Raw genomic sequence first — 106,481 nt, forward strand, 5'->3', positions numbered from 1 at the left:
TTTGGCACTGCACTAAGCTCAGTGCATTTTTTGGACCCCAAGCTTTACTTTCACCCTCTTAGGCCCGTATTTTGTTAAAACAGTCATGTTGAGAAATTTTAAATTTTGCCACCGCACCACCATTAATTCAATTCACAATGCTTAGTGCAATTTTGCGACACAATTTGTCCTTTTACCCACAACCAACATTGCTTTTTCCAGAATTCCAACGAAATTCCAAGCTCATGGTAAGCTGTGTCCTAGTAAGTTATAGTCTCTTCCACTTTTGTGGGAATGGCATCACTTCTAGCTCATTGGGTTCTACTCACTAAGCAACTTGCATACGGAAACCCTATTAAAGGAGAAGGAAAGCTACAGAGGCATTTTATTGCCAATACATTAGCTGAAATAGTGCAAACTAGAATGCTATATTTATTCTGTAGAATATTTTACCATACCTGAGTAAAAAGCTCTAGAAACTCTCTGTTTGTTTAGAATAGGGGCTGCAGTATTAATGTGGTGTGACATCACTTCCTGCCTGAGTCTCTCCCTGCTCTGGGCTCAGATTACAGTAGAGAAGGGAGGGGTGGGGGGAGAGGAGCAAACTGAGCATGCTCTTGCCCAGGGCAATGAGGTTTAAGCTGAAGGCAGGAAGTCTGATACAGAAGACCATGAGTACACAATAGAAGGAAGGAAATGCAGTGTTTCTTTTGACAGGGGACTCAGAGCAATATAACGTTGGGGGTTTACTGGTATATTTAGATGGACCTTTCTGATAAGGCTTACTTAGTTTTAACCTTTCCTTCTCCTTTAATATCACAATATTCCATGTATCCTTAATGCCCCATATGCTTTTCATTAGATCAAGCTGGAATCAAGCTGAACAGGTGTATTGGTGCTTCCCAAGAGTAGCCAGGAGAATGTATGGAGCTAAACTAGAACTTTGAACTTGTGCTCCTCCATGAACCCTTGTGTCCCTTTGCACTCTAACACTTGGATCATAGTTGATACGGGAGCCCTTTTGTGGTGTCACTGTTCCACTTGTTACATAAAGTCCAGTATATGGGAATCTTTAACGACAGGTGAGGTTGAGTAAGATCAAACAGAGAGAACTGAAAGGGACATGGAGAAAAATACACCAAGAACAAAAAGGGGGAAGTAGAAGGAAAACAGGAGGAGAAAAGACAAAAACGACACTGTACTAATAAGGGGAGAGTTAGAAAAATGAAAGGAAACTGAATATTAGGGTGATGACTATGGAGATGCCTGAGTAGAAAGTAATCATAAATAATAATACAATGAATAATTTCTTTGGAATGCACAGATTTATGTTGGGCCAGTGTGTCAGTACCAGTAACATGTTTATTTATTTAAATGGTCCTGTGATGTTACAAGTGGTGACAGTTAGAGGTACAGCCATCAATCATGATTCACTGTCTTGCTATTGATATTTTCAGACCAAAACATACGTTTTTATTGTTTCCGTTTTTCAAGTTTTTTTTTATTGTGTTTTAGTTAAACATGCAGCTTACAATGCAGATATAAAAAAGATATGAGATGTCTCTTGACAGAAAACAGAAAAACTGCTCAGATTCCACACTTGCAATCCAAGAGGAGTAATAAAATATAAAGAAATACAATAAAATGGTAGTATATCTATTCTCTCCCAAGCAGATTAACAAAAAGGCAAACCCAAAGCAAATAAATACGTAATAGAGTCAATAAATGCTGTGAGTGGTATAAAGAACAAACAGAAATCTTTTGAAATAAAGCTATATGCCAACATTAAGGGCAGATTTATCAATAGTAAATTCGAATTTTCGAGTTTCAAAATTCACACATTATAATTTTTATCCCCTATTAGAATTAGGGATGCACCAAATCCAGGATTCGGTTCGGGATTCGGCCTTTTTCAGCAGGATTCGGATTTGGCCGAATCCTTGTTCCTGGCCGAACCGAATCCGTATCCTAATTTGCATATTCAAATTAGGGGCGGGGAGGGAAATTGCGTGACTTTTTGTCAGGAAACAAGGAAGTGAAAAATCTATACCCCCTTCCCTCCCCTAATTTGCGTATGCAAATTAGGGTTCGGATTCGGTTCGGTATTCGGCCGAATCTTTCGCGATTCGGGGGTTCTGCCGAATCCGAAAAGTGTATTCGGTGCATCCCTAATTAGAATGCAAATTTGAATGTGAAATTTATCACGCCATGGAAACAGTCCTAATTCAAATATTCGCCAGCTAAAACCTGCCAAGTTCATGAACAAGTCAATGGCAATGAGCAATTTTCGGGTCGGAACCATTCGATCGAATATTAGACATTCAATTTTTTTCTTAAATAACCTCCCTGTTGAATTGTGAGTATATTCGTATTTAAAAAAATTCACAAGGATTCGAAATTCGACCTTTTGATAAATGGGCCTCTAAAGGGCAAGACATCCTCCCTAAAGTTGGTCCTTTCATATTACAATAACCATGCATTTACAAAATTAATTTCTATATTCTATATTCTATATTCCCAGACAAATTTTTAATAGAAAGACCAGTTTTTAGCTTTCGATTTAAGGTTACTTGATTTATAACTACTAGATTTTTGCCAACATAGATTCTTTAGAAGTGGCAAAATGTGAAAAAACATGTTGCTTTAAGTTTTTTTTTTCTTTTTAAAGCAATCTAATTTTCTATTTAAATTAATCACAATCTTCAGTGTTTACCCGAGTTTTAAGAATTTCATACTCATAGTTTGTTCTATTTTTATCCCTGCAACGCAAACAGCCTAGAACTGCCCATACCGACGATACTACTCTCAATATCTTAGCCCTAACAGACATTTTCCTGCGCCGCTCTCTGTATTTATTAATAAATAATTCCTGCTCTTCAATGAGTTTTGCTTTCATCTCTTGCATGAACTGCTCCTTCTGCTTGTTACATCCTTTAAAGGGTTCTTTATATTTTGTGCAGAGCATAGAAACAAAATTTGTGATTTTGGTATTCACTTTAGACGGTCTCGTAAAGAAGGTCTTGATCGCACCATATTCTTTATTCTAGCATGAAAAAAAAAACATCAATTTTACCATTATGAGGCCATTCACGGGGTTCTTTTTTTCAATAGAAAACAATTTGGGGGAGAATTCTCAAAAGTGTAGAAAGCATTAAACTGGTGCAAATACAACTTCTATAGTCACAGACTGGAATCTGCCATAATTCTGATGCAATCTCCAGTTTTGGTGAAAGAAATACAGTTTACAGACACTTTCATGAATGTGTCATTAGAACAACAAAAATGCAACATTTTCTTCCTGACATTTTCAAAATGGGGTAAAACTCTTCCGCCTATGTCAGCTCTTCTGCTCTACACTGTTCCATCTCCATTTATACTGTCAGGTGTATAACGGGGGTGTTATATTTATGGCAATTAGCAGCCTATCGTCAATGTGCAATTCCAAGTTTCTATCCAACCTTAGAATGGTGATCCCCAACCAATGGCTCACAAGCAACATGTTGCTCACCAACCCCTTGGATGTTGCTCTAAGTGGCCTCAAAACAGGTGCTTCTTTTTGAATTCCAGGCTTGGAGGCAAGTTTTAGTTGCATAAAAACCAGGTGTACTCAAACAGAGTCTCCTGTAGGCTACCAGTCCTCATAGGTGCTACAAAATAGCCAATCACAGCAAATACTTGGTAAAAAGATTGGGGACCCTCAACTTTGAATGTGCAAAAAGCCTCATTAACATCAGCAAGAAAAAGTGTCAAATAGCTTATTGCCAACTTAAAATTGTCTTTGTCATGCCTGTCCATCTTGCTGATGTTTGAGCAGACACATGCACACTGGAACACAACAGTGGCCTTGGCCTACTGCTCCTGGTCCAGGAATGAGAAGAGAAGTTTCACAGCCAATGATGGAGGAGTGACCCTGAAGTTGTGCACACAGAATCATTATTACTGGGCACATATACAGCCAAGAATCACTTGATGGCAAACTGACAGGTTTAGGAGGAGTTGAAGTCAAATTTATCCGTGAAGATGTTGTGCACGGACAAGATTTGAAGACAAAACCAAAAAAGGTCTAGAGATTTGTGAATATGGTGGAATTCCAAAAAAAAATTAAGGGTGCTGGCCTTTTACTAAATACATTTATTTCACTTTTCTACAGCACTTTTATTGGGCAAGCGCACCTCCAGGCTGTGGGTTGATTTCAGATCACTGACTCATGGTCAGATGGGACTGAGCCAGAATCACATGACTGAACTGCACTCATGGATTAAGGTTGCGTGTACAGAAATTGGTGATCAATGTGTCACATGTACAGAGAACATTTGACTAAAGAACAGGGACATGGACAACAACCACTCACCATTTTCCCTAGAAAGTCCAGGAATTGCTGTGTACAAGTTGTCATCGTCATATAGTTTTCCATAGTATAGTAAATCTAAGCAGAATAAAAATAAGGTTATAGAATGTTCCAGAAAACAAAATCCCATAATAACATCAACCCCTTAGTGACCGACAAAGGTGTACGAGAGACTGCCCCTCTGAACCCCCATTGGCTTGTTGGATCTGCTTTCCTGGGAAAAGCTGGTCTGCTCTGGCACAATTTAGTCATTTTATTAGTAGCCTCCAGCTGCCCTTGTCCACCCAATCTGCACTCCTCCAGGTTATAAATCCATAGGACACATATCTATGCATCACTTACTTTATTTCTACTTCTTTTCATAAAGCTGACCGTTCTGTCCCAGGATTCTTTAACCAATGAGAATTAGTAAAGAGTCATGCTTCTCATTGTCTTCATGATATGCACATACGGAGATGGGACTGTTGAGATTTCTCTATCACAGAGACATGACTTTTCTCAAGTACTTGGCAGAACATGTCTCTGGGGCAAATTGACTAAGCGCTGAAGCGCCTAACGCTAGCGTCAATTTGCTAGCGTTGGCCATTTTCGTTACTTCACAAATTCACTAACGGACGCTGGCGTAACTTCGCTAGTGTTACTTCGCACCCTTACGCCTGGCGAATTTGCGCAACGGCCGTAACTACGCAAATTCACTAACGCGCGCATTGTTCTGAACGCTACCTTTTACGCCAGACTTCCTTCGCCACCTCAGACCAGGCGAAGCGCAATAGAGTAGATAGGGATTGCTTCAAAAAAAGTTAAAATTTTTTCTAAGTCCCAAAAAACGCTGGCGTTTTTTCTATATTATGGGTGATAGGCTGAAAAAGGTCAAAATATTTTTTGGGGCTCCCCTCCTTCCCCCCTACATTTCCTGACTCATGGCAACTTAACTATACAGTGGGCACATGTGTAGGGCAAAATAAAAATTTTATTTGATGTTTTGAAGGTTTCCCAGGCATTTGTAGTGCTGCTACATATTCCTCCATTGAAATGTGAATTTTGGCGCCGTATGCAAATTAACCATCGCTAGCGTAACTTCGCTTCGCATAGCAAATCAACGCTAGCGCAACTTTGCAACCTTACGCTACCCCTGAGCGCAACTTCGGATTTTAGTGAATTTGCGAAGCGCTGGAGAAACTACGCCTGGAGAAGTGCGGCGAAGTTACGCCTGGCGCAACTACGAATCTTAGTGAATTTGCCCCTCTGTCTCTTATTGTAAATTAACAAAATAATTGAAAACATTATTTTTTATTTTTCTTGGCTTTATTTCAAGCATGAGAAATGTTGCTATTTCTATTGAAGCAAATACTGATCTGCCTATTGGTTTACATGAAACTCACTATGCTTTGGACTCCAAAACATTTTTAAGTCTTAACCTCTCATAAATTGTCCAGCAAATAAGGAATTTGTTTAATTTCTAAATTTTTACCCATTTACAAACAAGTAATATCCAGGACAATATTTTTTTATATTTCTAATCAGCAATTATTTTACAGTGATGTTTACGTAAGCACTTCTGATTCTGGGGGGAACCATTATAAACTGCAGCCAAACTGTAGGAAGATGTCCTGCATCTATCCATTTGGTTATTATTTTATTTGTATTTTTATTATTTGTTATGGGTGCTAGAAATTTGAGCTGCTGAATAGTTTACTACCACCTCTTAGGTTTCTCCAAACCCACTAGATTGAACAGTTCAACGATTGGTATTTGACACATAGGGGCAGATTTATCAAGGTTGTGGGGAGGGCTTTTTGAGAACAAATATTTAAGGGGCAGAAGTAACTAACCTGTTAGAGATTGCCTATGACTAAATGCTAGGTAAGCATGAAACGCGTTAGGCGCCATAAGGGGGATTTTTGACTTTTTAGTATGTGAAATAAACGTATACTTTCAAAGCATGCTTTGGGATTATTTTTCAAAAGTTACGGATTTATCAAGGGTCGAAGTAAATTCGAGGGAATTTTTTGAAGTTCAAAAATTCGAAGTCATTTTTTGGATACTTCGACCATCGAATAGGCTACTACCACTTCGACTTTGATTCGAAGTAAAATCGTTCGACTATTCGATGATCGAAGTACTGTCTCTTTAAAAAAACTTCGACTTCAGTACTTCACCAAATTAAACCTGCCGAAGTGCTATGTTAGCCTATGGCTACCTTTTTTCGAAATTTTTTGTATCTAAAGTAAAATCGTACGATAAAATCGTTCGAATCGTGCGATTCGAAGTACAATCAGAGCATGATCGTACGATCGTACTACGATCGGAGTACGATCGTATGATACATAAAATCCTCCGACTTCAACTTCAAGGGGCAAATGTATTATGGGTCAAATATCGAGGGTTAATTAACCCTCGATATTCGACTGGCGAATTAAAATCCTTCGACTTCGAATATCGAAGTTGAAGGATTTTGCGCAATTCGTTCGATTGAACGATCGAATGAATAATCGTTCGATCGAACAATTAAATCCTTCGAATCGAACGATTTTAATCCATCGATCGAAGGATTATCCTTCGATCAGAAAAAACTTGGAAATCCTATGGAGACCTTCCCCATAGGCTAACATTGACTTCAGTAGCTTTTAGGTGGCGAACTAGGGTGTCGTAGTTTTTTCTTAAAGAGACAGTACTTTGACTCTCGAATGGTCGAATAGTCGTTCGATTCGAAGTCGTAGTCGAAGTAGCCCATTCGATGGTCGAAGTAGCCAAAAAAACACTTCGAAGTTTTTTTTCCTCTATTCCTTCACTCGAACTTAGTGAATGGGCCCCCAAATGTCGGAGTATTCTATTCGATGGTCGAATTTCGATGTTTTTAACACTTCGTAATTCGACTCTTGATAAATCTGCCCGCAGTGTCCCTCTTATAATTAAATTCACACCCTACCAGGACCAATTCAAGAATTAATCTATAATAAATAAATCAGTGACATTACATGGGAATTGATTAAACAGTATCCAAACTAATTGATTTATTAAATCTGATAATAAGTTAATATTTTACAGGAAGTGCAGTGCATAGGATTTCAAATAAATTAATACATTTAAATGCCTCCAATAACAGTTAATTAATAAACACCTCTTAGGACTGAGGTCCAATAGCAATCAAATAAAACAGAATTAATTCATTAAACCAATTCCCTAAAAAACTCAATAAAAACCAATTGATCCTCTATTTCAACATTCCCTCAAATTCATGAATTTTAAAGTGCAGTGCTATAAATAGTGTTAAGATCCCACTTTGAGAATTAATTATGGGTAGGTTCACAGATTGCTGAGTTATGTGACCGTTATTAAATAGAGATATAAAAACCTTGTAAAACCATGCGTTCAATTCATTTGGAATCAGTAGGAAAAGGAAAAAAGAGCAGTGGAGCTGTCCCAAAACCGACTAGTTATTATTTTTCTTTCCCTGGGACACCACAAAGCAAAGGCTGACGGGGTAACTGGGACTGTGGTCTTGTATTTTTAACTAGCTCTAAGCTGGATTTGAGAGAAATAAACTATTCTAAAAAAAAAACACAAATCGTCAGCCCCATAGAAAATTAGGATAAAGAGAGATTATGAATTGCTCAAGCAGGTTAGAACCACTCTAACCCTTCGTGACCAAATCCCAAGAATCACTGTTAAAAAAAGACGCTATAAAGCCTGACAGATCAAACCAGTTAAGACCAATGAAAACGCTGACGCGTGTTTCGCATAAATGCTTTATCCAGGCGAAAAGTGCCGGCCGCTTCCAGTGTCTGCAGTTATAAGTGCTTCCATGTGGACATCATTACATGGATATCGCAAGAGCCTTGATATCCCCGATCGCAAAATACCGTAACATCATTTGAATGTGCATCGGGCAAAGCTCGTCACCATCATTGCCGGGGTTAACAATGCCCCTTTGTGAATTAATTCTGTTTTATTTGATTAGCATTGGACCTCAGTCCTAAGAGGTGTTAATTAATTAACTGTTATTGGAGGCATTTAGCACTTTATTCATTTATTTTAAATCCTATGCTAGAGTCCTGCGCGGGTCCCGAACCCGACCCGTACCCGCAACCTGCAATCCACAACCCGGACCTGCAACCTGCATTCTTACCTGATTGGACCCGCTACCCGACCCTACCCGCAAGTACATTATCCGCAACCCTGACCCGCTGACCATCAAGAATCAGGAAGTGCTGTCATTGTAAACCGGAAGTGACGTCATCGGAAGAAAGGAGTGAATATCGATATTAAGAAGACCCGACCAGCAACATGCGAATTTTTAAACGCACCTGGAACTTCTAAACGCAACCTGCAGGGTACCGCAGGATTTTGCGGGTAACCTGCAGGTACCCGACCCGCTGCAGGAGTCTATCCTATGCACTGCACTTTATTCCTGTAAAATATTAACTTATTATCGGATTTAATAAATCAATTAATTTGGATACTGTTTTCACCTTTAATCAATTCCCATGTAATGTCACTGATTTATTTATTATAAATGAATTCTTGAATTGGTCCTGGTAGGGTGTGAATTTAATTATAAGAGGGACACTGCATGTCAAATACCAATCATTGAACTGTTCAATCTAGTGGGTTTGGAGAAACCTAAGGTTTGGGAGTGACTCTCTAATTACTAATTAGTTACGTCGGGGTACTTTTTTATTATTTTCCTTCTAGAAAATAATCTTTTTTCTCAAATGATTTTTCATTGACTAATGTCAGACCTTTGCTATAAATAAGTGGATATAATTTTTCTAAAAATCAAGGAGACTAGTTTATTACTTTCTCATTAGTTTACTACCACCACTATAAAGTCAACTTAAATTTTATATACAGTATCGTTTTCTGTGTATTTTAGGAGTTGTACAGTATTGAGATATTCAAGGAATAACTCTAGTGGAATGGAAAGGGAGTAGGAGGAGGGATATCAAAATGCCTCTCCCAACCTGCACTTCTTTAATATAGTGCTGGTGAACACAGGCAGTGCTGAAGGGCCAGAACTTCCCTCTGGGACTGCTTTATCACCTTCCCCTCTATTCTCCCCTCCCTCCTGTTACCATTCCCTGTTGCTCTCCCCTCCCTCCTCTCCGTTGCTCACCCCTCCCCTCCATTATGGTCGGATGTGCGTGTAGGGAGTGGTTGGTCAGCCCTACAGTGCTGAATTAATTGGAGGAAGGGACACGGCAATTTTGTAAAGTGCATGAAGCCAAATGAATAAACATGGCGGTTGGCCCAGTTTTTGGCACTTTGCACCCTGCACTTCATAAATGACCCATAAAACCTGATCACACTTTAAGGACATCTGCCCTTGACTTCTACATGAGCTTGACAGGTTTGATTTTTGCATTCGGGTTCGAAAATTTGAGTTTTCCCCCTTAAAAACTTGACAAGCAAAAAAATCGAGATTTATTAAATAGGCCCCTTATACCTGGAGGAGCGTATGGGACTGCTTTGAAATATTCAGTAAATCTGGGCAAAATAAATGTTTTGACTGTTGCATAGGGATGTAGCGAACGTCGGAAAAAAAGTTCGCGAACATATTCGCGAACTTGCGTCAAAAATGCGAACGGTTCGCGAAAGTCGCGAACCCCATAGACTTCAATGGGAAGGCGAATTTTAAAAGCTAAAAAAGACATTTCTGGCCAGAAAAATGATTTTAAAGTTGTTTAAAGGGTGCAACGACCTGGACAGTGGCATGCCAGAGGGGGATCAAGGGCAAAAATGTATCGGAAAAATCCATTGTTGACACAGCGCTGCGTTTTGTGCTGTAAAGGGCAGAAATCACACTACATTTCTAAACCTGTGTAATAAACTGCTTTAAAACGTCCAGCGTCTACATGTAAAGGTTACAGCCTGTTCACACGCAAAGACGAAACGCGGCGCTTACTGCAACGCAAAAAAACGCAAAGAGCTTTAATGAATGATACCGTCAAGTGAGCAAATAATAGTTGTTAATTACTAGTTGAGCTTGTCACCTCCAGGATGTTCGTCCTGTTGGTGGCAATATTTCTGTAGTGGTGTGTTTAGCAGTCACCGTGCTTGTGCGCACGTGCACGGTCAGGCAGAGGTAATTCAATGTACAGTGAAGTGAACCAAAAAACACTGATTCTGCAGTGTGGGCCCAGTTTTGGTCTACTTTATTGATCACCTGCGGTGACCATAAAAGATGCGATTTTGCACTGTTGCAGAACCCTGAAAATTAGGCATGTGTACTTTCCTGAAAAATTATGGTTTTTTTGTCGCACAAGCCAAAATATGCCATATAAATGCTAAAATATCTTTTTTTTTGTCGAGCCACTGCAGCACAGAGGCCAGAAAAATATGCCATATAAATGCTGAAAATATAAAAATTTTGTCGCAGCCACTGAAGCACAGAGGCCAGAAAAATATGCCATATAATGCTGAATATATTCATTTTTTTTTGTCACAGCCACTGAAGCACAGAGGCCAGAAACAATATGCCATAATAATGCTGAAAATATTTTTTTTTGTCACAGCCACTGAAGCACAGAGGTCAGAAACAATATGCCATATAAATGCTGAAAATATTAATTTTTTTTTGTCGCAGCCACTGAAGCACAGAGGCCAGAAAAATATGCCATATAAATGCTGAAAATATTCTTTTTTTTTGTCGCAGCCACTGAAGCACAGAGGCCAGAAAAATTATTGCATATAAATGCTTGAAAATATTTCATTTTTTTTTGGTCGCAGCCACTGAAGCACAGAGGCCAGAAAAATATCCCATATAAGCTGAAATTTATCTGATTTTTGCCAATAGACAGTAGGGTTTGCAACCTAGTTTTGTAACGGTGGTGGAGGGAGGAGGACGCTAAAGGACAGCTGTGTGTGGAGTCATGAGGCGTGCAGAGAAGGACAGCTGCATGGGGAGTCAGAACAAGTCTTCCGGCGTGCAGTAACCCTCCGAGATCCATGCCTCATTCATTTTAATAAAGGTCAGGTAATCCACACTTTTGTGACCTAGGCGAGTTCTCTTCTCAGTTACAATCCCTCCTGCTGCACTGAAGGTCCTTTCTGAGAGGACACTTGAGGCGGGGCAAGACAAGAGGTTCATGGCAAATTGTGACAGCTCTGGCCACAGATCAAGCCTGCGCACCCAGTAGTCCAGGGGTTCATCGCTCCTCAGAGTGTCGATATCTGCAGTTAATGCCAGGTAGTCCGCTACCTGCCGGTCGAGGCGTTCTTTGAGGGTGGATCCAGAAGGGTTCTGGCGCTGCCTTGGACTGAAAAACATTTGCATGTCTGATGTTACAGAGTGGCCAAAGTGCTTTGTCCTTGCAGGTGCGCTCGTGGCAGGATTACTGGCACCTCTGCCCCTGGAATGTTGATGAGTTCCTGAAGTGACATCACCCTTAAAAGCATTGTACAACATGTTTTGCAGGCTGGTTTGTAAATGCAGCATCCTTTCGGACTTGTGTTACGTTGGTAACATTTCTGCCACTTTATGCTTGTACCGAGGGTCTAGTAGCGTTGCGACCCAGTACAGGTCCTTCTCCTTAAGCCTCTTGATACGGGTGTCCTTCAACAGGCATGACAGCATGAAAGACCCCATTCTCACAAGGTTGGATGCAGAGGTATCCATCTCCGCTTCCTCGTTATCAAGGACATCATCATCCACGGTCTCCTCCCCCCAGCCACGTACAAGGGGTCCCCAAAAGGTCACCACCAGCCCCCTGGGAAGCCTGCTCCTGTTGGTCCTCCTCCTCCACAAAGCCACCTTCCTCCTCTGACTCCACTTCTGACACCTCTCCCTGCGTTGCAGCAGGTGCCTGGGTTCGTTCTGGTGATTCCGACCAGAAATCGTGCGCTTCCTGCTCCTCATCACGCTGGTCTACAGCCTCATCTGTCACTCGTCGCACGGCACGCTCCAGGAAGAAAGCAAAGGGTATTAGGTCGCTGATGGTGCCTTCGGTGCGACTGACCATATTTGTAACCTCTTCAAAAGGGCGCATGAGCCTACAGGCATCGCGCATAAGCACCCAGTAACGGGGGGAAAAAATCCCCAGCTCTGCAGATCCAGTCCTACCACCCAGTTCAAACAGGTATTCGTTGACGGCTCTTTGTTGTTGCAGCAGACGTTCCAACATGAGGAGCGTTGAATTCCAGCGAGTCTGGCTGTCGCAAATCAAACGCCTGACTGGCATGTTGTACCGCTGCTGAATGTCAGCAAGGCGTGCCATGGCTGTGTAGGAACGTCTGAAATGGGCCGACACCTTCCTGGACTGCCTGAGAACGTCCTGGAATCCTGGGTACTTTGAGACAAAACGTTGGACTATTAAATTCAGAACATGTGCCATGCAGGGCACATGTGTTAAATTGCGCAGTCTCAGTGCTGCCAACAGATTGCTTCCATTGTCACACACCACTTTTCCGATCTTCAGTTGGTGTGGGGTCAGCCACCGATCGGCCTGTGAGTGCAGAGATGACAGGAGTACAGATCCGGTATGGTTTCTACTTTCCAGGCACGTCATCCCCAAGACAGCATGACAACGGCGTACCTGGCACGTCGAATAGCCTAGGGGGAGCTGGGGGTGCACAGGTGTGGAGGAGGAGGACCCAGCAGCAGAGGAGGAAGAAGAGGAAGAAGACGAGGTAGAGAGCGAAGGAGGAGTAGAGGTGGTGGCAGAACCGCGTGCAATCCGTGGCGGTGACACCAACTCCACTGTCGTTGTTGAGCCACACATTCCCTGCTTCCCAGCCATTACCAAGTTCACCCAGTGGGCAGTGTAGGTGACATACCTGCCCTGACCATGCTTGGAGGACCATGCGTCAGTAGTCATATGGACCTTTGGCCCAACACTAAGTGACAGAGATGCGGTGACTTGGCTCTGCACATGGTGGTACAGGTGTGGTATTCCCTTTTTTTGAAAAAAAATTGCGGCTGGGTACCTTCCACTGCGGTGTCCCAATTGCTACAAATTTGCGGAAGGCCTCAGAGTCCACCAGCTGGTATGGTAAAAGCTGGCGGGCTAAGAGTGCAGACAAGCCAGCTGTCAGACGCCGAGCAAGGGGGTGACTCGCAGACATTGGCTTCTTACGCTCAAACATGGCCCTCACAGAAACTTGGCTGGGGGCAGATGACTGGGAATGGGAACTGGTGGTCAAGGTGGAAGGCGGAGTGGAGGGTGGTTCAGACGGGTCAAGGATAGCAGAGGTAGAGCAGTAAGATGCTGGACCAGAAGGAGGGTGGCTTTTAGTTTGCCTGTTGCCTTTGAGGTGTTGCTCCCAAAGTGCTTTGTGCTTGCCGTTCATGTGCCTTCGCATAGAAGTTGTACCTATGTGGCTGTTGGGCTTCCCAAGACTCAGTTTCTGACTGCACTCATTGCAAATTACAACACTTTTGTCAGAGGCACACACATTAAAAAAATCCCACACTGCTGACCTTTTTGAAGCTGGCAATCTGGCGGTAACAGTAGAAGTTGGCGGCGTTGGCGGCAATGGCGGGTGCGTTGGCCGGCTGACCACAGGTGCCGATACATGTTGTTGCCCTACTGTTCCCTGCGAGCTGTCCTCCCTGCTTCTTCTAAGTCATATTCTCCTCCTGCCTCTCTGACTCTCCGTCTCTCCATCTGAACTATCCTTCTCTTGCTCTCTTCTACTGGGCACCCACAAAACATCAATCTCCTCATCATCATTCTCCTCAGATGCATCAATTTCTTCTGACAGCTCACAGAAGGAAGCAGCAGCGGGGAACTCCTCATCACTCATTATGTCCATCTCTGTTGTGTTCTCTGCCAGAATTAAATCTGGTGTAACGTCCTCATCTCCTTCATCTTCTTCTGCCAATAATGGTTGCGCATCACTCAGTTCAAGAAACTCATGTGAAAATAACTCCTCTGACTCCAGTGAAGAAGGGGCGCCGGTGGTGGAGGAAGTGTTACGTGGGGTGGCCATAGCAGTGGAGGATGAGGATGTTGTGGTAAAGTTAGAAACGGTAGAGGATGGGGTGTGCTGTGTAAGCCAGTCAACTACCTCTTCAGCATTTTGGGAGTTCAGGGTCATTGCCTTTTTAAAACTGGGCAATTTCCTAGGGCCACAGGATAGCATAGCAGCACGGCCCCTAGTGCCTCTGCGTGGCGGCCTGCCTTTGCCTGGCATTATTTTTAAAACAACAACAACAACAACTCAGGTGGTGTTTCTGGAGACGGTATTATTATTGATATTTAGACAGTATGTGAACAAGCTCACACAGCTAGGTGGCAGTTGTTTGAAAATGAAGAACACACTGGGCAAACAAATTGAAACAATGCCTACAAGGTCAACGTATACACTACTACAGCAGTGGATACGGAATATATTATTGCTGCTTGAAAAACGTCACTCAGGTGGTGGTTCTGGAGACGGTATTATTATTGATATTTAGACAGAATGTGAACAAGCTCACACAGCTAGATGGCAGTTGTTTGAAGAACACACTGGGCAAACAATGCCTACAAGGTCAACGTATACACTACTACAGCAGTGGATACGGAATATATTATTGCTGCTTGAAAAACGTCACTCAGGTGGTGGTTCTGGAGACGGTATTATTATTGATATTTAGACAGAATGTGAACAAGCTCACACAGCTAGATGGCAGTTGTTTGAAGAACACACTGGGCAAACAATGCCTACAAGGTCAACGTATACACTACTACAGCAGTGGATACGGAATATATTATTGCTGCTTGAAAAACGTCACTCAGGTGGTGGTTCTGGAGACGGTATTATTATTGATATTTAGACAGAATGTGAACAAGCTCACACAGCTAGATGGCAGTTGTTTGAAGAACACACTGGGCAAACAATGCCTACAAGGTCAACGTATACACTACTACAGCAGTGGATACGGAATATATTATTGCTGCTTGAAAAACGTCACTCAGGTGGTGGTTCTGGAGACGGTATTATTATTGATATTTAGACAGAATGTGAACAAGCTCACACAGCTAGATGGCAGTTGTTTGAAAATGAAGAACACACTGGGCAAACAATGCCTACAAGGTCAACGTATACACTACTACAGCAGTGGACACAGAATATATTATTGCTGCTTGAAAAACGTCACTCAGGTGGTGGTTCTGGAGACGGTATTATTATTGATATTTAGACAGAATGTGAACAAGCTCACACAGCTAGATGTCAGTTGTTTGAAGAACACACTGGGCAAACAATGCCTACAAGGTCAACGTATACACTACTACAGCAGTGGATACGGAATATATTATTGCTGCTTGAAAAACGTCACTCAGGTGGTGGTTCTGGAGACGGTATTATTATTGATATTTAGACAGAATGTGAACAAGCTCACACAGCTAGATGGCAGTTGTTTGAAGAACACACTGGGCAAACAATGCCTACAAGGTCAACGTATACACTACTACAGCAGTGGATACGGAATATATTATTGCTGCTTGAAAAACGTCACTCAGGTGGTGGTTCTGGAGACGGTATTATTATTGATATTTAGACAGAATGTGAACAAGCTCACACAGCTAGATGGCAGTTGTTTGAAGAACACACTGGGCAAATAATGCCTGCAAGTGCACTACTATTGGTGCACTACTATGAAGAACAGCAAACAGCACTGTACACGTTAAAGAACAGTAAGATAAGTAAAATAAAAAAAAAATTATATGTATATTAAAAAAAAAAAAATTCTCGGGTTGGTGCTGCTGAACTACTAGGAGCAGCACAGTCCCACTCCCCAACACTGCTAGACTAATAGCACTGGGCTCTTATAGTAGCAACTAGCAAAGTAAAAAAACAAAAAAGAAAATAAAAGCAGTCCTTACAAGGACTATTGGGTTATTACAGCAGTCAGCAGATGAGATCAGAAGAGATCAGTGCCCACAGCAGGCAGCTACATACAGAGCACTGCAGTAGAAGGTAGATTACTAGCCAGCAAAGCTACCTAACCTAAAATGTCCCTCAAATCCCTGCAGACTTCTGTCCCTCCAATACAGAGCAGTATCAAGTAGATTACTAGCCAGCAAACTTACTATCAACTGTCCCTCAAATCAGTGAAATCACTAACAGCTCTCTCCCTACACTAGCTCTTCCAAGCACACACAGGCAGAATGAAAAAAACGCTGCAGGGCTTCAGTTTATATATGGAAGGGGAATGGTCCAGGGGGTGTGGGGGTGGTCCAGGAGGGAGAGCTTCCTGATTGGCTGCCATGTATCTGCTGGTCTGGGGTGAGAGGTCAAAAAAAAGCGCCAGGTAAGGCGAACCCAAAATGGCGAACGTCGCGCGACGTTCGCGAACATTCGGCGAGCGCGAACAGTCGATGTTCGCGCGAACAAGTTCGCCGGCGAACAGTCCGCGACATCCCTACTGTTGCATAAAACTTTTAAAAGTGCAACATATTTACCTGCACGGGGGACATTAGATTGTATTCCTTATTCTGCAGAACATTCACAAGTGTCTGTGAGAAGAAATGAGCAGTTTATTATGCGGTTTGTTTATCTGTATATTCTTTTAGTATTCATTCATTTGGATTCTAAATATACAACATATATATCATAGAGCAGATTTATGAAAATGTAAGTTTAGATTTTAATAAAAAAAAAAAATCACCCACGTTCTATTCATTCCTATGGGATTTTAAAAATAGTATTTATCGATGGGTGCAAGTTAGAACTCACCTTTTAAACCAATACTCTTCCAAAAATCCCATGGGAATGAAAAGAACATGGGCGAGTTTTTATTCATTAAAATCTAAACTCACATTTTGATAAATCTGCTATAATTCTGTAACTTAGCACACAAACCTTTAGCACATTTCGCATCTCCAAGCAGGTCACAGTCTCACCACGGTTATTAGTTTTTATGTAGCGCTGCAGTCCGTTCACCAGTTCATACAAGTGATCTGATAGGAAATCTCTGAAAATCGGATCCATATCTGGCACAGAGAAAAAATGGACACATTTCAGGATCAGCAAATTAATGTCACGGTCAGCACCCTAAATTCAGAACCAATGCTAAGCACCCTGTTCTCGGCTCTTGCCAACACGCCAGCGTGCATGCGCCAATAAAAACAGGAGAGGCGCGCCGCACGCCCTAGTTACTGGCGCATACAGGGGAAACAAGCCGGCAAGGCGGGCGTCCCCACCGCAACCAGGGTGAATGGCCCTTACAATTAAAATATGAATATCTCACTTAACACTGTAATAGAAAAGGTTGAGGGGGTCTGTTCTTCCAGATCATCTCATCCAAATAAATAAAGTGAATTATGTTTCATCTAGTGCTGAACTCCACGGTGGGAATCTAAGGAGCTTAAGGTGTGATGGAGAGGATTCTGCTGAGGGGAAGACATGTTACATATAATTCTGTATTACCTGAAAGCCTTCCCTGGCCTGACATTAGCATTTTGTTTCCCGGGTGAGGCAAAATGGAGCAGGATACCGATCGGTTTTGAACTGCTGATTTCACAAACTGGTACTGAGATAGATTTTTCAATTTCTTTTAGGAGAAACAAGGAGAGATGGAAATCCTTCAATGTATAAGTTGTGTATTAACTGAATCTGTCTGTGTGTAGTGAGATAAAGCCTTTTGTGCTGTTAATTATCATAACAGAAAGACATAAAGGTGAGAATGGACATTTTTGAAGACACTTTGGGCTAACATTGCTCTTTCAGTACACAGACAAACATGGAAGCACATACCTCAAGCTCTTTCTGAATGTAAGCATTTCCATCCTCCTTTCTACAGTTCTCTAAATCTTGCCAGTCACGTAAAACGATATTTAGATGCTTCAATACAAAATACAGGGAATCAGGGGATGAAGAAGATTAAAAGTGGGATAAATAAAGATCAGGATTATTGGTATATGTACATGGAGCTGCTGCTGCTTGAGGTAACTTGCCAACACTTTTCACTATTGCATAAGAGCAGGGTCAAGGGGTTGGCGTCACTAGTATTAGTAGAGAGTGTGATTGAGCTTTGTGCTTCAAAACATGGGCATTTTTGCTTTTGTCACCCCTGGGACAAGGTTCTTAGGTTATATAATGGCTGAAGCACCCCAGGTTATGTACCATCCCTAAACTGGGGTTAAAATGTGTAACCTAGCTAACAAGGTGTGCAAGGTATGTTGATAAAATGGAAGCCAAATGCTATTCTGACAAAGTGCTCACTTTACTCACTGTGTCAGCAGCAGTAGATGCTATATAAATACTCCCCCTCTGTTCCTTAATATGAGAACCAAATGGTAGGAAATCCCCTGCCTCTGAGCTACAGGTTTAACTTAGAGTGTTGGGAAGGGCAGGAACCTGGTCCCAGTGCAGTGTGTCTGGCAGATACCGGAGGGTGTCACAAGGTGTCGCTGCTGCACAACCATTTGCTATGTGCAGAGCCATGTGCACTAGTGATGTGCGGGTCGGGATTTCCTCTACCTGCACCTGACGTTAACCCACTCTACCTGAGCCCGCGCCCACATGCAACTTCCAGGTTGTTTTATAGACCGCCGCCGATGACATCACAAAAGGGGTGGGATGAGCAGGCGCAGTGTCTTTAAAAGATGAACCCGACATTTGACAGTGGCGGGCGGGGAGAGCAGGAGAAGAGCTCAACCAAAACCCGCCCGCGAAGAACAATGCGAGGTTGGCCCAAACCCGCCCGACCCGCAGGTATTGGCCAGGCCCGCACATCACTAATGTGCACACACTGCCATTTCTAGTTTCACTTTAATGCAGAATGGAGTGACTGTCTGCTGGGGTGCTGCAGGGCAAACCTCAGGCTATGGAGAGACACCACATGGTTGCTATGCCCTGTGTGGGCTCAGGGATAACGGGACCCTGATATTTGTGAGAGATGCTGCACAGGATGAGAGAGAGATTCCTGGAGATGAATACCAGTTGAATGGGCTTTGCTGTGCTCACACTGGGAATAGTTATGTGCTCTGCTAGGAGAGCTTGGAGCCTCTGAGGCTGAGCTCTGGCACAATGGTGTTTATGGCAGCTGGTCAACGCCACAGCGTGAGTTAGACCGAGCGCTGGCGATTTCTTTCTGTGTTTTGTTAAGAAAAAGTTGATGCCTCTAATGATGTCACAATACTTTGGCCATCAGGCCACAACACAACAATTGCTTCTTGTAATGGAATTATAAAGACAACTGGAACCATTTGGAAGGTAATAAAGAACTTGTTGTCAACCTGCTAGTGAGACAATGACTGTCTGAGCAAGGGTACAAACTGCAGTTTGAACCACTAATATCACCAAACAATAAATAAATACAAAATAAATATATATTTAAGTGAACCTCTAGTGAGGAGATGCAGCTCAGCCTGGTTCTTACTGCTGGCCTTAGGGCCTGCCCCTCACTAATACAACTCTGCACTCCAAAAAAGGAGGCCTGCAAGATTCAAAATGTAAATGAGCCCTTCCATCTTGTTGGGAAAAAAGGGAGTGGCTTTGTATCCCAATAGTTTCAGTTAAATATGGTCTATTTGCGCATAATCCATCATTCTTCATCCTTGACAGGGGTGTAGAAGAGGTGAGTATAAATGGAAGTGAGTTGAAGAGGATGGATGATTACCTGTAAACATAGACCATCAGAGGATTCTTCTATTTCCTTTGCAAATGTCAGATATATCTGTAAAGAGGAAACAAATGACTCCATATTCAGAGCACATGAACCAACACCGGCCATACTACTATTTTATAAACCCTAAACTTTAGTAGAGTTCTGCAAGCACCTGGACCAACACGGTGGCTCTGGGTGCAACCACAGAAGAAGGCTGATGCCAGCAGAGAGGCTGATTCAGGGTCTGCATTTATCTGCCTTAGGTTTTTGTACGAGCAATGTCAGGGCAAATCAGAGCTGATAACAATTTAACTGACAGACTCTTACCTCCAGATAGTCCAGGGTTGTTGAATTCAACAATGAGTGAACATTGAAAATCTAGGAAGTAGCAAACATAGACCATCAGTCATTAGTACAAAAAATCAATATACATATGCATTATTAATTTGTTTTGTTTTTTTGCTGGAAAGAATTTTGCTTTTGCCAAAAAATTACTTAAACTGCTGAAAAATTAGCAAAATGAATTGGAGACAATAGTGCAAAATACACTAAACACAATTTTGTACAGCTGGTAAAAATCCCAGATTTCCTGCAAAGGTGAATTATTTGCTCATCCCTACTACCCATGTATTATGTTGTTGGAACCTACATACCAGGTAGGAGCTAAGGACCATGGACAATGCAGAGAGCTTAATGCTGATGTCTTCTGATCTCCCAATATCCTGTGAACCCTCTGTGTCTAGAACAAACACAGCCACCTGGAGAAAGCAAAAGAAAAATAAGCTCAGGAGATATGGGTGCAACCAAAACTCAAGAGGCACACTTGCAGGAGGTGCAAAGGTTTTAACTATTACTGGGCCCTGAAATGTATGATGGTCCAGGAACCTAACTCCCACATACAACAGTTGAGGGATAATGATGGACGAATCTGTCGTGAAATGGCGACAAATTTGTGAAACGCATTAAAGTCAATGGGCGTCCGAACAAATTAAAACGTGTAAATTCCCCACATATCCATGCCTGGTGAATTTATTCGCCCATCACTAGTGAGGGATATCTGGGAAAAAGTTTGAATTAGAAGGAAATAATGTTAAGTATGCTATTGTAGGTCAGGAACTGAGGAGAAGAACAAGAACAACTAAAGACCAACATTAATAAACATTTAGTCTCACCTTTTTTCCTTTGAATTCTAGAATGAACGGTCTGTTCCAGATCCATATACCCCTGGTAATGCTGTCTGTCCCAGATCCCCATTCAAATCCAGTCAGAGACTCGTTCCATTCTCCAAGAATGTTTTGTTCACCCTTTTCCTATACATGTAGGAAAAGGTTGTTATTTGTATTTAAGAGGTGTTGCAAGCCATTTACCATCATTCATCTATTTTGTTTTTATATTGTAATGTTGTATTATAAGGTGCCCAGCTCTTTCCCACACTTGTACTATGAAGTTATTGTTACCTGATTGGCAAGAGCTCTCAGGATGAAGTTCAAGAGAAATGATTTCCCCAGATGTCGCACTCCAATGACACTTATTACATGGATAGGAAACTCCGACACCTTGGGGTCTGCAAAGCAAATCTCTACTGCTGATCCCTCTATTTGTAGTTGGCCTGACTTGTCTGTATACACCAACTGTATAGCATGAGGAGGTATATCCTTTAGGGCAAACAGAAAAGATTTCGATTTTAGCCACATATTTTTCTAGTACACTGGTTCTTGATCAATTGCATCATTATGAGTTTATTTGCTATTCTTACTTTAAAGACATTGGGGCAAATTCACTAAGATTCGTAGTTGCGCCAGACGCAACTTCGCCGCACTTCGCCAGGCGTAGTTTCGCCAGCGCTCCGCAAATTCACTAAAATCCAAGTTGCGCACAGGGGTAGCGTAAGATTGCGAAGTTGCGCTAGCATTGATTCGCTAAGTGAAGCGAAGTTACGCTAGCGAAGGTTAATTTGCATACGGCGCCAAATTCAAATTTCAATGGAGGAATACGTATCAGCACTACAAATGCCTAGAAAACATTCAAAACATCAAATAAAAATTTTATTTTGCCCTACACATGTGCCCACTGTATAGGTAAGTTGCCATGAGTCAGGAAATGTAGGGGGGAAGGAGGGGAGCCCCAAAAAAATGTTTGATCTTTTTCAGCCTATCACCCATAATGTAGAAAACACGCCAGCGTTTTTTGGGACTTAGAAAAAATTTTGACTTTTTTTGAAGCAATCCCTATCTACTCTATTGCGCTTCGCCTGGTCTGAGGTGGTGAAGGAAGTCTAGCGTAAAAGGTAGCGTTCAGTACACTGCGTGCGTTAGTGAATTTGCTTAGTTACGTCCGTAGCGAAAATTCGCCAGGCGTAAGGGTGCGAAGTAACACTAGCGAATCTACGACAGCGTTCGTTAGTGAATTTGCGCAGTAACGAAAATGCCAAACGCTAGTGAAGTAACGCTAGCGAAGTAACGCTAGCGAAGTAACGCTAGCGAAGTAACGCTAGCGTTCGGTGCTTCGTGAATTTGCCCCCTTGAGTCCTTGGAAATGCCACTGTAGTGTCGTAGCCAATAAACTACCAGATACAATCCTACTTACATAGGAATATGTTGGGCTTCAGCAGAAAATCACTGGACATTTGTGTATAACAACTGGTAGGTAACACAGCTGGTTACCAGCAAGGTACCAGTTACCATTGAAAATGTGCACTGGAATCTGGGAGATTCTGGTGGGGATTCATCAAGGATAACAGACTACTTACTTATAAACTACAATGCAATGGTGGCGTCATGACTCTCCTTGATTCCCATCAACCATAACTAGGACATCTACACAAAGGACCTAGTCTAAGGTTGGACAGGAACAATTCCTCATAAAATAACCTAATACATACCCCCCCTAAAAAAATTCTCCTACATTTAGCAGGCAAGTTACTGAAAATTACTTGATTTTCTACAAATGTTATCAACCAGCTGACATTGTCACTGTGCAGAGCCTGTAGATACCATCCCATGCACCACAGATTGTCTGTTCATTGTCTTACCTTTCTGCATTGAGGACAATGATACTCCTCGGGATTTGAGGTTTTCCTGTAAGGAGTGATGCATCCTCTACAGAACGTGTGTCCACAGGGAATAGTTTGTAACCATTGAGCATTATGGCTGCATAAGAGACATGTGCCATCTTTCCTGGTCTTCTGGATGGTACCACCTCTCCTCCTCATGCTTAATTAGCCTGAAACAAAAAGTGCTTCCTTGTGGTTATTTTGAGCTGACCATAAAGTGTGTATGTACTGATGTAGTACAAAATGTTCACCGGCTGAATGGGGAGTTTTGTATTTCAGTTGACAGAATGATGGGATATCACAATGTTGTAGCTTAGAAACCACCGTTTTGAAATGCCTGAAATAATTGCAGAATACGCCAGAATGAAAGAGAAATGCCATTTCAAATGAAACCAAAAATGTTGCCTCAAAAAGAGCAATATACAGCTGTGTTCCCCATGATCCAAATAGCCAGATAAATAGGCACTGAAAGGTGTTTTACCTCTACTACTTCCTCTCCTACATGTCTAGGCAAAGAAGTAGGTTTAAAGAAAAAAAAATGAACTAAAATGGGACCTTCCTTTCCCCCAGCTGCTCCCTATGTCTCAGGTTTACAGACAAGGAAGGGATCATTATTCTGGGATGGGTAAATGAAATAATTGGCACTCAAAGGCAAGCAAAAGCAGGGTTATACCCTTGCGTATTTTATTCTGCAAACGTTAATAAACCCTGCTTTTGCTTGCCTTTGAGTGCCAGTGTTTTCTTGGACTGTTTGCTGAGGAGGGTGCCGATCCCTCCAACACCAGGCGCTGAACTACCGAAGGCCAGGGTGTGCGAGCGGGCTACAACATATTAAATCAAATAATTACCATCTCTTCCATACCCCATAGTGCAGGATAGTCAAACAATAGTCAAACAATTTTAAAAAATGCATATTTTTATATAAGATATTTTATAAGATAATATATAAATAAATAAATAAATAAATAATATATATATATATATATATGAACAGTATATATATATATATATATATATATATATATATATATATATATATATATATATATATATATATATATATATATTAAAAAAAGAACCGGGCAACGTTTCGGTCTGTCTCTAAGACCTTTATCAAGGTCTTGATAAAGGTCGTAGAGACAGACCAAAACGTTGGCCAGTTCTTTTTTAATTTATTTAATAAACATGAAGTTTTAAATTATTAAAAATCCTGGTGTGCACCTTTCTTCTTGGATAGTCGATGATACAGCTTTTTTAAGGTAGCATCCAGGTAGATGATCTACCGTATATACTCGTGTATAAGCCGACCCGTGTATAAGCCGAGGTACCTAATTTACCTAAGAAAACTGGAAAAATGTATTGACTTGTGTATAAGCCTAGGGGCCCCATGTCAGATTTCAAAATGTGAATGTGTAATCTAAAATGATTTAAAAGAGTCAGAACTATTAGCTGGACAATTGCCACTTGTTTTCCCTGTGACCTCCCACCTGTCATGGCTGCTCAGAAGGTCAATGAGGTGCTGCACCTAGGAAAGCAGAAAAAAGGTACCGTATGCTCCTTCCGCGGCCCCAACACACCTCCCTCTCCCATAGCGCAGGACTGTCTGTGACTGACTGTCACGATCGCCGCCCGGAGCAGGTCCAGGAGCTCCGGGCGGCGCGTCCTTCCCTGCCGGCGTTCGCTCCCAAAATGGCGGCGCCCATGGCCGCCACGTGGGTAGTGGCCGGCTACACAGTCACAGACAGTCCTGCGCTATGGGAGAGGGAGGTGTGTTGGGGCCGCGGAAGGAGCGTATCTGCGGCCGGTGAGGGATTGGCTACGGTATGACCCGCGTATAAGCCGAGGTCGAGTTTTTCAGCACATTTTGGGTGCTGAAAAACTCGGCTTATATGCGAGTATATACGGTAATCTTTAATTAATTGATGGATGGTGTACGTTAGGTCTTTGGACTATATATATATTCGAGAGTGCTGGCTCTTTGCTGGTTATATATATATATATATATATATATATATATATATATATATATATATATATATATAACCAGCAAAGAGCCAGCACTCTCGAATAAATTAATATTAATAATGTTTGCCTGGGTGCATGATCAATATAATATCTCCATCCATCCAAAGAAGATCAGCACTCTCAGGGCTTAAAAGTATGAAAAAGGTTTTATTGAAAATAACACAGTTTAGGACTAACGTTTCGGCCCAATCCAAGGCCTTTTTCAAAAGTGATATATATATTTATAAGATATTTTATATAAGATATATTTAGTCTGGTCATATGGATAGGGGTCCTCTTGTTAACAAGTATAAATTGGGACATTATTAAGGGCAGATTTATCAATGGTCAAGGGAAAATTCTAATTGAAAATCTTACTGTTATTTTCGCTTTTTTTGTATGAAATTTGGCAATAGTTGAAATTCGATTCAAGTTTTTAAAAAAATTTGACTTTGATTTTTGAAATTGATCATATACTGGCCCTTTAAGAATTTGAATCTTAAACCTGTCGAATTGCTGTTTTCGACTATGGGGGACGTCCTGGACTCAATTCAGAGTTGTTTGCAGCCTTCCTGAAAATCAAGTTTTTTTTGGAGAAAAAAAACGCAACTCAAATTTGATTCAAGTTTGTGGGTCGACCCCATTCACCTGAGTTTGAAAATTCTTAAATTTTTTAATTTATTGCAGTTGGTCGAATTTCAAGTTCACTCTAAAACGTTTTCATAAAGACCCATCCAAAGCACCAAGCACAAAGTGATCCCCAAATGGGATCAGTGTAAAGGTTTTTCGACTGTTTTCAATTTGAAAGGGTAATCTCACAATAAAACCAGCCTTTCCCTTGGTCAAACAATCATGTAAGAATGAAAGTGTGAGGGCCCTCCAGAGAGAAACAAAAGACCAGGCACTAATGGATGTTGTGAATGTTCTGTTGGAAGACCATACAAAGTGCATGACAATTTAACAAAAGGAAGAGGTAGAAAACAAAAGTGAAAGCCGGTCACATGAACAGCCAGACACCTGTATAAACTCACACCTGATCTACTGGAAAATGCCAAACCCTAAGCAAAATTGTTATGAATTTGGTATTTGCTTTCAGTAAGAGGTGGGGCACATTCACCATTGTCCTTATCTTTTGTTCTTTACTGGTTTCTCTTTTTGATGTTATTTTTTGCCAAATATTTCTTCTTTGTATACTGCACTACTGGTTGCTTTTACCCTGTGGCAAGTCATCTTGTGACTATTGGACAGTCTGACAGGAGGATCTAGTCAAACAACAATGGTGACCCCATATCATTACATCTCTACAATGTGGTGGGACTCCTGCCAGAGCATCAACCCTCAAGTAAGTACTAACTGTAAGAGGAACATCACACAACTAGGGGCTGGTGCACCTGGACAACTTTTCTTTTGGTTTCTACTTTGGGACATGTTCCTCCATTCTTTCCTTTGGGACAGTAAAGTCCATCATGTTCTGCATCGTCAACTGATTTCTGCCAAACAGCTGGACTGACTTGTTTGCAGCAGAAATAAATACATTTAATTGAGGAAACTCACCTAAATCATCATCGTGTATCTCATACAAGTATAAGAATATAAAAGATATTTGTTCACTCATTTGCTATTGTTTAAAGGAGAACTAAACCCTAAAAATGAATAGGGCTTAAAATGTCATATTTAATATAGTGAACTTATTGCACGAGGCTAAAGTTTGAGCTTGTCAATAGCAGCAATGATCCAGGACTTCAAACTTGTCACAGGGGGTCACCATCTTGGAAAGTGTCTGTGACACTCACATGCTCAGTGGGCTCTGATTGGCTGTTGAGAAGCTAAGCTTAGGGCTCGTCACTAATTATCCAGCAGAAAATGAGCTTCCCTGGCTGTAATATAAGCTGATGCTAATTGCACTGGTTTCTGTGCTGCCATGTAGTAATTATCTGTATTAATTACTAATCAGCCTTATATTGTGACATTTCTATTCTATGTGTACTGTATATTGTGAGTGGCTCCCTAAGCTCAGTAAGTGACAGCAGCACAGAGCATGTGCAGTGAATCAGCAGAAAAGAAGATGGGGAGCTACTGGGGCATCTTTGGAGACACAGATCTTTACTGCTAAAGGGCTGTGGTTGCCTTGGGCTTGTACAGAAGCACAAAACTTAATGTACAACATTTCTATCTACTTCTTTAGTTAGGCTTTAGTTCTCCTTTAAGGGGGTTATTTACTAAACCTCAAATTTTTCTGGTCGGCTCTTTGGGGCAATATTTTTATATATTTATTTATATATAATAACCCCGATGCTGCAAAAAGCTAAAATAAAAAATCAGGCATCTCAGACCTGTCCAGGTCATGTTTAAGTCAACGGCAGGTACCTATCCCAATTGGAAGATATTGTGGTCTGTGCTGGGTTTAGCCCGTTAATCTGAAAAATTCAAGGTTTCTGGACAACAACCTGAAAAAATTCACAGATTCGGGAGTAAAGTCAGAAAAAAACGTACAATTTAGGTGTTCACTCGATTTTATCGAGTCTTTCTGAGATCTGATTTCTGTCGGGTTATTTTAATGATAAATAAGATAAAATCGTGGATGGCAGTTTGGTTGAGCTTTCTTTATTAAAAAAAATAGATTAAATTGGATTTTAGTAATCAAAACCTTTCCTACCTATCTGTGTGCATGAGTAACCTAAAGCTGATGTGAATCCATGTGGATCGCTTTCTTTTACTTACTGTTTGTAAATCTGTCCCTCGATGTGACTTTCACGATCTCCTCGGTGGATCTTACTGTAACTTTGAACAAACGTGCCCTTTATAGAGGGAGAAGTGAAAGCATCTTGGAGGCAGAAGGGAGATAAAAACACAAAACTGGATCACAATATACAGTACACCTGCCCCTTCCAGTAAACAGAAAGCGCATTTATAAAAATGTGATAAACAAGAAATGCATAGATTGTACATGGCTGATACTGGGAGCAACTGGTTTCATGAGAGAGTAGGGGCTAGGATAAAGGGCAACAGATCTGAGATGGTAAGAACTGACTTGAACAGGGTATTCAAGAAAAAGAAAGCAAAAACAGACATATCAGTATATTTGTCTGAAATGTTGCAACCCAAAGCTCTGGACATGACCACCATGTATTCTTATCATGTCCTTGATCTGTGCTCCCTCGGAAGTAAGTTGAAGGTGCTTTTTGGGTGAAAGCATTCTCTCTTAGTGAGTTAATACATCACCTAAAGATTGTTTTGTAGGCATCTTATAATACTATTTTATAATATTGCTTCTGGGATTGAAGTTTGTAGGTCTGTTCTCCATTTATTTGTAGGAGGTACCTAGATCTACAACTAATAGTTGGAAATAGAATTTGGAGATGAATCCATTTTCAGTGTATCTTTCGTGTGCCTTTCATCCACAGACTCATGGGAAAAGAGTACAAACCAGACACTTGACCAATATCAACGCCGCTTTGTAGCCTTTCTCCAAAATGATTGGTGCAATTTTTACCTTCAGTTGAATTATGGATTTCTTCCATCTCTCTTCCCTGACACTCCACTTCATTCATTTAAGTTGACTTCCATCTCAACTGAAGTTCAGGCAAACAGATTTACAGATGTAAAATGAACTGCCTTTTAGGATGGAGATCAAGTGTGGCTCGTCATCAAAAATATTAAACTGGCTAGTAAATTGGCTCAAATTAATTGGGCCTTTCCAAATTCGGGATAAAATCAGTCTAGTTACAGGCCGTCTGTTATTACCTTGTACAGTGAGAATTCATGGTGTCCATGGTGTTATTAAAGGAGGAGGGTAATTGGTTTTACACATTTCTGTAAGGATACATCAATATACTAAGACAAGTTACTACTTAAAGGGGTTGTTCATCTTTGAGTTAACTTTTAGTATGATATAGAGAGTGATATTCTGAGACAATTTGCAATTGATTTTCATTTTTTAGAATATAGATGAAGAGGATGGTTTCCATTTTCCAAGTGTCACCAGGACTAAGTTCCATTGGTGGAAGACTGAGTCTCTAAAAATATCTGTCCAGGTTTAAAGATCAAAACAAACCCGCAGGTCTCATTTTCTGCGTTGGAAAAGTCATTTATTGGAATTAAATGAGCTATATGGATAAGGATAAGATAAAGATTGCCTGTTTCTGTGGGAGTATCTGGACACATCAGTTCAAAAGAAGTTGGATGTGGAAAAGTGTCCTCCTTCCATAACGACTGAACGTAATGTTGAAGAAACCTAAATAGTTCCTGTTGGGGGATATTACACTGGTCTCGTTAATTTTTGCACAGAGAGCAAAAATGTCTTTTTAGTGAGGGAATAAACTGTCAAATTATTTTGGGGCACAAAAAGTCCCACGAGAAGTGCCTGGAGCAAAGTCTGGGTTAGACAAGAAACTAGCGGCTGGTTTGGATGGAGAAACTAGTCCAGATCTGTGCCATACCTTAAGAGACTGTGATAATATTGGGTTAGCCTGACATGTACCTATTTACCTGTAATACAACCAATGTTGAGTCTTTATTGCAATGTCCCTGTGAGAAATAATATGTTGGCAGAACCACAATGAAACTGGAAATGAGGATAGAGAAACACATCAAGTCAGCAAATATTTGGACCAGTCCATTTTAGACATTTACAAGGACCTGGCGGCCTAGGGGCGAAGTTGAGGAACATCCGGGCTTGCCAACATCAACTGCCATGTTTTGGGAAGAACTCCATTAGGCTCACAGGTTTTCAATTACTACGTCCTTAAATAGGTCATACAAACAGCGCCTCTGCTGGATGATACATGCATTACAGATCAGCATAGCCGACAAAGTTACATATAAATGAATATAAATCCCAACATTTAAAACACATTTTATTAATACACATTAAAAACCAAAATGAGCTGTTAAAACCAAAATATTGCTACGTGTAATTTGGGTTTGGGTTGGGATATGGGAGAGGTTTGGAGACACCAGGTTTTATAGATAGCAGAATAGAATGTATATTAAAGGAGAAGGAAAGGTTAAAACTAAGTAAGCCTTATCAGAAAGGTCCATCTAAATATACCAGTAAACCCCCAAAGTAATGTTGCTCTGAGTCCCCTGTCAAAAGAAACACAGCATTTCTTTCCTTCTATTGTGTACACATGGGCTTCTGTATCAGACTTCCTGTTTTCAGCTTAAACCTCATTGCCCTGGGCAAGAGCATGCTCAGTTTGCTCCTCTACTGTAATCTGAGCCCAGAGCAGGGAGAGACTCAGGCAGGAAGTGATGTCACACCATGTTAATATTGCAGCTCCTATTCTAAACAAACAGAGAGTTTCCAGAGCTGTTTACTCAGGTATGGTAAAATATTCTACAGAATAAATATAGCATTCTAGCTTGCACTATTGCAGCCAATCTATTGGCAATAAAATGCCTCCATAGCTTTCCTTCTCCTTTAAATGATTGATTATCTATACCCAGTGTTGGAGCTGGGAATATTTAAGCAACTCAGGTCGGCTTGGGCTTAGTTGTTCAAAAGGCAAAGAGTTTATTGTTTTTCACAGGATTATAGTAAATAAATGGGTCCTTCTGTTTCCTTTCCAAGACTTCTTGGTATACTTGGGGGTAAAGAAATAGGGGCAAATTTACTAAAGGGTGAAAATTCGCCAGCGTGACATCATTTCAGGACTTCGTCAATTTACTAACATGCGCTGGCGTAAATTCACTAGCGAAGGAGATTAGACTCTAGCGGTACTTTTCTCCCTTACGCCTGGCAAAGTTGCGCTCTGGCGAATGGACGTCACTACGTAAATTCACTAAGATGCGGATTTTACTGAACGTTACCTCTTGCGCCAGACTTGCCTTCTCCACCTCAGACCAGGCGAAGTGCAATAGAGTAGATAGGACTTCCTCAAAAAAAAAATGTAAAAAATGCAAAAAACGCTGGCGACTTTTCAGTTTTTCAGAGTGACAGGCTGCAAAAGATCGTAATTTTTTTTTAGGGTACCCGGCTTCCCCCCTACATCTCCTAACATATGGCACATAAACTATACAGTGGGCTCATGTGTAGGGCAATATAACAACTTTATTTTATTTTATTAAGGTTTCCCAGGCTTGTGTAGTGTAATGTATTTGCTGCAACATATACGTTCATTCAACTTTAACTTCCCGCCGTATGCAAATTAGCCAACGCTAGCGCAACTTCGCTTTGTTTTGCCGAATTAGCGTTAGCGAAAATTTGCCATCGTTCAGTGCCCTACACTAGTGATGGGCGAATTTGCACCATTTCACTTTGCCGAAAAATTTGCGAATTTCGCAAAACGGCAATACATTTGCAAAATGGCACCGGTGTCTGGTTTTTGACACCAACGGCGTCCGTTTTTGGGCGAAAATCTGCCGGCGTCCAAAAAACTGAAGCCGGCTAATTTTCGCGGCCGTTCCGCGAATCACGCAAATTCACCACAAATTCGTGCCTGGGTGAATAAATTCGCCCATCACTACCCTACACACAACTTTTCATTTTAGTGAATTAGCGTTGACCTGGCGAATTTTTGCCTTGTGAAGTGTGGCAATGTGAGCGAAGCCGTCCCGGGCGAATTTCCGCAGGTTAGTGAATTTGCCCCATAATTGGGTTCAAGGAACCATTTCAAATCTGGACATGTTCTTAAGAGATTATCATTATTCTTTATCATTACATACTGTATCAATAGTAAATTCGTAATATGAGAGCGGTGAGAGGGGGTGAGTGACCAAAGAGTTAATATAATCTATTACTGTTTGTTCCATTTAATCCTTTTTTTTTAATCCATGTAAAAAGTATTTTGGTCAACTGGGGATCTGTAGAAAGTGCCATGCATAGGTTGCCATGGTGACACGCCAACCCATACACACACTGCGTCAAAGTCAAACGTGCGCCGCGTCAGAACACACGATGCGTCCGCGTCAGACGTGCAGCACGTCTGCGTCAAACTCGCTACCCAGTTCGGCGGCCCTCTTGAGCTAAACCCGTGGCTTGGTACTGGTCCGCGGCCCAGCGGTTGGGGACCCCTGGTATTAATAATATAAACTTTTATTTTACATTATGATTAAAAACAACAGCCTTATGCGTTTTGTGCAACAGAAAGACACTTAATCATAGGCTTCCCCATTGATTTGGGTGCAGGTAATCATCTTGCTGTGCATATTAGGGATGCAAGGAATCCACTATTTTGGATTCGGCCGAACCCCTGAATCCTTTGCGAAAGATTCAGCCGAGTACTGAACCAAATCCAAATTTGCATATGCAAATTAGGGGTGGGAAGGGGAAACATTTTTTACTTTGTATTTGCAAATTAGAATTGGGATTTGTTTAGGCCGGGCAGAAGGATTCGTTGCATCCCCAGTGCATATAGGGGCAAATTCACTAACCTCCGGAAATTCGGCGGCGACGGCTTTGCTCACATCGCCAAACTTCGCCAGGTGAAAATTCACCAGGACAACGCTAAATGCGAAGTTGCGTCCAGGGCGCCGAACTATGGCGAAGTTTCACTAGCGTTAATTCGGCAAGCAAAGCGAAGTTGCACTAGCGTTGGTTAATTTGCATACGGCGGGAAGTTAAAGTTGAATGGACGTATATGTTGCAGCAAATACATTACACTACACAAGCCCGGGGAACCTTAATAAAATAAAATAAAGTTGTTATATTGGCCAACACATGAGCCCAGTGTATAGTTAATGTGCCATATGTTAGGAAATATAGTGGGGAAGCCGGGTACCCTAAAAAAAAAATTACGATCTTTTGCAGCCTATCACCCTGAAAAACTGAAAAGTCGCCAGCGTTTTTTGGGACTTAGAAAAGTTTTTTATTTGAGGAAGTCCTATCTACTCTATTGCACTTCAGCTGGTCTGAGGTGTTGAAGGCAAGTCTGGCGCAAGAGGTAACGTTCAGTAAAATCCGCATCTTAGTGAATTTGCGTGGTTACGTCCATTCGCCAGAGAGAAAATTCGCCTCGCATTAGAGTGCGCTCCAGTTTATCTCCTTCGCTAGCGAATTTACGTCAGCGGCTGTAAGTAAATCTGCGAAGTCCCAAAATGACGTCGCGCTGGTGAATTTTCGCCAGCGTTAGTCGATTCGTCCTTTAGTAAATTTGCCCCATAGTGAGGCCGGTATGGAGAAAAAGCTACTGTGTCTGATAGTAAAGCTGAGAGCTGACGACCCTCCACAGAGTCAGGAATCAGTGATTTTACTGGCAGATTCGTTTCTCTGTTTTTCTTCTTGGAGTGAGAGGTTTCACTTTCACTTTGAAACTCATCCGTGCAGGGACTGTCTGTGTTCCACACCGATATCCACGGAGTAAGTCGATGGCGTTGTGTCTTTTATACATGTGTTTTATATATACAGTATATATGTCCCGGCTGTATTTGTTCATAAGTTTCTTTCCTGCAGTCTCAATCAGAACTGCAACTGTCAGCCTCTCCCCAACCAGCTTCCTGTTATAATAATGCCTGTAAACACATTAACATCCTGCTCGGCTCACAGGCATTCAGCTTACAGGTATTTACTACTCTATGTGGCAGCCAGTGTTTTAAGGGGTGAGCTGTATATATATATATATATATATATATATATATATATATATATATACACACACATATATACTGTATATATATAGAGAGAGAGAGAGGGAGAGGGAGAGGGAGAGAGAGGCAAATTCACTAACGCGCGAAGCGCCGAAGGCTAGCGTTAATTCGCTAGCGTTTGCCATTTTCGCTACTGCGTAAATTCACTAACGAACGCTGGCGTAGTTTCGCTAGTGTTACTTCGCAACCTTACGCCAGGCGAATCTTCGCTTGCGACGAAACTACGCAAATTCACTAACTTGCGCATTGTAGCGAACGCTACCTTTTACGCCAGACTTCCTTCGCCACCTCAGACCTGGCGAAGCGCAATAGAGTAGATAGGGATTGTTTAAAAAAAAGTCAATTTTTTTTCTAAGTCCCAAAAAACGCTGGCGTGTTTTCTACATGATGGCTGATAGGCTGAAAAAGATCGAAAATTTTTTGGGGCTCACCTTCCTTCCCCCTACATTTCCTGACTCATGGCAACTTACCTAGACAGTGGGCACATGTGTAGGGCAAAATAACATTTTTATTTGCTGATTTGAAGGTTTTCTAGCCATTTGTAGTGCTGATACGTATTCCTCCATTGAAATTTGAATTTGGCGCCGTATGCAAATTAGCCTTCGCTAGCGCAACTTCGCTTTATATAGCATATCAACGCTAGCGCAACTTCGCAACCGTACGCTACCCCTGTGCGCAACTTCGGATTTTAGTGAATTTGCGAAGCGCTGGCGAAACTACGCCTGGCAAAGTGCAGCGAAGTTGCGCCTGGCGCAACTTCGCATCTTAGTGAATTTGCCCCAGAGAGAGAGATGATATTGAATCATTCTTCCGAGTCCTACCCAAAGTCATGGGCTCCATTGCCAAAGTGTCCCAGGCACTGCCCGCGGAGCAGCTTGAGCAGGTGGGTCCCCCTTCGCCGAAGCCAAAGGGAGGGCCCATTATCCCGCCCCCCCGAAGGGGTTTGGGGTCGTTTGGACTCCCCTTCACTGAAGCTAGGGGGAGTCCAGTCTACCCTGGGTTCTGCTGAAGCTTCCCCCAGGGCGTGTCATGGCGTAGGGTCCAGCCAAAGGACTATGACGCCCATTCAGGGTGCTCAAACTAAACACAAAAAAGGTGCTGGAGTGTGCGGGTGCAATGCCATTGATTGCCTTAGAAAAGGCTCCAGCTGGCGGCCATAATAAAAATAATAATAAATAAAAAACTTCCCGTCCGTCTAATGGCCGGGGCAAAGGAAGTGAATCATGATTAGGCAAAGATGCAAGTGCACAGCCCCTGACTCAAAAGCAAATCAGGTGCCTCCCTCATGGGAGCACAGCAACCCAGCTTTCATCAAGTCTCCGCTTGCCAACCTAGTCCAGAGGACCAAGAGAGAGAGAGAGATACTGTAAGTACAGCACATTCTCATTATTGCATTCAGTGGAAGTGGGGTAGGGTTGCCAGTGGTGGGGGCAGGAACAAAAAGGGTTGGCCGTGATGAAAAGGGGCAGGTCATGATGGAAAAGGAGGTGGAGCCACATCACGGCAATGGCTAGAAGGAGGCGAACAGTTACGTTTCCAGTGGATGGGGGCAGGCCAAGGTTTTTTTTAAGGGTATTACAAATTTACCAACAACTACATTGCCGGTAAATTTGTAATATCGGTCCGGCCTTGGCAGGTGTTTTACCGGCCAGGTGGCAACCCTAAAATGGCTTCCCATGTTCTGCATCTCTTGTCACTCTATGCATAGGTCACTGGACAAGGAATTCCGGGAATAATTTATATCTTCTCTGTAGCCCTTCTCAATAACCCTTATCCCTATAAAGACAGACACAAATACAGGGCATATACTTTAGATGTTGGGTGTTTGCCACCATCTTAAAGGGGACCTGCCACCGTAAGAAATAATTTCAAATTCTTTTCTATAGGGTTTTTCAAACGAAATAAACGTTACTTACCCTATATATATTCTTTATGTTGTGTTTTTTTCAGTTGTGGAATTACATAATCACAGCAAGCAGGCAGCAGCCATTTTGTGAACATTGTTATTAAGGCAAGCTTTGCATCATTCCAAAATCTTGTTAGTTTGCAGGAATTGTGGACCTGATACCCATTGGGCGGCTCAATTAGATGGCGAGAAAGGAAGGGGGAATATGAGAAGGGCAGTGACAAGTAGGAAGTGCACAATGGAAAGTGACAGTAATTGCCTGAAGCGTAGAGGCGGGGCAGGCAATACATGATTGACAGCTGAGATTTTTAAATGCATTTATAACAGGTATGGATATTTTAATTAAAATGAAAAAAAGAAATTGAATTTTTAATTTGAAAAGGACTTTTATTATAAAGCTTTTAATGTCTGGATGACAGGTCCCCTTTAAATATACCCTGTATGCGTATGGTCTCCTTGTGCTCATTGCTAACAATACTGGAATAATGTTACTGTGCCTAGGTACAACATGCAACAGCACGGCCCGTCGAGCTTTCAGAATCTGAAGGAGGAACTTGTATGTTCAGTGTGCTTCCAAGAGCTTGAAGACCCAGTCTCCATCGCCTGTGGCCACACCTTCTGCAGAAATTGCATCGCTTATTACTGGGACAACTCACAACAATTAAATTGCCTCTGCCCCGAGTGCCAGAAGGTTTGTCCCAAAGATCAGCTGATTCCTGTCTACAGACTCAGGAATGTGCTCACAAAGGTCCAAGAGGGGGTAAAAGCAAAGCAGACCAAGAAGGTAAGGTATCGAGGAGGAGTTGAAGGCTCTAACAAGGTTTTTGTTAAATGGGATCATCTCAAGTAGGTGGTTCTTCAACTGCTGCTGAGCCACAACCAATGTTTCAAGGACAAGAGATGCTGGAGTGCCACAGATGAAGTGCCAAAGTGAAATTGGCAAAAAAACAACAGGTCACATGACTTCACTCCCCAGTTAGGATGGTGGTAATTATAGTCCTGTCATTGCCCACCTAGAGGTTCTCATTGGAAGGAATTGGGATTTAGGATCGGCTGTTGGCCCAGTTACAAGTGCAGCAGAGCTAGAACGGGCACAAGGTTATGCACATATTGATGCTATTTATTAAAGCTACCCATATCCCAAAAACACTCTTACATATAGTTGCACTATGTATCACTGCATTGATCCTGCCTCTTCTGCTAAATCATGCACAAGAGCGCCTACTGATGCTGGGAACGTGCCACAGCCATCCTGAATGTAATGGTAATTCCACTGTCCCCTCAGGAGGTTGGAGTTTTAACGCTGCACACCAGCCGTGATACAAGCCACACTGAAATGTCACCTGCAACTTGCAACAAAACTTGCACTTTGCACCCTGTAGTGCATTCTTAAATGGCCCCTATAGTTTGTAGTAACTAAAGGGCAAATTGTAGATCCTTCATCCATGTGTCAGTTCATCAGAATATGTTCCACTGCTTTGAGCAGTCACCATTCTAAATACTGGGGATGTTAGAGCTCAGTGGCATTGCTAGGTTCTAACTGCTGGGGGTGCAGATTGGTGTTAGAAATTGAATTGAAATTTGATTTTCTTTTATCTGTTCTCTGACTCTTGGATTTAAGGAGGAACTGGACTCTGCCATTCAGTTTGTTCACACCGATCAGTCAGGTCAACTGCAAGTAGATGAGGCTGCCATCAAGACCTGTCTCTTCAACCACGAGGTCTTGGATTACCCCGTGTGCCTAATATGTGTGATTGGAGAGAAAGGAAGAGGTAAATCCTGCCTCATAAACTGCATCCTAAAGGCTCTGTCCTGCCAGGTAAGGAACCCAAGTTAAAAGGTAAAATAAACCCAATTTAAAATGTGAACTTTAAGTATAATTTAAAGTTTTAGGTAGGGTGGGAACTGGAGAGAAAGTAGAAATTGCTCATATCTAATTAAGGCATACATAAAGGGAAGGAGCATAGACTACAGTAAAGTACAGACCCACTAGCAGAAAAAATGAAGAAGCTCTGGATCATTTGGCTTGTATTAGCCATGATAGGCAAGCACGTGTTTACAATATAAAGTCAAGTCTACGTTTATAAATATTTGTTAATAAAAATATTTCCACGACAAGTTTATCCTTCCAGGTTCTGTAGTCAGGGCCGCCATTATTATTTAAAGCCCCATCCCCCACACTAAATAAGGAGGGCTCCTACAAGTTCTGGGCCAAAGGTAATTGGTGTACTACTACAGGTAAGTGATTATTACATCAATCCCCTGGGTTCTGCCAACAAGTAGAATGGAGCCCCAACAAAAAGTTTTTTGTAAAAGCACTGCATATATTGTACATGGTCACACCCCTGATCTCCATTATGCAAAAGCCCACCCATAAGCCAGTCAACCCCATCCACTCCACCAATTGCACCACTTCCTGTGCAACATGTGACCTTCCACCAGGAGATATTCTCTTGGCAGTTATTCTTAGCCATGTGGTCCCTGACTGAAGAACCCCTCTACACCCTGATTGAAGCTGTGACTATATTGTATGCTAATGGACATCACCTTCTTACAGTATAGATCGAGTATATTTTTACATTATCTGATATAGAAACACAAGTGGTAATGTGACATTTTATTTTTAATTCAGGAGAAAGGCCAGCCATTAAGCCTTGGATCAGGCAATGAGCCAGCACGTGGCTTTGGAATAACTGGTAATGGCATCTGGATCTGGAGGAGGCCGTTCATTCTAGAACATTATGGAGAAAAGGTGAGAATACAATTGCCCCTGTTTTGGTCCTTGTTTTCCTCCAGACAAACCTCCCTCGACTATTGTTGATTGGTTGCTAGGGTTCCTGGCACAAATTTGCTCTGTATGAGTATATTGACCTCACTGTATTTCAGTATCTTATCATTGTAATTAGTATATTTATTATAATTCTGTATTACCGTCATTTATAAGCTCTCTCTTTGTGCAGATGGCAGTGTTTGTCCTGGACACAGAAGACTCGTTGGATAGCTCCAGTGACTCTGGGATTAGTCTCTCTGCTATATCAGCAGCACTAAGCTCATGTCTGGTAAGTCATACAAGTTACTGTATTCCACAGACTATACAGAGACTGACCTGTTTCACTTCAGTCCTTGTCACCGCAGAGCTTACAATTTAAGCTCCCTATGACAGTCACAAACACTAGAATCTGTTTATCAGGTGCCACATAAACTGACTGTATGTTTTGAGGTTTGAAACAAACATAGTTACCTGGAAGAAACCCATTCCTTGTGTTTATCTATATAGAAACCCCTGATTATGTCCATGATCTGCTTTATTTATGCAATTATGCCCAAAATCTACCCTCACCCCATTTATCCCCCCTTAAATCATGGGCACAAAGTGGGCTACCACATCTCTCTGGGCTCCCCACTGTGAAGAGGCTCCTGACAAGGCTCCTATCTGTCCATCCCTTATGGTGACAAAGTTGAGCTAAATACTTTACTAAGTTTTCATGACCAATACCTCCCCATTAAATGGTGGCTCATTGAAGAAAGGCCTATCTCCAATATACCGATTATTATTCTCATGCTGCTATTTTATAGATTTTCAATGTTCTCTTTGGCCTGAAAACAGAAGAATTGGATTATCTTGAGGTAAGACTTGAATTATTCATGAAAAAACAAGGGAGTATGGGTTGGCTTGTGAAAGTTTTTTGTTTTTTGTTTATACACGCAATATAACTGGATAAAAGTTGTGCTCCTTTTTGTCCCTTTTAAACTGTAGCAGTCTAAAACCCTCCCAACTCTCATAATGAATTCCATGTATTTTGGCCAAGTACAGAAAGAATTCAGAACATGAGATTTCCACCCAATGTTTTTCTATTGCAAAACAATTTGCTGTTTTGGCATCTGGATTTATCAGATCACTGGCTCCTACTGGGATCATTTTGTTTGACCAGAGAAATCACTAACTGACCCATGCTCCTGCACCATTCTCTACTGCAAAGGTCCTCAACCTTATTTTACCCATGAGCCACATTCAAATGTCAAAAGAGATAAGGAGCAAGGCAAGCATGAGAAAGGTTCATGGGCTGCCAATAAAGGGCTGTGATTGGCTATTTGGTAGTCCCTATGTGGACTTGCAGCCTACAGGAGGCTCTTTTGGGCAGTACACCTGGTTTTTATACAACCAAAATTTGCCTCCAAGCAAGGAATTCAAAAATAAACACCTGCTTTGAGACCACTGGGAGCAACATCCAAGGGTTTAGTGAGCAATATGTCCAAGATGCTCAAGAGCCACTGGTTGAGGACCACTGCTCTACTGGTACAACCCATTGCTTTATCTGTCAGTCTGGCACTCACAGAATGAGGGAGCTTACTACTAAAATCAGAAACATCTCAACAACTTCTGTATATATAATAAATACTAGTTTTGACATAGATTTTTTTAAATATCTGCTACATTTGATGGAGGCTTTAAAAAGTGAATGTAAAATAGAAATACTTAACACAACGGTGGACTCTCCTCATCTCTATTCCAAAAGACTCATTGTATGCAAGTAATACAGAGGGTTCTGATATTGTATTTAAGATCATTTAGTTATTGTATTTAAGATCATTTGGTTATAGTACATTGAAGCCTGTTTTATTTCCGTATTTATAGATGTATCTCAATGTTGCAGAGCTTGTAGGAAAATTCTTTGAATTGCATTCCTTACAGGTAAATATATACAAGGAGTCTATCACATCATGCTCAGAAAGTCACTAGATGCTATATGAAGAAATATTTAGCTTAATGATATGCCTGGGCCACATATATCTATCCCATAATACTATTCCAAGTATCCAAAAACACTTTCTCTGATGGATCACATCTGTCCAGCTTTATAATCTGCACAAGTTCAATGCCCAGCAAATCACAGCCCAACTATATATTATTCCAATGAGTTGAACATCCAGCTCCAGCTGTTACTGATGATATTTTGTCCTACAGCACCTGGATATCCTTGTACATGACTATCATAATGAAAACAAAGATGGTCAGAGCTACAAAAGATTGCAAACTGAGGTACGAGCTCCATTAACAGTCTTAAATAGGAGGGAATGTGACAACAGTTCAGTGTGTTGGCTCCTTGTTTGGCTTATTGATGTTCACTAAGAAGTTGATGTTCAGTAAGAAATCAATGATGCAAAAACAAATACATTGGAGGTGGGGAGATGTTATCAGGAGAATAAGTGGTTATAGGGCACAATGGTTAAGGAGAAAGATACTTGAGGAGAAGAACAGCACATTAAAGAGGAAACAAGGAACTAATCATAGAGAATTGGAAGGACTTTGGCAGAAGTGAGGAGGTCAAGGAAGCATTTGTTAAAAGAGCACAAGACCAGATAGAGTCAATAGAAACAACTGATAGGGATGGGTAAGGATAATGCCTGTGTAAATAAAAGCAGATTTGGAAAATAAGCTGTAGGATGAGGGAGGAAGGCACCAGGGATAGAACTACAGCTGAAAAAGCAGGACTCTCACGTAGAACGGGGGCAATTAGATGAATATGAAACACTACTAGAACACAATGCTTTTTGTTTGCTGTTTTCTAAAAGATTTTACAAAGCCAGTCCAGATACAGATTGGTGTCTGAGACCCTGAGAAACTCATCCGTGGCCTGCTGCCTTCTACCCCACCCAGAGAGAGAGCTTCTGAATGCAAGTCAAGGGGAGTTGACAGGTAACACCAAACTCTTGTCTCTGTTCTTTCTCTTCAACCACAATCACCAAAACATTTTTCTTGTTTTGCTTGTCCCCTTTTATGCAGATACGACAGAGGATTTCCAGAATCTCCTGGGAGCTTACATATATGAACTGGTGGGCAATTTGTGGCGCCACGTTAAAACTGATAAGAACGGGAGGAAAATGAGCTGCTCACAGCTGGCGAGAATATTGAAGGTGTGGGTTTTTTTTTTTTTTAAAACAAGAGCAGATGGGTTTGTAAGACCCCTGTACGTACCATAGAGCAGGTGGTAAGGACAAGGTTCTATTAGGCCTGCACCCACTGGCACTCCCTAACTTGCACATCTGAATTACATGTACGGGCTGGAGGCCTACAGCATCTGCCTAAAGTAGGTTTCAGTGCACATTATGTTCCCTTTTGCACTCTTATGAATTGACCCTTATGAAGTCCTTCAGCAGGTTTTTACTCATGAAGAGAAAGATTCAGAGGGATGATTTTCTTGATCTTTGTGCCAGACGCAATAGAAATAAATTAAATTCCAGAGCATAAACTTTCTCACCCAAACCCGTGATGCTCTAAACAAAGGAGCACAAAGGAATGCAAAGCCTGATTACAGAGGGGCATATTTACTTTTGCACCAATGATATTCAGAGATGCAAGTAACCGCATCTCAAGACAAACAAATGATACACACTCTAAGAGAAGAGGGCTTTGAAGGACAAGAAAAGCCCTAATCATTGAGGATACCAAAATATTTGGCACCCCCAACCACCCAATTAATTTCTACCGACTTCACAAGTCCATTGAGTTCTGATGTAGATTCAAGCGTAATAAGCGTATTGTTCTGAAGATACATGGGTTTCTAATATATTAAGTCATTCTAGACTGAAGCCACTAAGGATTAATGCACAGGCACCAAGGATGAGGCGGGTGTAAGTAAGATCACTATTCCCTACATACCAGAGCAAGTAACTCTTTGTTTCTTTACAGACGATCGTGAAAAGTTGGAATAATGAGCAATACAGATGTGCCTCCCCTTTGCAGGTAAAAACTTAATACTTAAAATGAAAAAAGAACCTACTTGTCCTGGTCAGCAATAAAACAATACAGCATGGGTTAGACTGAGTGCTCAAGATTTTAGTTGTTCCCTCCAATTAGAGAACCAAGACCAGGCTCCTACTGAGTCATCCGCCTTTCCCAGGCATTGCCTGAGACTCCCAGATTCGTGTAGGCAACTGTCCCATCCCATGACATTCAGTTCACTCCTCTGCAGGTGGACAGGACAGATGATATCTTTAAGGGCAAGAATTGAGGGACACATTTATCAAAGGTCGAGTTGTTTTTCCCATGAAAAATATGAGTTTTCGAGGGTATTTTTCAGTATGAAAGTTTTTAAAAAGTTTTTTTTTTAAAAACTAAATTTTTTGGGGTTTTTAAAAAAACCCAGAAGCTGGCAATAGCTCGAATCTGAAAATACTCCATCTCAAACCCATTGAGGTCATGAATGGCAGAGGTCCCTTATACCATTTGAAGACTGCCTTCATGATGTTCCAGTTTTTTTTCAGTGGGTTTTGCTCGAAATCTTGATTAATTCAAGCAATTCACATTTTTCCCGCTGAAAACTCGATCAATTCAAGTATTCAAAGTTTTTATCCCGACAACACTGATTCGACTTTTTGTTACATTCAAGTTTTTTCTTAATTTAGAAACCAAACGAGGTGTGAGCTATTCGAATAAAGCTCACAAAGCTCTAGAATTCAGAGCTGCTAGAGGACCTCTGGGTACTGAGATATGTCCCAAAATCACAGTAGACAGCACCAGTCTTGAAGATTGTTTAAAAAAGCCTTTATTGTAACTTCATGGCTTTATCATCTGAACAATCGCAACAACGTTTCAAGCCGCATGGCCCTTTATCAAGTTAATGTTTCACACATGGTAACACATTTTTATATGACCTTGTATAGCGCCATCTTGTGGCTCAATCCTTAAATACATCATAAACTACAGATCAAAAAAGATTTAATCATACTATATTTTGTTTTGTCGGTGGAGCCTCCTTCTCCATACCTATGCTGCTATTTCCTTGTTCAAAAATCTGTAATATTAAAAACATAAACAAAAATCCAGTTAAAAACATACTTAGCGGAATATAGAGTGTAGATCATATTCTCGGTTTAGGCCATGGGGCTCCATGGTTTCTAAGCAATGTATCCACCATGCTTCTTTCTCTTAGCAGTTCCTTATTTCTATCCCCTCCCCGTCAAAGTTTGGGCACATTATCTAAAACTTGGAACTTTAAGGGGCACATTTACAAAGCTCGAGTGAAGGATTCGAATTAAAAAAACTTCAAATTTCGAAGTGTTTTTTTGGCTACTTCGACCATCGAATGGGCTAGTTCGACCTTCGACTACGACTTTGACTACGAATCGAACGATTCGAACTAAAAATCGTTCGACTATTCGACCATTCGATAATCGAAGTACTGTCTCTTTAAGAAAAACTTCGACCCCCTAGTTCGGCAGCTAAAAGCTACCGAACTCAATGTTAGCCTATGGGGAAGGTCCCCATAGGCTTGCCTGCGTTTTTTTGATCGAAGGATATTCCTTCGATCGTTGGATCAAAATCCTTCGAATCGTTCGATTCGAAGGATTTAATCGTTCGATCGAACGAATGATCCTTCGATCGTTCGATCGCAGGATTTGCGCTAAATCGTTCGACTTCGATATTCGAAGTCGAACGATTTTAGTTCCTGGTCGAATATCGAGGGTTAATTAACCCTCGATATTCGACCCTTAGTAAATCTGCCCCTAATTGTTGGACCCCATGGCCTTTTTCCACAAAGTGGCTTGCAACCGCCTGATCTGTTTTCTTTAATCTTATGGCGGACTTGTGTTCCCGTATCCTTTCTCGTATCATGCGGGTGGTCTGCCCCACATATAAATACCCGCAAGGGCATTTAAAGATATACACTACGAAAGTAGAAAGAAATTGAGGGTGACCGAAAGGAGTGTAAACATCAGGGTAAACATAAGAATAAAACGAAGAGAATTCCATTCATTTCTAAATTCGCATCTTTAAGTAAGGATGTGGCTAAAATTATTAATAGACACTGGAGTTTACTTAAGGAGGGGATACCCACTGTGGAAGCCTTTCAGGCTTTACCCCTCATGTTATATAAAAAAATAGAACCCTTGGCTCTATGCTGGTGAGATCGGACCTGGGGGGTAAACAAATTAGGCAAAGTGTATTACGCCCAAAAAACAATGGGACTTTCCCGTGCCTTTCCTGTAACTGTTGCTCCAATTGTCAAAAGGGAGACACTGTGTACCATCCACGTAAGGGTAACCCCATTAAGATCAGGGGATACTACACTTGCACATCTACTTTCGTAGTGTATATCGTTAAATGCCCTTGCGGGTATTTATATGTGGGGCAGACCACCCGCATGATACGAGAAAGGATACGGGAACACACGTCCGCCATAAGATTAAAGAAAACAGATCAGGCGGTTGCAAGCCACTTTGTGGAAAAAGGCCATGGGGTCCAACAATTAAAGTTCCAAGTTTTAGATAATGTGCCCAAACTTTGACGGGGAGGGGATAGAAATAAGGAATTGCTAAAGAAAGAAGCATGGTGGATACGTTGCTTAGAAACCATGGAGCCCCATGGCCTAAACCGAGAATATCATCTACACTCTATATTCCGCTAAGTATGTTTTTAACTGGATTTTTATTTATGTTTTTAATATTACAGATTTTTGAATAAGGAAATAGCAGCTGTCTACTGTGATTTAGGGATATTGAAGCTGGTGGAAGTGGACACCATTTGACGTGCACCTGGTCGCTACATGTAAAAATCAAAGTGGTGAATGCTGGCTGACTATTTGTATTAAAAAGGGTTTCACTAACTTTCTTTATTAAATTGTTTCGTAAAACTACAGTGCACACAAGGGTAAAATTAATCGTAGAAGGGAGAAGAGAGGAGAGAACCTTGCTTTGTGACTGCAAAATGCCTTCAACGGTTAAAACCAACCCTCACCTCTGTAGACCATGTATTGATTCTTTCAGCGACCAACTTTTTCATTCACCATTCAGTTAGTGGAAGTATATAAAATCCCTCAACTTATACCGAAAACGTAAAGTGCAGTGCTTAAATAAATACAACCAATAAAATATTGATTGTCGCTACACCAACTCTGTGTATATTTTATCCATTGTTGATTCTAAAAAGACTCTAGTATTTATTAATTTCACAATTCCTAGTATTTATGTTAAAATAAGAGAGAATTATAATTCATTGAGAAACTTTATAAAGTGCCTGTGCTCCACTAGTTGAAAAAGGACCTCTTACAACATTTGTATCGTGATAATTGAGGTAGTAATATAGAAAAGTGACTGGTGCTATTAATAAAAAAGTTGATTGAGTAGATTTAAAACAGTGCTACTCAGTTGCAAATTAACCCAACCGCTCCTTGAGGATAAGAGAGGAATTGTGAAAGAAGATAGTTGGTGGAGTTGCTCCCAAGATTTCTAGTTATATTTTTTCTAAGTCCCTAGGAGCACCACAAAGTGGGAGAAGGCAGAAACTGAAGGGTTAGTCTTTTCTGTCTAGAAGGAGAGGCTATTTAACCCTAAAAAACCGCAGACCATTCAGTTCATGGAGAGAAAACAGATTTAAGAAACAGTTAAGGAAGAGTTCCTATTCGTTTAAAAAGTGCAATTTTTGTTCACCAAGGTGAAGTAATTGAAAGAAGATCAAGAGTCAAATCTTGCCCTAATACTATGGGGCAGATTCACTAAGGGTCGAATTTCGAAGTTAAAAATACTTCGAAATTCGACCCTCGAATTGAAATCCTTCGACTTCGAATATCGAAGTCGAAGGATTTAGCGCTAAACGTTCGTTCGATCGATCGAAGGATTTTTCGTTCGATCGAACGATTAAATCCTTCAAATCGAATGATTCGAAGGATTTTAATCCAACGATCGAAGGAAAATCCTTCGATCAAAAAATCCCAGGCAAGCCTATGGGGACCTTCCCTATAGACTAACATTGAGTTCGGTAGGTTTTATCTGCCGAACTAGGGGGTCGAAGTTTTTTTTAAAGGGAAAGTACTTCGACTATCGAATGGTCGAATAGTCGAACGATTTTTACTTCGAATCGTTCGATTTCGTTCGAATTCGAACGAATTTAACCAATTCGATGGTCGAAGTACCCAAAAAATACTTCGAAATTCGAATTTTTTTCATTCGAATCCTTCACTCGAAGTTAGTGAATCTGCCCCTATTTGTATATGAACTGAGATATGTCCCCTCTGACCCCCTACTTGTATGTTTTTATACATTGAGGCAAAGAAACCCTACTCCAACACAAAAATTGCCAAAAGAATAGTAAAGTGTAACATAATCGTGGGTTCATTATATAAAGATGCCATTAATTCAGAAGTGATGTTTTATGAGACTAGCACCAAATTCACCTTATACATAGGAAAAAAACTGTATATATTTTAAGCAAAAAAATATTACTCAGCATATATTGCATGCTGGGGAAAACACGGTTGCAAAGAACCCTCAGTAAAGTTGGATGATGTTCTTATGGCCTTTATAATCCTTTTTTTGTTCTTCATTTTTTCCTATAGTTGTACTCTGCATTTGAAAATCACAAGAAATTGGAAAATATTAAAGAAGAATTCTGGAATTTTATAATGGAGACGGTGAGTTAGGAAACATTCATATACATATACTGTACAACCTTGCCCTCTGTGTAGATATTTTAGCTTGTACCCTTTTTCATATGCTAAAATTTGTGGTTGTTGTTTCACACACCCAGTTGTACTGGCACATACAATAGTCTGAAGAAAGGGATGGCTGCCTTTTTAGTAGAAGGCTACCGTTCAATGCTTTCTCCAAGGTTTATGGAGATTCACGTTGTATTTGACTAAATGTTGATATAATATATATTGGAAAATGCTTTGTATTCCATTTTGTTTCATTAGGTTAAATTTTACGGACCTTCTTAAAGGGATCCTGTCATCGGAAAACATTTTTTTTTCAAAACACATCAATTAATAGTGCTACTCCAGCAGAATTCTGCACTGAAATCCATTTCTCAAAAGGGCAAACAGATTTTTTTATATTCAATTTTGAAATCTGACATGGGGCTAGACATTTTGTCAATTTCCCAGCTGCCCCTGGTCATGTGACTTGTGCCTGCACTTTAGGAGAGAAATGCTTTCTGGCAGGCTGCTGTTTTTCCTTCTCAAAGTAACTGAATGTGTCTCAGTGGGACATGGGATTTTACTATTGAGTGTTGTCCTTAGATCTACCAGGCAGTTGTTATCTTGTGTTAAGGTGGCCATACATGGAGAGATCCGCTCGTTTGGCGATGTCGCCAAACAAGCGGATCTCCCTCCGATATGCCCACCTTGAGGTGGGCAATATCGGGCTGATCGATCGTGGGCCCTAGGGCCCAACGATCGGATCCTAACGATGCCCAAACGGGCGGTCGGATCGCGGGACCGCATCAACGAATAGATGCGGCCGCGATCCGACGGGATTTTCTGTCCCATCCGATCAAGATCTGGCCGACTTTCGGCCAGATCTCGATCGGTGAAGCCCGTCGCGGGGCCCCATACACGGGCCAATAAGCTGCCGACGCGGTCTGTCGGCAGTTTTTATCGGCCCGTGTATGGCCACCTTTAGAGAGCTGTTATCTGGTTACCTTCCCATTGTTCTTTTGTTTGGCTGCTGGGGGGGAAAAGGAAGGGGATTGATATCACTCCAACTTGCAGTACAGCAGTAAAGAGTGACTGAAGTTTATCAGAGCACAAGTCACATGACTTGGGACAGCTGGGAAATTGACAATATGTCTAGCCCCATGTCAGATTTCAAAATTGAATATAAAATAATCTGCTCTTTTGAGAAATGGATTTCAGTGCAGAATTCTGCTGGAGCAGCACTATTAACTGATTCATTTTGAAAAAATGTTTTTTTTCCCATGACAGTATCCCTTTAAAGTGACACTGACACCTTCAGCATTAAATTAGCTATTTGTCTCCTTGACCCAATGCCTAGTAAGTGGGTGCTATCGATGAGTCAGCTTGTAGGAAACATGTCCAACTGGAAGGAGAAGTAAAGGTAAAATCGCTGAGTGTTAGTTGTTTAACTGCTTCCCTGGCTAGGTACAACCACCCTGTTTTCTGGAAGCTGTGCCAGCATCTTCTTCCAGTCTTCTGGGAATCATTCATTTGACTTGGGTGAGCATAGAGGCAGTACAGAATTCATTTCTGCACTGTGTAGACCTCATAACATTCCTGCAGGGGACACCTGAGAGAATAATAGAAGATGATGGCATAGTGCTCAGAAAATGGTTGGTGAAGAGCAAGAGTGTCTTTTTGTATTGATAGGTAAGGATCTGGAATCACTGGTGGTCACTGGTGAAACCTTTGCTTCTCCTTGGACATGGCCTTTTGATGTTTAATTAGTGGTTGTTCCATACAATCTCTTTTTCTTATTTTCCGTCCTAGGCATCAGAAATGTCTGACCTGATAAATAAGAATGTGCTCCCAGCTACATTGGAGAGCAGAATTAGCATTGGTGCCAGTGAATTACAGGAAAAATTGAAAGGTTCTATAGAGGACACTGATGGAATAGTAAATCAATGGCTCACAGACCTGAAATCCTACACGCACCAACAGCAGGGAAAGTTCTGCCAAGACTATTCCAAGGTATCAAGTGAAAAACCTTTGTATTATAAGGAATGGATTGTGCCTGGTGGGTACCAATGTTTGTTTATGGCATAGCCATTTAGCTCATTGCCAATAATCTGTGTTTTTGCATCATTGATTTACATAGGTACTCATGTATTTTTAAATTATATTTTTGTTATATACAATTAAGACCAATATTATTGGTGACTGGTGGCTATGATAATGGTAATGCAGTTATATTAGGGAAGGCACTGAAAGAAACAATCTGATGAAAGTTCCATGAGATGGTCTCATCCGGGATATTTTATATAGTGACGGTTTTTTTTTCTATTACTTGTTCCATTTAGAAGTTCTATGAACATAAACATCGTGAAAGCAAGAAGATCATTAAAAAGAAGTTTAATGATTTCCTCCTGTGTAGGGTGAGTAATTGTAGTCTTGTATTTTACATGTTCACTCCTTTATATCTACATGTATTTCACCACTAGGCTCTGTCTTGGTAGTTTGTTTACATGCTTTATATAAAGCTAGTTTGTCATGTTTAGGATAATATATGGCATAAGACTAATATTGATATTGAGACAAGTAGTCCTATTCTTAGCCAGGTGATAACCTCTTACCTTTTTTTATCCGTTCAAATGTAAAAAGAGTAGGGGAGCAACACAAGCATGAAATAAAGTCCATGGGGTGGCAAATAGGGTCTGTGATTGACTATTTGGTAGCCCCTATATGGACTGGCAGCCTACAGGAGGCTCTGTTTGGCAATATATTTCGTTTTTATGAAACCAAAACTTGCCGCCAAACCTGGAATTCAAAAATAAGCACCTGCTTTGAGGCCACTTGGAGCAACATCCAAGGGGTTGGTGAGTAATATGTTGCTAGTGAGCCACTGGTTGGGGACCACTCAGTTAGATCATAGGAATCCTGGTGACAGACAATCTCCATGTTAAGACTACATACAGTAGGTTGAGTGGAAAGTCCTTGCTATCTGCACAGAGATGCCTCATTTACTTGTGTATTAGCTGAACAGTGTTCCACAGTTTAAACTGTAAACATGTCCTAGAACAGTGATCCCCAACCAGTAGCCCTTGAGCAACATGTTGCTCTCCAACACCTTGGATGTTGCTCCCAGTGGTCTCAAAGCAGGTGCTTATTTTTGAATTCCTGGCTTAGAGGCAAGTGTTGGCTGCATAAAACCCAGGTGCACTGCCAAACAGAGCCTCAATGTAGGTTGACAGTCCACATAGGGGCTACTAAATGGCCAATCACAGCCCTTATTTGGTACCCCAAGAACATTTCTCATGCTAGTGTTGCTCCCCAACTCCTTTTACTTCTGAACGTTGCTCACGGGTTCTAAAGGTTGGGGATTCCTGTCCTAGAATAACGGTGCCTTTCTACCAGATTGTGAAAACCCAACAGTCTGCTCTGCCTGCGAGGATCTAGGTCCAAAACAAGGTACATGGTATAAGGATCTGACTTATTGTCATAACATGTTACTTCACTCCGTTCTGATGAATGTTCAGTAGACAGCAGTACTCACTAGAATTGACATTGTGAAGCCACTGACTTGTATTAAGTGCCACACTTTTTCCACCTAGGCAGCAGAAACATCTACTCTATTCGCAAACTTGACTTCAAAACCATCGAAAATGGAGCGCAAGATCAATGAGGGTGTTAATAAGTTCCTGGCTGATTTTAAGAATTTAATAGGCAATACTGATAACCAAGAAGAGAAGCGACTATTGGATGAGATGAAACTGTATTTGCGTCAACAGCAGAAGAAGTTCTCCAATGAATATTCTAAGAACTATTATTCTAGGAGGCTACGGATTTTGATGCGTGGGGCGCTTGGGTCAGCAGGAGTAGGAGCCCTATGGATATTTGGTGTCTCGCAACTTGGAGCTATAATGACTGCCCCAGTCATGGCAGGAGTCATTGGAGGGGGAACATTTCTGATTTTGGGTAAAGTTGTACTTAGAAGGCCAATTACTAATACTTAATAGGAAACAATGGTCTAGAGATGATAGAAATGCCCCTAGTTAATGTATGAGTAGCAGCACAAAGTAGAAACAGAAAATAGTCTTATAAATAGTCAGGATAATAAACACTGTATAAGGAGCAGTACTTCAATCTTTTGTTGACAATAATACATGTATGTGAAGGGTAACCCTCTCTTAACAGTACTTTATCCCTTTACCATGCATTACCTAGAATAATAATTATATTGTATATCCTATAAATCATCAGGAAGCACCCTCCTCTTTACTCCCTGATTTATACTGGCCAATGACATGAAGGAGACAAGTGTTGCTTGCAATCTGAGAAATTGTGATTACCCATTGGTAATGACCCCCCATCCTATAATCATTTTAATCATGGCAGCACCTCCGCCACATCTTGACTAGCCTATAATAACAGATGGAATAGTGGAGGTGTAAACAACATGTGATGAATCCCTGCATTCTAGTTGGTTTGGGGGGGGGGCATTTTAAAGGTGTTTGCAACACTTTTCATAAACCAGCAAGGACAACAAAATAGCTTCCAGCAGTAATAATGGTTCAATGTTAACAGAATGGCAGCAGTATCACAGACCTCTGAACAGGCAATTGTGTATGAACAGGCACATAGTTATCAATGTGTTGGGTTCACATGAGTTCTATGAATTTTCTCCTCCTCTACCTTTATCACAATTCACCTTCATTCGCTGGGTGTATTTTCACATTACTTCTCATATTTACAAAAAATCGCAAGTAAACTTTTTCAAGAGAAATGTGGTGAATTTGCTCCTGGCATAATTCTCTAGAGGATCTTTGCCGTGAAGATACAAACTATGGAGAATAAGTTTGGAGGGGCAACGTACATAAGGGGATTCAAAAGTCCCTGCTCTATCTTTAAAATGGTAGTTCACCAGCCTGAATGTGGAGACATTTCTCTTGGTGAAAATTCGTTCTGGTGCTCATAGTAAATTGGAGAAAATTCACTGGAGAGATTTCACCTGGAGAAGAGATGCCAATTTATGCTGATGCAAACAGAATTTTTACTACTGCAAAGTTAATTCTCCAAAACTTGTTGTATTCTCCTTACAGTAAATTGGTGATTTTGTGGGGGATCTCAATTTTTGGTGAAATTACAGCATCCTTTAGTAAATATGCTCCTATGTCTTCTGTAAACTGACTAGCTAGGCTTTAATGTCTCTTTATTAGCCAGTTGAGGCTAAACAGACCCAGCTGGTCAGTTTGTAGCATCTGCTTTGCATACTGTTTGCGGGAGACCCTGGGACTCATTTATCAACACCTGGCAAAATTGCCCAGGGGCAGTTACCTATAACAACCAATCAGTGAATAGCCTTTTAATGCCAACTGCAAGTAGAACAATGAAATCAGCAATGTGATTGTTTGCCGTGTGTTATTGCCCATGGGCAAATTTGCCCGGTGTTGATAAATGACTTCCCGTGTCTGAAGCCCAACTCTCCAACCCTTGTCTTGAAAGGAAATCTATATTTTGATTTGCCTTCCCAGGCCTGTGTTGGATCCGAAAGGAAAAGTATTTGAAAACCATGTAATTGGAGAAGTAATTGTGTAGAGTAATAAAGCGGTGGTAGTAGCCAGCAAACCCCAAAAAGGACCCCACTTCGACATGCATTTTTGTAATTTACTTCTCCGCTCCTGCACAATACCTCAAACCATTTAGCTAAGAGCTTGCTTTCTGAGGAAGGGAGGAGTAACTTTATCTCCTGGCTGAAATACCCAAAGATGAGCATTTCAATTAAAATGTTGCTCTGGCAAACTTACCCAGGAGATACTGAACAGTATTTTTTCCCAAAACTCCTTTAATAAATCCAGTACTCCACTCGGATGTCTCCCATATAATAGGTCAAAGGGGGAACAGGCTGTGGAGACTCTTGGGACTTCTCGGACTGCAAAGATCAGAAAAGGGAGCAACGTGTCCCAGTTTTTCTTTGCAAAGTCATTGCGAGTGATGCACTGTAGTTTTTATAAATTGCACCTTTAGGAGCATCAGTACTTCTTTAATGAGTTTATACATGAAATTGGCACCTTGATCAGTAAGTATTTCTTCAGGGAGCCCCACCCTTGAGAACAGTTCAAATGGTTTAGCAGCAACTTGTTTAGCAGTAGCTTTTATTTAAGGGAATGCCTTTGGGTGTAGTCTAAGATGACTGCTAAGATGAACCTATGACCTCTTGTTGAGGACGATGGCACAAGACTAGATTCTGGGCAAATTGTGGGTGGGTGACAAAATGCCTTAAAATGTTCACTGTTTATTTCAATGGTAATCACCTGTTTCTGGTACTGTAGGAAGACTCTCAATTCAAGAAATAGTTGCTCAGAGACCAGCAGTCACCCTTTCCACCTTTACTCCTTTTCAAACTACCCATGAGAAGTTTCTGGGATAATTTTTCAATGGCATAACGTTTAGATGGTGACTTATGGATGAGGGATTTATTATCCTGCACATTTAACTGCCATTAGGGTTGAAATCATTTGAGATGTTGATACTGACCACTCATAAAAGCTTTGTGTTGTTCTTGGTTGACTTTTCCTCTAACAGTGTATGAGTAGAGCCACCAGATTCACATGCTTTGTTCAATGTTTCTAGAAGAAACCTTTCCAGAAAAGTGAATGCTGTTACTTCAGCAAAGGGAGGACCAACTTGAGATAAGTACCATTGTTTCTGGAGTGAAATGTTGAACAGGCAGATAGACCAATACTTTTCAAGTTGAGAGTACTTGGCCAGTGTCTGCTCTTTACACTGCATCTAGAGAAAAGCAACAAGGAATGTGACTAGTGGATTGAGCCTGTGATGTTACTGATATTAGTTGACTATTGGCCTGGGAAATACAAGGACTAGCATAAAATATAAAGTACAGGAGCTGTTATCCAGAATGCTCAGGACCTTGGGTTCTGCAGATAACGAATCTTTCCATAATAAGTCTACTAGAAAATCATGTAAACATGAAATAACCCCAATAGGATGGTTTCTCTTTATATAAGGATAAATTCATCTTTATTTATTGAATGCATTTGGGGTACATGGCAGCTAAAAAAGGACAACGATAAGGAAGGCCCAGTTGTCTTGGTTTCCCTCTTTCCTCAGAGGACCTCTCGCATCTGTACACAATTGTTTCTACATATTTATTGGTTTCTTCTTCAAGTGGTGTAGTCCTATCCAAATTCATGAATTAAGAAAATCTTTGTTGGAAAGAAGAAGAGCTTGAGTGACTGACTAGCAGAATGAATGAAACAGGGATGAGGAGGCTGGAGATAAGTCTGGTCGATGCTCCACTAGTAGTAGTAGTAGTAGTAGTAGTAGTAGTAGTAGCCACTGTAGTGGTCGGTTCAGGACGAACATTCTCAAAAGCATGGGGATCATTTTGTAGAATCCAGTTGGTAAAGGATGGGACTAAAGTGTTTACCCCGGGGCGCTTTGGTAGTCCACAACCTGCTGCAAAGCTCACTACCCCAACCAAGTACCACAACCCGTCCTTAAGACAAACTACAGGCCCTCCAGAGTCACCCTGAAATAGAACACATAGTGTGATATATCATATTGTGATATATAATCTAAAATTCTTGGAAATACTCCTCAATATCAAAGGAGACATTTGGAGGAACTCTATGTAGGGCAAAAGGACAGAATGGCAACCAGTGGAACAAGATATAAGCAACAGATAGGCAAACTCACACTATATGGGGCAGATTTGCTAAAATTTGGTAAAAAATACTCACACATAGGTGCAACAGGTGGGACCCAAGCAGAATCCTTGTTGTAACAGTGACTTGGTAAAACATGGTCTCTAATTATGGTGACAGGGCTTAGCTGAGAAATGGACATGGGAAGGTGGGTGTTTGGACATAAAAGACATAAAAGGTTTTTTTTTTTTAATACAGGTCGCAATACTACTTCATTGGTAGGGCTCACCACCAAAGTAAGGCAGAGGGTTAAGAACCCAAGTTCCTTTGGGGCCAATTGAATAGAAAGGTGCCCCAATACATTCATTTTTCTTATTTAATTGTGAAAATAACAATTAATAAATGAAATATTATACTCTTTAGGCATGAGCCTTTGGCATTGAGTCTTACAGGGTTATAGGGGCAGTTTTCCATATATACTGTTTTCTTACATGTTTTTACAGCAACGTTACCCACCTGGCAGGCAGACTTTCCACCCTCAGGGTACCCTGTGCATATCATGTCATCGCGAATCTCTGCCTTGGCAGCACCCCCTGCATTGATGTTATATGTTTCATTACATTTCTTTGCATCGATCAGCCGCAAGGACACCTCCTGCAGGGTTTTAGGGCTCTGCAAATTGGCTACCAGAAGTGAAAAGCATTGCAAAAACAATGAATGAATTTTATAAAAAAAGAAGAACAGAAACTGTCTAATTTATTTATATCTGTGCTACAAAGAGGGGGATGGTCTTCAAGGGCCAGCAGCCAAATTCATACAAGAAGATGCTCCAATAAGAAACCTTGCAACACTTGACTCTTTTTATGGTTCCATCCAAAGCATAAACCCAAAATGTATTAATATGCACTCATTTTGCCCATTAGCAGTAACTAATAGCAACCAATAAGATGGTTGCTTTTAAACAGCTGACCGGTATTGGTTGCTCTGGCTTAATGCTTCTGAAAGCACAAGATGCGTGGAGCTACTTATGCTCTTCTATACAAGCAATGTGCCCTCATTTGCTGATTATGCTTTGGTGCTTGAGACCAGTGCTCAGCATAGGGCTTGGTTTGGGTGTTTATCGTTGCTGTGTCAATTGGATGACACTCATGTTCTAGGTCTAGATCATACTGTCTTCAAAGGAAGAAAACGGAAGATACTGCCTATAGATACTCGATCTGAATCACACACAACTATAGGTCATGTATATGCCCACCCATATCACATCCACTTCCAAACCCTTTTACCCCAGGTTTCTGCAGAAGCCATTATATTGGAATTCTAGAAAGTAATGCTGAATTGTGGGTATAACAGCCTCAAGAATCGCACTGATTTGGTTTATATGCATCCACGGGCAGCAAGGAGGCTATGTTGCAGCATTTAACATGGGTCCACCCCATCTTTCCATTGAAATTAATTCTGTCTTGTTTGTGCCAAATGCATCAATGGATAAACATGTCCACTAAAATGGCAAATGAGTGAACAACTCCTTTCTTGTAATAATATACTCACTTCCAAACTTGATATCCCCCCATCCAGTAAGCCAGCAATTTTGGCCTGTTGGGAAATTGAGTCCAGAAACTGGGATGCAAACAGGGAAGATGTAGTTGGTCATGTTTAATTCACTATCAAGTTCCAGGATGCTGATGTCTCCGCTGTCTGCATCTTTGGTGTAATTGGGGTAATTGGTGATGTTTTTTACTTTAACACAAACTTCATTTGGATTTGCCTCGGTTAGATTGAAAGATCCCAGACAAGCCGTGACTGGTGATTTAGTCACACTAAAACAGAAACAGAAACACAATAAATAGTGTATATTGTGGAAATAGTTATAGGCATAACCCTCAAAATTCTATAGTAACTGTATGTAGCCTTTAATGGAGGTCACATGCACAAAGACCTTTACTCACAGAAGATGCAGCATCTGAAAAATGAATGTTGGACAATTTTCCAACTAAAATTATTTGACCTGTTATAAACAGCTCTAATGTCAGATACAAAGATTATAGATTACAGTAAGTTCATTTATGAGGTTGTAGTTTCTGTTAAATCATTTTAATTGACTCTTTGTATTATATAGAGAATAATGGGCCAGTGAGAAATAGGTTTATCAGGTGAAAACTCATGGATGAGATTAATTTTGAGATGCAATTCAATTGAGAAAATCGTATCTCATTGTGTATGTGGAAACTGGGAAATGAATTAAGAGAAAAGTTTTGAATCTCGTCCATGACTTTTCACGTGATAAACCATGGCCCAATATATCTACTACTGAGGGAATTTGAGGTGACCACGGAGACCTGTGACCATTATCTCTTACAGGGCGTCATGTTGTGTATCAGTAAGAAACTACTATAAGCGAAACTGCACTAACCATATAGAAGCAACAGATATACAAGATCCTTCAAGTATTCCATGAAATCATTGATGAATGGGTGTTATCACCGATAAATGGTGCTTAGTCATGTCCTAGGACTCATGGGTGAACTGTGTGGACACAAGTCTATTTCCAGCCTCATCCATTACAGAGCAATTATATGTAACTATGTTTAATTTGGCATGGATCCTTATTTATATGTAAATATGATCATTAGTCAGCCTCTTGCCACCTTTATTGAACAATTTATCACTTTCTACTTAACGTAAAGAATCAGGGACTTGACATTTTTATCAAGGACTTTCCTTCCCTCGGACAGGAGAATTAATGACTTGATGTCCTTCAAATACAAATCAACCTATTTATGAAATATCCAAGCAAGTTACCAGTGCCCCCTTCACCCTCAGAACTCAATACAGTCACACACTCACTTGGTATTAGGGAAACAGTGAGCAGCAGAGATAACAGTCTTATTATCAACCAGAGCTCCACCGCAGTAATGTGTTCCCTTTGCATCTCTTATGCTGACTTGCCAGGGCCACTTTCCGGGTACTGAATTCTGCCCTCCCATAATGCGCCCAGCCAAGGGAACTTTTCCACAATCTGCAAAAGAGAAAAATGGTGTAGACCAAAGAGTCATGGATGCAAACCCAGCACCCAACTGCCCAGCCAATGACTGGCCATTCACTGCAGCTGAGGTTTGACCAGGGATGTTCACAAAGTAGAGAACTTGTACAAATAAATTTATATATGAATTGATGTTGTTCCAATTCTCTCCTGGCATAAGACAGGAACCTGATGATTGTAGCGTCACATTCATTATGAGGCTACAATCAGCTGAAAAGATCTATTTTTCCGTTTTGGCTGCACAGCCAGATGAAGAGGATGAAACCAGGTCATGTTGAAACCTATTGAGGCCAATCCAGTGACACACCCAGACCAGGAATTCTGTTTATCCAGTTTTCATTTGTATGATTTGCCTTAATAATTATATATATATATATATATATAATAGAGGATCCGCACTCTCCTTTTATACTTTGTTATACTTTGAAACAAAAAGGAGAGTGCGGATCCTCTATTATTTATACCTCAAACATTGATCAAGCACCTCCAACCAACTAACGTCAGAGGTGCGGGCAGGACAGCCATCAGGGGTGGACAGGGGGGAGAGTTGTAGGGGGCCCGAGGGTAAGGGGGGCCCCGGCCACACCACACTTACTTGATTAGCCGGGCCCCCCATCTTTCTGAGAGCTGCTGACTTCGGGAAGGCATGGACGTTTAAGGGGCCCTGGCCACCAATTTTCTTATAGTGTGGGGGGGGGGCCCTGGCCTCCAATTTTTTTTTCTCATGTGGGGTCCTAGCCACCAATATTTTTAATGGGGGGGGCCCTGGCCACAAATGTTTTTATTAACATGTGGGAACCCTAGCCACCAATATTTTTTTTTTGTTTTTTTACTGTGTGGTGGGGAGGGTGGACCTGTAGGTGGGGCTTGTGGTGGGCGCAGCCCGGGGGGCCCAGGAAATTTTGTCGTACAGAGCCCTGCGATTTCTGATGGCGGTCCTGGGCACTCCAGAAAAGTGTATATATATATATATATATATATATATATATATATATAGTCCATCACAAAGCCAGCACTCTCGATACATGGTTTCAAACGCCTGGGTGCAGTATCAATATATTTCAATATATATATAATACACAAATTATCTACCTGGAGCACTCCTTATATATGTCCAGTGCCTAGGTGCAGGTTATATAGTAAATACAAAAATAACAAATGAACCGCACACCAGGTCTTTTTAAAGTGAAAAAATTAAATGGTATTTATTTCAACGTTTCGGCTCCTAACTCAAGCCGTCCTCAGGAAGAGATTACAACACAAAAAACAGACATATTTAAAGCTTAAGGTGCCACCAAACCAACACATGACGTCATCATCAGGAAGTGAATCCCATTGGTGATAAGTGTTATCAGTTGAAAAACACAGTAGTGTAAGAAGGTATGTATTCCCGTAGGCAGAACAGATCAGTGTGCAGCACTGGATACCTGCAGGCATGAGCGCTCCACATCATTCAGTCCTAAATATACTCCAGGAATGGACTGAATGGTGTGGAGCGCTGGTGCCTGCAGGTGTATATATATAGCACTGCTCCTTCTGCTTGAGCCACGGGAGGCAGTGTGAGGGCAATTGCTCACTTGAGGGCTATTTAAACCTAATTACCAGATATCCCCTTACTGGATTATTGGCCTTCCTGCTAACTTCAAGTCTTGTGACATCTTGATCCTGTTTCGGTTCCTGATCGTTTCTGCTCCTGTGTCTTATCTGGTAATCTTGTCTTATTCCTGTTCTGTTCCTTTCTGGTCCTTGTTCTTTTCATATTGATCTCCCGGTTTTGACCTTGGCTTGTTTTTTGACCATGCGTGTTCTCTGCCGTCCCAACCTTTGTCTTCTCCCTGATTTGTTTGTCTGCCCTTGACTTTTTGGCCTGAACCTGCACATTGGCTCCTGTCCAGTCAATCCTTACACCTGGGGCCCAGAGCTCTGCTGTTCCTGTAAATGTGCATTTTTAATGCTACGTGTAATTTGATTTTCTATGGATTGAGCACAGAGGGATGTCAGTTATCCTTCTATTTAAAGATCAATTTAGCAACTCCCTCAGTTTGTGCATCGGGAGATAACAAAAAACTATAGTTGTATAGCAGTTCTTTTCCATTACACTAATTGGAATGCAGATGGGTGTCACTGATATACCTCATTATTTTAAGTACTATGTAGCTGGTCCCTGGATATTTTGTGTGTCACACTGGCACACGCACAAACCTGTAATATGCCCAAGTATTAAGGTGCTGCTCCCTGACTCTCCTCATATTTCCTTGTTGGCACAATTCTTTCCAGACTAACTGGTCCTGTACTCTGTCTGTGCCAGTTCTTCTTTCAATTAATAGTTATTTTAGTCTGTACTATCCATGGTATCTTTTCATCTCCTATGTTTCTTGGATGGACAATTTAATGCATTGAGATGATTTTGGTAAATATATAGCCCATAATATCTTCATACAGATTGCACTGACTGATGTACTACTAAACATTTTTGGGTGATATCCTGTATATGAATAAATTAGCCCCATCATTGGCTCTGATTGATACTTATGTCTATGGATCAGAACTTCTATAGGCTTCAGCGATGGATATATAGAATATTAGAGTAAAATGTCTCTGTACAAACTGATATGCTTGTGATATACCACATGATAAGACATCTCTTTCTTGACACGTCTACTTTTCCTGAGCACCTGATTTCATCTTTAAAAAGCCTATAATAATTCAATTGATACTGCAGTAAGGAGGGAACACTATTGCCTTATACATTTGGCCTACAAAACTTTTATTCCTTGCATACCCTAAATGTAATTGTCTAAATCCAGATTTTTTATGGTCATGCCCTTTAATAAATTCCTTATGGCTTGAGATTATTTCATCTTCTCCAAATATCTTATTGAAACTATGGGGCACATTTACTTAGCTTGAGTGAAGGAACAGAATAAAAAATACTTCGAATTTCAAAGTATTTTTTTGGCTACTTCGACCATCGAATTGGCAACTTCGACCTTCGACTACGACTTCGAACTAAAAATCATTCGACTATTCGACCATTTGATAGTCGAAGTACTGTCTCTTTAAAAAACAACTTTGCCACCTAAAACCTACTGAGCATCGAAAGTCCCCATAGGCTTTCTAGCCAATTTCTGATCAAAGGAAAATCGTTAGATCGATGGATTAAAATCCTTCGAATAGTTTGATTTGAAGGATTTAATCGTTTGATCAAATGAATAGGGCTAAATCCTTCGACTTCGATATTCGAAGGATTTTACTTCGACGGTCGAATATCGAGGGTTATCGAGGGTTAATTAACCCTCGATATTCGACCCTAAGTAAATGTGCCCCCAAGTCCGTTAATATGTTCATTAAGCCTTTCAATTGATATTACTAAATCTTTTAGATTTACTGGGATAAAGGAACAACCAAATCTAACAAAATTCCTTCAACTTCTTTTTGCATCTGTGAGAAGATAATTCTACAAATATTAATCCCCTCCCGCCCAAGAAATCAGATATTTTTTTACCTATCTTTATGATCTTTGCTCATTTGTGAGCATCAAATTTAGATCTATGAGGATAAAGCAATACATGATAAAGTCGTCACCATTCAAAAACGATAATATTTCTCATTCGAGATTTAACTATTCATTTTAAAAATACTTTTATTTATTTTTTTTTAAATTTCCTTTTGGTTTATTCATGTTGTTTCACTGGTATTATTAAATGACTATTGATTGTGTTGATTGCATTTATTATAACTTACACTGAACAGCAATAGCTGTATTCAATTTGTACTCACTGTTAGATGTAACAAGATCTCGCATATGTCATTTTGCTGGTTTATTGTTATAAATGCCAATAAAAATTACGAATTTTTTTTTAAAAAAACATCCCTTCTGAACTCAACTGATATTATGGTAAACCCGTCTTCTTCTACTCACCTGCTGCAACTTTCATTATTCCATATATCCCTGAAGAAGAAAATGAAAACACCACTGAGATTTGAAATATAATGCAATGTGCAATGTGTACAGGTATGGGATATGTTATCTGGAAACCCATTATCCAGAAAATTCAGAATTATGGAGAGGCAGTCTCCCATAGACGCCATTCTATCCAAATAATCAACATTTTTAGAAATGATTTCCTTTTTCTCTCTATAATAAAACAGGAGCTTGTTCTTGATCCCAACTAAGATATAATTAATCCTTATTGGAAGCAAAACCAGCCTATTGGTTTATTTAATGTTTACATGATTTTCTAGTAGATTTAAGGTATGAAGATCCAAATTACAGAAAGATCCGTTATCTGGAAAACCCCAGGTCCCGAGCATTCTGGATAACAGGTCCCATAGCTCTATCTATCTAGCCATCATCTACAGTATCTTAAGAAGAGAAGAGGAACATTTGGAAGGACATTGTGGAAAAAAGACCAAACACATAAGAGGAGAAAAATATTTAACAAATACTAAAATGAGAGAAATGAACAGATGAAAAAGAAGAATGAACATAAAATGACAACTGAAGAGTCAAGGATCTGTCTAGGTCTTCTTTGGTAGCTATCTGTCCAGTTTGGATCTTAAAGGGATACTGTCATGGGAAAACATGTTTTTTTTCCAAAACTCATCATTTAATAGAGCTGCTCCAGCAGAATTCTGCACTGAAATTTATTTTTCAAAATAGCAAACAGATTTTTTTATATTTTATTTTGAAATCTGACATGGGGCTAGACATATTGTCAGTTTCCCAGCTGCCCCCAGACATGTGACTTGTGATCTGATAAACTTCAGTCACTCTTTACTGCTGTACTGCAAGTTGGAGTGATATCAACCCCCTCCCCCCCCAGCAGCCAAACAACAGAACAATGGGAAGGTAACCAGATAACAGCTCCCTAACACAAGATAACAGCTGCCTGGTAGATCTAAGAACAACACTCAATAGTAAAAGCCAAGTCCCACTGAGACAGTTATATTAAGTAGGAGATATAACAGCTTGCCAGAAAGTAGTCACATGCTATTTCATTATGCTATTTCAAACATGAAAAGTCAACCCTTACTATACTGGTGTGGGAAAGTTTGAACTTTCCATAATATAAAAGTACTTCCCAAAAATATCTACTTGCTGTAAATGTTTAATCTTTGTGCATGTAGCATAAACGCATTGTAAAAAATAATGAATCACTATTGTTCTTCAGAGTCACTTACCCAAGCTCAGCAAGATCACCACTCTAGTTAAAGAGGACATCTTCTTACTTGTCTGATCGACACCACAGTGGCCACCAACTCTCTCTTATTCTCCAGTTGTGTCAACAAACACATGCACACACATATATTTATAGCTGTTTGAAAAAGTTGGTTGTCCTGTTTCTTAATTAGTTATAATTGATCAGTGACAATACGGGTGGAAATTAAATCAGTATCATACTATACATTCCACTCTGTGTGAGATTTGACTCACACTCCAAAGAGGTCACTTTATCTCCTAAAAGGTGCTTAGGTTTTGCCATCATTTCGTTGCTGTGTGTTCGAAACTCCATTGGTTGCTTGTACATTGCATCAACGCTCTTCCTTTACACATCTAGGGGGTTATTTATCAAAATCCGAATTTTTCTGATTTTTTGAATAAAAAAAGTCTGACCAAACTAGAATCCACTATTTGACCTTATTTGCTATTAAAAAAAAAGCGTGATTTAATCGGTTCAGGTAAAAACTGGTTGAAATAGATTGAAAACCCAAAATGCACAGTTTTTTCTTAGTTTTTTCCCGAATCGCTCGATTTTTTCTAGCTTTTTCCAGAGAAGCATTAATTTTAATATATCTCGAAAAATTCCAAAAAGCTTGCCCGGAGTTTAGTAAATAACCCCCTTAATGTAATTCAGTGAGAAATACTTTTAACACAATTCATCACATGAAATCCCCTTTGGAGTTGTTATGGTTGGCACCCTGAGAGGTGCAAGGCAAAAGGTTCTAAACAAGCGAAGGGGCACAACTGTAAGCAAAGTCTTTGCGCAGAAGGTCGTGGTACAAGGCTTAAGGCAAAATCGTAGTCGGATCAGGCTGGGTCGAGGCAGGCAGAGAATAAGCGTAGTCAGGCAGGCAAGGGTCAAACCGGGAGATCAATCAGAAGGGATTTAGCAGAAGAGGTAGTCGGTATTCAGGCAAGGGTCAGGATCCAGAGGTCAGAATAGTCAAAAGCCAGGCAGGGGTCACAACAGGAATCAAAACAGGTTCAGACAGATTAGCTTAAAGCTCAGAAGCACCACGAACAAACTCCTATAATGGAAATTAAAAATTTTGCGCCATTGCGCGCTGGTGTCATCACGCCAGCGAGCATGCGCCTATAATTAAGGAAGAGGTGCGTCGCGCACGCCCTAGAGAACCGGCGCCAGCAAGGAAGATCGGCGTGGGGGGCTTCCCTGCCGTCCCCACACTAGACCACCAGGTACAGCTTTTATTACAGGAGTGTAGGGAATGTGAAGGAATTATCATTCTCATGCTGTGTCTAATCTATACCTTATGGGAGGGCTATGTTTCTATAGGTCCAAGGGTGTTATAGGAATGACCAGTCTCTTAAAATGAGAGGGATACCATAGTTCTTACTCTGTTCCTCTATCTGATGTAGGAGACCTTAGTAAAGGAGAAGCTAGGGCCCTAATTGTAAGTCAAGGGAAGGCTTGAAGTGAATGGCAGGGTAGCTCCTATTGTAGCACACTCTTTGAGTTGTGAGTATGAGCTAGTAAGAGTAGTTTCATGCTCCAACAAAAAGACTGTAGTGCTGGCCATTGCCCAGGCAACCCCTACCAGACTTTAGGTCTAAAGTGCATAGGACCAAGGGGTAGTCAGTCAAATCCCTTTGAGATCCTGGTATGCTTGGGAAGATACAGATATCACCCCCTATATATACAGCCATGTGGAACTCTGCCATGAATATTCTGCATTCTATGTAAAGTACTTTGTTCTTCATTATATCTAAATTGTATAACCTCACTAGTGTTTCTTTCAAAAGTGAGTATAAGAGACTTATAGAAGTTATAGGCCATCTTGGGGACCCTTTCTCCAATTATCTGTGAGGGCTCAAATGGTGACCCAGAAATATTTGATATTTAGTTTAGATATTCCTGTAATAATAGATATAACAGTGTTTCTATATGAATAACCTAGTTATGAGTTAAGGGGGTGACAGTAGCTCAGTGGGTGGTACCCCTGCCTTAAAGGAGAAGGAAAGCTACCGAAGCAGTTTATTGCCAATAGATTAGCCACAATAGTATAACCTATAACACTATATTTATTCTGCAGAATGCTTTACCATACCTGAGTAAACAGCTCTTGAAGTGTTCTGTTTGTTTAGGATAGCAGCTGCCATATTAGCTTGGTGTGACATCACTTCCTGCCTGAGTCTCTCCCTGCTCACTCATAGCTCTGGGCTCAGATTACAGCAGGGAGAGGAGGAGGGAGTGGTAGAGGAGCAAACTGAGCATGCTCAAGCCCTAGCCCTGGAATTTTAAGATAAAAACAGGAAGTCTGATACAGAAGCCCATGTGTACAAAATAAAAGGAAAGAAATGCGGTGTTTCTTTTTACAGAGGCGGGTTTACTGGTGTATTTATATAGACCTTTCTGATTTTAAGGTTACTTAATTTGAGCCTTTCCTTCTCCTTTTAAGTACCATGGTCCAAAGTTTGATTACAGCCAGGGCAAGAAGTTTGTATGTTCTCCAAGAACGTTAATCCCACACTGAAAAACATGTAGACATGTATAATCTCTGTAAAATTCGGCAGAATATGTTGGTGCTATATAAAGAACAAAATAATTACACAAAACAGTTTTTGATTAACATTTATTTTAATTGAGGAAAAACATCTAACTTTTCTCAGGCTTCAAAACATGAACAACTGAAATACAGTGACATCTATAGTTAGATAAGGTTGCCCTCCCGTTAATAAATAACGTATTCCATAATGCCCAGTGCAGTGCAGGACTGCTATTGCCTTTTGCTATAAATACCTTTATAACTCTCATTAGTAACAATTACCAATATGATGCTGTGACGTTACCAATCATTCCAGCCATGTTGATTGTAGACATTTTCATTCCAATGTACAATATACAATCTGACCTAATACATGGCTATACATAGTGTAAATAATAATCAGGGTGTGCCTGTCTTGGCTACGGATGAGCCATAGTGATAGAAACCAGCTGAAGTGCTCCATAGAATTAAATTATATCCCATTCCACAGCCATGAAGTCTGTTCCTCAGCTCTTCTATCTGGTGAAGCAGCTGTTTATGTTGGACTGGACATTTGTCGAAGTAGAACATCGTTATTGATCTACTGTTGTACAAGGTGCAACTTCAACTACTTTTACAAAACCAAGGGACAAAAATTTGGTTTTCTCATGTTGCCATAAAAGAAGTTTTCTTAGGAAGTAAAGTGATAAAAGCTATGGCTAATGAAAGCAATTTAATTCTAAGCAATTTTCCAATATACGTTAATTACAGTGATATTTAAGTTATATATAAGTGTAATTGCTATTAAAAAGCACAGAATGTGTAATGAATGTATGAATTTGTATATTGTAATAATCACAACTGCACACAATCCAGATCTTCAAACCAAACACTCCTAGATGTCCCCCCACCCACATACTGTTACTGCTAGAGACAGAACCAGAAGGACCTGCTGAAGATCCAACATAAGTGAGTTTAGAGTAGACTGGGGAAAGCTCTTGGACAGTGAATTGTCCTTACAATTTCCAATAATCTAGTACAATCGATGTACTGGATCAGGGTTCGCCAACCTTTTTAACCTGTGAGCAACATTCAGATGTAAAAAGAGTTGGGGAGCAACACAAGCATGAAAAAATGTTCCTGGGTTATGATTGGCTATTAGTAGCCCATATGCTGACTGGCAGCTTACAGAAAAAAAACCAGGTAGGTATATTTGGCAGTACACATGGTTTTTAAGCCTCCAAGCCTGGAATTCAAAAATAATCACCTCCATTGAGGTCAATGAGAGCAACATCCAAGGGGTTGGGGAGCAACATGTTACTCACGAGCTACTGGTTAGGGGATCACTGTACTAGATGCTCAACTATAACTCACCACTTGTTGTAGTGTTGGGTGCAAGCTGTTGGTCCCCCCTGCCAGGGACCCACTTAAAACTCCAAGAAACATACGCTTCAGTACTCCAAAAAGTGGTTTATTGTGCCAACAAACTAGGCAACGTTTTGGGCCTAGAGAAAGGGCATTGGCCAGAAATGTTGCCTAGTTTGTTCGCACAATAAACCACTTTCCACAGGATTTGGAGTGCTGAAGCTTGTGTTTCTTGGGGTTACAATTTACAATAAGTTACCATGAGGGGGAAACCTAAGAAATTAGGCTTAATTCCATATAACAGTATCAAGGCAGAAAAATAGTCCGAAACATTGTGCGTAGGTGAGCTGGCAGTAGACCATAACCTGGTCTTTATCTCTACATTTTCCAGAAGACTGCAACTAGAGTAAAGGCAATAAGCAAGGCTGGGGAGAGGGAAGGAAATGATAAAAACAGGAGAAGGGTGAGGAAGGGAAAGGATATAAATGGAAAGCGGAGTAAAAAAGTAGAGCGCAGATGAGAGAAGAATAGGCAGTTGGTCAAGAAGAAGTATAAAACAAAGGAGAGCGCTGAATGGAAAACTCCCTCTGTTATGTCCACCAACATGTGAATTACTAATGCAAGCCACACATATGGGGGAAGTAAGGAGGGAGTCAGAAAAGAAATTACCCTAGCACACCCTGGCCTTCCCAATCAAATCGAATCCCAGGTGCTCAGTGAAGGAGGCGTTTGGCTACCTCAAGATCCATATGAAAAGTAAGAAAACACTGGCACAGCATGGGTTGCTTCTAGCAGGGAAATCCCTTGCTCATTTATTGCGGATGCAACGTTTGTCAAGCATCATGCTGTGCCAGTGTTTTCTTACTTTTCATATGGAAGTAAAGAGGGAAAACGCCAGTAAATGGAAGTTATATAAAGTGTGACAGGAAACACCATTGTCTTGCAGGAAAGTGCATTGAAAAGAGTGCATTTAAACTGCATGTGTTGCAGAGGGATACCCAGCACAGGTAGGGTTAATATTCCCTCTCAGCCAAGTAATTAAATGGCAGCTGAGAGAGGAGCTACCTGAGAAAGGTAAACCACAGTTTAGAGCTCTCCGGATACCTCCTAGGGGCAGATTTACTAAAGGGCGAAGTGACTAACGCTAGCGAAAATTGACTTCATTTTGGTTGGTCTTTTTGAATTTGGATTTCGAAGTTTTTCAAATTCGAAATTTGACCCTTGATAAATATGCCCCTAATTCCACAGTATAAAACAGTATAAATCATTGACATATGACATTGCACTGTTATGTAACACAAACATCTATATACAACTCAACCTTTACCTTAGCCCAAAACTAAGATGCTTTCCAAAGATTTCTTTCTCATTCAAAACTGGCTTTGGTAAAATAAGTTACTCTTACGTTGTGTCATTTAGCAGTGATTGTTTAGACCTTTCTGATTTGCCTGTTCTCTTTTATTTTTCCTCGTAAAAATCTTGCCTAGAAATGCCCCCACCCCTGTCCCTAAGCCACCTAATGTGAAAGAGCCTCTGAACCGACCTACGGACACTGCTGCTTCTGTTGCCAGTGCCCCCCAACCACATCAGGCAAAACTGCCCCTCCTACAACTGCTCCATCTATGCCCAATGATACAATCCCAACCGTTGTTACATTTCGGTATTGTTTGGAGTAGTCGTTTCAGAATGTTTCTTGCTGTGATTTTAAATCAGCCTCCATTTCCTTCACAAGCTTTGCCTTCTTCTGCTCATTGCAGCCTTCAAGTGATCTTTCATAGTCAACAAGTTGTTTGTCAATTAAATCATTAACAGTAGTCTTCATTTTCGATGGTTTCTTTGAGAAGATCTTAAGATATTTCTTTTTTTTTTCTGCCATAAAACATGGGAAAGATTAGTCCCAGGGAGTAAGTTACTACTTAATGGAAAAATATCTCCTCTCAGATAAAGGACTTCATTGCAAGCATGCATTTTGGAATAATAGTTCTGCTGCTCGTTTCTTCTGGTTCATTTAGTTGGTCATACAAGACCATGTTCATCTGACATTTGCAAGACAAAAAAAGGGTTAGATTGAGGTAGAACTAAGCAGAACTAAACAATTCAGAGATTGGCAACGAGATGTTTGGTGGATGTGTGAATCCAGGGCCTCCATGAGGGGGGCACAGGGGGAACAGCCGTACTGGGCCCAGGGCCAAAGGGGGGCCTGCCTGTGCTCCAAAGTTCCTGCAGCGCCGAATACCCAAAGCCGATCTGAAAAGACCCAAAGTCTCACCAAATAGACCCAAAGCCAAGAAAAGTCTTGAAGTCATGAAAATAAAGTTGAAGGCCTGAAGCCGTGAAAAGACCCGAAGCTACGAAAGGAAAACTTTTATGGGGGGCCTTGGCACAATTTTTTTTTATTTATAGGGGAGGCCCTGGCCACCAATGATTTTTTTTAAACTTGTAGGGGGCCCTGACCCCCAATGTTTTTGTAAAAACTTTTATGGGGGGCCCTAGCGCAATTTTTTATTTATGGGAGGGCCCTGACCACCAATGATTTTTTTTTTACTTTTAGCTGGCACCCTGACCAATAATGTTTTTTTAAAAACTTTTATGAGGGCCCTGGTGCCAATAGTTTTTTTAACTTATAGGCGGGCCCTGACCACCAATGATTTTATTTTAACTTGTAGGGGGGTCCTGACCACCACTGTTTTTTAAAAACTTTTATGTGAGACCCTGGCTGGCAAATTTTTTTAAAAATTTTAAAGGGGCCCTGGCCACCAATCGCTTTTTATAACTTGTGAGTGAGCGGATTTACCGTTTTTAGCACTGGTGTCTGTGTGGACTTTTTACTGTGGGGTGGGTGGGATCTGGACTGGAGCTTGGGGGCGGGTTCTGGGGTAGGCGGGTACCAGGGGGCCCAGAAAATGTTGCTGTATAGGGCCCCATGATTTCTGATGGTGGCTTTGTGTGAATTCATGCTTATTAGTTATACACCCAGAAACCCATGGTCACCTCATGCTCTCAGAAAAAAGCAATGGCAGAAGGTTAAATAAGTTTATCTTTAACATATATGACCTCACTTCTCCATCACAGTATTGGATAAGGCAACTATATGTTTCTCTAAAAAGAAGTTGGTTTTCCATTTAGCATGCACTAGTCAGCTGGGCTCAAAATGTGTAGCTCACTCATGGCCCTGGGGACCTCTGGAAGTATAGGCTGCTGCCAAAGCCATCCTCACTAAACAAGTTATTTGATAGGGATGTTAATGTGTTCGTGTCAGGCCCCATCTAGAATATGCCGTACAGTTTAGGTCTCCATCACTCAAACAGGACATTATTGTATTAGAGAGGGTACAGAGAAGGGCAACTAAGCTGGTAAAGGGAAACTCTTAGCTATGAGGAAAGACTGGCCAAATTGGGGATGTTCACGCTGGAGAAGAGGCGCTTAAGGGGTGATATGATAACTATGTATAAATATATAAGGGGATCATATAATAATCTCTCTAATGATTTATTTACCAGTAGGTCTTTCCAGCTGACACAAGGTCACCCATTCCGATTAGAAGAAAAGAGGTTCCAGCTAAATATTGGGAAGGGGTTTGTTACAGTGAGAGCTGTGAAGATGTGGAATTGTCTCCCTGAATCAGTGGTACAGGCTGATACATTAGATAGGTATAAGAAGGGGTTGGATGCTTTATTCCCCAGTAGCTCCTCCCAGCAGACAGGAGGGAGCCAATGAGATTAGAGGAGGGAAAGGGGTGTTACAGGGAGAGCTGGGAAGTGAATCAGTGGTACAGGCTGATACATTAGATAGGTATAAGAAGGGGTTGGATGGTGTTTAGCAAGTGAGGGAATACAGGGATATGGGAGATAGCTCATAGTACAAGTTGATCCAGGAACTGGTCCCATTGCCAATGGGGCAATATACATCAGATCTTTATACAATTAGATTCATGAATATTTGGACAAACAAACTTTTTTTCTAATTACTTTTGAGCCCCTGAAATGAAGTGATTGTGTTAAAAAAAAAGGCTTTGGTTCCTCACATTTTTATGCAATCTTTTTGTTCACCCCCCTGAATTAAAGCTGAAAGTCTGCATTTCAACTGCATCTGAGTTGTTTAATTTAAAATTCATTGTGGGAATGTTCAGAACCAAAATTAGAAAAAGAAAATGTGTCTGTCCAAAGATTTATGGACCTAACTGTATTTGTAGTACCCATGTCATTTGGAATTTCAGAATATCATTCAATACCACTGGATTTTTTCCCCCCAACCGTTGACCCTGGATCTTCTGAATAAGCACCCAACACTCTCCATCATGGTGCACTGAGGTAGAAGCTTGAGAACAATTGTATTTAATTACAGTAATTTAAGTGTGACATTAGCATTTTAGATATTTTTGCCACCAAAGTTCACTGAGACCATAACGTATTCTACTTACAGGGGTGGTTCACTTAGTATGTCATAGAATGGCCAATTCTAAGCAACTTTTCAATTGGTCTTCATTGTTTATTTTATATAGTTTTTTTTTTTTAATTATTTGCCTTCTTCTGATACTTTCCAGCTTTCAAATGGGGGTCACTGACCCCCATCTAAAAAAACAAATGCTCTGTAAGGCTACAAATGTATTGCTATGGCTACTTTTTATTACTTATTTTTCTATCCAAGCCTCTCCTTTTCATATTCCAGTATTCAAATAAGTGCATGGTTGCTAGGGGAATTTGGAACTGAAACTGCAAATTGGAGAGCCACCTGATTAGAGAGCTTAATAACTAATAAAACACAAATAATAAAAAATGAAGACCAACTGCAAACTGACTCATCATACTAAAAGCTAATTTAAAGGGGAACATTCCCTTTAAGAAACCAAACAGGCATTTTACAATATGTAAATCATAATAAAGTAGGAAATTCCCTGGCTGAGAATCCTGTGTCGTCTCTCTCCCGTCTGCGTCTTCTCTTTTCTACTGGAAGAACATTTTTTAGGCATGAGAATGACACAAGGATTTCTAGGCATTAAATGCAGAAATAAAGCAATATAAAAAGATATCAAAGGAATTTGTTCATCTATTGTACGTCTGCATCTCTTATTATGTTCCCAGGTCAGTGACGTATTAGAAGCAGATCCAGCCCCTGAGGCTGCCCAGCAACTAATAACTCACTGTTCCTGATGCTTCTCCTTGCAGTTCCCTTCTGGGGGTCGGCGGCTGGGAGACGGATCCTATAGGAACTCGCTGGTTATTGAGACAATAGAATTGTTTGTGTTCAAGGTAAAAAAGGGAAGTGTGTAGGGGGCCCACCAGCTGTTAACCCCTTACAGGAACAATAGCAAGTCGGAATAATTTTAAATAAAAATATTTCTGGTTTATTTAAAATCACAAAAATTTCAAACAGTCTCACTTACGGTTTTACAGCATTCAAGCAACATTAACTTTCTTGCCACAGCTGACCTTAGTTTCCACCACAGTTTCCTTAGGGCCTATCCCAGATCTCAGGGAGGGTTAACTCTTACCATTCCGGACTCCTCCTCTGCTTGATTCGGTAATGCGGTGCACCTTAGCACCCCTTTACCACTCCGCCAAGCCTCCCCGTCTCAGTAATCCGGTGCTCGAACAGCACCCTTTTACTATTCCGACCGGGATCACCAATAGTCCTTCTTCTTGCCCCAGGCCTCCTTAACCCTATCCTGTGTCTTCCCTATATTCTGGGTCCCTGACTTGTGGAATGTCCACGGAAAACTAATTTCCACTACACTCCTAGGTGGGGCAAGAAACTACCCGTGCTAACTTCCCTATCTCAGACACCTAGTGCCTGCTAACTACAAACTGCTATGCTAGGTTCGACCTTTCTTTCCTTCCTGCTCTAGATCTTCTTCAGGACAGAGCTTCCTTCTTTCTCTGACAACATCCTCCCATTAAAGACATCAACTCTAGGGTGTGGCCTCCTTTTATACCCTCTAGCACTCTGGGCTCCCTCTGCTGGTGGGGGAATAAATGACACCTTTTTACCCTTGAGCACCACCTGGTGGCCAATTACCCAAATAATACTCTCAATTTTAACACATCTCACACACATTATTCAATCAACTTTCAACCACAAATCAATTGCAACATTTGGTTCACCCTCTTACAAGTGAGATGTAAAAATGAAACCAGTCTCAGAAGCAGCAGAACCCAATCCCCCTCCCTCTAACTGAAACATACACTGTAAATAAAGAAAGAAACCAGGGGGGAGATTGACTTTATAGCCACCAGGGTTTTAGATTTAAGTCATACAGTATATGAACCCAACAAATGATCATCGTATTTTACATATATGGTTAATGGATATTATATACGATTAAAAAGAAATACAACAGACTTTATTTCTGGGAATCCCAGAAATCTGATATATTTGTATACAGTTATTAACACTCAACCTGGCGCATTTATTGAAGTGTTTGAGACTGCTTTCAACATAGAACGCAACCTATTAAAGGAATTATTCATCTTTAAATGAACTTTAATATTCTGAAACTATTTACAGTTGCTCTTCGTATTTTATTAATTGCGGTTTTTGAATAATTCAGCTTTTTGCTTAGTTTGGAATATCAGTAGCCAGAGTCCAAATTATCCTAGCCTCCTGGTTTCAATGGCTTCAATAAAAAAAAAAAACCTTAAATATAAATAGGAGAGGGTCTGGATAGAAATATATATAATAAAAAATAATAATCTTAATATTGTGACCTTACAAAGCAATCATTTATGGACTGCTGGGGTCAGTGACCCCCATTTAAAAGCTGGAAAAAGTCAGAAGAACAAGGCAAAACTATTAAATAATGAAGAACAACTGAAAACTTGCTAAGAATTATTGCCTATTGTTTGACATACTAAAAGTTGACTTAAAGGTGAACTATCTCTCTCAACTAGTTACCTATACAACCAATCAAGATATGTTTCTAGCATTAGATGATGATTAAAGCTAGCTTCTGATTGGTTACAGTGGATATCTGCACAAAGTGACACACAGGTAAAGTGATAGGCGGGGGAGGGGGATACACTGTCCGTATCCTATGAATATAGCAATTTTGAACGGGGAGGCAAATGCGGGTCTCTGTGCTCAGAATATACACAGTGCTAAATGGTATAGTCTATGGTGTTGCAGTATATGGTCCTGGGGTGGAAATTAGAAGGGACTAAATGGAATTGTCCTTGGCTGGTGCTCAATGAGATGTTCCTGGGTAGAGACACATGTATAAAAGGTCATGCTCAGATATCCAAACTGTGGGATTAGAATCCATGGGTGTCCAAGGGATCAAATGATAGGGACAAACCTAAAAGTTCATTGACATGTGACCAAATCAAGTTGCCTGTCCCAATTACTTTTCATACAACTGATATGAGCTAAGTTGGGGGACTGGCCAAGCATCAAAAATTAAAAGGAGGCTTAAACCTAATACTTCTGAAAATCTTTCCATCAAGGGGTAAGTTTACATCAGAATGCCTGTGCCAGTGATTGCATATCCATATTCACAATTATTAGTGCAAGTTGTAATGAGCCGTTTTATTGACTGAGCAGCAGGATGAGAACAAACGGGATGAAGAAAGTGGGAATGGAGACAGTTGGCGCCGCACTAATAATGGAGACCAATCTGGACGTAAATGTCACATTCTGGATATTGGCAGAGACGTTGGGAACATTTGCCTCAATCCAGTCCACGTGTGCAGTAACCAAGGTGTTTACACCGGGTCTGTATGACAGGGCACACCCTGCTCCAAAGCTCACCACCCCGGCCAAGTACCACTGTCTCCCCTCCTGGCACACTACTGGCCCTCCAGAGTCACCCTGGGAATAGAAAGAGACAGCGTTCTGAAATACTTACACATGAGACCATCAAACTACTTATATTTGCCCCTACAGTCTGATGAGGTTACCCAAATGTGTCAAATCAAGGCAAAATTAACAGGCCTATCTCATCTTTACATTCCACTTCCCTTGTTTAATTTAACATATTCCAAGCTAGGGCTGAGAATGAATTTATTTATGAAATTTCAGTTTCTTTGCATCACTTCCTGGAATAAAGATCAAGAAAGGTAATTGCTAGAGTTTCCCTTTGTGAGTAAGCTGTGTGCTGAAGGACTTTATCCACGTTCAGTTTCTAAATCCACAGAACTGGAGGCAGAATAATGTTCAAATATCAGCCATGCTAACATTTTCCAAAAATTACACAGAACCATCCCTACATCCTGCACCAGATGGCGCTTGAGAAATCCAGGCATTGAGTATCTACCTATCATCATAACTTATCTATCATCTATATCTATCTATCTATCTATCTATCATCTATCCATCCATCCATCTATCATCTATCTATCTATCTTTTCAACCATCCATCTATCTATCTATCTATCTATCTATCTACAAATACAAGAGGTCCTCTGCACTCAACCCATTATCAATATATTTAAGACAGAGACATTTTGTGCTACTGCTACTGAAAAATGCCTTACCCTTTAAACAACACAGGGATTGTTTGTCCATATATTGCAATATATTTAAGCTGAACAACTACGTCAAAGTCATCCCATATCTGGCCAGTCCTATGCTCAATTTTCATCTGATTCATTCAGAATTCTATACTGACTATAGCTGGGAAGGATGGGAGCTACAACATGGAGCTGGTCACTGCTCCAGCTTAAATATATTGCAATATATGGACAAACAATCCCTGTTTTGTTTAAAGGGTAAGGCATTTTTCAGTAGTAGTATGCACAAAATGTCTCTGTCTTAAATATATTGATAATGGGTTGAGTGCAGAGGACACTTGTATTTGTAGATAGATAGATAGATAGATAGATAGATAGATAGATAGATAGATAGATAGATAGATAGATAGATAGATAGATAGATAGATAGATGGATGGAAAGATAGATGGATGGTTGGAAAGATAGATAGATGGATGGATGGATGATAGATAGATAGATATAGATGATAGATACAATTTTCACAAATCTGATTCATTCAGAATTCTATACTGACTATAGCTGGGAAGGATGGGAGCTACGACATGGAGCTGGTCACTGCTCCAGCTTAAATATATTGCAATATATGGACAAACAATCCCTGTTTTGTTTAAAGGGTAAGGCATTTTTCAGTAGCAGTAGCACAAAATGTATCAATGTCTTAAATATATTGATAATGGGTTGAGTGCAGAGGACTCTTGTATTTGTCTATATGTATTTTGTGGTCACAGCCTCGTTGCACCCCCGCCTAATGTTTTTAAAAAATAGTGGTGAGCACAACTTTCCCTTGTTTATCTATCATCTATCACTATCATCTATCTCTATCTATCTATATATAATCTATCTATCATCTTTCTATCTATCACCATTGTCTGTCTGTCTATCATCTATCCATCCATTATCTATAGATCCATCCATCTGTCTGTCTTTGATTCTATTATCTATTTGTCCGCCCATCCATCCAGATGCACCAGATGGCGCTTGAGAAATCTCAGCATTCAGTATCTACCCATCATCATTATCTATCTATCTATCTATCTATCTATCTATCTATCTATTATCTATCTATCTATCTATCATCTCTCTCTCTCTATCTATCATCTATCTATCTATCTATCTATCTATCTATCTATCTATCTATCTATCTATCTACTGTGTCTCTCTCTATTTCTATCTATCCAACCTTCCTTCTATCATCTCATTCTCTCTCTCTCTCTCTCTCTCTCTCTCTAACTATCTATCTATCTATCATCTATCCATCCATTATCTGTCATCTGTCTGTTTTTAATTATATCATCTATTTGTCTGTCCATCCATCCATCAATCTCTATATTTTTAATATCTATCTCTCTATCATCTTTCTATCTCTTCATCTATCCATCTATATTGCAAGGGGCACTCATTCATTCATTATATATATCCATCTATCTATGTCTTTAATTCTATCTATATATGCATTATCTATATATCCATCATATATCTATGTCTTTAATTCTATCTATTGTCACGTTCTGCACCCTAAATCCAGAACCTGTGCTAGGCTCCCTGGTCTCAGCCACCAGGTCTTACTAAGAGAGGAGCAAAGCTAAAGGTTCTGGACAAGCAATGGGGCACAATCGTTTCACCAAATATACAGGATGGAAGACAACACAGCTTGGAAGACAGACCAGACTATGCAGCGTGAACGGTCAGGCTGGACCAACACAAGCAGAGTCATGAATAATCAGCCAGAATCAGGACTGGAGAGCATAGAATAGTCAGACAGGCAAGGGTCAGCTTGGAGAGGTCAGAATAAACAGACAGGCAATGGTCAGGATACAGAGTTTAGAATAAACAGACAGGCAAGGGTGAGGATACAGAAGTTCAGAATAGTCCGGTAACAGACAAGGTCGAAACCAGAAGGATCAAACAGGAATCACATAGAATAAAGGACCTAGGAACTACCAAATAGAACCTAACAACGGGCAATGTGTTTTATTTCAAAGCCCCTTTAAATACTGAATTTCGCTGCATTGCGCGATGACATCAAACCCAGGAAACTTGTGGCCGTGTGCACCATAGAGATACCAGCGCCGAAGGGAACAGGAAGCACACGCTGGGTGTCCACGCTGCTCACAGGGTAAGCCACCAGACCACCAGGGAAACTTATTGTTACATCTATCACCTATTTGTACATCCATCCATTATCTAGCTATCATCTATCTATATATCTATTATCTATCATCTATCTATCTATCATCTATCTATATATCTATTATCTATCATCTATCTATCTATCTATCTATCTATCTATCTATCTATCATCTATCTATCTATCATCTATCTATCTATCTATCTATCTATCATCTATCTATCTATCCATTATCTATCTATCATCTATCTATCTATCATCTATCCATCTATCTACAGTATCTATCATCTATCTATCTATCTATCTATCTATCATCTATCTATCATCTATCTATCTGTCTGTCTGTCTGTCTGTCTATCTATCTATCTATCTATCTATCTATCATCTATCTATCTATCTATCTATCTATCTATCTATCTATCTATCTATCTATCATCTATCTATCTATCTATCCATTATCTATCTATCTATCTATCTATCTATCTATCTATCATCTATCTATCTATCATCTATCTATCTATCTGTCTGTCTGTCTGTCTGTCTGTCTATCTATCTATCTATCTATCTATCATCTATCTATCTATCATCTATCTATCTATCTGTCTGTCTGTCTGTCTGTCTGTCTGTCTATCTATCTATCTATCATCTATCTATCTATATATCCATCATCTATCTATCTATCTATCTATCTATCTATCTATCTATCTATCTATCTATCTATCTATCTGTGTATCTCTATCTATCTGTCTATCTATCTATCTATCATCTATCTATCTATCTATCATCTATCTATCTATCTATCTATCTATCTATCATCTATCTATCGATATATCCATCATCTATCTATGTCTTTAATTCTATCTATCATCTATTTGTCCGTCCATCCATCCATCCATCCACCTATCAATCTCTCTATATTTTTAATTATATCTATCTCTTTATCATCTATCTATGTGTCTATCTCTGTATCTATCCATCTATCTATCTATCCATCTATCTTGCAATTAAATGTGGGTGAGGTTCCCAGGTACAGTCACCCACCTGGCAGGAGGCTTTTCCACCATTGATGTAACCAGCGCATATCATGCCATTTTGTATGTAAGCTTTAAGAGCGCCTTGTGGATTTTTGGTATTATATAACTCATTGCACTTCTGTGCGTCAATCAAAGGCACCGACACTTCCTGTAGGGTCTCCGCCAATGACTGGTTACCTTTAAGGAAATAATGAATTAGAATAACACTTTGAATAATAAGGGTGACTTTGGTCATAGAAAGAGTTATTCCTTATCAGAATGTTTCCACTAATTATTACAACCAGACGTAGCGTAAAAGAGCAGGCAGGGTGAAAGCACTGGGTGGTGCCTATAACATTTGGTACCCCCCCCCCCACAGTGATTTCACCTTTCCTTCAAATGGAAAACCAGAAGATGAACAAAAGAGGGCCTTAACAGAAAAGATGTCTTCTAAAAATATTCAAAGCAATAAAAATCCAGTGAAAACTTAAGTGAGCCCCACAACCAAACAGTATTTTAAATTTAAGACTTTAAAAGGCAAAGAAACACTCACTGCCACCCCTGGTTTGCCCCCAGCCAGTCACCCAGCATTTAAGGCCTGTTGGGAAGATCACTCCAGCTGCAGGTAGACAAATGGGCCAGATGTACTTTGTGAAGTTCACCCTTCTGGAGAGCTCCATGAGGCTGATATCCCCGCTGTCTGTAGGTCTCTGGTACTTGGGATAGTTGATGACTTTTGTCACCCTAACAGAAACTTCCTGAGGATCTTTCTCTCGAAGTTTGTAAGACCCTAGATATATGGTGACTGACTCGGCCGTCAAACTGTGATGGAACAATGAACACATGGATCAGCCTGTTGGATTTGGTAATGTACATTAGTGTGACTCTTGCTAAGCAGGAAAAATAATAACGTTTGGGAACAATTATTCATTGGCATGATCTTAGGCCAAGGAAGGAAGCCTACTGCATGTCCAAGAAGATTATTTTGGCGGACATATCTCCTGCCAAGTAATTGTTGCCTCTAAGCCACATACTATTGGCGTATACACAAAAAAATGTGAGTGAAAACACACATGAATGTGCACAAGAGTAATAATGTGGCCAAAAAGAAATTAGAGATAGAAGAAGCAGCCAACCAGCCAAAGGTCTATAAGGTTATATAAGGAAGCTCTGTGTTACTTCTTCTTCAATGATGCCACTTTAGGAAGATGCCAGGAGTCTGGGTCACCCTCGCTGGTGAAGACCACTAATGTAGTACCAGGATCAGCTAGTCTCTGTATAAATTCACTATAGTTCCTTAATTGCATCAACTCCAAATCCTCAGCACTTCCCTATAGTTGCACAGAGCTCTTGTGCATCCATCCCATTTCCTGTTCCAACTCATGCTCAAGTACTCCAATTGACACAGGGGATCCCTGGAGTGACCACCCCATTCATGCTAGCAGTAATTTGAAAAAATCCATTGCAAGCTGTGTTATTATGTGCAGCAGCCTTGTGCCTAAAGACAATGACAATACCAGACCACAGTCTGATAGTTGCCCCTTCTAAGCTTCCCCCACCTTCCTATTTAGAAGCAGACCTGTTTTCAATGAAGCAGTGAGCTGCAGTAACAGCCCACTTGTCGTTGATCAAGGTTCCACCGCAGATGTGTTGGCCTTTAGCCCACAGACTCACTTGCCAGGGCCAGTTACTGGGCTGAGCATCCTTACCTCCTACGATGCGGCCTGTCCGCTGAGGTATTCCACAATCTGTGAGGAGGAAGGGGGACACCACCACCACCACATCCATTAATATTCTGCTGTAGGAAGCATCTATACCAAAGTGGGCATTAAATAATAATAAATACACAAGGGGGGTTGTGGGAGCACCCGCATTGCTAAGTAAAAATATATAGAAGTATAAGGGAAGTGCTACTGGCATATCCAAATGGGTCAGTGCACATTCCCTGGGCCCCTGTCTAAGTAATTCAGTAATTCAGTATAAATGCAAGTGCATGTGTTAACAAAGACAGGGGTTTTTAGTTGCAAAGTTATGATCATAAAGTTGAAAAGCCACCATACCACGTCAAGGTAAACCCCATATGGCGGTCCCTAACTTGTTTACCTACCAGTCATAGTATTGAGGATCCTGTGTCTCTCTGCATAATAGCATTAGTAAAGTAAAAAGTAAAAGTCTGCTGAACCTTGGTTTCTGGAGGGCTAAATGCTCCCCCGCTGCTGAATTGCAGCTTTTAAGAGAGAGTGATTGCCCAAACCAACGCCCATTTTTGACAAAAATGTATAAATATGGTGCAGTTAAAAGCATAGGGCCACTATTAATTAATAGGGGTGGGTATGGAGGGTGCTACAAGCCACAAGAAGCTTAGCCAAAGCTACAGGCTGTAAAAGCAAATACACAAGGGGGGTTGTGGGAGCACCCGCATTGCTAAGTAAAAATATATAGAAGTATAAGGGAAGTGCTACTGGCATATCCAAATGGGTCAGCGCACATTCCCTGGGCCCCTGTCTAAGTAATGCTTTTACAGCCTGTAGCTTTGGCTAAGCTTCTTGTGGCTTGTAGCACCCCCCATACCCACCCCTATTAATTAATAGTGGCCCTATGCTTTTAACTGCACCATATTTATACTTTTTTGTCAAAAATGGGCGTTGGTTTGGGCAATCACTCTCTCTTAAAAGCTGCAATTCAGCAGCAGGGGAGCATTTAGCCCTCCAGAAACCAAGGTTCAGCAGACTTTTACTTTTTACTTTACTAATGCTATTATGCAGAGAGACACAGGATCCTCAATACTATGACTGGTAGGTAAACAAGTTCGGGACCGCCATATGGGGTTTACCTTGACGTGGTATGGTGGCTTTTCAACTTTATGATCATAACTTTGCAATTAAAAACCCCTGTCTTTGTTAACACATGCATTTGCATATCTACTGAATTACTTAGACAGGGGCCCAGGGAATGTGCACTGACCCATTTGGATATGCCAGTAGCACTTCCCTTATACTTCTATATATTTTTACTTAGCAATGCGGGTGCTCCCACAAACCCCCCCTTTGTGTATTAAATAATAATCCCATGTTCTACTGGAACCAAAAGCCAAATATATTTTGTCTCTATTTTGTATGAGTGAGAGGCAATTGTCAGTTGGCATGGTAAGAAATGGATTCCATTAAAGGTCCATAAAAGGTAGAGAAGGAGAATGCTGCAGGAATTTATAGCTGGGACTGAGAATATTGGATTAACTCAGAGCTGGCTAACTATTTCCATGTAATGGGCCAAATATTAAGTGACAGTCAGCGACGCAAATTACTGATGCCCACAACACAATCTTTAGAGAACTCAAACCCACTCCCTAAAACATTGGAGAAATGAACCCCAGTCCATGTTTTCTGCTAGTTGAAAGCTAATCATTGATTGGTTGCCACGAGTTACTATCCAGATACAAAAGCGGCTAGTGTTAGCAAATGAGCCTCCTGGAGCATCATATCAGTTGGATTGTTTCATCCCAGTGAAATGTGCCTATACAATATTATGGTGTTTGTCCCAGGTCTAGTAACGAATATCAACCAATAAAGTAACATTTACTGGTTGAAACCAAACATCTGGTGGGCTGCTAAAGGTTACTATAGTACTACCCCTCATGACTCTGCATAGACCAAGTAATGAGTGTTCAATCAGTGCCCAGACCTCGTATACTGCTGTAGTCAATTGCTAGACCTCACCTCTTTGAAACATTAGTCTGATGTTCTTGATCAGTTCTACAATGTGCTGAACAAATATTTCTCAATACTGAATCTTGACTAATACTTTTCAATATTTGTAAAATCACTCAGTATGGTTTCTGCAGTAAAACAGATTCATAAATAAAGCTGTGCTAGATAGGTGAGTGAAGAGCCTCCTAATAAGAGTATTCTGATCTCTCTCTTCAAGGCATGGGGGTTCGGCCAGGGCACATGCAGTCACATTAAAGATTTATTCACTTCAGGAACCTCTCATGCCAATCAACTGGCACACCCACGGCTGGGATATTGTTACACCCAGTTTTGTCGTTGAGATTATTTTTACGTTGATAGGTAATTAAAGATTAGCACAAACACTGAAATACTGGCCAAGATATTGATGACAATGCTTACAGGAATAGATGTTTGCAGGTAAGAAAGCAAGAGGAGAAAGATATTATTTCATAGATTACACATATTCAGGTCTATGAGGTTTACTGGTGAAGAGGGATCAGGAACGAATGAGATCCTGAGTGACAATGTAGCTCTGCTGTGATTGTTGGACACCCTGATATTATCCACAGGCAGCCAACTAATAATGGTCAGATGGTGCTTCTAACTGAGTACAACCTCACACACAGGTGGCATGGCAATATTCAAGCACTTACCTGTTGCAATAACAGTCACTTCAGTAAAGCCTAAAAGTAAATATACACAATAAATTAATTAGCAAAGTATCATCATAACAGAAAACGTGGTTGCCATATCTGTAGGCACCAGGCAATAAACAGGCCCATGCGTCGAATTTGTCAAGCGGAAATACCATGAAATTGAAAATGATAGATGACTCCACATGTGAGGGTTACCACTGGTTATCACTCCTAATCAACAGTCATGCTCTTCTCAGTCAGTATTCAAATAGTTCCTTGCAGTAAGGGAATAAAATCTTTACATTCTAGCCACATAGTGGCAAAAGCAAGGATTATATCAATTTAACGTTCTCTCAGTTAATCCTTTTAACAGTTGACTTGGAAATTTTGATGAACTTTTTTTCGTTTTTTTTTTTTTTTTGGGACATTCACTAACCAACTGAATCAAGGAATTAACATGTTCATAACCACTGATTTACAATCTATGAAACTAACATGAATTGATTATGAATTCCTAATAATACTGATTAACAGTCCTAACAATCTAATCTAACATGAATTAATGCACTTTATTAACACTGATCAATTTTTTTTTAAAGTTTAAGAGTTATATATTTTTTCATTAATATATCTTTTTTGCATATGTGTAAATTAAAGATAATTAATTCGTATTGTTGTATGTGGTTTTAATTTTGAATCAGGTGCCTTGAGAATAATTAAAGTAATATTTGATTAATTATAGACTCAATACCGAGTGCAAATTTGGAGATACTTTTCAACATTTATTATAGCTTTAAAAATTTTTTATCTCTTGCACCACCTCAATATTTGAGGTTGAGTAAGTCTAGTTAATGAATTAGAGAGTGCGGTACCAAACAATATATATCCAGTATTCAAATAGTCCAAGTTTAAAAATGTTGGAGATACACCAGTCAACCTCTTAGCTTAGCAACCAGACAGTGGTTTGAATGATAGAAGATGAATAAGAGAGGGTCTAAACATACAAATAAGTCATACTAAATAATTTCAATTGAAATCAATATTTAGGGGTTATTTATTAAAATTCAAGGCTTTGTATACCGTACTTAATATACCGTCGCACAACAATTTGAAAAAGTCACACAATACAAATTAAAGATTGAGTTTTTTTAATCAGATTTTTTTGTGTAAAATTTTTAGTAACTTTGCCCAAATTGTGGACGGGAGTTAAGTCAAGTTTGTTTCTGTTAAAATATTAGAAAATATAGTTTTAGTAAATAACCCCCCTTAGATATTTTGTCTAGACAATGCATATAGGATATCTGGTGGGGGTGTGATTATTTTTTGATGAGCAGAATATGGCCACATGTTTCATTGATTCAGGTCTATACAGCATCTAATAGAAGTCAAAAGTAGCTGAGCAATTTTAAAAACATTTCATCGAACTGAAGAAGCCAATCTTTAATGAAAAAGTTCAAGAAGAAACTTCTGATTAAGGGTCGACAGAGAACTGTACAACATAAATATAATTGGAATGTGTATCTAAAATATTGAGCAAGGACAATTGCCAATTCCCACACTTATCTATGGTGTATGTGAGCAGAAGATTCTAGACCCATGATATAGAGATACTTACCCAAGAGCAGCAAGAGCAGAGCACTGATTAATGAGAACATTTCCATGACTTCTTTATGTTCAGAGCAGTAGCCGCCAACTGTTTTTCAGTCTTCCGCATTGTGCTGTGTATTTACTAATTGTTTTTAATGAATTATGTATAAATCAACTTTAATTGATCATATATAGAGCACACCCCATTACTCCTGAATGAATGATTGCCATCACCCTTACACCCTGAGTTCAAAGATGCATGTTCAGGGAGAGTTCAGGAGGAGAAAGTGGTTGTGTGGGTTTGCCATTACACCCTATTAGCTATTTGCATTTTATTTGCACAGCAAAAGAGAAGTAATCTGCTGCCTTCCTCACAGCAGTAACACAATTTGTGGTTTCCATGTTCTTTGACTTGTGCTTTCACAATTTAAGTCATGTTCTAACACTCATTTGTGCAGAAGAGATGATGCTTTGGAGACTTTTGGTACAAGAATATCTGCCTGCTCTCTCTAGATTCCCTAATTCTACACCTGGCTTTCACCTGTTCCTGGAAAAGTGCTTCAGTCTGTGCTTCTATCATGTTTTGGGCTTCAGTATGACTCCTGCCTGTTCCCTATCAACCCTTTGATGTGTTCTCCAGTAAGACTTTGAGGTCTTCTTCAGATGGCCTTTAGACCCAAGCCAGCTTTGCTTGTACTTTATCTATACTATTCAGTTAAGTGTTTGCCTTCTTCAGTCATGTCCCAAGATCAAATCTATCAATTTTTCTGGTCATTGCATTTGTATAGAATTTACCAAGCCATGAAAAAGAATAATTTAAACAGATGGAGCAAAACTTGTTTTGATATCACATGGCATACAGAGTACACCAGTACACCACTGCCTAACACAAAATTAAAGAACCACAAAAAAGGTATGGTAATGGTCTACTTAAAGTGGGTGACATGCTGAGCCATATCTCCAGACGGCTTGTCAGAAAAATGTTGGCAACGCTAACTTTTCAGCAGTTGCCCTCTTTGCAAATGTAATCCAAGAAAAAAAATGCAAATTAATGAAAACATTGGATTATTATTGTTTTACAATACTCTATGGGTGGTATTGGGTAATAGACATAGTGGCATTGGTCAATGCATGCTATAGTGTCATACATTTTGCATGTTTAGGTACTCCAGTTTTCTCTAACATTCCAAAAAACACACAAGCAGGTTAACCATTTTCAATTGAGATTGACCCTAGCGTGTGTGTTGTGTGACTGTATGTTCCATTGGGGCAAGGACTGATGTGAATGTGTTTGTAAGGCACTGCCTAAATGTGTTGGGCTACAATTTTAAATAAAGGACAATCGTGCTGTGTCTGGTTGCCCAGAGTTCTTTTAGGAGACTGCCAGTCACAGATTGTGCATCCAAGACTTCACTTCACTTCAATCAGTCTTTGGTTCATTAAAGGAAAAGGCGACCATTTGCCATATGAAAGGCTATAAAAAACATTTTGGTAATTAAAAGAGAACAAGGTGCACCAGAATGAAATGTAAATGACTCATCGAGTAGTAAATGTGGTCCGGGTGCACCAGCCCCAGACCCCCAGCTTTAAGGAGCGGTACGGCAGAGAAGGAGAAAAGTAGAGCCGACCGGCACTCAAACAGATCCACAGGACCAGAGAAATTCAATTAAAAGAATATTTTATTTATAAAAAGTTAAAAATATAAATCTGCATCTCCATCCACCCTACTAAGTGCCCTGAATAGGTGCGAAATGCGTAGGGTGGATGGAGATGCAGATTATATTTTTAACTTTGTATAAATAAAATATCCTTTTAATTGAATTTCTCTGGTCCTGTGGAACGGCCCTACTTTTTTCCTTCTCTGCTATAAAAAACATGCCTCCTTCAACTTGGTGTCAACCCTGTGGAAGCTGATGTTATTGTAAGACAGGGTAATAACAATCCAATCCCATCCAAGTGCAGTTCCCCCTCACCCTTGTCATGGCACAATTCTCTAAGCTGCAAGTCTGCTTATGCTCCCATTGCCCAGGACAATGCCTTCATTACCAATGACACACGCTAGCTAATCAAAGGTTTACCCATAAAATACAATATGGCTGCAGCAAGCTTGGCCCCAGCTGCTATGGGGAAACATGCCCATGTACATAAAACAAGCAATGTTGCCTGCCAACTGAAGTGATGGACAAGGAGGACTATAAGTAGCCAAAATCTTGAAAATGGTGGTACTTTTTTCAAGAGTCAGAAGACGCAGTGCAGAAAAGGGACCGACAGATACAACTTTCAGTTGCAATTACATTTGCAAATAATTTTAATGGGTTTTAAAAGCACGAATAAATGTGTATTAGACAGTTGCTTAAGGGTAAAAATGACTTTTAGGTTTACATACCCTTTAACACTCAATGAAGCACGGAATATAGTGCTGCTTATTAGTGTAAGGGCTTTACTGACTGACCAATAGAATGAACAGAAATGGAAAGAGGAAGGTGGGAATGACAACGGTCGGTGCTGTGTTACCCAGGGGGATCAAAGGTGATGTGAAAGTCACGTTCCGCACATTCCCTGTGACATTGGGAGCATTTTGTACAATCCAGTCCGAATATACAGTCACCAAAGTATTTACACCGGGGCGGTATGGCAGTGCACACCCTGCTGCAAAGCTTACAATGCCAGCCAAGTACCAACGATTGCCCTCATTGCACACAACGGGCCCTCCAGAGTCACCCTGAAAAGAACAAGAAGGCTTTCTTTAATAATTATTATAGGCACTTAATACTGTAATACTTATACTAAGCACTTGAACTCTGCCATAGGGAGGTATAAGCTGCCAGAAATTCGTTAGTACCTCACATTCCTGCATCATCTTTGTTGTGTCTCCTGAATAGAGCAAGGAAGGGTGTCCCAGGGGATGAGGGCATCTTGCCCCTCCTGTCCTTACCATGCAATATCAGTGCTGTATACACACAGAATAGCTGGGGGTGCTTCACATTGTGCTACAGATACCATCATAAACCAACCTGACATGAGCCTTTTCCACCGTTGATGTAACCTGAACATATCATTTCATCTTTGATGGTGGCTGTTTCAGCGCCAGATTGGGTATTATATAACTCATTACACTTCTTTGCACCAATCAGAGGCAATGAGACTTCCTGCAGTATGTCCGCCAGTGGCTGGTTATCTGTAAAAGAAATGGCTTGATTAGAAAATGCATAAAGTGAGGGAAATTAATCTTGGAAGAAGAGAAACCATTACTGAACCTCTTCAATGGGTACAGTTTCTGTCTATATTTGTATTTACCCCTACTCCCTAGTGGTCATTATCAAGCAGTGTTACACCAGTGGCTATAGTCTAGTGCAATGATCCATGTTGCTCTCCAACCCCATGGATGTTGCTTCCAGTGGCCTCAAAGCAGGAGCTTATTTTTCAATTCCAGGCTTGGAGGCAAGTTTTGGTTGTATAAAAACCAGATTTACTGCCAAACAGAGTCTCCTGTAGACTGTCACTCCATACAGATCCCAATCAAACCCCTTATTTTGCATCACCCAGGAACATTTATCATGCTTGTGTTGCTCCCCAACTCATTGTATATCTGATTGTTGCTCATGGGTAAAAAAGGTTGGGGACCCCCTGGTCCATGAGATGGAATATAGTCCTGCTACAAATTAAACATTGGCTTAATTATTTGTTTAGCCCCTGGACTTAATTGTAGAAGAAGCTTTAAGGCAACACCTTGTAAACCCACAATCTGCTCTCGAGTGATGTAGCTGACATGGCAGGGCAATCAAGGGGTCATTAGTAACAGAAACCGAAACAAGCCCATTAGACAGATGTACCAATCTTGGGGCTCTGTGTCCAGATAGGACATTATTAGCATTTACCCTAATAGACAATCTCCCCTTGGCAAACTGACATGAAACTCATAAAGTCATTAACTGAATCAGCATCACAACATCACCCGGCAGTGCATTCCACAACCTCACTGTCCTGACTGTGATGAACCCCCTACGTTGCTTCAAATGAAAGTTCTTTTCTTCTAGTCTGAAGGGGAGGCCTCTGGTACGGTGATTCACGTTATGGGTAAAAAGGTCCCCTGCTATTTGTCTATAATGTCCTCTAATGTACTTGTAAAGTCTAATCATGTCCCCTCGCAAGCGCCTTTTTTCCAGAGAAAACAACCCCAACCTCATAATTTAACTCTTGCCTCCCTCTAACCAATTTAGTTGCACTTAGTCTCTGCACTCTTTCCGGCTCATTTATATCCCTCTTAAGGACTGGAGTCCAAAACTGCCCCCATACTCCAGATGAGGCCTTACCAGGGACCTATAAAGAGGCAGAATTATGTTTTCATCCCTTGAGTTAATGCCCTTTTTTATACAAGACAGAACTTTATTTGCTTTAGTAGCCACAGAATGACACTGCCCAGAATTAGACAACTTGTTATCTACAAAAACCCCTAAATCCTTCTCATTTAAGGAAACTCCCAACACACTTAGGGGCCGATTCACTAAGCTCGAGTGAAGGATTCGAATGAAAAATACTTCGAATTTCGAAGTATTTTTTGGGTACTTCGACCATCAAATGGGCTACTTCGACCTTCGACTACGACCTTCGACTTCGATTCGAACGATTCGAACGAAAAATCGTTCGACTATTCGACCATTCGATAGTCGAAGTACTTTCCCTTTAAAAAAAACTTCGACCCCCTACTTCGGCAGATAAAACCTACCGAAGTCAATGTTAGCCTATGGGGAAGGTCCCCATAGGCTTGCTAAACTTTTTTTGATCGAAGGATTTAATCGTTCGATCGAACGAAAAATCCTTCGATCGATCGAACGAACGTTTAGCGCTAAATCCTTCGACTTCGATATTCGAATCTGCCCCCATAGTGTATAACTTGCATTTATATTATTTTTGCCAAAGTGCATAACCTGCATTTATCAACATTGAACCTCATTTTCCAGTTTGCTGCAAAAATAGAAACAGTACTTTCAATGGCCACCTCCAGGTCATTAATAAACAAGTTCAAAAGCAAGGGGCCTAGTACAGAGCCCTGCGGTACTCCACTAACAACACTGGTCCAATTAGAAAATGTTCCATTTACCACCACTCTTTGTAGTCTATCTTTTAGCCAGTTCTCTATCCAGGTACAAATACTATGTTCCAGGCCAACATTCCTTCATTTAACCAGTAACCTTCTGTCATGTTTAGAATTTCAGAATCCAAGTCCTGATATATAGATATATAGATCTATAGATCTATATAGATATAGAGCAGATATTTGCACTAGAAGACCACTGAATATTTTCTATACAGTTGTTCAGTTTTCAAAATCAGGACCATCATTTTTTAAGGACAATTAAAGATTAGAGATTGACCAAGGAAATGAGTGAGTTGGTAAATACAGGTTGGAAGGTTCTCCATGTCCCTTTATCTCTGTAGGCAGGGTAAAACAGATTGGTAGGGCTCATGCCACTAGAGGGAGATCCATCTATATTCTTTACGAAGCTTATTTCCAAGGAACCCAAATTAATTATCACTATTATAAAATAAATACTCACTGTTATTCTTCTGGCGCCCCCATCCAGTCACCCAGCACTTTTGTCCTGTGGCAAAATTCACAGAAGAAGAAGGAAGACAAATGGGGGTAATGTATTCTGAGATGTTCACCTCCCTGGCCAACTCCACAAGGCTGATATCGCCAATGTCCGCTACGTTCTTATAAGTTGGATAGTTTATGAATTGTTTTACTCCCACCGATACTTCGTGTGGACCCTTCTCGCTGAGTTTGTAAGAGCCCAGGAATACGGTGATATCTTTAGAGGTCAACCTAAAATGGAAAAGGGGGGCACGGATTAGCCTGTTGGGTTTTATTTTATTGTCTACATTCCTACAGTTTAGTTTTAGTCAAGTATTCATGCCTTTTTGAGGCACAAGGTTTCAGATTCAGATTTGTTGCTTATAAAGCCGGTAGTACTGGGAAATGGACTGTAGACAAAGACAGTGGCGAAAATGCTGCATGTGACATAAGCCTTAGACTCCAAGATCTTCCACCAGAACCTTATCCATACTCATGCCCAAAATGAACCACACACTGACTTGGTGTCTATGAAGCAATGAGCAGCAGTAACAGCCCAGGTGGGAGAAAGAAGGGATCCACCACAGAAGTGTTTGCCTTGGAACCTGAAGCTCAACTGCCAGGGCCACTTGTCAGGCACAGCATCCTGCCCTCCTACAATGCGACCTGCTAATGAGGAAACTCCACAATCTGCAAAATAGAGGGAAGCATATCAGGCTACTGCACCTTGTAATAAGAGATCCAAAAGTCGTTTTGTATTATTGCTGTCATAGAGTATAATGTCTACCAGGCAACGGCAAAATAGTTTTGTATTATTGCTGTCATAGAGTATAACGTCTATCAGGCACAGGCAACCTTTTGGCCCTCTGTTTCCCAACATCCAACCAACAGCTAAAGGCTGTAGGCGAATGATGGGCAATGTAGTTCAACAGCATCTGGAGGGCCACATGTTGCCCATCAGCATTTTACAGCAGTGACACATGAAGAGATTAGTTGCCCCAGGAGTAATCTCTGCTGCAACTGACTAGTCACCTCCAAATGCTTTCCCAGTGGCTAATATTAGATTTATTAGATTGCGAAATAATCATTCATGTTCCCAGCTCCCAAAAGAGCAGATCTTTTTCTGATTTTTGATTATTTGTGGTGACCAAATAAGGAAGATCCAAATGCTCAGCCCTGGGGCATCCATTTTTTCACCCTGCCTAATTAATATGTGAAGAAACCTTTAACTAGAATTGCACTTTTCTTCTCTGCTTGGTCTGGACAGGGCAGTTGATGTCAGGGGCAGAGTTGATTATGTTGGGAGCGATGATGTTTAGGGCTAGGTTGGTGATGCCAGGGGGCAGGGCTATGATGCAGCATCCAGGGATTGGCTGCATTCCACATCGATTAGCCAGAGTTGTGTCTGTGTTTCAGTAAAACCTGGACAGTTAGTTTTGAACTCATCAGCCCATGAGTAAAAACTGGACTGTCTGGTTTAAAACCAGACAGGTGGCAACCCTACATTGAACAAGAGTGGTGATCATTGTGGTTCCAACACACACAAACTGTTTTGATCAAGAGTAGCCAAGATGACAGCCAGTGCCTGAAGGTGTATAGGTATCTGAATTTAATGTTATATTGGCAGTAAATGTTGAAAAAGACACCCTCAGATAATCAATATTTCAAAAGAATTTTTGAAAAAAATGAATCAAATCCCCTGTTTTTAACGTCATGTTATTTTCATTATGGAGAAATTTCAGGTCAATCCAGCAACAACCACGGCATCATTATCATCTTGGAAATATTTTTGTGGAGCAACTTTATTAATTATAGTTATACTGCACCTGTTACAGCTTGAATAATTCCACTGATGCCTAAAGGAGAAATGCATAGATGTTTTATTAGAATAATTAATACTGTAACATTGCACTTTACACATATAAACATTGACTCATCTGGCGCATGTTCACATCCATTATCCACTGAATGAGCGAAATTTCTCACAGAAGGAACTTAAAACAGTCAAGGCCAGACAGGCCCCGGAGATTAGAGGAATTTCTTTATTTTGCTCTATTATAATAACGAAGATCACTACTGAAAGGTTAGTTAAAATGGTAAATTTCCAGCATTTATTTGATTTGTCTTTGCTTTTTCTAGTATCTCCAAAAAACATATTTTCAGATTTTATATGAGCCAAATAAATATGGAAAAGATGGTTGAAAAAAAAAAGTCATCAAATAAAAAGATTGTAAATGGACCCAAGATGAAAACACAAACTCGAATATACCCAAGAATATTTTTTAAAAACTCAAATAGTTACAATTTATGAAAGAATAAAAATCTGCCAAGTAATAGCTGCCAGGTTTCTAAAGATATCAGCAAGAATTTCAAGCAACTGTGTGGGCCAGATTCAATTCAGTGAGAAAAAGGTTTATCTCGTGAAAAGTCATGGACAAGATTCAATTTGAGATGCAATTCAATTCAGAAAAACTTATCTTACGGTTTATCACGTAAAATTTCATTGAAGTCTATGGAAAAAAACTGGAACTGAATTTGGAGAAAACGTTTTACTCCTGCCCATGACTTTTCACGTGATAAACCAGGAGATAACTTTTTCTCACTGAATTGAATCTGGCCCTTTATTTTCATTTTCTAGTGAGCAAGATTTTTTTTTAAAAAATGTATTTTTTCCCCTCAAACTCAAATGTGCCCCTACCTATTTTTTAAATGTGCTGAAAAAAGTAGTGTTTTAGGCTGATTTATTCAAAATTTCTGCAAAAATCCTACTAGTCCCCCCCAAACTGTTGCAACTTCGGGCTGCCTCCTTTCCCAGGCTGTGCAGGGGAGCTGGCGGCACTCAGCAGACTGCATTGTAGCATAGAAACTAGCAGCAGCTAGGCTGACCTGATAGGGAACTGAAGCCTGTCTTTGCTTTTTCGACTGCAGGGCTGTGATTGGCTGGCCCCCTCCTACTGTGCTTCTGGCAGGGACCATCCCTCATTTGAAATAAGGACAGGGACCAATAAAGGGGCAATTTTTTATAGATAATATGGATGGGGAGGGTTTTGCTATATGTCTTCTTCAAACAGTAACAGGTAATAAGGTAAATTAGAAATATGTTTAGCGAAAAAAAACAATGGCCCTGTAGAACATTATTCTAATACAAAAAAACAATTTAAATAAAGAAAAATTTGATCCACAAATTTTAGATTAGATGATAAATAAGTGAAATGATAATAAATACACCAAACTGTTATATCAGGAATTACTGCCATCGATTCATCTTTGTAACCAAAAAATCTATCAAGGACATAAACTTTTCTCTAACTTGTTTTATAAGAAAGAAATGTTTCTACACTTCCTATGTACTGTAGCATTGTAAAATAAGACAATCTCTTAGCCCATTTTAAGTTTATCTTATGTTACTTCTATTCAGTCCTAAAGGTACCTATAGAAGAAAGAGAGAACAAGATGGTGTTCTGTAGACACGCTTACCCAAGTTCAGGAGGAACACAGCTCTGAATACAGAGAACATCTTCACCATTGTCTTCTGGATAGGTCACTGATTGTAACTGACATTCCACTTTTATATTTTGCGCTACAAGAATGTTGTCTGACCTGATCCTTAATGAGGTTTAATTAATTAGTGAGCAGACATTTCTGATTTGTATTAATCACATCAGTAGAACACACCCAGAATCTTTTGTTTATCTGGCTTGTAATACACAAGACATCCTGGCAGAATGTCAAAGCAAGCACTTTTCACCATTTTTTCTGGCTCCATTAATAAAACTACAGCTTTTAAAGGGGATGTTCAATTACAATACTTTTATTTCACATTGATTAAAATCACTTCTCCAGCTCAGATCCCTTTATTCCTAAGGGAGGATGAAGAACATCTAATTAGCCAAGTGAGAGAAGAAGCCATAGATGGTTTCAAATCAGGAAATATTCTGGTTGAAGTCATTGAAATCCCACTACAATGAATAGTTTGGGGGCTCATTCTATGCCCATAGCAGCCCAGCTGATGAACACATTGTATTGGAGATTTTAAAGGAGGTATTCATTTGTTTCAGCTTGTAAATGGGATAGATTGGTGCTTTTAATTCGGAGGGGTATAGCCAAACACAATTTTGACACCTGCAGTTTTACATTTCAGTAAATAATTAATTCCTTTCTAGAACTACAACTTGTAAGTGATGGTTGCAGTGAGAATTGCTTGAATTTCCAAGGAATACCTATAGTCCCATGGCTGAGTATTTTAGGAATCACGTGGCTGCCTTGTATCCAAGTTAGAATACAGAGAACATATCTAAAATTCCATCCCACATATTTTGGTAGGAAGGATGGGATGAGGCGTCAAACATACTTATATTACTAATCACCCTACAGGAAAACACTCATTATTAGTATGCCCTGCTGTCAACCATTGCAATAATCGTAAGCTTGTATATAACAAATGTTTGCCCATGTCCAGTAACCCATAGCAACCAAAAAGATGTTTGATTTTAAGCAGGAGGTGATTAGAATAGTAGCAAACTCTGCACATTTTATTATGAAAAACCCCTATGCGGCCAATGCTTTACAGCCCTGTTAAACTTGGGTCCTAGATGAGACCCCAGATGTTGGTGGACAATTAACAGCCCCACAGTCCCAGCATACATTAACCTTGGATTCTATGTTGAAGAATTCTAGGATTTGTAGTCCTGCAAAATCTGGGGGACCATTAAGTTACAGGGCTTTAGGAAGACCATGGATGTCCTCCTTTGCAGGTTCTTCCCCAATGAGGCATCTCTCTTCTACTACTTATAGTCTTTGCATCTTTTCAATTCAAGTCAAAATAAATTAATGAAGCAGAACACTGAACCTATGGTTCCGCCAGTGAAAAATCAACAGAAAGGGCAGGGATTGTGCTTTTAATTGCTTACTGGTTGTTTTCAGAAAACATGAATTTTGTGTCTACCTTCTGGCTTTCAGATGAATCCACCAATGATGAAGTTACCATCAAAAGAATAAACCAATTGCTTAACATACGTTCAGAGGGCCATAACTGTCTTTCTCTCCAGTTAACTGTGTTATGGTGTATATATTGGACCTGTATAAGTTGAAATGATGGTGAAAACCTGGTAGATGTGATAACACCTCAATTGCCTTGTATTAAAACTCAAGATTGGGGTGCAAGAAACTGCCAAAATATTTGGAATCAAGCTTCACTGGAGAAACACCTTATGGTTACTGACTAATTGTTGGCTTATGAGGATAAGCTTGATAAAACCCGACCTGGATACATAATTCAAGTTCTAATTTTATAGGCAAAGTATAGAAGAAAAAAATTAATGCAAGCAATTACTACTTCTTAGGTTGAAATACATTTCCCTAGGCCAGTCACCCATACCAAGACTCTGATAATCACTTAATACACCTGAATTAATATTAAACTGCTTTTAAGAAGTACAAAGAATTTGTTATTACCATAATATTATCCCGTGCTGCCTAACACAATAACAATAATTATAAATACAGGTGATTTGTTTAATTAATAATCTATTAATGATAATTAAGGGTGACTACTGAACACAATCACCTATAAATGAGGAGGCTGATTCAGTCTAGTTGGGATGGGAGGAAATACTCACTGCAATTTTAAAAATTTAGGGGAGGAGCTTGTACAATGAAACTCACCTCAAATATAATATAGGACTAGTGGCATTAACATTTAAATGTAAAAAGAAATTGGATAGCAACATAATCCTGCAAAAAGTTCATAGGGTGCAAAATATGTGATTGGTAGCCCCTATGTGGACTGGCAGCCTAGAGGAGGTTCTGTTTGGCAGCAACTAAAACTTGCCTCCAAGTCTGGAATTAAAAAATAAGCTCCTGCATTGAGGTCATTGAGAACAACATCCATGAGGTCAGAGAGCAAAATGTTGCTCACAAGCCACTGGTAGAAGATCTCTGGTCTACATTGTAAAATATGTATATATTCTAGATGGGAAATATCACAAGACTTTCCTACTTTATGGAACCCTTGGATTTCCTCAACAACACTGAGAAAGCAAATACATTTTTAACATGTTGAGAGAGCTGGGAAATTCAAGTGCAATAATTATCAATTAATTGAACATATTAAGAGGTTTGGGCATTCTCAGCTCAAGTCATGAAGCCTGGCCTTCGGTGACATACATCTTTACAAGACTTGCGACATATTCCTGGATTTAACCAGCGACATTCAGAAAAGACTAAGAAGAGGGGTTGGCAAGGAAACTCTGGGAATAAAGTACGCATGACATTACTTTAGTGTATTAAAACATTTCTTTTGAGACTTTTGAGTAATGGGTTTAATTTTAACCACAATTTATAGGTATGACTTCTTTTACGCAGGAACTAAACACCATAGAACAGTGGCAGAAAGATCAGAAGAGTGAAGAAATGCCAAAGAAGAAAAACAACCAGAAATGAGAAGCCGTACGCAACTGTGGTCATGTACGAGTAAATGGAGGAGGCCTTTGAAAAATTCAAAAAGATTTGTCCGTCACCCTTGATGCAAATCCTCCATGCTTTAAGGCAGACATAGCATTTCCCAGTAAACATGGCTATTACTCATATGACAGATGGAGGAAACCTCAAAATAGAATGCGAGTGGATCATATCACTGGAAAGTATTTCTAAATTGTTTACCATTGAATGCTATTCCTTTTCAAAGTTATTGAATGAAACATATTTATCATGATTGCTTTGTTTCCATATGAATTTATGTTTATTCTTTCTCCTCTCTCTCTTTCAGCCACTCTAATACCAGGACATCTCAAGAATGAAGATCAAGATTAAGGTAAGACAAATAAAGGTCATTCTGGGCTATCACGGACCTCATTGATAAGTCACCTCCTCCTGCCTTATTAACAACATGTTGTTGATTTAGCAATCAAGGCTCTTCATAAGCCTGTGTCTTGGAACTTCATGTTGCTTGATCATCAAAGCTCACCAAGCTTGATCTTGCCTGTTATACCTGCAATTCAGTAATTCCTTGTGCCTGTGCCCTTCTAGTTCCTGTGTAACCACCTGATTACTGCCTGTTTCCCGTGTTCCTAACCTGGTTACTTGCTCCTGTTCTCCAGTCCCCATCCACTGCCCGATTCCTGTTTTGCAGTGGATGTCCCTGTTTACAGACCTCACCTGTCTGCTGGCAGTCCTTACCTCTCTGCCTGTTTACTAACCCTGCCTTATCTACCATTAAGTTTCTCAAAATTATGGACAGCATAGATCTATGATTAAGGGCTCGAGAGCCTGAAACGCATTAGGTTTGATCCTCCTGCCTATTTTAAGAAAACCAATAAAGACTACTATTTTAATATTTTATGCTTTCCATAATTTTCAGAAACATACTGGAAGCTCTGGAGAATGCTTGAGGAATTTGCAGTCCCCCCCAACTATTAATGGTGGGCTGAGAGTGGCTTATTTTGTACTGTCTACTCTTTCTTGTCTAACATTAAGCCTCACCACAGGCCTGTGTTGGATCTTGTTGTTCATTTAGTTTTTCTTATTCATTACATTTCTGTTCACCATATAATGGCTTCTGTGCATTACCCAGCCATTAATGGGTTCATCTTGGGTTACTCAGCACAGCTAAAGACTGCTGAACAATGACCACTAAAAGTGATGGATGAATCGGACCTGTTTCGCTTTGTCCAAGAGTGAAAAAATGTAACAAATGCATTGATGTCAATGGGCAAGAAATTTTTTCACTCGTTGGGAGTCTATGGGCTTTTTTTTCACTGCAAAACCTGGCGAAAATTTTCACTCAACACTAGCCACAAATAAAAAATGAGAACCAACTGCAAATTGTCTAAGAACATCACTTCTACATCACACTAAAAGTTAATTTAAAGGTGAACAACTCCTTTCAAACTGTTTTATAATTGCCTTCATTGTTTGCAATGAAAAGTTAGACCAAAGTACAGCAGTTGGTAAACATAGACATACTTATCCACTTGTCTTTTTTAAAAAGGCACTTGTACGTATTACTTGTAAAAGAATGGGGGTTGTGCTGTCTTGTACTCTGATTTAAAGTGACAAATATCTGACAACTCCTCTATGGAAGAGAAGTTTGAGAATCAGCTCATCGGAAGAGATAAAGAAATTTTCAGACTGTCCAGAAAGACATTGCTGAGAAGGCTACCAACTTTCATTACAATGAAATCCAGAAGCTGACCTCTACCGGTGAATTCTAAGGGTTTTCGCAGAGTAAGGATTCTTCATAGAGAACAAACCCTGGTATGTAGGCCTCACTTTTTTCTAACCATCTGTTTCTCTGCTGGCTTTTAGATCTTGACTTGGCTAGGTCTAATGTTAACCTGTGGGGCTCACTCATACTTTATGATATGGGGAAAATATTTTGACAGGTTTTAGTAGCAATGACGACGGCATTGATGTAAAAACATTCAGTAAACACAGTACCTAACCCTGTTCCGTCTTATTTATTTCAGGGAAACTGCTGAACTACACAGTGCAGGAAACCCATCTGATTCTGCTACTGTTTCAGCACCAGACACTTTGGAAGAGGAGTAACTGGAGGAAGATCAGGAAGAACCAGTGTCAGAAGCAGTAAATCCACTATCGTGCCCAGTAAAATGTGAACCCATTGCAGGAACCTACCATGTAAAGGTGATTCTTTTTTTTAGCACTAAGCTGGTTAATTTTTACATAACAATGTCTCAATCTGTTTAATATATTCTGCTTATTCTCATGATTGTTATATATTGTTGTTATTTTACAGCTTGGTGAGAAGAGAAGTGCCTGGTCCTGGACCTTCCATAGACAAAACTAGAGTTAGACCCCATCTGAAATATCTATTTCTTCAGACCATAAGCAAGCAGTGCCAATTTTATTGTTATCAGAGTATCCCATTTGTTTAGAAGAGGTAAGAGAAGAAGCAGAAAATATGGACTTTACCAAAAACATAGAGCAAGATCCAAACTTTTTGATAGTTGACACTATGATAGTTGACACTTACTAATAATTCTTACATATTAATATACACTATGTCACTCGTTGTTTTGAAAATAATAAAGGCTCTGAATACCAAGTGGACCCCAGATACAAGGCTGCAAATGAAGTAGCATTGATTAAACTACGCACTCCTGAAGGGGGTTGTGGACCACCTTAAACATACATTGGATGTCACTAGGTCCCGCCAGGAATAATGCAAATTACAAATCTACTTTATTGTATGTATTTATATTTTTATCTGTAAAGCGCTCCTTGAGGGCAAAGCACTCTACAGCAAAACAATAAATTAGTAGTAACAAACAAGGGGTCATTGGAATAAAAAGTAACAATAAGTGCATTATTAGAATACAATTCACATAAATATAAAATATAATTACAATGCAGATTAAGTGCTCAGTGTCAAGGAAACAAAAGGCTAGAGGACCCTGCCCCGTAGGGCTTACAGTCTAAACTTTATTGACTTCTACTTCATGGGTCAGCCATCTTTTTCGACTAGGTTTAACATGTCTGCTGTAGCTTATTTAGTCCCGTATTTCCATCATACTATGTAGCTTCTGTCCTTTTCATCCTTCCCCACCAAAAGTTATCTCCTGTTTTCTTTGCTTACATAGTTCTTACATAGTTCCATGCCTCTCGCCTTAAGAAACTTCCACAATGAACATGGAAATTATGAAGGACATTGAAAGGGCCAACACATTTTTTTACAAAGTGAAAGTACATTGTCCTGCACCAGACCATGTTTAACTACATGAATGTTCATGTACATGAATGTATGAAACATTTGTGATGTGACATTACTCGGACATAGAAACATGACAGCAGAGAGTACTACTCGGAGAAAACTTAAAATGACATCTGCTATCTATACCTAACGGTCTTAAGGGCAAGTCGAAGGAGTGGTCAAAGCAATCAACTAGGCACCTAAAGCTGGCCATAGATGTTGAGATCTTTAAAAGATCAGATCCTGATCGTGAGACTACGATCTTCTCAGAACGATCGTACGAATTTACCATCAACTAAAAAGACCAATTTGCCAGTAAAACAAAGGGGAGCTGCCTGCTTGGCCCTGCAAACATAGATACATTGCACTGGGACCGACAAAGATTTTTTGACCTGGCCGATCAATTTCCTGACAGATGTCGGCCGAAAAATCGTAAGATGTACGATCGTTCGAATCCCACTAACCGCACGATAATTTTGAAGGATTGGTCGGGCTTCCCTAAAATCGGTCGTTCGGCAAGAAGAATCGTCGCGTCTATGGGGAGCTTAATACTTATTTCTTTAACCCTGCACACCATCCACTGGCTTACTCAATTTATGGGTGGTGCTCCCTAACCTTGTTTGTGATTATATTTCAATACCAGGATACACAGTAGGATTCACGTAGAATAACACCCAGGAACTAAACAAGTTAGACCTAACAACGTATTAACACCTGTGTGGGGGAAAAGGGACTATGAAGTATAGGGGTTTTTCATTAGTTTGGGGGTTTACTTCTCCTTTAAGCTTCAGGACTGTCCCACCCCAGGGGGTTAGGGCCACATTTTGAAAACCTCTTCTCTGTATGTAACAATTACTATAAAGGGGAGGACTAGTGTCACCACCCTTGGTCTTGCGAACCTTTAAGGTAGGGGCACACGGGAAGATTTAGTCGCCTGGTGACTAATCGCCTCTTCTTTGGGGCAACAATCTCCCCGAATTGCCTTCCCGTCGGCTAGAATGAAGAATCGCCATTGGCATAGCACTCGCGGCGCTTCGGTTTCCGAAGTCACCAGAAGTTTACTCGTGAGGCAACTTCGGAAAACGAACTGCAGCGAGTGCCATGCCGCAGGCGATTTTTCATTCTAGCCGGCGGGAAGGCAATTCGGGGAGATTGTCGCCCCAAAGAAGAGGCGATTAATCACCAGGCGACTAAATCGCCCCGTATCTTGCCGTGTGCCCCTATCCTAATAAGATGGTTTAAGTTTAGGGGTGATTTCTCTCTCTCCAGCTTGGCTATTCGTGGAATCCAGAATAATGATTAAGGCCACAGTTATACACTGTGAGGACTGATCACATTCAGAGACATGAAGCTTCCTCGTGATTCTCTATCAGGAGCCCAGAGTGACGCACACGAGACAAGGAAGCCACATCTGCCTGAATAAAACTGGGACACTCCCAAAACTTCCTGGAGGATTCACAGCAAACTCTTCCTGTATAGTCAGGTCACATGATTCCAATTCCGGCTTCTCCTTGTGTCCCACACTGCCCAGTCCCAGCACAGTGAGCAGCGCGATGCCCCTAAGCTGTTCCCGCCCAGGACCCGGGCTTCTCTGTGGCCTTCCCACTGGGCCGAGTATATACAGTCTGTCCTATTGATAAGACAACAAGAGCTCCACTCTCAACTGCCCGTGTGCTGTCTGCACAATATCCCGCGCCCACGTGACTTTATCGATCAATAGGACAGCAACGCCCACGTGCTTAGAGCAACCAATAATGCAGTAGTACACAAACAACGTCATCGTGGCCGCCAATAAGCAAACGTCTATGCAAGCAGTACCCACGTGTTTGTGTTTTAGCCAATACCCGTGCAGTAAACACTTTCCCCTTCTACTGCTGGTAAAGCAAAACCCACGTGACTGCCAGCAGCCAATGGCCACGCTAGAAGACACAGTTCCTTTTACTTTCAGTTCCTCAGCTAGGGAAGCGGGAAGGGCAAGGGGGCGGGATCAGTGTGACTGCAGCTCAGGCAGAGCAGAGGGAGCCGCCTGGAGATGAGGAATGCGGAACAGACCGGGGGAGGGGGGAAGGGATAGCCCGGGGCACTAGCTGAGTCCTGTGTGTGTGGGGGGATGTCACTAACATTACGCACTCTTTACTTGTTTGGTTCCCAGTTGTGAGGAACAAGATCCCCAGGAATCAGATTGGTGAGAGGGGAGCAGAGGAGGAGCCTCACACGCACCAGGGTTCTGACAGGAAACCTTTATAGCTACAGAGACAGAGAGGCTGCAAGTGCATTCTGGGAGTTGTAGTTCCCAAAAGAGCTTCACAGACTGGACATCCCTTTCCACTTTATCCTTCCCATTACTAACCCCCTGAATAGCAACACATACAGGCTTTGCCCTTAATTGGGTTTAAATTTACATTTAGTGTGATGTAGAGAGGGATATTCTGAGACAATTTGTTGTTGGTTTTTATTATTGAAGGTTTTTGAGTTATTTAGCTTTTTATTCAGCAGCTCTCCAGTTTGCCGTTTCAGCCGTCTGGTTGCTAGGGTCCAAATTCGCCTAGCAACCATGCACTGATTTGAATAAGAGACAGGAATATGAATAGGAGAGGCCTGAATTGAAAGATGAGGAATAAAAAGGAGCAATAACAATAAATGTGTAGCCATACAGAGCATTTGGGATTTAGATGGGGTCAGTGACCCCTGTTTGAAAGCTGGAAAGTGTTAGACAAAGAAGGCAAATCATTAAAGGGATACCATTATTGAACACTCTCCTCAAATCAATTGGCCATACTGTAAAATAGAAGAAAACCTCCTGTTTCATTTACCTTTCGGAGTAAAATTTAGTTTCAAAAGCTTTAAAAGTGCAATCACTCCTCTTTATTCAGACTTTGCTGTGACGTGTACAGGCTGTAAGAGGGGCCATATATTGCTACTGCTGCCATCATTTCAAGAGCATTAGTGCTCTATCTAAACACCCTTCAACACAGTTTTTATATAACAGCCCCCTGCAACTACCGAGTATTTACTAGGGATGGGCGAATTTAACCTGTTTTGCTTCGGCGGAATTTTGCCGACGCCAATTAAAGTCTATTGGCGTCAAAAAAATGTTGACGCGAGCCGAATTTTTTTTTTGACGCGCGACGCCATTCAAGTCTATGGGGGTCATTTCCGCGATGAAACAAGGTGAAAAAATTCACCCATCCCTGGTATTTACAGCAGTATCAGTCAAATTCCACAGGTTTTTTTTTTGTAACAACTCCCGGCACCCAATCATATAGTTTGCCTACACATCGGCATCGAGTAACAACTCCCTGCACCCAATCATAGTGTGTCTGTACATCATTATCTAGTAACAACTCCCTGAATCCAATCATATAGTGTTTCTGCACATCAGTATCTAGTTGCACAATTCCAGATCAGCAGCTGTGGAATTATTTTTTCAGTAACAACTCCCTGCATCTAATCATATAGTGTGCCTGCTCATCAGAATCTAGTAACAACACCCTGCATCCAATCATGTAGTGTGTCTGTACATCATTATCTGGTAACAACTCCATGAATCCAATCATATAGTGTGCCTACACATCAGCATCGAGTAACAACTCCCTGCACCCAATCATAGTGTGTCTGTACATCATTATCTAGTAACAACTCCCTGAATCCAATCATATAGTGTTTCTGCGGGTATCGGACCGGCCCGCGCATCACTAGAGGGAATGTAACTATCTACAAGATTATAAGAAAAACCAGGACTTAACCAAAGTCACCATTGTGCCAAAATTCGAGTCATCTCTGTGCTGAAAAGTCTATAAAATCTGGAAAATGTGTTCGGAAAAGTACAGGTGGGTACTCTGCAAATGTTCTCTAGAGATACATTATTATAGAAGGCCCATGAGGTACCGATCTTTCTCATGGAGTGTGTTTTGGCATGAACTGGAAAGTGATTGTTCAAAAGTAAATACGCCACCTGTATAGTGGACACTATCCATCTAGCGATGGTGCGCTTTGGTGCTCTTTCACCCATATTTTGCCCACTATGAAGAACAAAAAGTGCTTCGGACTTCCTGATGGAACATATTTCTGCACCGCCCTGACTGGATCTAGTGTCAGGAGAGGGGAGTTTTCCTCTAAAGATGTTTCTTGGCTGAATGCCGGAATAACGATTTCCTGATTGATATGAAATGGTAAAACCACCTTGGGCAGGAAAGATGGCACCGTTCTAAGAACGGCCCTGTCTGTGTGAAAAACCAACCACGGGGATATGCAGGAAAGGGCTGCTATATCCGACACTCTTTTAGCTGAGCAGATAGCAGAAAAAAAACTGGCTTCCCTGTAAGTAACTTAAGGTCCACCGATTCTATCGGTTCAAATGGGTGTTGCTGAAGGCAGTGTAAGACTAGATTGAGGTCCCACAGTGGAGTGGGATCCCGAATAGGAGGGCACAGCCACGACTTGGCCAGAAATAAAAGTCTAGATTCAGGAAGTGCGGCCCATTGCTGATGAAACAGAGCTCCTAATGATGAGAGTTGAACTTTGAGAAAAGACACTCTGAGCCGCTTATCTGCTCCATCCTGGAGGAACTGCAGGATTTCAGATGAGGAACATGACTTCCAATCAAGATTTTGACCTGTGCACCATTGAAAGAAAATAGACCAAACTCTGTGGTAGGCCTAAATGGTAGTAGATTTACGGGCCGCCATGAGTGTCTCTATGACTTACTGTGAAAATACTTTCATAAGCCAGGTTTGGTATTCAATAGCCAGGCAGTGAGATGTAACTTGTGATTGTCCAGGAACCAAATGGGTCCTTGGAGTAAGAGGTCTGGTTTGAGGGGTGAGGCGAGCAGTTTGCACACTGCCATACTTATAATGTCCGCAAACCATGTTCTTCTCGGCCATGCTGGCACCACAAGTATCGTGGGAACATTTTCTGTGTGGATTTTTGCTAAGTCTAGGAATCATTGGAATAGGCAGGAAGGCATGTGCTAGGCGGAATGACCAAGGTGTAGTTAAGGCATCTACAGCTTCCGCTAGGGGATCCTGGACCCTTGAGAGGAATAGTCAGCATTGTGTGTTGAACCTGGACACCATGACATCCACACATCGGTCACCCCATCTGTTGACGAGTAACTAAAACACCTATTTGTGAAGCATCCATTCCTCTGGGTCGATTGTGTTCTCGGCTGAGGAAATCCATCTGGCAATTCTGTATCCCGGGAATATAGACCGCCGATATGTGTACCTTGTGCACTTCTGCTCAGCATAAGATTTTTGTAATCTTGGACATAGCTCTTTTGCTTCTCGTTCTGCTGAGGTAGGCCACTTCCGTTCCGTTGTCCACTTGAATGTGGATATGAGAGTTGGGAAGGAAAGGTTGCCAAAATGTGAGAGTGTTGAAAATTTCCCAGATCTCTAAAATGTTGATGTGTAGTGTCTTCTCCTACATCGACCATGTCCCTGGCAAGATTAATATTGCCCGTTTTGCTGGTTCTGGTGCTTGCCAGAGTTTGCCCGTGGTGACATTGTCGGTTGTAGCCACCAGTGAAGGCTGTGGCTGATTTGGCTGGAGAGGGGTATAATTTGGGACAGGTCCTTGTTCCAATGTCTGAAGAAGTGGTTCTGAAGAGGGCATATGTGAAAACGTGCATACGGGATGGCGTCGATGGTAGACACCATAAGACCCAGAGTCCTCAGAATATTGTCTGCTAACGGTGCGGAAAGGAGTTCCCAAATCGACATTGAAAGCTTGTGAAATTTGTCTTGAGGTAATATCAATCTCTGAGATAGTGAATCGATCTCCATGCCCAAGAAGGTCAGCTGGCAAGTGGACGAATTATTCCTGTCTTGTAGTTGGTTATCCAACCGTGTTTGAATAGTGTGAGGATGCAGTTTTGCATCATAATTTGGGCTTGATGCCAAGATGTAGCATAAATAAGGGTTGTGGCAACCTCCGGCTCTGATGTTGGCTATCAATGCCCCTAATACATTTGAGAACACTCGAGGTGCAGAAGTAAGTCCGAAGAGCCTTCCTCGAAATTGAAAATGTTGCTGTTGGAACGTGAGCCTTAAGTATTTCTGGTGGTCCTTGTGAATAGGGATGTGTACATCTGCATCTTGGAGATCCACCTTGGACATACATGCTAAGAGGATTGGAGATGTGATGGAGAGAATGGATTCTATCTTGAATTTCTGATATTGCACGTGCTTGTTGAGTGGGTGCAGGTTGAGTACAGGACAAAAACCGCCATCTTTCTTTGATACTAAAAATAGATTGGAGTAGTAGCCTTGGTATTGTTAGTGGTTTGGAACTGGGACAATTACCTGTTTTTGAAGTAGTTCTTGAGTGATGTCTGGAAGCTGCTGCTCTTTTTGGATCTTCTGAAACAGAAGAAGGCACAAAGCGATTTTGTGAAATTTTTTCGAAAGGGAATTTTTTAGCTTGATGATATAATTTGAAGTACCCATTGGTCCTGGGTTGATTGTTCCCATTCGGAATGAAATTTTTGTAGGCAACCTCCGACTGGTATGGTAGTTAGATGATTGTTGTCGGAGTCAGGAATTCTGTGTCTTAACTGGGCCTGATCATTTGTTAGATCTGAGTTGCCCTTGCCTGGATTTGAATCTCTTGTTTAATGATCGAGAGGTAGGTGGACGTTGTCTGAAGGATGATCTCTGAGAAGAGTTACAGGATCTGTGGTGGTAATTTCGCTTGTGGAATTCTCTTCTGTTTCTGCGGCCTTGAGGGAAGAAGGCCCCCTTGCCACCTGTCACCTCAGATATAATTTTTTTGAGCTCTGAACCAAATTGGTAGGATCCTTCAAATTTTAGGGTCTCAGCCACAGTGCTCGCCTTGCAGTTATTGAAGAAGCTTCGGCTGCTAGTTTCGCTATCTCCAGTGAGGCTTCACTGAGGAAGGAAAACGCTGAGCTTATTTTGTCTAGGTCTATTGTGGTAGGATTTTTCTCAAGTCTTTGCACCTATAGCGTGCTGTCTTGGCCACTGAAACTAAGCTAACGCTGGTCAAAATATAGCTGTTGTATGGAGGAATCA

General features: G+C 40.6%; 5 protein-coding genes and 1 long non-coding RNA gene across 7 annotated transcripts; 1 reads left to right on the forward strand and 5 right to left on the reverse strand.

Moving 5' to 3' along the window:
* Positions 1 to 16,705: 16,705 nt before the first annotated feature.
* Positions 16,706 to 18,836, reverse strand: LOC121398117. The gene is made up of 4 exons (XR_005964118.1): positions 18,011 to 18,836; positions 17,684 to 17,807; positions 17,117 to 17,247; positions 16,706 to 16,770 (listed from the first exon to the last, which is right to left on the reverse strand). It is a non-coding gene; the product is annotated as an uncharacterized LOC121398117 (long non-coding RNA).
* A 389-nt stretch (positions 18,837 to 19,225) lies between these two features.
* Positions 19,226 to 23,081, reverse strand: LOC121398116 (RING finger protein 112-like). Its single transcript, XM_041576706.1, has 6 exons — positions 22,897 to 23,081; positions 21,323 to 21,520; positions 21,038 to 21,175; positions 20,519 to 20,623; positions 20,193 to 20,243; positions 19,226 to 19,934 (listed from the first exon to the last, which is right to left on the reverse strand). The coding sequence occupies exons 1-6, from the start codon at positions 23,074 to 23,076 to the stop codon at positions 19,803 to 19,805; spliced, it is 804 nt and encodes a 267-aa protein (XP_041432640.1). The 5' UTR covers positions 23,077 to 23,081; the 3' UTR covers positions 19,226 to 19,802.
* Positions 23,082 to 33,160: 10,079 nt separating this feature from the next.
* Positions 33,161 to 52,609, forward strand: LOC121398114 (RING finger protein 112-like). The gene is made up of 15 exons (XM_041576701.1): positions 33,161 to 33,220; positions 35,915 to 36,197; positions 37,035 to 37,232; positions 38,046 to 38,165; positions 38,374 to 38,472; positions 38,990 to 39,040; positions 40,050 to 40,106; positions 40,380 to 40,454; positions 40,988 to 41,111; positions 41,199 to 41,329; positions 42,105 to 42,158; positions 46,750 to 46,824; positions 48,637 to 48,837; positions 49,167 to 49,241; positions 50,418 to 52,609. The coding sequence occupies exons 2-15, from the start codon at positions 35,922 to 35,924 to the stop codon at positions 50,817 to 50,819; spliced, it is 1,938 nt and encodes a 645-aa protein (XP_041432635.1). The 5' UTR covers positions 33,161 to 33,220; positions 35,915 to 35,921; the 3' UTR covers positions 50,820 to 52,609.
* A 1,206-nt stretch (positions 52,610 to 53,815) lies between these two features.
* Positions 53,816 to 62,835, reverse strand: LOC108703872 (serine protease 33-like). The gene is made up of 6 exons (XM_018240177.2): positions 62,698 to 62,835; positions 61,436 to 61,465; positions 57,318 to 57,489; positions 56,022 to 56,290; positions 54,987 to 55,153; positions 53,816 to 54,355 (listed from the first exon to the last, which is right to left on the reverse strand). Exons 1-6 carry the CDS (start codon positions 62,735 to 62,737, stop codon positions 54,020 to 54,022), a joined length of 1,014 nt encoding a protein of 337 aa, XP_018095666.2. The 5' UTR covers positions 62,738 to 62,835; the 3' UTR covers positions 53,816 to 54,019.
* Positions 62,836 to 73,245: 10,410 nt separating this feature from the next.
* prss8l.1.L (serine protease 8-like gene 1 [provisional] L homeolog) lies at positions 73,246 to 82,664 on the reverse strand. Its single transcript, XM_018240176.2, is given in 5 exon segments — positions 73,246 to 74,388; positions 78,239 to 78,408; positions 78,764 to 79,032; positions 79,790 to 79,958; positions 82,592 to 82,664. Coding segments are annotated over 5 exon segments (963 nt in total). The 3' UTR covers positions 73,246 to 74,106.
* Positions 82,665 to 86,438: 3,774 nt separating this feature from the next.
* LOC121398115 (serine protease 27-like) lies at positions 86,439 to 99,010 on the reverse strand. 2 transcript variants are annotated; one of them, XM_041576704.1, is made up of 6 exons: positions 93,213 to 99,010; positions 91,562 to 91,591; positions 90,257 to 90,425; positions 89,719 to 89,987; positions 87,175 to 87,338; positions 86,439 to 86,882 (listed from the first exon to the last, which is right to left on the reverse strand). In XM_041576704.1, the coding sequence occupies exons 1-6, from the start codon at positions 93,259 to 93,261 to the stop codon at positions 86,601 to 86,603; spliced, it is 963 nt and encodes a 320-aa protein (XP_041432638.1). In that variant the 5' UTR covers positions 93,262 to 99,010; the 3' UTR covers positions 86,439 to 86,600. The 2 variants fall into 2 exon arrangements, with proteins under 2 accessions (XP_041432638.1, XP_041432637.1); XM_041576703.1 differs by lacking the exon at positions 93,213 to 99,010 and having other exon boundaries at positions 91,562 to 92,301.
* Positions 99,011 to 106,481: the final 7,471 nt, after the last annotated feature.

This window comes from Xenopus laevis, chromosome 9_10L, assembly GCF_017654675.1.
Source record: "Xenopus laevis strain J_2021 chromosome 9_10L, Xenopus_laevis_v10.1, whole genome shotgun sequence".
NCBI classification, from domain to species: Eukaryota; Metazoa; Chordata; class Amphibia; order Anura; family Pipidae; genus Xenopus; species Xenopus laevis.

Coding starts and splice junctions, on each gene's coding strand:
- LOC121398116 (XM_041576706.1), bottom strand. CDS start 23,076: ATGAGGAGGAGAGGTGGTACCATCCAGAAGACCAGGAAAGATGGCACA. Junction 21,521..22,896: donor ATTGTCCTCAATGCAGAAAG/GTAAGACAATGA, acceptor TTTGCCCTAAAG/GATATACCTCCTCATGCTAT. Junction 21,176..21,322: donor TGAGAGCTCTTGCCAATCAG/GTAACAATAACT, acceptor CTACATGTATAG/GAAAAGGGTGAACAAAACAT.
- LOC121398114 (XM_041576701.1), top strand. CDS start 35,922: ATGCAACAGCACGGCCCGTCGAGCTTTCAGAATCTGAAGGAGGAACTT. Junction 38,166..38,373: donor TAGAACATTATGGAGAAAAG/GTGAGAATACAA, acceptor CTCTTTGTGCAG/ATGGCAGTGTTTGTCCTGGA. Junction 41,330..42,104: donor AGCTGGCGAGAATATTGAAG/GTGTGGGTTTTT, acceptor GTTTCTTTACAG/ACGATCGTGAAAAGTTGGAA.
- LOC108703872 (XM_018240177.2), bottom strand. CDS start 62,737: ATGTCCTCTTTAACTAGAGTGGTGATCTTGCTGAGCTTGG. Junction 57,490..61,435: donor AATAATGAAAGTTGCAGCAG/GTGAGTAGAAGA, acceptor TCTCTTTTGCAG/ATTGTGGAAAAGTTCCCTTG. Junction 56,291..57,317: donor CACTGTTTCCCTAATACCAA/GTGAGTGTGTGA, acceptor TTTCTGTTTTAG/TGTGACTAAATCACCAGTCA.
- LOC121398115 (XM_041576703.1), bottom strand. CDS start 91,664: ATGTTTATATGTGTAAAGTGCAATGTTACAGTATTAATTATTCTAATA. Junction 87,339..89,718: donor GGGGCGCCAGAAGAATAACA/GTGAGTATTTAT, acceptor TTTCTTTTACAG/ATAACCAGCCACTGGCGGAC. Junction 86,883..87,174: donor GTGGAAAAGGCTCATGTCAG/GTTGGTTTATGA, acceptor TGTTCTTTTCAG/GGTGACTCTGGAGGGCCCGT.